Raw genomic sequence first — 135,000 nt, 5'->3', positions numbered from 1 at the left:
TTCTCCCCATACCCCTTGATTCCACTAGCCCCTAGAGCTCTATCCAACTCTCTCTTAAATCCATCCAGTGAATTGGCCTCCACTGCCCTCTGTGGCAGAGAATTCCACAAATTCACAACTCTCTGGGTGAAAAAGTTCCTTCTCGCCTCTTGTTTTTTGCGGTGGCGCAGCGGGTAGGGCCGCTGCCTCTCGGTGCCGGAGACCCGGGTTCGATCCTGACCTCGGGTGCTGTCTTCTGTGTGGAGCGCGTGTTCTGTCTTCTGTGTGGAGCGCGTGTTCTGTCTTCTGTGTGGAGCGCGTGTTCTGTCTTCTGTGTTTTCCCCGGGTGCTCCGGTCTCTCCCACATCCCGAAGACGTGCGCGTTTGTCAGTTTGTTGCCCCTCTGGGGAATAAAATTGCCCTGCGTGTGTGTGCGTGCGTGTGCGTGTGCGTGTGTGTGCGTGCATGTGTGCGCGCGTGTGTGCGTGTGTGTGTGGGTAAGGGGCGTGGAATCTTCGCGGTGGGGGGGGAGTGTAAATGGGTGCTTGGCGCTCGGCACAAAGTGCCCGTGCGCCGTGTGTCGGTGAAGTCTGTGACCCGTGGCCTCTCCCTTTACGCAGATGAGAGTGACAAGATGGAAGATCGGCTGGATCGCTGTGCGCCGGAAAAGAAAACTGCTCTGGAGAGGGGGAAAAAAAATCAAAGAGAAATTTTTTTTTGCACAAGATTTGGAAACAAAAAAAAACACACACACTAAAGGCTTTCCTTTTATTTGTAAGACATTCAACAAAGAAAGAAAAAATAACACAGCTATTTTGATAAACTTTCTACTTCAGTTAACAGGCATACCAAACTGCTGACAGAATGTGTGGAAAAGAAGTTTATTTTGTTACGGGAAAGAGAGCTTATTTTTTTGGAAGTGCATCTATTGCAAATCATTATTTAAGCATTCTGAAACTGCTCAGAGTGACAGAGGAGAATATTACACAATGTTCACATGTCTTTTTTAACCGTGGTTAGTTTTTTCCTTTTGTTTTCTTTGTAAAGAAAAATAGCAGGTTCGGATTGTCACCTCCAGTGGCAGCAATGGCCATGTACAGCTGGCGATCGAGCTTACCAACGATTTTGCTCCGTCTGAACCATTTTCAACGCTGTTGTGCTGAGTGCAATTTCAGTTTTGTCCCTCCCCCTTTTTAACGACCTTTGTGGGGAACACGATAACAAAACAGGGGTGGGGGGGGGGGAAAGAAAAATCAAAGAAAAACACAGCTTCAAATTACTGCTTGGCTGCATCCGGTTCCTTCTGACCACACGCTGCTAATTGAACCCCATGGCTGGGATTGTTACTGTGATTAGAGAGGAACAGTTTTAATTAAGTGTCTGTCTTCTAAAAACAATGGCTTCCAGTTGACTTGTGTTCAGACTGGAGGTACGGCAGGCCCTTCGGCCCACCAAGTCTGTCCCGACCAGCAATTACCCCCCAGTACACTAGCACTATCCTGCACACACCAGGAACAGTTTACATTTGCACCGAGCCAATTACCCTACAGACCCGGACGTCTTTGGAGTGTGGGAGGAAACCGGAGCGCCCGGAGAAAACCCACGCGGGTCACGGGGAGAACGTGCAAATTCCGTACAGACAGCACCCGTAGTCGGGATGGAACCCGGGTCTCCGGCGCTGTGAGGCAGCAGCTCTACCCGTTGCGCCACCCTAAGGATAAGAATCCTTCATCTCCAGTCGTGAAAGCTCATTAAGTTCCCAAGTCAGGGGGCTTGGCAGGGCAGGGTGCCATCTTGCACGCCAGCTGCTTGACTGATGCCACTCACCCACACCTGGGTATGATATGCCCTGGACACATTACAGTGGCGTGGTCCAGCCTGCCAGTGTACCGAGCTGCGGGCTCACCCAGTCCCCACCACCAATCCCCTCAGTGGTACGATTGGCACATGGGAAGTGAGAGACCAGTACTACCCCGCTGTTGGCATCATTGTGGCGCAGCGGGTAGACCGCTGCCTCACAGCGCCAGAGACCCGGGTTCCATCCTGACCTCGGGCGCTGTCTGTCTGTGTGTGTGTGGGGAGTTTGCACGTTCTCCCCGTGACCTGCGTGGGTTTTCTCCGGGCGCTCCGGTTTCCTCCCACACTCCAAAGACGTGCAGGTTTGTAGGTTAATCGGCCCTCTGTAAATCGCCCCCTAGTGTGAGAAAGTGGGATAACACGGAACTAGTGTGTGAACGGGCGATCGATGGTCAGCACGGGCCACAGGGTGTCGGGGCCTGTTTCCGTGCCGTGTCTCAACACCCAAACTATTTGGTGTAATGCAGGGTGTTAGGAATGAGTTTCTGCCCAAGTGCTTCAGAGCAGACGATGGTGTTTGGCCCGGTGGTGTTTGGAACTTTCAAAGGTTTCAGGGTTTTGATCATGCGCCATAAAACCAGGAGAGAGAATCACAGGATGGCCATTGACTTTCACAGGGTCTGTCGGGTTAGGGCCAATTGGCATTGGAACAGCCAACATCTGCTGCAAATGGAAGCAGAGAGCAAACTCAAGACAGGACAGGCTGACCCTGACTTTAAAGCGAGATGGAATCCCCAAATGTAGTCATTGTAGCTCCTCTAACATGGGTTAGTTCAAAGGACCGAACGATGAACAAGTGGTCACGATGATGTCTCTGCCACTCTCAGTATTAACAACCCCCTTTATTGGAACCCAGTACAGCACAGGAAGAGGCCCTTCGGCCCACAGTGTCCGTGCCAAACATGATGCCAAGACCACCTCTTATCTGCCTGCGTGTGATCCATATCCCACCATTCCCTGCATATCCACGCGCCCATCTAAAAGCCTCTTAAACACCACTATCTTAACTGCCTCCACCACCACCCCTGGCAGCATGTTCCAGGCCCCCACCCCCCTCTGTGTAAACACCCCCCCCCCCCCCACACATCTCCATTAAACTTTGCCGTAGTCACACAGCGCGGAAACAGGCCCAACCTGCCCACACTGACAAACATGTCCCAATATCCCTCCAAACCTGTCCCAACCAGTACCTGACTGTTTCTTAAACGTTGCGATAGTCCCAGCCTCAACTACCTCCTCCGGCAGCTCGTTCCATACACCCACCACCCTCTGTGTGAAAATGTTACCCCTCAGGTTCCTGTTAAATCTTTTCCCCCTTCACCTTAAAGCTGGTCCCGCTGGTCTTTGACATTTCCACACTGAGGGAAAAAAATGTTCTGAATGTCTAAAGAAAGGAGTAGCTTGTAAACGTGTAATTCTGAGTGGAGACTCATGAACATTGTGTGGGCTTTCTCGCCGAGTCCCTGTGTGTGTGTGTGTGTGTGTGTGTGGGCAGTGTGTGTGTGTGTGTGGGGAGTGTGTGTGTGTGTGTGGGGAGTGTGTGTGTGTGGGGAGTGTGCGTGGGCAGTGTGTGTGTATGTGTGTGGGGAGTGTGTGTGGGCAGTGTGTGTGTGGGCAGTGTGTGGGGAGTGTGTGTGTGTGTGTATGTGTGTGGGGAGTGTGTGTGTGGGCAGTGTGTGTGTGTGGGGAGTGTGTGGGCAGTGTGTATGTGTGTGGGGAGTGTGTGTGTGGGGGGAGTGTATGTGTGTGGGGAGCGTGTGTGACGTGTGTGTGTGTGGGGTGTGTGTGTGTGCCCTTGAAAATAACTTACGGTGACACTTGCAGATGGCCTTTACTGCACGATGCCTCTGTTTAAATACCACAGGCTTGAGAAACAAGGCCCCACAAAGAACAAGTTGACCCGGGTGCCATCTTGGCCACAGATGATCCTTTGATTTACCCAGGCCAAGTGCTGGGAAATGGGGCTGGGATAGAAGGGCACTCAGTGGGCCAAAGGGCCTGTTTCTGTGCTGGATAAATCTTTGACTCATCCTGTCTGAAGAAGGGTCCCGACCCGAAACGTCACCTGTCCCATTCATAGGCTCATAAGTGATAGGAGCAGAATTAGGCCATTCGGCCCGTCGAGTCTACTCCGCCATTCAATCATGGCTGATCCATCTCTCCCTCCCAACCCCATTCTCCATCATTCTCCCCATAACCCCTGACACCCGCACTGATCAAGAATCTGTCTATCTCTGCGTTAAAAAGACTTGGCCTCCACAGCCGTCTGTGGCAATGAGTCCCACAGATTCACCACTAAAGAAATTCCTCCTCATCTCCTTCATAAAGGAACGTCCTTTAATTCTGAGGCTGTGCCCTCTGGGTCTAGACTGGCCAGAGTTAAGGCAGGTACGATCACAAGTGTTGGTACGGTTCCTGCCCTGACACCCGTACTAATCAACAATCTATCTATCTCTGCCTTAAAAATATCCACATACTTGGCCTCCACAGCCGTCTGCGCCAATGAATCCCACAGATTCACCACCCTCTGGCTAAAGAAATTCCCCTCATCTCCTTCCTAAAGGTACGTCCTTTAATTCTGAGGCTGTGTCCTCTGGTCCTAGACTCTCCCACTAGTGGAAACATCCTCTCCACAGATGCTGCCTGACCCGCTGAGTTCCTCCAGGCCTTTGTGTTTTGATGTGTGATTGGTCCTGCCCTGCCTACATGTTCAAGGTGCCTACTTGGCACTGGTTCTTAGCCCGCTTAATGCCCAACTATCTGCCCCCCTCCTGTTACCTGCTGCAGCCTCACTGTAGGGGGGTCCAGCGGCCATTGTTGTTCCCCTCTGCACCCCATCAGCTGTAGATGTTGTGTACATGGACTTCAGTAAGGCATTCGACAAGGTTCCGCATGGTAGGCTGCTCTGGAAGGTTAGATCTCATGGGATCCAAGGAGAGGTAGCTGAATGGATGGGTGGATGGGGCTTTGTTGCCATCTCTTTGGTCCACTTTGTGCGCAAAAACAAAGAACAATAAAGTATCATCATCGCAACAGAGTGCTGGAGTAACTCAGCGGGTCAGGCAGCATCTGTGGAGAACATGGATAGGTGACGTTTCACAGAGTGCTGGAGTAACTCAGCGGGTCAGGCAGCATCTGTGGAGAACATGGATAGGTGACGTTTCACAGAGTGCTGGAGTAACTCAGCGGGTCAGGCAGCATCTGTGGAGAACATGGATAGGTGACGTTTCACAGAGTGCTGGAGTAACTCAGCGGGTCAGGCAGCATCTGTGGAGAACATGGATAGGTGACGTTTCTGGTTGAGACCCTTCTTCAGACTGAGAGTCGGGGGAGAGGGAAACGAGAGATGTAGAACAAATGAATGCAAACAGGTAATGATGATAAAAGGAAACGGGCTGTTTGTGTGTCAGTGTGTCTGTCTTCGCTGGCGCAGCGGTAGAGCCGCTGCCTCACAGCGCTTACAGCGCCAGAGACCCGGGTTCCATCCTGACTACGGGCGCCGTCTGTACGGAGTTTGCACGTTCTCCCCGTGACCTGCGTGGGTTTTCTCCGGGTGCTCCGGTTTCCTCCCGCACTCCAACGACGTGCAGGTTTGTAGGTTGATTGGCTTGGGTATAAATGTAAATTGTCCCTAGTGTGTGTGTGTGTGGGATAGTGTGAGTGTACGCGGGGATCACTGGTCGGCACGGACTCGGCGGGCCGAAGGGCCTGTTGCCGCGCTGTATCTCTAAACTAGACTAAACTAAACCAGTATCTACTAGACTAAACTAAACCAGTATCCATGCCTGACCAAGGTGCCCCATACACTAGTCCCATTTGCCCATTTGCGTTTGGCCCATGTCACTCTCAATCTTAGCTGTCCATGTACCTGCCCAAGTGTCTTTTAAATCATGTGACACGAGCAGAATTGATCCATTCGGCCCATCGAGTCTACTCCGCCATTCAATCATGGATGATCCATCTCTCCCTCCCAACCCCATTCTCCATCATTCTCCCCATAACCCCTGACACCCGCACTGATCAAGAATCTGTCTATCTCTGCCTTAAAAAAGACTATGGCCTCCACAGCCGTCTGTGGCAATGAGTCCCACAGATTCACCACTAAAGAAATTCCTCCTCATCTCCTTCATAAAGGAACGTCCTTTATTTCTGAGGCTGTGCCCTCTGGGTCTAGACTGGCCAGAGTTAAGGCAGGTACGATCACAAGTGTTGGTATGGACCCTGCCCCAACGACCTCCTCTGGCAGCTCGTTCCATGCACCCACCAGCCTCTGTGTGAAGCAGGTTGCCCCTCAGGTTCCCCATTTCATCTTTCCCCCCTTCACCTTGAGTCTCCGCCCTGCCATCCTCGACCCCCCTACAATGCGTGAAAGACTCTGCCACTCTCAACAGCCTACATTTTGACAAATCGAAGAGTGCTGGAGTAACTCAGCGGGACAGGCAGCATCTAGGAGAGAGGGAATGGGTGGCGTTTCGGGTCGAGACCCCTCTTCAGACTGATTTTCCGACACTACCTTTTGACTAGGTAACACCATCTATGTCTCACAGTCACTACTGGAGATGTGTGTTACAAAAAACCACCTCCCGACTAATCTAAAGTTCATCAACAGTAGAGGTTGTACGCAAGAGAGTGCAGCGCGAAGGAACAGTGATGGAGAAGCAGCTAATTTAAGGTCGTGTTCTCAAGTCACCTTTTGTTTTCTTTCTGCCACTCAGCTTCTTTAACGAGCGTGCTTTTTAAAAAATTTGCTCTAGATGTTTTAGGCGGCTTTTACGATGCGGATATATCTACGTGCGTGCGTGCGTGCGTGCGTGCCTGGGTGGGCGTGCGTGTTTTTCTTGTTCTGAACAGACTAATGTGGGCGCGCGCGGGTCCTTTCGAGCGCGTGGCGGGATTCGCAGCCCGTGACGGCAGGGGCCGGGACTGTCAGAGACCCCACTTTGCTATGTTGCTAACTTTTTTAAAAAAGCAGAATCAATTTAACCCTTCGTAGAAATGAAACACAGAGAGACCTGCTTTAAATGAAATGTTTCAACGGAACACTTTTATAGATTTTTAGAGAGAGATGTGTTTTCCTTTTTCAATGTGCTGTTGCTGGAGATAGTTTTGCCGATGCAGCACTCTGTGCATTGTTCTGTCTCTGTGCTGAAAATAGTCTTTATTTGAATGATGTGGTCTTGTTTGTGGACAGTGGAACTGCTCATGTTGGAACTGGCACCCATTTTGTTCTTTAGTGTTGAGGCAGGCATTAATTTTGGACAAGGGGGGGGGGGGGGGGAGAAGGGAAGAGGGGAGGGGAGGGGAGAACAGGGAGGGGGAAGGATAAAATGGTTTTCTTTTGCAAGGCCTCCTCACCGCGCCTGCCCTCCCCGCCCCTTCCCTCCCCCTCTCTGGAGCGAGCGAACGGCGGGACGGGGAGGGGGGGGCAGGGGGAGAGCGGGAGGGTGGGCAAGCTGTGGAGGGCCGCCACCATGCCCACTGGCCAGACTGAGCTCGAGCAACAAGCTGCCCTCTGACGCAGAAGTGCCCACCGTCGAGCCTGGGTAGGTGGAGGGCGAGGGGTGGCGGGTGCCCACGGGGCTGACCGAGGCGAGGGGGGGTGGCCTGTGCCAACGCCCTGCCCGCCCCACCCGCCACACCCTCTGAACCACACCCCCCCCGTGCCAGCTCATGCATCCAGCCCGCCCCTGCCCCACCACCACTTGCCGTCCTCATGCTCGCTTTGCGCCCACGGTCTTGCGCGCCACGTGGGCACGCTCACACTCTCATATTACTGGGTAGCGACTCACCCAACGTGACGGCCTGCCGCAGAGACGTGCCACACGACGGGAGGCTCTGTGGCAATGCCAAGGTCAGCGTGTGTCTGTGCCCTCCCTCCCCACCCTCCCGCCAGGCCTGGCAGTAACGTTCCTGCAAACACCTCTGCCCAACATTGGTGCCCAGTGCCCGGTGCCCAGTGCCCGGGCTCGGGAGCGGTTGGCTGGGCACTTGGTGTTCTACTTGCACCACGCATTGTCGGGCATTCACTGGGGAAGCTTCCCCCTCACCCACCCCCACACACACACCGTGCCAGGCTGACTGCCCGCCTCAGTGCCACCTCTCTGCCCAGCACCACCTTCCTGCACACTACCCACTGCTGGGGCCACAGCCATGGAGGACGTATACTCTGGTTGTGCAACAACGCACACACGCACGTGCACACACGCACACACTCACACACTCTCACACACACACACGCACGTGTACACACACACGTGCACATGCACACACACACCCCACACGCACACACACCCCACACACACCACACACCCCACACACACACACCCCACACACTCACACACACACCCCACACCACACACACGCACTCACACACACACACCCCACACACACGCACACACCCCACACACACACTCACACACACCCCACACGCACACACACACACAAACACCCCACTCACACACACACACTGTCACACACACACCCACTTGCAGACTGTCATTCACACTCACACTCTCACAGCACTTACAGATTTACGCACTCACACTCATACACTCTCACGCTCACTCACACGCACAGGCTCGCACACCCACACACTCATACACACACACTCGCATTCTCACACAAACACATTCACTCACATACACACATTCACACACTTGCTCGCTCACACTCACATGCTTACACGGGCTTACACACTCCCACACACTCACTCACACACACACACACCCCACACTCACTCACACACACTACTGGGCAGGTTGTAGCTGGTTAAAGTTGAGGCTGGAGACGTTTGATTCAAACGCAGTTACGCAAAGTCACAGGAGCGGCACACAGAGCCGCTGCCTCATGGCGCCAGAGACACGGGTTCCATCCCCACCTCGGCCTCTGCCAATCTGTGCGTGTGGAGTTTGCACGTACTCCCCGTGACCTGCGTGGGTTTTCTCCGGGTGCTCCAGTCTCCTCCCACACTCCAAAGACGTGTGGGTTTGTGGGTTAATTGGCCCTCTGTAAATGGCCCCCTAGTGGATGGGAGTGGATGGGAAAGTGGGATAACACAGAACTGGTGTGAACGGGTGATCGATGGTCAGCATGGACTCAGTGGGCCGAAGGGCCTGTTTCCACGCCGTATCTCTAAGCTCAGCTAAAGCGTTCAATAAGTGGGCATTCTGGTCTCTTCCCCCCTCCCTTGCCATGCCAATTGCCCGCTGGTGGAGTGCAATACCTCCATGCCCGGCGATCTTGCCCGCGTACCTATCTCCGCCCGAGTGCCCTGCCAGCTGCACGCCTGATTGGGCGGAGCACAAGCCAGCCACGTGATTGGCCCTGACGGTCAGCTGTGATTGAAATGGCGGAGTGGGCTCGACGGGCCGAATGGCCTGACTCTGGTCCCGTGACTCACGGCCTGGCGTGGCGGGATCGCCCTGCCCGCTGCCGAGCTTGAGATGCCCGCAGGATTCGTGCCCCAATGCCAATTCCCTTCAATTAGCCGAGAATGCCACAGTTTCAGTAAAGGCACGGTGCTGCTGCTGTGCCATCCGATGACCACCGTGCCAATGTCTCGCCACCCCCACGCTTTGCCCTCTTGCTCCGCGGTCTCAAGGACTGAGTCCTTTAACGAGGTGACAGACGTGAACGTCAGAAAAGCCAACTATGGAGATACAGCTCGCGGCTTCCTGGTGGCATCGTGCGGCACGGTAAGCCAGGCTCTGCCCACACCCGGGCACCGTGCCCGGCCCCGCGAGGAGAGAGGGGAGGGGGGAGCCAGGATGGCACAGCTGGCACCATAGGTTGCATCGAGCACGGGCAGGTTGGCAGGCAAACGGTGCCAATGGTGAGGTTGGTACACAGAGCCATGGGGCCAGAGACCAAAAACGGTCGGCGAGTGTGTGTGTGGGGAGTGTGTGTGTGTGGGGAGTGTGTGAGGTGTGTGTGGGGAGTGTGTGTGTGTGTGTGTGTGTGGGGAGTGTGTGTGTGTGGGGAGTGTGTGAGGTGTGTGTGGGGAGTGTGTGTGTGGGGAGTGTGTGTGTGGGGAGTGTGTGTGTGTGGGGAGTGTGTGTGTGTGTGGGGAGTGTGTGAGGAGTGTGTGTGTGGGGAGTGTGTGTGTGTGGGGAGTGTGTGTGTGGGGAGTGTGTGTGTGTGTGGGGAGTGTGTGTGTGGGGAGTGTGTGAGGTGTGTGTGGGGAGTGTGTGTGTGTGGGGAGTGTGTGTGTGGGGAGTGTGTGTGTGGGGAGTGTGAGGAGTGTGTGTGTGGGGAGTGTGTGTGTGGGGAGTGTGTGTGTGTGGGGAGTGTGTGTGTGTGGGGAGTGTGAGGTGTGTGTGGGGAGTGTGTGTGGGGAGTGTGTGTGTGGGGAGTGTGTGTGTGTGTGTGTGGGGAGTGTGTGTGTGTGTGTGTGGGGAGTGTGTGTGTGGGGAGTGTGTGTGTGTGTGGGGAGTGTGTGTGTGTGGGGAGTGTGTGAGGTGTGTGTGGGGAGTGTGTGTGTGTGGGGAGTGTGTGTGTGGGGAGTGTGTGTGTGGGGAGTGTGTGAGGAGTGTGTGTGTGGGGAGTGTGTGTGTGTGGGGAGTGTGTGTGTGTGGGGAGTGTGAGGTGTGTGTGGGGAGTGTGTGTGTGGGGAGTGTGTGTGTGGGGAGTGTGTGTGTGTGTGTGGGGAGTGTGTGTGTGTGTGTGTGGGGAGTGTGTGTGTGGGGAGTGTGTGTGTGGGGAGTGTGTGTGTGGGGAGTGTGTGTGTGTGGGGAGTGTGTGTGGGGAGTGTGTGTGTGGGGGGAGTGTGTGTGGGGAGTGTGTGTGTGTGTGGGGAGTGTGTGTGGGGGGGGGGAGTGTGTGTGTGGGGAGTGTGTGTGTGTGTGGGGAGTGTGTGTGTGTGTCTGTGTGCTTCTGTGTATGTGTGTGTGTATGTGTGTGTGTGTATGTGTGTGTGTGTGTGTGTATGTGTGTGTGTGAGTGAGTGTGTCTGTGTGGGGAGTGTGTGAGGAGTGTGTGTGTGTGGGGGGGGAGTGTGTGTGTGTGTGGGGGGGAGTGTGTGTGTGGGAAGTGTGTGTGTGTGTGTGGGGAGTGTGTGTGGGGAGTGTGTGTGTGTGTGTGTGTGTGGGGAGTGTGTGTGTGTGGGGGGGAGTGTGTGTGTGGGGAGTGTGTGTGGATGTGTGTGTATGGGGAGTGTGTGTGTGGGGAGTGTGTGTGTGGGGAGTGTGTGTGTGGGGAGTGTGTGTGTGGGGAGTGTGTGTGTGGGGAGTATGTGTGTGTGGGGAGTGTGTGTGGGGATTGTGTGTGTGTGGGGAGTGTGTGTGTGTGTGTGTGTGTGTGTGGGGGGAGTGTGTGGGGAGTGTGTGTGTGTGTGTGTGTGTGGGGAGTGTGTGTGTGGGGTGTGTGGGGAGTGTGTGTGTGGGGTGTGTGAGTGTGTGGGGGGGGGAGTGTTTGCATGTGGGGAGTGTGTGTGTGTGTGGGGAGTGTGTGTGTGTGGGGAGTGTGTGTGGGGAGTGTGTGTGTGGGGAGTGTGCGTGGGGGGAGTGTATGTGGGGGGAGTGTGTGTGTGTGTGTGTGTGGGGGGAGTGTGTGCAGGGAGCGTGTGTATGTGGGGAGTGTGTGTGTGGGAAGTGTGTGTGTGTGGGAAGTGTGTGTGTGTGGGGAGTGTGTGTGTGTGTGGGGAGTGTGTGTGTGTGGGGAGTGTGTGTGTGTGGGAAGTGTGTGTGTGGGGTGTGTGGGGAGTGTGTGTGTGGGGTGTGTGGGGAGTGTGTGTGTGGGGTGTGTGAGTGTGTGGGGGGGGGAGTGTTTGCATGTGGGGAGTGTGTGTGTGTGGGGAGTGTGTGTGTGTGGGGAGTGTGTGTGTGGGGAGTGTGTGTGTGGGGAGTGTGCGTGGGGGGAGTGTATGTGGGGGGAGTGTGTGTGTGTGTGTGTGTGGGGGGAGTGTGTGCAGGGAGCGTGTGTATGTGGGGAGTGTGTGTGTGGGAAGTGTGTGTGTGTGGGAAGTGTGTGTGTGTGGGGAGTGTGTGTGTGTGGGGAGTGTGTGTGTGTGTGGGGAGTGTGTGTGTGTGTGGGAAGTGTGTGTGTGGGGTGTGTGGGGAGTGTGTGTGTGGGGTGTGTGAGTGTGTGGGGGGGGAGTGTTTGCATGTGGGGAGTGTGTGTGTGTGTGTGTGGGGAGTGTGTGTGTGGGGAGTGTGTGTGGGGAGTGTGTGTGTGGGGAGTGTGCGTGGGGGGAGTGTATGTGGGGGGAGTGTGTGTGTGTGTGTGTGTGGGGGGAGTGTGTGCAGGGAGCGTGTGTATGTGGGGAGTGTGTGTGTGGGAAGTGTGTGTGTGTGGGAAGTGTGTGTGTGTGGGGAGTGTGTGTGTGTGTGGGGAGTGTGTGTGTGTGGGGAGTGTGTGTGTGTGGGGAGTGTGTGTGTGTGGGAAGTGTGTGTGTGGGGTGTGTGGGGAGTGTGTGTGTGGGGTGTGTGGGGAGTGTGTGTGTGGGGTGTGTGAGTGTGTGGGGGGGGGAGTGTTTGCATGTGGGGAGTGTGTGTGTGTGGGGAGTGTGTGTGTGTGGGGAGTGTGTGTGTGTGGGGAGTGTGTGTGTGGGGAGTGTGTGTGTGGGGAGTGTGCGTGGGGGGAGTGTATGTGGGGGGAGTGTGTGTGTGTGTGTGTGTGGGGGGAGTGTGTGCAGGGAGCGTGTGTATGTGGGGAGTGTGTGTGTGGGAAGTGTGTGTGTGTGGGAAGTGTGTGTGTGTGGGGAGTGTGTGTGTGTGTGGGGAGTGTGTGTGTGTGTGGGGAGTGTGTGTGTGTGTGGGAAGTGTGTGTGTGGGGAGTGTGTGTGTGGGGTGTGTGAGTGTGTGGGGGGGGAGTGTTTGCATGTGGGGAGTGTGTGTGTGTGTGTGTGGGGAGTGTGTGTGTGTGGGGAGTGTGTGTGGGGAGTGTGTGTGTGGGGAGTGTGTGTGTGGGGAGTGTGCGTGGGGGGGAGTGTATGTGGGGGGAGTGTGTGTGCAGGGAGCGTGTGTATGTGGGGAGTGTGTGTGTGGGAACTGTGTGTGTGGGAAGTGTGTGTGTGTGGGGAGTGTGTGTGTGTGGGGAGTGTGTGTGTGTGTGGGAAGTGTGTGTGTGTGGGGAGTGTGTGTGTGTGGGGAGTGTGTGTGTGGGGAATTGTGTGTGTGTTTGTGTGTGTATGTGGGCAGTGTGTGTGCCTATGTGTGTCTGGGGAGTGTGTGTGTCTGGGGAGTGTGTGTGTGTGGGGAGTGTGCGTGGGGGGAGTGTGTGTGTGGGGAGTGTGTGTGTGGGGAGTGTGCGTGGGGGGAGTGTGCGTGGGGGGAGTGTGTGTGGGGGGAGTGTGTGTGCAGGGAGCATGTGTATGTGGGGAGTGTGTGTGGGAAGTGTGTGTGTGTGGGGAGTGTGTGTGTGTGTGTGTGGGGAGTGTGTGTGTGTGGGAAGTGTGTGTGTGGGGAGTGTGTGAGGAGTGTGTGTGGGGAGTGTGGGGGTGGGGAGTGTGTGTGTTTGTGGGGAGTGTGTGGGGAATGTGTGTGTGTATGTGGGGGGGGATGTGTGTGTGTATGTGGGCAGTGTGTGTGCCTATGTGTGTCTGGGGAGTGTGTGTGGGGGGAGTGTGTGTGGGGGGAGTGTGTGTGGGGGGAGTGTGTGTGGGGGGAGTGTGTGTGGGGAGTGTGTGTGTGTGGGGAGTGTGTGTGTGAGCTCACTAATCGCAAAGGGACTGGTAGGCCAAGGAAGACCTCCACAGCTGATGACAGAAGAATTCTCTCTATAATAAAGAAAAATCCCCAAACACCTGTCCGACAGATCAGAAACACTCTTCAGGAGTCAGGTGTGGATTTGTCAATGATCACTGTCCGCAGAAGACTTCATGAACAGAAATACAGAGGCTACACTGCAAGATGCAAACCACTGGTTAGCTGCAAAAATAGGATGGCCAGGTTACAGTTTGCCAAGAAGTACTTCAAAAGAGCAACTACAGTTCTGGAAAAAGGTCTTGTGGACAGATGAGACGAAGATTAACTTATATCAGAATGATGGCAAGAGCAAAGTATGGAGGGGAGAAGGAACTGCCCAAGAACCAAAGCATACCACCTCATCTGTGAAACACAGTGGTGGGAGTGTTATGGCCTGGGCATGTATGGCTGCTGAAGGTACTGGCTCACTTATCTGCATTGATGATACAACTGCTGATGGTAGTAGCATAATGAATTCTGAAGTGTATAGAGACATCCTATCTGTTCAAGTTCAAACAAATGCCTCAAAACTCATTGGCCAGCGGTTCATTCTACAGCAAGACAATGATCCCAAACATATTGCTAAAGCAACAAAGTAGTTTTCAAAGCTACAAAGTGGTCAATTCTTGAGTGGCCAAGTCAATCACCCGATCTGAACCCAATTGAGCATGCCTTTTATATGCTGAAGAGAAAACTGAAGGGGACTAGCCCCCAAAACAAGCATAAGCTAAAGATGGCTGCAATACAGGCCTGGCAGAGCATCACCTGAGAAGACACCCAGCAACTGGTGATGTCCATGAATCGCAGACTTCAAACAGTCATTGCATGCAAAGGAAATGCAACTAAATACTAAACATGACTATAGACAATAGACAATAGGTGCAGGAGGAGGCCATTCGGCCCTTCGAGCCAGCACCGCCATTCAATGTGATCATGGCTGATCATTCTCAATCAGTACCCCGTTCCTGCCTTCTCCCCATACCCCCTGACTCCGCTATCATTAAGAGCTCTATCTAGCTCTCTCTTGAATGCATTCAGAGAATTGGCCTCCACTGCCTTCTGAGGCAGAGAATTCCACAGATTTACAACTCTCTGACTGAAAAAGTTTTTCCTCATCTCCGTTCTAAATGGCCTACCCCTTATTCTTAAACTGTGGCCCCTTGTTCTGGACTCCCCCAACATTGGGAACATGTTTCCTGCCTCTAACGTGTCCAACCCCTTAATAACCTTATATGTTTCGATAAGATCCCCTCTTATCCTTCTAAATTCCAGTGTATACAAGCCTAGTCGCTCCAGTCTTTCAACATACGACAGTCCCGCCATTCCGGGAATTAACCTGGTAAACCTATGCTGCACACCCTCATTAGCAAGAATATCCTTCCTCAAATTTGGAGACCAAAACTGCACACAGTACTCCAGGTGCGGTCTCACTAGGGCCCTGTACAACTGCAGAAGGACCTCTTTGCTCCTATACTCAACTCCTCTTGTTATGAAGGTCAACATGCCATTGGCTTTCTTCACTGCCTGCTGTACCTGCATGCTTCCTTTTAGTGACTGATGCACTAGGACACCCAGATCTCGTTGTACGTCCCCTTTTCCTAACGACACCATTCAGATACTAATCTGCCTTCCTATTCTTGCCATCAAAGTGGATAACCTCACACTTATCCACATTAAACTGCATCTGCCATGCATCCGCCCACTCACACAACCTGTCCAAGTCACCCTGCAACCTCATAGCATCTTCCTCACAGTTCACACTGCCACCCAGCTTTGTATCATCTGCACCTGATAATGGTACTACTTTCATTTATATGACGTTGCTGTGTCCCAAACATTATGGTGCCCTGAAATGGTGGGACTATGTATAAACACTGCTGTAATTTCTATATGGTGAAACCAAAATGTATAAAAATGGCCTTTATTACAATCTGACAATGTGCACTTTAACCACATGTGATTTGTTTCTGTTACAAATATCAAATTGTGGAGAACAGAGGCAAATAAATAAATGATGGGTCTTTGTCCCAATCTTTGTGGAGGGCACTATATGTGTGTGTGTGTGTGTGTGGGGGGGGAGTGTGTGTGTGTGTGTGTGTGTGTGTGGGGAGTGTGTGTGTGTGGGGGGAGTGTGTGTGTGTGGGGGGAGTGTGTGTGTGGTTAGTGTGTGTGTGTGGGTGGAGTGTGTGTGTGTGTGGGGAGTGTGTGTGTGTGGATGGAGTGTGTGTGTGTGTGGGGAGTGTGTGTGTCTATCTGTGTGTGGGGAGTGTGTGTGGGTGTTGGGGGGGTTTGTGTGTGGGGAGTGTGTGTGGGGGGAGTGTGTGTGGGGAGTGTGTGTGTGTGGGGGGAGTGTGTGTGTGTGGGGGGAGTGTGTGTGTGTGTGTTGGGGGGTTTGTGTGTGGGGAGTGTGTGTGTGTGTGTTGGGGGGGTTTGTGTGTGGGGAGTGTGTGTGTAGGAAGTGTGTGTGTGTGTGTGGGGAGTTTGTGTGTGTAGGAAGTGTGTGTGTGGGGGGGGGGGGGGAGTGTGTGTGGGGGGAGCGTGTGTGTGTGGGGAGTGTGTGTGTGTGGGGAGTGTGTGTGTGTGTGTGGGGAGTGTGTGTGTGTGTGTGGGGAGTGTGTGTGTGTGGGGAGTGTGTGTGTGTGGGGGGGGGGAGTGTGTGTGGGGAGTGTGTGTGTGTGTGTGTGTGTGTGTGCGCCGACCAGCGATCCCCGCACACTAACACTATCCTACACACACTCAGAACAATTTACATTTATACCAAGCCAATTATCCGACAAACCTGCACGTCTTTGGAGTGTGGGATGAAACCGGAGCACCCGGAGAAAACCCACGCAGTCACGGGGGGGAACGTGCAAACTCCGTACAGACAGCACCCGTAGTCGGGATGGAACCCGGGTCTCTGGCGCCGTGAGGCAGCAACTCTACCGCTGCGCCACCGTGCCGTGTAGGCTGGGACTCTATTCCTTGGAGTGCAGGAGGATGAGGGGTGATCTTATAGAGGTGTACAAAATCACGAGAGGAATGGATCGGGTAGATGCCCACAGTCTCTTGCCCAGAGTAGGGGAATCGAGGACCAGAGGACATAGGTTCAAGGTGAAGAGGAAAAGATTGAATAGGAATCTGAGGGGTAACTTTTTCACACAAAGGGTGGTGGGTGTATGGAACGAGCTGCCGGAGGAGGTAGTTGAGGCTGGGACTATCCCAACGTTTAAGAAGCAGTTAGACAGGTACATGGATAGGACAGGTTTGGAGGGATATGGGCCAAACGCAGGCAGGTGGGACTGGTGTAGCTGGGACATGTTGGCTGGGCTGGGCAAGTTGGGCCGAAGGGCCTGCTTCCATTCATCCTGGCTGTATGAATGACTGTAAGTGAACTCGGGGGGTGGGGGGTGGGGGAGGGGAAGCAGATTTCACACATCTGTGTGCAACGCTTTTCTAAAATAAAATGAAAAATATTCCCAATTGGCTGGGAGGTCAGTATTCAGTTCAGACTGTTGGGAAGTGTTGGGTTCGTTGAGAGCAGGCATTGGCGGGGTGTGGAGTGGGTCCTGTACTCACACTGCCCCCTGCCAGAAACTACAAGCTACTGCAGAGAACAAGTCTCCTTTAGTTATGTCATGTCTGCCGAACACAGTGAAAAACCTTGGCATGCTATCCCGTCAAAGAAAAGACTACAATCACAATGTCCACAGTGCACCGATAAAAGATAAAGCCTACAACGTTTGAGCGGCACGGTCAAAGATTTAATAGGAACCTGAGGGGTGACTTTTTCACACAGAGGGTGGTGGGTGTATGGAACGAGCTGCCGGAGGAGGTAGTTGAGGCTGAGACTAGCCCAACATTAAAAAACAGTTAGACAGGTACATGGATAGGACAGGTTTGGAGGGATATGGACCAAACGCGGGCAGGTGGGACTAGTGTAGCTGGGACATGTTGGCCGGTGTGGGCAAGTTGGGCCGAAGGGCCTGTTTCCACACTGTATCACTCTGTGACTCTATGAAGGGCCTGTTTCCACACTGTATCACTCTGTGACTCTATGAAGGGCCTGTTTCCACACTGTATCACTCTGTGACTCTATGAAGGGCCTGTTTCCCCATTGCCCCCCCCCCCCCCCCCCACACGCTCATTGACCGTTGATCATGAGTCCGTCCCCCCCCCCGCCTCGCCGCTGCTGTTGCCCACGTGGCTCACGCTGCCGCTGCCGGCGCCGAGACGTCCATCGCCACCACCGAGGTTCCCCTGGCCCTCCTCGCTCCTTCCGCCTGGACAGGCCTCTCCGCCCGGCTTCTCCGGCGCATTGCGGTCGGCGGTGGTGGCGGAGGCGGTGGCACGCTTGGTCGGTGGGTGGATCGGGCCCGCTGGGCGCGCGGCGCTCCGGGACACGATACCAAGACCGTCTGTAATCTGCCTGCACATCATCCATATCCCTCTGTAACGCCAAACTATACTCACCCCATCTCCCTGCACCTGATCCACATTCCTCCATATCCGCCCGCCCGTCTAAAAGCCTCTTCAACACCACTATCATACAGTATCTGCCTCCACCACCACCCCTGGCAGTGCGTTCCAGGCCCCCACCCCCCTCTGTGTAAACAACCTGCCTCACACATCTCCATTAAACCTTGCCCCTCTCACCTTATAGTGTTGGACCCTGCAGATAAAGGTTCTGACTGTCTACCCTATCCATGCCTCTCATCCTTTTACAAACTTCTATCAGGTCTCCCCTCAACCTCTGACGTTCCAGAGAAGACAACCCCAGTCTGTCCACCCTCTCCCTGTCACTCTAATCCAGGCAGCGTTCTGGTAAACCCCCTCTCCAAAGCCCCCACACCCTTCCTGTAATGGGGGTGACCAGAACTGCACGCAATACTCCACATGCAGCCCGACCAGAGGTGCATCATGACGCCCTGACTCTTATACTCAACGCCCCGACCCGTGAAGGCAAGCAGACCATGTGCCTTCTTTCCCACTCTATCTACCTGTGTTGCCACTTTCAGGGAGTTGTAGACTTGGACCACACAGTCCCCCTGTACATCAATGCTGCTGAGGGTCATGCCATTAACTGGATGTGTTCCCATTACATTCGGCCTCTGAAAGGGCAACACTTCACACTTGCCTGCATTAAACTCCATCTGCCATTTCTCCGTCCATTTGTACAGCTGGTCTATAGCAAGTCACAGGGTCATAGAGTCGCACAACATGGACACAGGCCCTTCGGCCCAACCTGCCCACGCAGGCCAACATGCCCCATCTAGACTAGTCCCACTGGCAGGCACGGACTCGGTGGGCCGAAGGGCCTGTTTCCACGCTGCATCGCTGAACGAAACTAAATCTGGAAAACGAGTCCACAATTACGGAACACATATTATCACTGATACATTCAGGCATTTGTATAAAATCCATTTGCATCCAAACAGCAAGTCCTCTCAGTCGGGGTGGCGAACCAAGGTGTACACTAGGGGTTGTTCCCGCGTGGCATGTTTGGCATGTCAGACATTTAACAGTAACTCCATCAGGAAAAGCAGCACAGCCAGGCTGCTTGAATAACACTGTTCATCTTTTAGTAGCATACGTGCAAAAATGAAATAGTCCTTGCTATTGAGGCAGTGCAGCGTAGGTTCACCAGGTTAATCCCTGGGATGGAGGGACTGTCTGTCATACGAGGAAAGATTGGAAAGACTGGGCTTGTGTTCACTGGAGTTTAGAAGGATGAGAGGGGATCTTATAGAGACGTATAAAATTATAAAAGGACTGGACAAGCTAGATGCAGGAAAAATGTTCCCAATGTTGGGGGAGTCCAGAACCAGGGGCCACAGTCTTAGAATAAAGGGGAGGCCATTTAAAACTGAGGTGAGAAGGAACTTTTTCACCCAGAGAGTTGTGAATTTGTGGAATTCTCTGCCACAGAGGGCAGTGGAAGCCAAATCACTGGATGGATTTAAAAGAGAGTTAGATAGAGCTCTAGGGGCTAGTGGAATCAAGGGATATGGGGAGAAGGCAGGCACGGGTTACTGATTGTGGATGATCAGCCATGATCACAATGAATGGCGGTGCGTACAGGCTTGAAGGGCCAAATGGCCTCCTCCTGCACCTATTTTCTATGTTTCTATGATGACACGCATGTGCCAACTGAGGGAGAGGCTGCTTAGGGGCGACTGTGCAGCCATCACAAGAGACCCCTAAGACGAGGAGGTATTTGGAAAAAAATGGCATGGCAACATTGGCAGCAGCTTGCATCTATTATTTCATTAACAGCGGACCCTGGCGAATTAGAATTTTGCAGACACTGAGGGGCTTACTGTTCCCGTTGCAAGAAGGAACTGCAGATGCTGACTTAAACTGAAGATAGACACAGAGTGCTGGAGTAACTCAGCGGGTCAAGCAGCATCTCTGGAGAACATGGCTAGGTGTAAATAGCTGGGACCCCAGCTATTTACAATATATATTAATGATTTGGACGAGGGAATTGCATGCAACATCTCCAAGTTTGTGGATGACACGAAGCTGGGGGGCAGTGTTAGCTGTGAGGAGGATGCTAGGAGGCTGCAACGTGAGTTGGATAGGTTAGGTGAGTGGGCAAATGCATGGCAGATGCAGTATAATGTGGATAAATGTGAGGTTATCCACTTTGGTGGCAAGAACAGGAAAGCAGACTATTACCTGAATGGTGGCCGATTAGGAGAAGGGGAGATGCAACGAGACCTGGGTGTCGTGGTACACCAGTCACTGAAAGTAGGCATGCAGGTGCAGCAGGCAATGAAGAAAGCCAATGGTATGTTGGCATTCATAGCGAGGGGATTTGAGTATAGGAGCAGGGAGGCTCTGCTGCAGTTGTACAGGGCATTGGTGAGACCACACCTGGAGTATTGCGTACAGTTTTGGTCTCCTAATCTGAGGAAAGACATTCTTGCCATAGAGGGAGTACAGAGAAGGTTCACCAGATTGATTCCTGGGATGGCAGGACTTTCATATGAAGAAAGACTGGATAGACTCGGCTTGTACTCGCTGGAATTTAGAAGATTGAGGGGGGATCTTATAGAAACTTACAAAATTCTTAAGGGGTTGGACAGGCTTGATGCAGGAAGATTGTTCCCGATGTTGGGGAAGTCCAGAACAAGGGCTCACAGTTTAAGGATAAGGGGGAAGTCTTTTAGGACCGAGATAAGAAAGTTTTTTTTCACACAGAGAGTGGTGAATCTGTGGAATTCTCTGCCACAGAAGGTAGTTGAGGCCAGTTCATTGGCTATATTTAAGAGGGAGTTAGATGTGGCCCTTGTGGCTAAAGGGATCAGGGGGTATGGAGAGAAGGCAGGTACGGGATACTGAGTTGGATGATCAGCCATGATCATATTGAATGGCGGTGCAGGCTCGAAGGGCCGAATGGCCTACTCCTGCACCTATTTTCTATGTTTCTATGTGACGTTTAGCGGGTCAGGCAGCATCTCTGGAGAACATGGATAGGTGACGTTTCACAGAGTGCTGGAGTAACTCAGCGGGTCAGGCAGCATCTGTGGAGAACATGGATAGATGACGTTTCACAGAGTGCTGGAGTAGCTCAGCGGGTCAGGCAGCATCTGTGGAGAACGTGGATAGGTGACGTTTCACAGAGTGCTGGAGTAACTCAGCGGGTCAGGCAGCATCTGTGGAGAACATGGATAGGTGACGTTTCACAGAGTGCTGGAGTAACTCAGCGGGTCAGGCAGCATCTGTGGAGAACGTGGATAGGTGACGTTTCAGGGTGTGAACATTCTTTAAGGGCTTGTCACCAATGATTGTAGCTTGTCGTGGGCGCTGTTGCAGCTTGAAGCCAGGTGTGCTAGGTTGTACTGAGAACGGATGAATTTCATTGGCGACTACCAACGTCAACAGGTACCGGGATCAGAAGACAAGGTGCGACAGGAACTGTCAAAACCCATCCACAGAAGTCCAGCTGCAACAGCCAGCTGTGGAATGGGGGCGGAGACCACGATGCTGTCAAAGGTGGGCGGACACCTGACCATACCGACAGCAAGTTCCGCCAAGACCACTTTTTCGGTATATTTTGTAATTGTTTGAAGTTTAATTTAAAAAAAAGATTTTTGCATGTAGTTATCCACCTTTCATAGGAATATAGTTTGCTTGAATAAAGTTGATTTTGGTGATTTAAAAAAAAAATTGGATTTATTGCATTTCTAAGTACTTTATCATGCCATCTCATTCAAAGATTCTAGTCTCATTCATTTTGACCAATGAAATAAACACTGACACAGGCACTGCATTGCATGTAAATGAGAACACTTTTCATTTATTTAGATCAATGAAGCAAACACAAACACAACCATTGCACTGCATTGAAAGGCAAACTCTTATGATTCACTTCTATCGATGAAATAAACACATACACAAACATTTCACCACGTTGAAAGGCAAACTCTTATCATTTAAAACTAACACACAGACAAACAATTCACTGCATTTAAAGGCGAACTCTTTTAATTTTTTTTCGATCACTGAAACAAAACCAACACAACCAATGCACTACATTGAAAAACAAACTCCTTTGGGAGGGTGTGGGGGGCATTGAAAAGGGGCTTGGGTTGTGGTCTTTTGGGGGCTCCCTTCCTGGCGTGGTGGACCTCTGCTGGTGGAGTGGGTTGTTTGCTGCTGGTCGTCAGATCATGCCATTCTGCCATGGTACGCTGCCTAGTTCAGAGTTACTAACAAGTCCCCAGAAGGTAGATTGGCAATGATGGCGTCTTTGATCCGTGTCTTGATCTTTTTTGGTACAAATTGAGCAGAGGTCCCCAAAGCTTTTCATTAAAGCAGCACAGGGGCACAGAATGTGAAAATATGCTGTTGTAGACATCGTGTTCCTAAATGGGACAGACTCGATCTAGTCTACGTAGTTCCATCTGACTACACCAAATCACCCCACTCTCAATACATTTCACAGAGTGCTGGAGTAACTCAGCGGGTCAGGCAGCATCTGTGGAGAACATGGATAGGTGACGTTTCACAGAGTGCTGGAGTAACTCAGCGGGTCAGGCAGCATCTGTGGAGAACATGGATAGGTGACGTTTCACAGAGTGCTGGAGTAACTCAGCGGGTCAGGCAGCATCTGTGGAGAACATGGATAGATGACGTTTCACAGAGTGCTGGAGTAACTCAGCGGGTCAGGCAGCATCTGTGGAGAACATGGATAGGTGACGTTTTGGGTGGAGACCCTTCTTCAGACTGTGTCTACCTTGGGTGGTAACATGTTCTATTCCCTTATCGTCCTTGGGTAAAGGGAATATTGGGAGCAAAGTTTATTGAAATTCAGCGAGTTGGTGATGTGGGGACCGGTATTTTGTCTTGTTTCATGGCAGTTGGTGCTCTGGGATGATGGAAGATTTGATGGCGTGATTTTGTGAATCTCCTTGTAAACTGCAAGGAGCAGAGCTCTAAGGTAACCCATCCGAGAGAGGTCAGCATATTATTCACGCTTGATTTGCGCTTGTGGTCGTTACGTACAAAGTGAGCTGCTTGGCGTTGTACTTTCTCCAGGGTGATCTTCTTGTTGTTGAAAGGATCCCATTACAGCTCCACAATACTCCAATTTGGGCCTGACCAAGGACTTGTAGGCGTTGTCTTTGACGGATGTACTACATGCGTGGAAATTTCTTTTAAGAAGGCCGAGAGTTGAATTTGCTTTGTTCGACGCTTGACCAATACGCATCGCCCAACTTAAATCTTTGCTTAATTCGACTCCTAGTCATGGGTGATGGTCGACGGCAAGCAATGTATGGCTACCCATGTTGTATTCCAATAAAAGTGGTTTTGCCTTGTGTGGGACATGCATGGTGTGACATTTGGTTGTATTGAATGACATCGGCCGGGTTATCCCCCACTCACAGAGGGCATCCAGATCCTTTTGTAAGGACAAGCCGTCTTCTGGCGTTTTAATCTCTCTATAAATTATGGCATCATTTGCGAAGAGTCGAACTCTGGACAAAACTGTGTTTGGAAGGTCATTGATATACAGTAGGAAGAGCAATGGACCCATCCATGGCAGTCCCCTGTGGCACACCTGATGTCACAGGAGCAACTGCCAATGAGACGAGCTTTGTCTTGTCTCATGGCAGTTGGTGCTCTGTGATGATGGAAGATTTGATGGCGTGATTTTGTGAATCTCCTTGTAAACTGCAAGGAGCAGAGCTCTAAGGTAACCCATCCGAGAGAGGTCAGCATATTATTCACGCTTGATTTGCGCTTGTAGTCGTTACTTACAAAGCCAGCTGCTTGGCGTTGCACTTTCTCCAGGGTGATCTTCTTGTTGTTGAAAGGATCCCAATACAGCTCCACAATACTCCAAATTGGGCCTGACCAAGGACTTGTAGGCGTTCTTCCTCCAAGAGAACTCGCTGGTGCCTCCTTGTCAAAAAGATCTCAATCCATTTTAAGAGGTTGCCGTCTATTCCTGCTTGTACAGGAGCCCCTTGTGGGGAACCTTATCAAAAGCCTTGCTGAAGTCTAATATACGGTGGCGCAGCGGTAGAGTCGCTGCCTTACAGCGAATGCAGCGCCGGTGACCCGGGTTCCATCCCGACCACGGGAGCTGTCTGTACGTTCTCCCCGTGACCCGCGTGGGTTTTCTCCGAGACCTTCGGTTTCCGCCCACACTCCAAAGACGTGCAGGTTTGTAGGTTAATTGGCTTGGTAAATGTGAACAAATTGTCCCCAGTGGGTGTAGGATCGCTGGTCGGCGAGGACCCGGTGGGCCGAAAGGGCCTGTTTCCGCGCTGTGTCTCTAAATTAAAAAAATTAAATTAAATAATCGGGTCAGTCTGACCCTTGTAATCGAGTGGCCTGGCCAGATCAACGATGAGTCCCATCAGTTGCGTTTCACATGATCGACCCTGTCTAAAGCCACGTTGGTGGTTTGTTAGTACCGTGTGGAAGTCAATATGGTCCATAATACGTGGTTGGATTTTATGTTCGAGAATCATGCATGGTATGGAAGTCAGTGAAACTGGGCGATAGTTTGCTGGGTTTATCCGATCTTTTTTATAGATGGGGACAACGTTAGCATTCAGCCAATCTCCTGGGAGTTCTGCAATATCCACAGACTTCTGAAAAATCAATGGAGAAGGCCCAGGATAGAAAGGTCAGTGTGGGAATGGGAACACAGCAACAAGGAACAGCTTATGTTACAACTGATAAGAGCCCAGAACAGTTAATCCCTTCCTGGTAGGAAGGTACTTGATCCATCCGAATGATCCCATTGGAGGTAAACAAGCCAGTTTTTCAGTGGTGTGTTCAGAGTGTGTTCCATGTGAAAGTTGTTAGTTGAATGGCCAGTGTCTATAGTCTGTTATGTTCAGTCTTCAGTCCTTTAGTTAGATATCCATAGTTTTTTTGTTAGCGATGATGTGTTCAGTTGTTAGTTAAGGTCTGCAGATCTTTGAATACTTTGCTTTGATGCGGTATAACAATTGTTTTAAAGTTTTAAACAATGGTGCAGTGGCAGAGTTGCTGCCTCACGGCGCCAGAGACCCGGGTTCCATCCTGACCACGGGTGCTGTCTGTGTGGAGTTTGTACATTCTCCGCGTGGGTTTTCTCTGGGTACTCCAGTTTCCCCCCACACTCCAATGACGTGCAGGTTTGCAGGTTAATTGGCTTGGTGTAATTGTAAATTGTCCCTAGTGTGTGTAGGGTAGTGTTAGTGTGTGGGGATCGCTGGTCGGCGCGGACTCGGTGCGCCGAAGGGCCGGTATCTCTAAACTAAACTAAACACTAATTAATCACAAGTAATTACTACAATCTGCATTTTCTGTTTATCGCTCTTATCCTGGGGCCCCTCAACTTTATATTTCTGCTTCTCACTCTCTCTATCCTGACTCCGATCCATAACGTACCCACATATACCCTAGTTCCTTTGCACTCTGAATTACCCATAACTAGTCATTTAAGAAACAGCCAGATAGGTAGATGGATAGAACAGGTTTGGGGGAATATGGGCCAAACGCGGGCAGGTTGGACTAGTGTAGATGGGGCATGTTGGCCGGTGTGGGTAAGTTGGGCCGAAGGGCCTGTTTCCACGCTGTATCACTCTGTGACTCTATGAAGGGCCTGTTTCCACACTGTATCACTCTGTGACTCTATGAAGGGCCTGTTTCCACACTGTATCACTCTGTGACTCTATGAAGGGCCTGTTTCCACACTGTATCACTCTGAGACTCTATGAAGGGCCTGTTTCCACACTGTATCACTCTGTGACTATATGAAGGGCCTGTTTCCACACTGTATCACTCTGTGACTCTATGAAGGGCCTGTTTCCACACTGTATCACTCTGTGACTCTATGAAGGGCCTGTTTCCACACTGTATCACTCTGTGACTATGATCACCGAGGCTGTGCACTGTGGGATTCGAGCCCACGCAGGCAGAAACCCGCTCCCTCACGGTTATTCTGGCTTCGGCTGCGCTCTTTGGCCACCTGGATTCTAACGGATGCGAGCGGCACGGAAGACTCAAGGCAAGGAGAGCCCGTACCTCTTTATGCACTTGTTCCCACGTGCTATCCCAATGACACACAATGCCACTGTCACCATTCCCAATGTAAATATACCCCAATCACCAATTTCTCCAATTGAAACGAGGGCGTCTAATATCCGGAAAAGAGACGTCCACATTTCTAGCACCGTAAACCTGGGTTCCACATTGGCCAGTGTGGAATCCAGGTCGACCTGAAAACTATTTTGAAAGAACGAAACAGTAAAAAGACACAGACAGGACAAGTCCATGCTGGGCTCTTACACTCTGAACTCTTGTTACTTGAATGGCCAGCTCTTTTTTGAGAGCCTTCCACAAATAACGAGGAAACTTAGAATGAACAATTAACTTCCACAGTGAAAACTCGCAACGCAGAATCCAAACAACAAAGGAAACGTTGAAGGTGTGCCTCCCCTTCCACGCTACTTCGTAAAGGGACAAAGGGACACAGGAGCAGAATCTTTCAATGACATCTCCTTCCACCTGGAACATCAGATTAATTCAACATCTGCACAGTTTTTTAAAATTGAGAATAAAGGTTCTTTTTCAGATAGGATGTCTCTATACACTTCAGAATTCATTATGCTACTACTATCAGCAGTTGTATCATCAATGAAGATAAGTGAGCCAGTACCTTCAGCAGCCATACATGCCCAGGCCATAACACCCCCACCACCATGTTTCACAGATGAGGTGGTATGCTTTGGATCTTGGGCAGTTCCTTCTCTCCTCCATACTTTGCTCTTGTCATCACTCTGATAGAAGTTAATCTTCATCTCATCTGTCCACAAGACCTTTTTCCAGAACTGTGGTTGCTCTTTTAATTACTTCTTGGCAAACTGTAACCTGGCCATCCTATTTTTGCGGCTAACCAGTGGTTTGCATCTTGCAGTGTAGCCTCTGTATTTCTGTTCATGAAGTCTTCTGCGGACAGTGATCATTGACAAATCCACACCTGACTCCTGAAGAGTGTTTCTGATCTGTCGGACAGGTGTTTGGGGATTTTTCTTTATTATAGAGAGAATTCTTCTGTCATCAGCTGTGGAGGTCTTCCTTGGCCTGCCAGTCCCTTTGTGATTAATGAGCTCACCAGTGCTCTCTTTCTTCTTAATGATGTTCCAAACAGTTGATTTTGGTAAGCCTAAGGTTTGGCTGATGTCTCTAACAGTTTTATTCTTGTTTCTCAGTCTCATAATGGCTTCTTTGACTTTCATTGGCACAACTTTGGTCCTCGTGTTGATTAACAGCAATCAAAGTTGGAAAGACTGGAGGAAAGACTAGGTGCTGAGAGCTCTCTTGTACCTGCATTAAGGAGGCAATTAACACACCTGAGCAATTACAGACACCTGTGAAGCCACAGGTGTCCCAAACATTATGGTGCCCTGAAATGGGGACCATGTACAAACACAGCTGTAATTTCGACATGGTGAAACCAAAATGTATAAAAATGGCCTTTATTACAATCTGACAATGTGCACTTTAACCACGTGATTTTTTTTCTGTTACAAATCTCAAATTGTGGAGTACAGTGGCAAATAAATAAATGATGGGTCTTTGTCCCAAACATTATGGAGGGCACTGCAGATATACTGTATGTTTTATATCTCTAAGAAGATAAATCTCTAATATTTTCCATATCTAAGGGGTGTCCGCGCCTCTTGTTCAGCTGGGGTGGGGGGGGGGAGGGGGAGATGGAGATGGAGATGGATCTACAAGTTACAAATTGTAGGGGTCGGCAGAGAATTCTTGGGGATAGTTTACTTTAAAAAAATGTTAACTGCTGCAAAACAAGTCTGCCGAACACAGTGTCAAAGCGAAGGTGACATCGAACCAAACAGAGATAAAATGGAATCGGAGAAAGTCAGACTGGTGGGAGAACTGGGAAGGGGGAGGGAGAGAGAGGGAAAGCAGGGGTTACTTGAAGTTAGAGAAGTCAATGTTCATACCGCTGGGGTGTGAGCTGCCCAAGCGAAATATGAGGTGCTGTTCCTCCAGTTTGTGCTGGGCTTCACTCTGACAATGGAGGAGGCCCAGGACAGAAAGGTCAGTGTGGGAGTGTGAGGGGGAGTTAAAGTGTTGACTTCTCTCACCCCTCTCTCCCCATCGCTCCCCCCTTCCCAGTTCTCCGACCAGTCTGATTGCCCCCTGATTACATTTTATCTGTTTGCTTGCTTGTCACCTTCTCCAGGCTAACAATGATCATTCTATTCTACAATTTCCTTGAGCTTCACCCCCTTTGACGTCTCGTTCTCACACCTTACCCTTCCTTATCTCTGTATCTCCCCCTCCCCTGACTCTCAGTCTGAAGAAGGGTCTCAATGTCACCCATTCCTTCTCTCCAGAGATGCTGCCAGTCCCGCCGAGTTACTCCAGCATTTTGTGTCTTATCTTTACTGGTGTAAACCAGCATCTGCAGTTCCTTTCTACACAGTTTTTTCTAGAAGAACCTACACAAAATAGTGAACAGTAATCCTTCCCTGGTATGAAGATACTTAATACATCCTGGATATCCTATAATGGGTACAGAAGTCTGTTTCTCAGCAGTGTGTTCAGTGTGAAAGTTCTTCGTTAGGTTCACTCTTCAGTATTTTATTTGTAAAACATATAAGATTATTAAGGGGTTGGACACGTTAGAGGCAGGAAACATGTTCCCAATGTTGGGGGAGTCCAGAACCAGGGGCCACAGTTTAAGAATAAGGGGTGGGTCATTTAGAACGGAGATGAGGAAAAACTTTTTCAGTCAGAGAGTTGTAAATCTGTGGAATTATCTGCCTCAGAAGGCAGTGGAGGCCAATTCTCTGAATGCATTCAAGAGAGAGCTAGATAGAGCTCTTAAGGATAGTGGAGTCAGGGGGTATGGGGAGAAGGCAGGAACGGGGTACTGATTGAGAATGATCAGCCATGATCACATTGAATGGCTGGCTCGAAGGGCCGAATGGCCTCCTCCTACACCTATTGGCTATTGGCTATTGTCTATTGTGTAAATCCATATTTTTGGTTTGTTTTGTTAGTTATAATATGTTCAGTTTTTAGTTAAGGTCTGCAGATCTATTAATACTTTGCTCTGATGCTGTATAACCATTGGACCTGAATAAAAAGTTTTAAACGCTGCTAATTAATCCTGTAATTAGTAATGAATACTACTCTTGTCATTTGTCGCGAGATTCTAAATTCTGCAGTTTCTATATATACCTCTTATTCTGGGGCCCCATCACTTTATATTTCTGCTTCTCACTCCATCTACAAAACTAGGGTACATGTGGAAACAAATAAAGATGCTGGCCTATACCAAAGATAGACACAGAGTGCTGGAGTAACTCAGCGGGTCAGGCAGCATCTGTGGAGAACATGGATAGGTGACGTTTCACAGAGTGCTGGAGTAACTCAGCGGGACAGGCAGCATCTGTGGAGAACATGGATAGGTGACGTTTCACAGAGTGCTGGAGTAACTCAGCGGGTCAGGCAGCATCTGTGGGGAACATGGATAGGTGACGTTTCACAGAGTGCTGGGGTAACTCAGCGGGTCAGGCAGCATCTGTGGAGAACATGGATAGGTGACGTTTCACAGAGTGCTGGAGTAACTCAGCGGGTCAGGCAGCATCTGTGGAGAACATGGATAGGTGACGTTTCACAGAGTGCTGGAGTAACTCAGCGGGTCAGGCAGCATCTGTGGAGAACATGGATAGGTGACGTTTCACAGAGTGCTGGAGTAACTCAGCGGGTCAGGCAGCACCTCACACGCCCTTTGACTCTTTAATAACTTTCCGTTTACAGGCCAGTCCCGCTGAGTTACTCCAGCACTCTGTGAAACGTCACCTATCCATGTTCTCCACAGATGCTGCCTGACCCGCTGAGTTACTCCAGCACTCTGTGTCTATCTTTGGTATAGGCCAGCATCTTTATTTGTTTCCACATGTACCCTAGTTTCTTTGCCAAGCCATCCTTCTGGACTCTGAATTGCCCATAATCATCTAGCATTACACAGTGTTCCAACCCGCTCTCACAGGGACCCAGGTCACTCATAGGCATAGGCAGTTATTCCTCTTCTCCAGCGAGCCTCTCCTGCGGAGTTCCACAAGGCTCCATCCTAGGCCCCATTCTCTTCTCTCTATACATGCTCCCCCTTGGCCAAATCATTCAAAGGCACGGCATTTCTTTCCACTGCTATGCCGATGACACACAGCTTTACCTCCCCCTGAAACCCAACAACCGGTCAAATTTAAACAGCCTCTTACACTGCCTTGAGGACGAAAAATGTTGGATGGCTCAGAACTTCCTCCAATTAAACGAGAGCAAGTCTGAGGTCATCCTATTCGGCCCCCCCGACTCCATCAAATCGATAACAGGCAGTCTTGGAAGCCTATCCTGCCTAGTCAAACCGCATGTCAAAAACCTCGGCGTGATATTTGACTCTGCATTAAAGTTTGACAAGCAAGTCAACGCTGTGGTAAAAGCCAGCTTCTTCCAACTTCGTACCATAGCTAAAATCAAACCTTTCCTCCAATTCGACGACACTGAAAAAATCATTCATGCTTTCATTTCCTCCCGCCTAGACTACTGCAACTCCCTATACACTGGGATCAGCCAATCATCCCTGTCCCGCCTGCAACTGGTCCAAAACGCCGCAGCGAGACTCCTGACGGGTACCCGTAAAAGGGACCACATCACGGCGATTCTGGCCTCTCTCCACTGGCTCCCTGTACGGTACAGAATCAACTTCAAGCTCCTCCTATTCACATATAAAGCCCTAAATGGACATTCCCCCCCCCCCACATCAAAAATCTTCTAACCCACCTCTCTAACTCCAGGTCCCTCAGGTCAGCCGACTTGGGGCTACTCACTATCCCGCGGTCTAGGCTTAAGCTCAGGGGTGACCGCGCTTTTGCGGTTGCAGCTCCTAGACTGTGGAACAGCATCCCTCTCCCCATCAGAACTGCCCCCTCCTTCGACTCCTTTAAGTCCAGGCTCAAAACCTATTTCTACTCCCTAGCGTTTGAGGCCCATTGAGGAGGTGCTGTGAACTGTTTTGTATGTGCTGTTATGTTTGTGTGCTACTGTATGTTTCATTTTTTCCTTAGTACCTAATCAGATGTACAGCACTTTGGTCAACGTGGGTTGTTTTTAAATGTGCTATACAAATAAAATTGACTTGACTTGACTCACGTTTATTTCCACTTTGGCAATGCCCATTGCCCACCTGGATTCAAACAGGTGCTAGCGGCAGAAAAGACCCTGTGTAAGGGAAAGCCTTACCTTTGTTCATGCCGGCTGAGCCGTCCGTCACTCGAGGTCGCTTTTCACAAATCCAGGTCAGTGGAAGAGATTCCCAATCTTGGTGGCACCTCCAAACCTGCCTGAATCATTCACAAGAGACGTGAGTGGGAGTAAACCACTTCTCTATTCCCGATGACTGCAGTAGAAGACTTCAAGTGGATGAGCTTGAGGCTCAGTTAGAGGTTGGTAGATACGACATTGTGGGGATTACAGAGATGTGGCTGCAGGAGGATCGGGCCTGGGAACTTAATATTCAGGGTTATACATCCTATAGAAAGGACAGGCAGGTGGGCAGAGGCTGTGGGGTAGCTCTGCTGGTGAGGGACGAAATTCAGTCCCTTGCGAGGGGTGACATAGGGACTGACGAGGTAGAGTCACTGTGGATAGAGTTGAGGAATTGTAAAGGTAAGAAGACATTAATGGGAGTTATCTACAGACCCCCAAACAGTAGCCTAGCTATAGGTTTTAAGTTGCAGCAGGAGTTAAAACTGGCATGTAACAAAGGTAATGCCACTGTGGTGATGGGGGATTTCAACATGCAGGTAGACTGGGAAAATCAGGTTGGTTCTGGACCCCAAGAAAGAGAGTTTGTAGAGTGCCGAGATGGATTCTTAGAGCAGCTTGTGCTGGAGCCTACCAGAGAGAAGGCAATTCTGGATTTAGTGTTGTCCAATGAACCAGATTTGATAAGAGAACAAAAGGTAAAGGAACCGCTTGAAGGTAGTGATGATAATATGATTAGTTTTAATCTGCAATTTGAGAGGGAGAAGGTTAAATCGGAAGTGTCAGTGTTGCAGTTGAACAAAGGGGACTATGAAGGCATGAGAGAGGAGCTGGCCAAGGTCGACTGGAAAGGGATCCTAGCAGGATTGACGGTGGAACAGCAATGACAGGAATTTCTGGGCATAATCCGGAAGATGCAGGATCATTTCATTCCAAAGAGGAAGAAAGATTCTAAGGGGGTAGGAGGCAACTGTGGCTGACAAGGAAAGTTAGGGATGGAATAAAACTAAAAGAAAAGATGTATAACATAGCAAAGAGTAGCGGGAGGCCAGAGGATTGGGAAACTTTCAAAGGACAACAGAAGGTAACAAAACGGGCAATACGGGCTGAAAAGATGAAGTACGAGGGGAAGCTGGCCAAGAATATAAAGAAGGACAGTAAAAGCTTCTTTAGATATGTTAAGAGAAAAAGATTAGCAAAGACAAATGTAGGTCCCTTGAAGGCAGAAACGGGTGAAATTATTATGGGTAACAAGGAAATGGCAGAAGAGTTGAACACCTTGTACATCAGTCACTGAAAGTTGGCGTGCAGGTACAGCAGGCAGTGAAGAAAGCTAATGGCATGTTGGCCTTCATAACAAGAGGATTTGAGCAGAGGAGTAAAGAGGTCTTTCTGCAGCTGTATAAGGCCCTGGTGAGACCACATCTGGAGTATTGTGTGCAGTTTTGGTCTCCTAATTTGAGGAAGGACGTCCTTGCTGTTGAGGCAGTGCAGCGTAGGTTCACGATGTTAATTCCTGGGATGGCAGGACTGTCATATGAGGAAAGATAGGAAAGACTGGACTTGTATTCACTGGAATTTAGAAAGATGAGAGGGGATCTTATAGAAACGTATAAAATTATTAACGGACTGGACAAGCTAGATGCAGGAAAAATGTTCCCAATGTTGGGGGAGTCCAGAACCAGGGGCCACAGTCTAAGAATAAAGGGGAGGCCATTTAAAACTGAGGTGAGAAGGAACTTTTTCACCCAGAGAGTTGTAAATTTGTGGAATTCTCTGCCACAGAAGGCAGTGGAGGCCAATTCACTGGATAAATTTAAAAGAGAGTTAGATAGAGCTCTTGGGGCTAGTGGAATCAAGGGATATGGGGAGAAGGCAGGAACGGGGTACTGATTGAGAATGATCAGCCATGATCACATTGAATGGCGGTGCTGGCTCGAAGGGCCAAGTGACCTCCTCCTGCACCTATTGTCTATGTTTCTATGACTGGCCATGCAAGGAGAACAGTCAATGGGACTGTTCTGCAGTCTCAAATTGTGCAGCCTTTTTATATCCTTTTTGATATCGGAGATGGCAAGTCATTCACGTACACTTGTGTTCAAGGCTAACTTGACATTCTTCCCCTTAGCAACGCAGCCTCATCACTAAAAAACAAGATAGCCGGATGTTCCAGTTGTTGACTTTGTGGGTCAGTGTGACCAGACATGATTATCCTAGACTGGGGGTGGCAGGATATTGCTTAATCCCTTAACTTTTAACCCTTTTTTACCACTCTTTCAATATTACTTGATTTCAAGGCACGGAATAACTTTGTTTAAAAGTGTTGACAACACTTTTATACATTTTAACCGTACAAAGGATGGAGACAAGAGGTAAAAAAGGTTCTCCAAAAAAAGATCGCGGTAGAGGCAATGGTGAAGTCTGATCCCAGTACTTTAGAAGCAACAGCGAAACGGAGTGATAAACTGGATAAAAGATTCTGCGGCTTGGCAGCATTGATGAAAGAAGTTGGGAACAAGCTGAGTGCGTTACAAGCCGAGTCTCGCGAACAGAAGGAACAAATTGCTAATTTGTTAACCTTGGGTCAGGAAAGACATGCGAAGATTGCTGCATTGGAACGGAAAATGACCGAGAATTCCCGAGCGCTCGAACATTACAAGATTAAAAATATGGTTCTGGAAATAGAAGCCGTCGACAGAATCTGCGAATTGTTGGTCTGCCTGAAGGTGATGATGCTATTAAATATGTTTCTAGAATTCTCAAGGAGATTTTCGGCGCCCAGCAGTTTGGAGATCTGCCGATTTTGGATAGTCGGGAAAACCCCCGGTCTCGGAGACAAACCGAGACTTTTGATTGTTCGGTTCCACTTTATGCAGATGAAGGAAAATACCCTCCGAGCAGCAAGAAGATTGGGCATGATCGAATTCCAAGATTGCAAGTTTCGTATTTTACCCGACTACAGCCGCGAACTTATGAGACGAAGACTGCCTTTCTATAAGGTAATGTCTGAGTTATTTAAGAAGCATCTACGCCCTGCCCTGACCTATCCAGCCAGATTGTAAATACAACTCCCTGATGGTACAATTCAGTTCTTCAACAACCCGCAAGATGTTTCCTGCTTTCTGGAGGATTATCAAGATCCTGCGTAAACTTTATATTGTTTTCTCCGGCGGGACTGACTGAATTTATAGTTTATCGATTAGTTTATACATGGCTCCCGGCATCGCTGTGACTGGGAGTGGACAGTGTTCACTGTGGAGCTGCTGAGAGCCAGTCTGAGTTACAATCCCAGATCTCTTACTTCTAATTTGACAACATTATGCTTTTTCATTCTTGGATGTTTATTACAATTTTATATTTTAATTTCTTCTTTCTCTTACTATTATAGTTATCCTTTTTTTAATTGTTTGATATCATAAATAATTAAGAATTTAACCTGATGAGTTATTTTTGATTATTTTTTGGAACATTAACATGATGGTATCATAACTTTTAAGTTTTTAAGATATTGTTATTTTTCAGAATATTAACATGATGGTATCATAACTTTTAAGTTTTTAAGATATTGTTATTTTTCAGAATATTAACATGATGGTATCATACCTTAACCGTTAAGATTTTTAAGATATTGTTATTTTTCGGAATATTAACATGATGGTATCATACCTTAACCGTTAAGATTTTTAAGATATTGTTATTTTTCGGGAATATTAATATGATGGTATCATACCTTAACCTTTAAGATTTTTAAGATATTGTTATTTTTCGGGAATATTAATATGATGGTATCATACCTTAACCGTTAAGATTTTTAAGATATTGTTATTTTTCAGAATATTAATATGACGGTATCATACTTTAACCTTTAAGTTTTTTAAGATATTGTTTTTTATTTTTAATGACCCACTTTTGGGTTTTTCAGAATAAGTAAGAATTTATTCCGGTAACTGATTTTTTGAATAGCATTACGACTGTTTTAGATTTTATTTTGTAAGATTTTCCTTTTCCAAAATATTTTTCGAATGGTTTTCTTTTTGGAAAACAATACTGAACAAGGGTTCTTCACAGTTTGCATGTATTTCCTAACCATAATATTATCATATATATACAGCCGGAAACAGGCCTTTTCGGCCCTCCAAGTCCGTGCCGCCCAGTATTAATTTGTTTTGACTATTGAGTGGTAAATATACCTTTCCTCTACTTATGGAGCTGTTGCTACAGAGACGGGATTAGAGGAGTGGTTAGGTAGTGTACTGCCTGCCTACTGGTCAGTTTCGGGCTTTGCGTGGGTGGGGGGGCGAGACTTTTGCTTTTAGTTTCGTTTTATCTTTCTGGGCTGTATTAGAACTACAAAAATGTTTGAAATGTCGTAACTTCCGATTCCGCATTAGATTCTTTTCCTTCCAGTCTCATGAACTACTTTGGTCTACGAAGCTAACCCATTACATTCCATATGATTTTTACAAGCAATATGGATAAAGTTATTAATTTTATCTCATGGAATGCTAATGGTTTGAACCATCCTATTAAGAGGAAAGATTTTTTTAAAGTTTTTCGTAGACTAAATGCTCAGATTATCTTTGTTCAGGAAACTCATGTGAGGATAATCAACGTTTTTTTAAGTTTGGAGAGGGCAGCAGTTCCACTCAAATTCACAGGCAAAAGTGAAAGGAGTTTCTATTTTTATTGACTCCTCAATTTCGTTTGTTCATTATGAAACAATTTCTGATCCATATGGTAGATTTTTGATGATTACTGGTTTACTTCATAACCAAAACGTTGTCATGGTGAATGTTTATGCACCTAATATTGATTACCCTGAGTTTTTTAAACAGTTAGTTGCGTCCTTTCCTAATCTAAACGAACATACTTTGATAATGGGTGGAGATTTTAACTGTTGTTTGAATCCCCCATGGATAGATCTGTATCTAATCAAGCACTCCCAAATAAATCCGCTAGTTTTATTCATTCTTTTTTACTTGATTCTGGAATGTTAGAAGTTTGGAGATTCTTACACCCAAATGATAAAGATTTTTTTTTTTTTTTCATGTATATCATAGTTACTCCAGGATTGACTCCAGGATTGATTCCCGGTTAGTCTCGTCGGTTACTGTGTGTGAGTATGATGCAATTGCCATTTCTGATCATGCACCATTGAAACTATCAATCAAACTATCTGATTTAAATTCTAGTGCTAAACAGTGGCGATTTAACACGACTTTGCTTCAAGATTTGAATTTTGTTAATTTCATTAAAGAACAGATTGCCTTTTTCTTTTCAACAAACTCTACTGAAGAAATATCCAATGGGGTAGTCTGGGATGCTTTTAAGGCATATATTCGTGGACAAATTATTTCATACTCTGCAGGATTAAAAAAACAAATTAAAAATGAAATACCTATATAGGCTGATGAGATTAAAGAAATTTATAAAAAATATTCAAAAGCTCCCAGTTTAGAGCTTTATAAGAATGGAGTTGAACTTCAAATGAGACATGATTTGTTATTAGTATCACCGATTGAGAATCAACTACTTAAAACCAAAAGTCAACTTTATATACATGGTGATAAATCTGGCAAAATTATTTTCCAATCAGTTGAAAGCTGTTTCAGCCAAACGTCAGATTATTAAAGTTAGTAAACGAGATAGTACTCTGACAGTAGATCATGACGGAATTAATAAATCCTTTCAAGAATATTATACCTTGCTATAATATCAATCAGAATTTCCTACTGATTCCAATATAATGCATGAGTTTTCAAAGAAATTGAATTTGCCAAATTTATCACATAATGAGTCTTTGTTGTTAGATGAACCCATCACGGAGGAAGAAATACAGAAAGCAATCCTTTCGATGAACTCTGGTAAAGCTCCCGGTTTAGACGGGTATACAGTGGAATTCTTTAAATATTTTTCAAGTTTACTATCCCCTGGCTATGCAAAGTTTTTAAAGAAGCCCTTTTAATGAATAAATTACCACAATCATTTTATGAAGCATCTATCTCTTTAATTCTTAAAAAAGGTAAAGATCCTACTGAAGTGGCATCATATAGACTTATATCATTGTTAAATGTAGATTCTAAAATTCCTTATATTAGCTATGAGATTGGAAAACATTTTACTGCAAATTATTTCTGAAGATCAGACAGGTTTTATTAAAAATCATTATTCATACTTTAACGTTAGGAGATTAATGAATATTGTATACACTGCTTCAAATAAAATTCCAGAATGTGTCATTTCACTTGATGCTGAGAAGGCATTTGACAGAGTGGAATGGGAATACTTATTCAATACACTTGAAAAATTTAAGATTGGTCCAAAATTTATCTCTTGGGTCAAGCTGATATATCATATACCTCAGGCTTCTGTACTTACTAATAATCAGAGATCCCCTTTCTTTATGCTCTTTCGAGGTACTAGACAGGGCTGTCCTTTAAGCCCTTTATTGTCTGATATTGCTTTGGAACCTTTGGCTAGTGCTCTTAGGGAATCCCCCAATATCTTTGGCATTGTCCGTGGGACTAAGACATATAAGCTATTGTAGGGACATATGGATTAGCGGGGGGGTCTCGAACCCTCGGTTGGGCTAACGAGGCACGAGATGCGGGAGTACGGGATATAGTTGTGTCTGGCGACCAGCTGGAAAGATGAGATTAGATTATTATACCTAGTTAAGTAGTGTGTGTCCAAAAGCTGCAGTCTGTTTGCAAATACCTTCGAATAAAGACTTTGAACAAAGACGCTCGTTGTGGACTCACTACATTGGTGACCCGAACGCGTAGAAAACACGCAGCATGTCGCAGGTGGGAGCGAGCGCAGGCGAGGTGCACCTACCGCCGTTCTGGGCCCATCAGCCGCACCTGTGGTTCGTACAGGCGGAATCACAGTTCCACATTAAAAAGGTGGATAGCGAACTGGAGAAGTTCCACCACCTGGTGAGCTGTCTGCAGGCGGAGGTGGCGGCGAGGGTCAGTCAGTATCTGACCAGTCCACCCCAAATGGAGCAGTACGTGGGGCTCAAGAGGCTCCTACTGAAGAAATTCGGCTGGAGCCAGAACCAGCGGGCTCTGAGGCTGCTCCATCTACCAGCGCTGGGGCAGCGGCTGCCGTCCGAGTTGATGACGGAAATGCTGACCTTGGTGGGCGACCATCAGCCGTGCATTATGTTCGAGGCGGCATTTCGAGAGAAGCTACCCCAGGACGTCAGGCTGGTGTTGGCCGACGTCTCGTTCGACGACCCGGAGACGTTCGCCGAGAAAGCCGACGTGCTCGTCAGGGAGCGGCACAACCGGGACGACTCGGTCAATCGTGTCTCGAGGCCCAGCGGCAGTCGGGGGAGCGGCCGGGACATACGGATTAGCGGGGGGGTCTCGAACCCTCGGTTGGGCTAACGAGGCACGAGATGCGGGAGCACGGGATATAGTTGTGTCTGGCGACCAGCTGGAAAGATGAGATTAGATTATTATACCTAGTTAAGTAGTGTGTGTCCAAAAGCTGCAGTCTGTTTGCAAATACCTTCGAATAAAGACTTTGAACAAAGACGCTCGTTGTGGACTCACTACACTATCTCTTTACGCAGATGATCTGTTATTATATATTTCTAATCCAGAGAAATCTATTCCTGCAATAATAGCTTTACTTAATCAATTTAGTCGTTTTTCTGGTTATAAATTAAATCTTAGTAAGAGTGAGCATTTTCCATTAAACAATCAAATTTCGAATTATGGACAGTTTCCATTTAGATTGACTACTGACTGTTTTACTTATTTAGGTATTAAGATTACCAAGAAACACAAGGACCTATTTAAAGCCAATTTTACGCCCTTAATTGACCATGTCAGACAACAGTTTACTAAATGGTCACCAATGTCCTTCTCCCTAATCGGCTGAATCAGTGCTATTAAAATGATTATTCTACCTCAATTTTTATATTTATTTCAGATGATTTCTATTTCTAAATCTTTTTTTGATATTATTGATTCAAAAAATTCTTCATATATATGGCAGAATAAAAATCCCAGACTAAGTAAAAAATACTTACAGAAATTTAAAAAAGATAGTGGTTTGGCATTGCCGAACTTTAGATTTTATTATTGGGCAGTTAATGCTCGTTACTTAACGTTTTGGACAAAAGATTTTGAGGATACCCAATGTCCAAGATGGATAAATCTTGAACGTGAATCTATGCAGGGGTTATCATTGGCTTCTATCCTAGGGGCCTCGTTACCTTTTACAATTACGAGATTGAATAAATATACGATTAACCCAATAATAAGACACACATTGCGAATATGGTTTCAATTTTGTACGTTTTTTGGATTGAATAGTTTTATCTTATCGAGTCCTATCATATCTAATTTTTTCTTTCAACTTTTTCAGTCAGAGAGTTGTGAATCTGTGGAATTCACTGCCTCAGAAGGCAGTGGAGGCCAATTCTCTGAATGCATTCAAGAGAGAGCTAAATAGAGCTCTTAAGGATAGCGGAGTCAGGGGGTATGGGGAGAAGGCAGGAACGGGGTACTGATTGAGAATGATCAGCCATGATCACATTGAATGGTGGTGCTGGCTCGAAGGGCCGAATGGCCTACTCCTGCGCCTATTGTCTAATGTTTAACCCTCCAGTATTGATCAAGCCTTTCTGCTATGGAAGAGGAAGGGATTCGTATCTTTTTGTGATTTGTTTTTAGACGGATGTTTTATGTCTTTTGAACAACTGTCCAATAAATATAATTGGCCTAATTCACATTTTTATAGGTATTTGCAAATTAGACATTTTTTTGAAGGCTACTTTACTGTCTTTTCCGTTATCACATCAAACTGAAATGACAGAATTTTTTTTATACTTGAATTCTTATCAGAAAGGTTTAATATCGACTATCTATGAGTTGATTTTGAAATTACAAGTAGGTACATCTGATAAAATTATGAATGATTGGGAAAGAGAACTTCAAATTTCTTTACCTATAGAGAAATGGGAGAGGATTCTTCAATTAGTCAATACCTCTTGACACGCTCTGATACAATTTAAGGCGGTTCACAGGGCCCATATGTTAAAAGATAAGTTAACGCGTTTTTATGATCATATAAATCCTACTTGTGATAGATGTCATTCTGAGGTGGCTTTGCTGACTCATATGTTTTGGTCTTGCCCACTTTTGGAAAAATATTGGAAAGAAATTTTAGATACTATTTCTGTAGTTTTAGGTATTGATTTACAACCTCATCCTATCACTGCAATGTTTGGGCCACCGATGTTAGATTCTATTCATCTGTCCCTTTCAGCCCGTCGGTTGATTGCTTTTACTACATTAATTGCCAGAAGATCTATTTTATTTAAATGGAAACATAGAAACATAGAAAATAGGTGCAGGAGTAGGCCATTCGGCCCTTCGAGCCTGCACCGCCATTCAATATGATCATGGCTGATCATCCAGCTCAGTATCCCGTACCTGCCTTCTCCCCATACCCCCTGATCCCTTTAGCCACAAGGGCCACATCTAACTCCCTCTTAAATATAGCCAATGAACTGGCCTCAACTACCTTCTGTGGCAGAGAATTCCACAGATTCACCACTCTCTGTGTTATGTTCAACACGGCATAAAGATAAAGTACACTCACACGTTAGTTGCCTGAATCACACCAGCCTTTATTTACCCAGCATTCCTAGCTCAAGGAACGCCCACTCATTAACATGGCACATGAATATGCATGACTACATTACACTGCTCTCCCTTTTTTTAGGTATTAAATCCAAGTACTCAGTTACAATTTTGGTATTGTGATACTTGATTTACATCAATACTTTTAACCATATTTACAAATTTAACCTAATTACTGGTTTGCGGTTCCTGCCTGATCGTTTAACAATAACAGGTGCAACAGGCATAACAGATGTACGCGTAGACTCAACTGTTAGCTTGTTTGGCTCTATGTTAGTACGCTGACCTTGACTAGCGAAGTCTGTCTCTTTATCTGTACTCACTGAATTTTGTGTATCAACCACAATAGTCTCTTCTAACTCACTTTCAGATGAATACTCAGGGATTAGGAATTCATGCTCAGTTTTCGGTTCGTCTTTGGCTGGAATCATTTGATCCACGTGAACACTTTTGATCTTGTCTCCAACATCCACTAAGTATCTTTTTGTTCCACACACTTCCACTATTTTCCCAACATCCCATTTGTCTCGACTGGACTTGTTGGGAGGACTGAGCACACGAACTTGCTCATCTGGCTTGAAGTTCCTCTCCTTTTTGTGGAAGTCAAAGTGGTGTTTTTGACTTAACTGTTTTTGCTCAACTCTCGAGGCCAAATTGGGTTGAACTAGACTTAGGCGTATTCTTAGCCTTCTCTTCATCAACAGTTCTGCAGGTGAATAACCCGTAGTTGTGTGTGGTGAAGTTCTGTACTTCAGCAAGAAACTAGCCAAACGATGTTTCATGCTGAGCTTTGAACTACCCTGCAAAACCTGTTTCTTGAGAACCTCTTTGACTACTCTAACAGACCTTTCCGCCGCCCCATTGGAGGCTGGATGGTATGGAGGAACAAGTGTGTGTTTTACCCCGTTACGCTGCATGAACTGTTTGAACTGTTCTGAACGAAACTGAGGTCCGTTATCAGAAACAAGTTCTTCTGGTAAACCATGACATGCAAAAATTGATCTCAACTCGTCTATGGTACGCTCAGCAGTAGTGCTTGACCCCATATGCTTAGCCTCAATCCATTTGGAATGACTATCTACTAGCACCAGAAAATGATCATTACCCTTTTCACAAAAGTCTACGTGAACTCTCTGAAATGGTCTACTTGGCCATGACCAGGGTTGCAGTGGTGTTTTTGGTGGTTTACTGCGGCAATCTTGACACACGCTACATTTGCTCACCAGTGACTCAATGTCACTGTCTATACCAGGCCAATACACAAAACTTCTAGCAATTGACTTCATGCTAACTATGCCAGGATGTTCGGCATGAAGTTCGTACATAATCTTGTTTCTTAAAGACTCTGGTACAACCACTCTATAACCCCACTTTATGCATCCCTGCTCGCATGATAATTCGTGTCGTCGATTATAGAAAGGCTTCAGTTCCGAGTTTGATCCACTCTCGACTTCAGTCCAACCATTCAATGTCTGTTCATAAACACTCTTCAGCACAGTGTCTTTCACTGTTTCAGCTGCAATTTCTGTTGCAGTCACTGGAAAGTCTTCATCTACGACTTGCAGTGTGTAGATTGAGTTCTCGCTTCCCACATCAGAGTTCTCATGGGACAATCGGGACAACGCATCTGCGACTGCGTTGCATTTGGAGCTTCTGTACTCCACCTTGTAGTCATACTGGGACAACAGAATTGCCCAGCGCTGCATCCTTGATGCCGCCATGGAAGGTATAGCTGACTTGGGACCCAGTATCGTGAGTAGTGGTTTGTGATCAGTCACAAGGGTGAATGGTCTGCCAAGAAGAAACTGGTGGAATTTCTTGATTCCGAACACAATGCTGAGTGCTTCCTTCTCTATCTGTGCATAGTTGCGCTCACTTGGTGATAGGGTGCGGGAGGCAAAAGCAATAGGCTTTTCCTGTCCGTCATCCATTACGTGGCAAATCACTGCACCTACACCATAACTTGAAGCATCACAAGCAAGTCTCATCTCGCGCGTCGTGTCGTAGTGAACAAGGAGTTTGTCACTTGTCAGGTTTTTCTTGCAGATGTCGTATGCATGTTGTTGTTCCTTTCCCCACATCCAATTCTCATCCTTTTGTAACAGATGATGTAGTGGCTTTAGCACGGTTGCTAAATCTGGAAGGAATCGTGCATAGAATTGCACCATCCCAAGGAATGATCGTAGCTCTGTCACATTGTTGGGCGTTGGAGCATTCACAATTGCTTCAATTTTCGCCTTCACTGGGCGCAGTCCGTTGGAATCTACTTTGAGTCCAAGGTAGATCACCTCTGATTGTGCAAATGCACATTTGCTCTTTCGTAATTTTACGTTGTGGCAGTTCAATCGTGTGAGAACTTGCTCGAGTACCTCCAGATGTTCTTCCATGCCCACTGTGAATATCAGTAGATCATCCTGGTTGCACACACAGTTCGGAATGCCTTGCAACATTTTGTCCATGACGGACTGAAAGATTTTCGGGGAAGATTTCACACCATAGGGCAGCTTTGTGTATGAATACAAGCCCTTATGTGTGTTGACGGTCAAGCACTGCTGACTTTCTTTGTCAACATTGAGTTGGGCATAAGCATGAGACAAATCCAGCTTAGTGAAGACTCTTGCTCCGCTAAGTTCTGCATACAGATCCTGCGAGGTTGGCAAAGGATACTGTTCGTCATCAACAACTTGGTTGATTGTGACTTTGTAGTCACCGCATAGTCGAACAGTTTTGTCAGCCTTAAGCACAGCCACAACTGGCGTTGCCCAGTTGCTCTGGTCTGTCTTCACGAGTACTCCATTCCGCTCCAACCTGTTGAGTTCTTCCTCCACTTGTTGCTTTAGCGCATATGGTACCGGTCTTGGTCGATAATATACAGGTGTCGCATCTTGCTGCAGTCGAATGTGTGCAGAGTATCCTGTTATTCCCGTGTAACTGTCAGCAAATATTTCAGCATGTTTGCTAACGACATTTTCAAGACGTGATTTGGACACATCAATGCTGAAAATGTTCTTCCAGTCTAATTTTATTTCGGAGTCACGTGAGTGACTACGTGAAGACCCCGTCCAGCACGTATGCGCGACATTAGCGTTCATGCAGTGCACCCGCGACGAACGGGAGTTCAAGGTGCTCCCGCTACAAATTGAAAATTCGGGCCGACAGGTAAGTTTTACCGTGGCCGTGAGTATTTTCTCTGTGGTCTGCTTTATGTTCCAGGAAAATGAGCAAGACCAGAGGGAAGAAATTTGCAGCTCGCCCCCGTTCGTCTTCCGTTGAGGAACGTTCCTTGGAGGGGGGGCAAGAGGCGGCAGCAATAACTACCGAGCCGAGCCCAGCACCGCTAGTGCAGCCTGAGCAGCGAGCTGTAGGTACCTGCAGCCAGAACCGGGCGGTAGTATCCGACGATTCGGATGAAGATGCCACACCGCTCCAGAGCGGCACTGGCAGCCGCCTAAGCCGAATGGAACGGCTTATGGAGCAAATGCTCCAGCGAGATCTGCTGAGAGAGCAGCAGCAGACTCGCCAAGGGAGCCCAGGTACTCCCGCAGTGCCCTTTACGGCACTGGCCATTGCCTCACCTTCTTTTGAAGGCAGCATTGGCGACCAGGTCTGGGCTGGTCAACAAGAGGGGTTGTTGGCTGAAGATGTCCGGAGTACGCAGAGTGTACAGGATCAGGAAGAGCTGCTGGGTGTGGTCAACCGCTACGTGGTCATTCCACGAGGGGGTCGGCCTTTAGAGCCGAAACTTGCAGCCAGCATTGACCACCTGTCCTCAAAACCCCTACAAGAACGGGTGGTCAATGAGGCTCTTGAACTATATACAGCCCCAGAAAATTGTACATCATTGAATGTACCAGCTGTAAACAGCCAAATTTGGGGACATTTGGGGCAGAACATCAGGAACCTGGAGTTGAAGCTCCAGAAAATCCTTAAACTCCTGACTGCAGGGATGACATCATATGCTCGGTCCATTGATGGTGTGGACATCTCCACAAATCAGCAAGATACATTAGCTCTGCTGTGCACCACTCAATATCAGATAAACAATTTACGGAAGGAAATCATCAAGCCTGCCCTCAACCCTAAGTTTGCGGGACTTTGCAAAACACCGGGTTCAGAACCTCCAATTCTGCTTTTTGGAAAGGACCTTCCAAAAAAGGTGAACGACCTAGAGGAAGAATCCAAGACCTTTGGTCTCGTGAGGGCAGGTTTGGGACCGAGCAGACCTAACAAACCCAGGCGGCAGTACCCCACGGCGTCCACCAGTCGTAGACCACCATATGGGACTGGTGAAAGCTCGGGGTCCGCAACCATTCCCCGTAAGCCTTTTTTAGGCCCGCGCCCAGAGCGGACCCCATGGAAAATGCGCCACCCCCAACAACATCAACGTCAACATCTACATCAACAGCAGCCCTCTACAGCCCAGCAGACACCTCATCGTCCAGCGAAGAGGCAGAAGTAGCACCAGTAACCATGGAGGTAGGTGGATCTGGTTCCTCTCAGCATATGAGCAGTAGGGGCTCTATACTATCAGGGGGGAGATTGCACTTGTTTTTGGATGCATGGGAAACCATTACTAATGACAAATACATACTAAGCTGCATTCATGGCTATAAAATTGACTTTGTTCATGAAAACATTCCGCCAGTTCAGCATATACCCCAAAGGGTATTCACCCTCTCAGTCAAAGACAAACAAGAGGGTCAAGCTGAACTTATGAGGCTACTAGCAAAAGGTGTCATTGAAAGAACAAAACATCAACCTTTGGAATTTGTGTCTAATATTTTCACTAAAACTAAAAAAGATGGTGGATGTCGCATCATCATTGACTTAACTACGTTAAACGAGTCAGTTAAGTATACACATTTCAAGATGGAAACTTTTCAAACCGCCAGACTTTTGATTTCTAGAGGGTACTTTCTAGCAGGCATTGATTTAAAAGATGCCTACTACTCAGTACCCATACACAAGGAGCATCGTAAATACTTAAAGTTTATCTGGATGAAACAGCTATGGCAATTTAAAGCCTTACCAAATGGACTAACCTCCGCTCCAAGGTTGTTCACTAAAATCTTAAAACCCGCCTTGGCATTATTGAGGAAACAAAAGCATATAGTCATGGCGTACTTAGACGACATTTTAATAGTAGGGAAAACCTTGGAGACAGCTATTTTGACAGTAGCAGCCACCAAACGTTTGTTTGAAACTTTGGGGTTTGTCATACATCCAGATAAATCCAATTTTACACCGTCCACTACCATGGACTATCTTGGATTTACGATTGATACTGTTCGCATGTTTGTAACTCTGCCGAAGGGGAAAGCATCAGAATTGGCACTATCATGCCACGAACTAATGCATAAACGTCAGCCAACCATACGGCAGGTAGCTAGAGTTATTGGTAAAATGGTAGCAGCTTTTCCAGCTGTACAATTTGGGCCTTTGCACTACAAAAATTTACAAAGAGCAAAAGTGCACGCACTAAAGCAAAACTCAGGTCACTTTGACCGAGCTATGGATTTAACTGCTGAATCCATTCCAGAGTTACAATGGTGGACAAGGAACATTAGGCTCAGTTCCAGTCCCATAATAATCACCAACCCAGTATTAACCATTCAAACGGATGCCAGTGCTTTGGGCTGGGGAGCAACTAACATGCAATCCAGCACAGGGGGCAGATGGACTAATTCTGAATCATCTTGCCTACAGACACGGGGTATCAACTATTTAGAAATGTTGGGTGCGTTTTATGGTTTAAAAGCATATTCATCTAATACGCATCATGCACATGTCCGGTTGCAATTAGATAATACCACGGTGGTGGCTTATATCAACCACATGGGTGGTGTAAAGTCGATATCGTGTGACAAATTGGTCAACCTAATCTGGCAATGGTGTGTCGAAAGACATACTTGGTTATCAGCAACTTACCTACCAGGTAAGCAAAATACAGTGGCAGACACCAGGTCACGCAAATTTAACGATAACATCGAATGGATGTTAAATCCCAAAGTATTTGCCGAAATTACAAAGCAATATGGCACACCAGATATCGATCTATTTGCATCCAGGCTGAATCACCAGGTACCAACGTATGTCGCTTGGGAACCAGACCCTGAGGCAGCAGCAGTTGATGCATTCACGCTGTATTGGGGGAAAATGTTCGTTTATGCTTTTCCTCCCTTCTGCCTCATCAGTCGGGTATTACGCAAGATTCAATTGGATTCCGCTTCAGGAATCTTGATAACACCCGACTGGCCTACACAGCCATGGTTCCCAGTGGCCCTCGACATGGCTGTCGAAACACCGTTGGAATTCCCCAGCAGTCCGGAATTATTAATCCACCCAGTGTCAGGCATTAGTCACCCGTGCCATGACAGAGTCAATCTCCTCGCTTGCAGATTCTAAAAAGACCTCTACTGGGCCTGGGACTGTCTGAGGACGCCATCAACATGATGACCGCATCCCACCGGGAGTCCACCAGGAGACAATACCTGACCAACATAAGGAAATGGGAACGGTATTGCTCCAAAACAGGAACTACCTACACTACAGCGACACCCACCAGTGTTGTGGAGTTCCTGGTTGGATTACATCGGGAAGGACTCAGCTACAGCGCCATAAATACAGCCAGGAGTGCGTTGTCAGCTTATTTGGTTCCAGCAGCAGGACAACTGGCTTTCGGGTCCCATCCACTAGTAATCAAAATCATGAGGGGCATTTTTAATACTAACTCCCCCAGACCAAGGTACACTCAGATCTGGGATGTCAGCATTGTGCTGACGTACCTTAGGGGATGGCCACCGCCCAGGGCACTCACGCTGGAACAACTTACACTGAAATCAGTCATGCTCATGGCACTAGTGTCAGCTCAAAGGGTACAGTCCCTCCACCTTCTGAGGCTGGACAGCATGACAGAGTCATTGGACTGTTTTACATTCCATATTCAGGGACTGGTCAAACAAACTAGACCAGGTACCACGCCTCCAGTCATGGAGTTCTGGGCATATTCATCTGACCCACGGCTGTGTGCCAAGACCCATCTCGCCAATTACATAGACACAACATACAACAAGAGGGAGAGAAAAAGCCTTATGGATAAGCCACAAGAAGCCTCATGGTCAGGTGACGAGCCAAACCATCTCAAGGTGGCTCAAGCAGGTGCTTAAGTCCGCGGGAGTCAATACTAATATTTACAAATCTCACTCCACCAGGGCTGCATCTACGTCGGCGGCTAGTCGAATGGACGTGCCTATGGACCATATTCTGGCCAGAGCAGGATGGTCCTCGGAAAGAACTTTCCAAAGGTTTTATAATAAGCCGCTGGCGCAACCTGCTACATTTGCAGACAGAATTTTAGAGTCTGCAGATAATATTTAATTTAAGCCCTGGGGAGCTCTCTGTTTTTTGTTGTCATTAATAAACCTTTTTTGTTCACAAACAGGTTCTTGATTGCGATAACATACTTCCTCCCTCTAAGGTCTTCAGACAGTGAGTGAAGCATGAGCTGGTACACGGTTCGGAATCACAGAGCTTTGAAGTCTTCACGTAGTCACTCACGTGACTCCGAAATAAAATAGTAAGATTAAACGAGAACTTACCAGTTCGAAGTTTGATCTGTATTTTATGAGGAGTTACGATGAGGGATTACGTGCCCTCCGCTCCCACCCTCTATTATACAGATCAACTGGTAATTAAGTTCTTATTTTTTCTTTACTATATTTATTTCAATCGTTGTGTTTTTTCTGTGAATCCACACCGCTGCTTTGAAGAATGTCGCGCATGCGTGCTGGACGGGGTCTTCACGTAATCCCTCATCGTAACTCCTCATAAAATACAGATCAAACTTCGAACTGGTAAGTTCTCGTTTAATCTTACTATTTTATTTTACGCAGCCAATCCTTTCCAAGGAGGGTCGATTTATTTCTGTAGCTGGCCACTATGATGGGCAGTGTTACTGACTGTCCATTACACTGAACTTCGCAATCCATTTGTCCGCACGTCTCCAAGGCTTCGCCGGAGTAGGTTTTCAACTTGACCTTACTCTCGGACAATGGTGTCTGTGAGAACTTTGTTTCGTACAAGTCTTTGCTCATGACCGAACAGTCAGCTGCCGTGTCAATGCACATATCAATTAACTGTTCATTAACCAATAGTTTAATTCGAAAGTCCTTGTCTTGGCTGGTTGTAGGCTTATTGACATCAGTTGCATGAATGATGTACAACCCAAGTTCATTGTCATCCGGGTTCATCTCTAAGTTGTGAACTCCTTTCTGGTGTTGTCGTGTGTTTCCCACTGTAAGCTTGGCCCGACACGCTGAGGCGATATGACCTTTCTTCTGGCAGTTATAGCACTTAGCTGTTTTGAACTGACAGGATTGGGATGGGTGATTACCGTTGCAACGATAACAACTGGCTGCACTCGGTTCCCCACCATATTTCGGTTTCAGTTTGGCCCCTTTTGGTTTGGCCATAGGCGCTGCTTTGTGAGTATACACGGCCACTGCAGTATGTGGTGAACGAAACTCGCGAGCATTCTTTGATGCCATCTCCATTGTAGTAGCAATCTTGCATGCTATCTCAAATGTAAGATCAGGAGTGCTCATGAGTCTGGACTGAATTCGTTCGTCCACTAGACCACAAACAAATCTGTCGCGTAGTGCGCGTTCAAGAAAGGCTCCAAAGTTACAGTGCAACGTTAACTTTTTCAAGGCAACAATGTACTCACTAATTGTCTCGTTTTGCTTCTGGTTTCTCGTGCCGAATTTGTAGCTTTCTGCAATTTCCAGAGGCTTTGGGTTGAAGTGCTCCTCCAACTTCTTTATAATATCACTGAAAGGCACATCTTTTGCCTTTATGGGCGCAAGGATATTCACAAGTGTGCCGTACACTTCAGGTCCGATCTCCGTGAGCAGAATCGCTTTCATGCGTTCACGAACGGCCTTGTTTGTTGCAGCCACTACCTCTCCTTCACCACTGGTCTCTGTGATGTTGTTTGCCATGAAGAACATGTTTGCTCTCTCCATATAGGAGCTGAACGGCTCTCTACTTTTGTCAAAGATGCCCAGGCCTCCGATATAGCCCGTGGATGCCGCCATTTTGTCCCTCTCTTTTTTTTTAAACAAAGGAATGAGGAGAGTTTTTTTTTTCCTTGCACAAGCTCAGATTTCCTGCCTGTTCTGGTGTAGCAAAGCACCTAAAACTTAGCAGTACAAAAGCTATGCAAAACAAACTCAGTCTCCTCCACAATCCCGTCCTCGTCGCCAATTTTGTTATGTTCAACCATGCAGACCTAAAGTCAGTTCTCCCGAAACTTGAACAACACATAAGATGTGCTACCAGGGGGAAAAACACACTAGACAAGGTTTACTCAAATATTAAGAAGGGTTTCAAGTCAGCACCACTACCACACCTGGGGCAGTCAGATCACCTGTCCATATTCCTAACTCCAGCATACACCCCACTCAGGAGGAAAGCTCCAGTCACCATAAAGACTGTTAAGACATGGCCTGAAGGAGCTTCCTCGCAGCTGCAGGATTGCTTCGAAAGGACCAACTGGGATATTTTTGAGGATCAGGACTTGGAGGAGTACACATCAACTGTACTTTGCTACATCCAAAACTGTGTTGACAATGTCACCGTCGACAAACGCATCCGGTTGTATCCCAATCAAAAACCCTGGATGACAAAGGATGTCAGGTCTCTCCTCAAGGACCGTAACACCGCCTTCAGGTCTAGTGATAGAGCTCTATACAGTGCTGCTAGAACCACCCTGAAGAGAGGCATCAAGGATGCCAAAGCGTCCTACAAGAGGAAGATTGAGGACCACTTTTCCAACAATGACCCACGGCGGGTATGGCAAGGCATCCAGCACATCACCAACTACAAGACCAGCAACCGCACGACTGCCGACGGCGACGCCTCGCTGGCTGAGGAACTTAACTGTTTCTTTGCTCGTTTCGAGGTGAAAGCTACAGTGGCAGATATTACACCCTCTCCAGCACCTGACAGCAACACCTTCACTGTGCAGGAGTATGATGTTAAGCACGTGCTCAGAGCAGTGAATCCCAGGAAAGCTGCAGGCCCCGATGGTGTGACGGGCAGAGTGCTGAGGGAATGTGCAGACCAATTATCTGAGGTCTTCACAAAAATCTTCAACCTGTCCCTTTTAAAATCCACCATCCCTCCCTGCCTGAAGTCCGCCATAATCATCCCACTGCCGAAAAAGTCTGTCATCAGCGGTCTTAACGACTACCGTCCGGTAGCACTCACACCGGTCATCACAAAGTGCTTCGAGAGACTGGTCCTGCAGCACATCAAAGCCAGCCTCCCACCCACCTTCGACCCACACCAGTTTGCCTACAGAGCAAATAGGTCTACAGGGGATGCCATCGACACTGCTCTTCACACTGCACTGACCCACCTTGAACACCAGGGGAGCTATGTGAGGATGCTCTTCCTCGACTTCAGCTCTGCCTTTAACACGGTCATCCCGAGCAGACTGGTCACCAAACTTTCCGACCTTGGATTTTCCCAAACCATCTGCCAATGGATCAAGGACTTCCTGACCAACCGCCCCCAGACCGTCAAAATAGGCCCTCACCTCTCCTCCACCATTACACTGAGCACCGGCTCACCACAGGGCTGTGTGTTGAGCCCCATCCTTTACTCCCTCTACACTCACGACTGCGCCCCCACCCATCCCACCAACACCATCATCAAGTTCGCGGATGACACGACTGTGGTTGGACTCATCTCAGAAGGAGATGAGACAGCCTATAGGGATGAAATCCAAAGGCTGGCAGCATGGTGTTCAGTGAACAATCTGGTCCTGAACTCCTCCAAAACAAAGGAACTTGTAATTGACTTTAGAAAAACCAGTGGAGATTACGACCCACTCTACATCAATGGGGTCTGTGTGGAAAGGGTACCAGCTTTCAGGTTCCTGGGTACGCACATCGCAGAGGATCTTACCTGGTCTACCAACACCATCACCACAGTAAAGAAGGCACAGCAGAGACTCCACTTCCTGAGGATCCTCAGGAAAACCAACCTGCAGGAGAAGCTCATGTTGTCCTTCTATCGCTGCTCCATCGAGAGTGTGCTGGCATACTGTATAACCACATGGTATGCCAGCTGCTCAGAAAAGGACAGGAAGGCCCTTCAGAGGGTCATCACGACGGCCCAGAAGATCATCGGCTGCTCACTGCCCTCCCTGGAGCACCTGTTCAGCCTACGCTGCCTCAGTAGAGCAGGCAAAATAATAAAAGATCCATCCCACCCCGGCCACCATCTGTTTGTTCATCTGCCCTCTGGTCGACGTTTCAGGTCGATCAAATCCCGAACAAACAGACTTAAGAACAGTTTTTACCCCAGGGCCATACGAGAACTGAACACTACCTTTGCACTAGGCAACACCGTTAAAAAATCTTGTACTTAATATAATTGTATTTAATTGTATTTATGTATTTATTTGTTTTTGCATTTATTGCATATATGTTTGTACGCACCGTCAGGATTGGCTATTTTTTTAATTTCGTTGTACTCGTTGCAATGACAATAAATGAATATTATTATTATTATTATTATAAAGATAAAGTACACTCACACGTTAGTTGCCTGAATCACACCAGCCTTTATTTACCCAGCATTCCTAGCTCAAGGAACGCCCACTCATTAACATGGCACATGGATATGCATGAATATATTACACTCTGTGTGAAAAAAACTTTCTCATCTCGGTCCTAAAAGACTTCTCCCTGATCCTTAAACTGTGAAAGACTCTAATCCTCCTACCACACTCCATTGGTATTCTGAAACGATATCATGTATAAATTTGGAAAATATTAGGAGTGATATTGTTGAACCCTCGGTTAAATTTGATAGGACTTGGGGAAGCTTTATTCAATATTCTCACACGATATAAGTTGTTCCCTCTCCAGCCGTTATAATAATTTTTTACCTTTATTTGGTGGAGCAGATTTGATGACAAACTGTTGAAATTTTTTTGCAGCCCAGATTCTGTTTTTTTTTGTGCTTATTTTAGTTTAGGGGGTTAATTTTTTTTTAAATCTTTTTTTAAATGTATATAAGTTCTCTTTTAACCTTTTATCTATAATTACCTAGAGACTGGGAGGTCTATACCCAATATGTATTTTGAAACTGGATTTATATTTAGGTTACATTTGTTGTTAATGTAATCCTGATCCCTATGTATCAATATCACTGTTATGCTTATCATTTTTTGAAATTTAATAAAAAGATTTGAAAAGAAACGATTATCCTAGATTATCCATGATGGGCAGCTTCACTGGATTAGAGCTCGATTCTGCAATCTCCACAGAATGAACCTCTGCTCATCCATGTTCACGACAAGATGAAAGAACAGCTCAGTTCTTCCCACAATTCCCACATGGTTAAATCATAACATGTACAGGCCTCTTATAATAGGCCAATTTGGGACACTTGCCTCTCACATTTGAGTTGAGTTTATTGTCACGTGCACCGAGGTACAGTGAAAAGCTTTTGTTGCGTGCTAACCAGTCAGCGGAAAGGCAATACACACCGATCAGCCAAAACATTATGACCACTGACAGGCGAAGTGAATAACATTGATTATCTTGTTACAATGGCACCTGTGAAGGGGTGGGATATATTAGCAACAAGTGAACAGTCAGTTTTTGAAGTTGACGTGTTGGATGCAGGAGAAATGGGCAGGAGTAAAGACCTGAGTGACTTCGACAAGGGCCAAATTGTTGTGGCCAGACGACTGGGTCAGAGCATCTCTGAAACGGCAAGGCTTGTGGGGTGCTCCCGGTCAGCAGTGGTGAGTACCTACCGACAGTGGTCCGAGGAGGGACAAACCGGCGACAGACAGGGTGTTGGGCGCCCAAGGCTCATCGATGCGCGAGGGCAACGAAGGCTATCCCGTCTGGTCCGAACCGACAAAAGGTCAACTGTGGCACAAGTCACAGCAAATGTTAATGGTGGTGACGGGAGGAATGTGTCACAATACACAGTGCATCGCACCCTGCTGCGTATGGGGCTGCACACGGAGGACCAACAGCATATTAGGCAGGCGGGCATAATGTTTTGGCTCATCAGGTCATAATGTTTTGGCTGATCGGTGTATGATTACAACTGAGCCGTCCACCATGTACAGATATAGGATAAGGGAAATAATGTGAATAACGTTCAGTGCACGATAAAGTCCAGTAAAGTCCGATCAAAGATAGTCTGAGGGTCTCCAGTGAGGTAGATGGTAGCTCAGGACTGCCCTTTAGTCGCTGGGAGGATGATTCAGTTTACTGATCGATTGGCTACTTTTCCATGTCATGGCCTCACTCAAATGGTGGATTACAGAGTCATACAGCACAGAAACAGGTCCTTCAGCCCAACTCATTGATACGGGCCAAAATGCCCCATCTAAGCTAGCCCCATTGACCCACATTTGGCCCATATCCCTCTAAATCTTTCCTATCCATGTACCCGTCCAAAGGACTCGGGTCCTGGCCACAGTCTCGGGTCCTTCCCTCTGCTGCTGGACATTGAGGGGCAGAGTCCGGTGGGGACGCCCGCAAACAAGGGGAGGGAGACCACCGCGGGGGCTCAGCGGGTCAGGCATCATCTGTGGAGAACATGGATAGGTGACGTTTCGGGTCGTCTGAAGAAGGGTCGCGACCCGAAACGTCACCTATGCATGTTCTCCACAGATGCTGCCTGACCCGCTGAGTTACTCCAGCACTCTGTGAAACGTCACCTATCCATGTTCTCCACAGATGCTGCCTGACCCGCTGAGTTACTCCAGCACTCTGTGAAACGTCACCTATCCATGTTCTCCACAGATGCTGCCTGACCCGCTGAGTTACTCCAGCTTTTTGTGGCGATCTTTGGTTTAAACCAGCACCTGCAGTTCCTTCCTGCTCCTTACATTTCAAACTCATAGTTTGTGAGGGCTTGCGGAGAACTGATGTGGTTAGTGTATTGAAAAAAACACAATATCTCCATGGAAACAAATCTGTGGAACACTGTGTCAAAGAACAGCTTGTGAGTCAAGGTTACAACTGATAAATGAACAGTTAATCCCATCCTGGTCGGTTGCTACTTCCATCAGTAAAGTGCAATCTAATCAGAAAGTAAAGTGCATCCTAATTATCCTATTCTAGAGAAAGAAGCCTGTTTTACAGCCGTGTTCAGTGTGAAAGTTGCCAGTGTCCTTTATCAGTCATCAGTATTTTAGTTGGAAATCCATAGATTTTTTTTGTTTTGTTAGTTAGAATACGTTCAGTTTTTAGTTAAGGTCTGCAAATCTTTTAATGCTTTGCTCTGATACTGTATAACCATAGTTTTAATGACTAATTAATCAGAAGTGTAGGAAAATAACTGCAGATGCTGGTACAAATCGTAAGGTATCACAAAATGCTGGAGTAACTCAGCAGGTCGGGCAGCATCTAGGAGAGAGGGAATGGGTGACGTTTCGGGTCGAGACCCTTCTTCAGACCATTAATCAGAAGTAATTAATACTACAATCTGTGCAGGAAAATAACTGCAGACGCTGGTACAAATCGAAGGTATCACAAAAAGCTAGGAAAATAACTGCAGATGTCTGAAGAAGGGTCTCGACCCGAAACGTCACCCATTCCTTCTCTCCTGAGATGCTGCCTGACCCGCTGAGTTACTCCAGCTTTTTGTGATACTACAATCTAGTAATCTGTCTCGAGATTCTAAATTCTGCAGTTTCCACTTGCAGCTCTTCTCCTGAGCCCGCTCCACTTCATATTTCTGTTTCTCATTCTGTCTACCAGGTGGTGCAGCGGTAGAGTTGCAGTCTGACAGCACCAGGGACCCTGGTTCCATCCTGACTACGGGTGCTGTCTTTATGGAGTTTGTACGTTCTCCCTGTGACCTGCGTGGGTTTTCTCCGGGTGCTCCGGTTTCCTCCCACACTCCAAAGGCGTGCGGGTTTGTTGGTTAATTGGCTTCTGTAAAAATTGTAAATTGTCCCGAGTGTGTGTCGGACAGTGCGAGTGTACGGGGATTGCTGGTCGGCGCGGACTCGACGTTTATAGATACAATGCGAAAACAGGCCCTTCGGCCCACCGAGTCCGCACCGTCCAGCGATCCCCGCACACTAACACTATCCTACACACAATAGGGACAATGTACAATGATACCTAGCCTACAAACCTGCACGTCTTTGGAGTGTGGGAGGAAACCGGAGCACCCGGAGAAAACCCAAGCGGTCACGGGGAGAACGTGCAAACTCCGTACAGACAACATCCGTGGTCGGGATCGAACCCGGGTCTCTGGCGCTGTGAGGCAGCATGCTAATCAAGAACCTGTCAATCTCCGCTTAAAAATACACAATGTCTTGGCCTCCACAGCCGTCTGTGGCAATGAATTCCACAGATTCACCGCCCACTGGCTAAACAAATTCCTCCTTATCTCCTTCCCAAAGGAACATCCTTTAATTCTGAGGCTGTCTCTGCCCTCTGTGTCCTAGACTCTCCCACTAGTGGAAACATCCTCTCCGCATCCACTCTATCCGGGCCTTTCACTGATCGGTAATGTTGGTCGCTGAGGAGACATTGAGACAAGGATTGAGCAACCCTGGACAATGGATGTTATTCTCTCACAGGTTGAACGGCACTCACCAGCCTTCCTGGCGTTTTCGCCCCACGTGTTTGTGCTGCGTGTTAATAGTTTCTGAGCGTTTGCGGCAGTCCATCGTCTCTTCAAACGCCCACGTTGCCACGGCTTTGCAAAAACCTCTCAGTTCCGACCGTGTTCTCTCCGACAATTCTCCCGGCGACTAGTTCCCTGGGGAAGGCAAGGGAAGAAATAAAGTTGTCAGAAGATGGCACAAACTCATGGAAAAGGATAAGGACATGCCTTCACGTTCAATCCGAGAGGCAACTGCAGAAGTATGGTCTTTGTTGTAACCAGTGAGTAGCAATAAAAGAAACATATGTGTAGACAAAGACAAGCGTTGGTCCTGCCACGGAAACTGTTATATGTGTGTGTGTGTGTGTGTGTGTGTGTGTGTGTGTGTGTGTGTGTGTGTGTGTGTGTGTGTGTGCGCGTGTGTGTGTGTGCGCGTGTGGGGTGGGGGGGGCGGATGGAGGGAGTTTCTAGGAGGCTACTTTCAGGGAGTGATGGACTTGGGCCCCGATATCCCACTGCACATCAATGCTGTTCAGTACTGCCATTAACCGGGAAAACAAGGAAGAAAGGATGCATCTCAGCACGGTTTGGGAACAGCTCCATCCAAGACCCGCAAGAAATCGCAGAGGGTTGTGGACGCAGCCCAGACCATCACACAAACCAACCTCCCTTCCATCGACTCCATCTACACCTCACGCTGCCTCGGCAAGGCCAGCAGCCCAGACCATCACACAAACCAACCTCCCTTCCACTGACTCCATCTACACCTCACGCTGCCTCGGCAAGGCCAGCAGCCCAGACCATCACACAAACCAACCTCCCTTCCACTGACTCCATCTACACCTCACGCTGCCTCGGCAAGGCCAGCAGCCCAGACCATCACACAAACCAACCTCCCTTCCACTGACTCCATCTACACCTCACGCTGCCTCGGCAAGGCCAGCAGCCCAGACCATCACACAAACCAACCTCCCTTCCACTGACTCCATCTACACCTCACGCTGCCTCGGCAAGGCCAGCAGCATAATCAAGGACCAGTCTCACCCCGGTCACTCCCTCTTCTCCCCTCTCCCCTCTCCCATCAGGCAACAGGTTGTGAAAGATTGCAGCAGGATCTTGACCGATTGGCCAGGTGGGCTGAGGAATGGTTGATGGAGTTTCACCCTTTGTGTGAAAAAGTTACCCCTTCGATTCCTACGAAATCTTTTCCCCTTCACCTTGAACCTGTGTCTTCTGGTCCTCGTCTCCCCTACTCTGGGCAAGAGACTCTGTGCATCTACCCAATCTATTCCTCTCATGATTTTGTACACCTCTATAAGATCTCCCCTCATCCTCCTGCGCTCCAAGGAATAGAGTCCCTGAGCCACCCCAAAGTGTCTTCAACCTGAAATATTAACGCTTTCTCTTCCCATAGATGTAACCACGCCTGTTGAATGGTTGCGGCGTTCCCTATTTTTCCCCAGGTCCTGGTGCTGTCTGTGTGGAATTTGCACGTTCTCTCTGTGACAGCTAGGGTTGCCAACTGTCCCGTATTAGCCGGGACATCCCGTATTTTGGGCTATTTTGTCCCGTACGGGACTGTCCTTGCCCCGTATTAGGCCCGGGGGGCGCTGTAGGCCCTGACACTGTAGGCCCGGACACTGTAGGCCCGGACACTATAGGCCCCGACACTGTAGGCCCAGACACTGTAGGCCCAGACACTGTAGGCCCGGGGGGCGCTGTAGGCCCGGACCCTGTAGGCCCGGACAGTGTAGTAGGAAAAAAACTGCAGATGCTGGTTAAAATCTGTGCCTACCTTCCGGACAGTGTAGGTCCGGACAGTGTAGGCCCAGAGGCCCGGGCGCCGCCTAGCGGAGGTTGCATAGCAACCCGCCTCCTGGCCCGGGCGGCCGCCATTGGTGGAGCGGGAGCACTTGGCCGCTGGCTGGGTGAGGTCACGTGGGGCGCGGGACAGTGACGCCACCTTATCCCGTATTTGGGAGTGCTATAGTTGGCACCCCTAGTGACAGCCTGGGTTTTCTCCAGGTGCTCCGGTTTCCTCCCACATCCCAAAGACGTGCAGGTTTGTAGGTTAATTGGCTTCGATAAATTGTCCCTAGTGTGTGTAGGATGGAAAATGTGCACGGGGATTGCTAGTCCCCGTACATTATTGTGGAATTCTCCGCCACAGAAGGCAGAGGAGGCCAATTCACTGGATGTTTTCAAGAGAGAATTAGATCTATCTCTTTGGGCTAACGGAATCAAGGGATACGGGGAGAAAGCAGGAACGGAGTACTGATTTAGGATGATCATAATGAATGGCGGTGTTGGCTCGAAGGGCCGAATAGCCGCCTCCTGCACCTATTTTCTATGTTTCTATGGTCACGGTGAATCGAAGGTCCTGTTTCCGCGATGTATCTCTAAAACTAAAAAACATAACCATCACCCTTAGAATCCTTTTTGCCAATCTGATTTGTACCCTTCCTCTCCAGAGCCTTCATATCTTTCCTGAATAGTGGCACTCAGACATAGTACTCACAAACACTCAGGTTGTGGCTGAACCAGGGCTTTATTTTAATAAAACCTTCATCCTGACCTTGTTCCTCTTCTCATCTCTGCCTCTCTATAAATAGTGAACTAAGTACAGTACCGTAAACCCTTGCAATAATGGGCCTCCACATGATGGATTTTGGTTGTGGTGGGCCGAGGCCCCATTTGCACCTCACCTCTGCCATGAGATGGCGCCACGCAGCGTTAGTTGTGGTGGGCCGAGACCCCATGTGCACCTCACCTCTGCCATGAGATGGCGCCACAGCGGGAGCCTTTGGTTGTGGGAGCATCTGGAAAGAGGCGAGCGGCATGAAGGTGGTGTGATAACCGGGCCAGTCCCTGGCGTGTGTACCACGTGTGGGACTCTGCCGCTTCCAGGTCTGGGAACCCCCTCTTGTTTAACCCCCCCCCCCCCCCCCCCAATGCTCTATCTAGCTCTCTCTTGAATGCATTCAGAGAATTAGCCTCCACTGCCTTTTGAGGCAGAGAATTCCACAGATTCACAACTCTCTGACTGAAAAAGTTTTTCCTCATCTCCGTTCTAAATGGCCTACCCCTTATTCTTAAACTGTGGCCCCTGGTTCTGGACTCCCCCAACATTGGGAACATGTTTCCTGCCTCTAACGTTTCCAAACCCTTAATAATCTTATACGTTTCGATAAGATCCCCTCTCATCCTTCTAAATTCCAGTGGATACAAGCCTAGTCGCTCCAGTCTTTCAACATATGACAGTCCCGCCATTCCGGGAATTAACCTGGTGAACCTACGCTGCATGCCCTCAATAGCAAGAATATCCTTCCTCAAATTTGGAGACCAAAACTGCACACAGTACTCCAGGTGCGGTCTCACTAGGGCCCTGAATTTCTTCAATTCTTGTCCACTTTAAACCTCTTTTTTTTAGTGTTTTATACATAAGACATCGGAGCAGAATTAGGCCATTCAGCCCATCGAATCTGCTCTGCCATTCAATCATGGCCGATCTATCTCTCCCTCTCAACCCCATTCTCCTGCCTTCTCCCCATAACCTCTGACACCCGCACTAATCAAGAACCGATCAATCTCTGCTTTAAATATATCCACTGACTCGGCCTCCACAGCCGTCTGTGACAAAGAATTCCACAGATTCACCACCCTCTGACTAAATAAAATCATCCTCATCGCCTTCCTCAAGGTACGTCCTTTAATTCTGAGGCTGTGCCCTCTGGTCCTAGACTCTCCCACTAGTGGAAACATCCTCTCCACATCCACTCTGTCCGGGCCTTTCATTATTTGGTAGCTTTAAATGAGTTCCCCTTCCACAGTGCCCCAACCCTGCATTTCCAGCAACGCGATTGTGAATCTTGGAGCATACTCTCCAGCTCACTGTCACCCCTCTTGTAGAGTGGCGACCAGAACTGCAGGCATGAGGGGGAGTTTGCGCCAAAAGATCGGGGTTTTGCGGCTAGCTGCAGACAGCAAGGTGGCGAAATGTTAGGCAGGGACTAAGAAGACAGACACAAAATGCTGGAGTAACTCAGCGGGACAGGCATCTCAGGAGAGAACAAAAGGGTCACGTTTCTGGTCGAGACCCTTCCACAGACTGAGAAGTGTCAGTTCAGGTTTAATTGCCCAGTTGATGCTTAATTAAAGAAACAATTGAGACCACAGGTTTCGTTCAGTTTAGTTTAGAGATACAGCGCGGCAACAGGCCCTTCGGCCCACCGAGTCCGCGCCGACCAGCGATCCCTGCACACTAACACTATCCTACACACTAGGGGCAATTTACACCAACATCGAGCCAATTAGCCTACAAACCTGTACATCTTTGGAGTGTGGGAGGAAACCGGAGCACCCGGAGAAAACCCACGCAGGTCACGGGGAGAACGTACAAACTCCGTACAGACAGCACCTGTGGTCAGGATGGAACCCGGGTCTCTGGCGCTGTAAGCGCTGTGAGGCAGCGACTCTACCGCTGCGCCACCATGGCCGCCCTATGAGATCTAAACACTGGCCTCAGCAACCAAGTGAGAAAGCTGTAACCTTGATAATTAACCACCATGCCTGGCCAGGCCCATCCTGCAGCACCACCAGGGGCCTTCACGGTCAAGTCATGAACTCGACACCTATAACAATGGCGGACCCGGCGTGGGGGGCCGCCCTGAGGCAGCGGGGGGCTGGTGCAGGGGTGGGGGAATCTGTAACTTTGTAAGCACCCTTTATGGGCGACTATTCGCAGACCTTGGCACAGTGTGCAAGCCAAGAATCTCACGGTGACTGGTCACACGTGACAATATTCTTTTCAATTTAATTCAACTGGGACTTGAAAATGCCGCCAAATCTGGCGAAACTGTACTGTCAGTGTACTAACAATAAGCTTAAACGGTGGCGCAGCGGGTAGAGCCGCTGCCTCACAGCGCCAGAGACCCGGGTTCCATCCCGACCACGGGTGCTGTCTGTACGGAGTTTGCACGTTCTCCCCGTGACCTGCGTGGGTTTTCTTCGGGTGCTCCGGTTTCCTCCCACGTGCAGGTTTGTTGGTTAATTGGTTTGGTATAAATGTGCATTGTCTCTCTCATATATATATATATATATATATATATACACACACACATATATATATATATAAATATATATACACACACACACATATTATTATTATTATATATATATACACACACATATATACACATATATATATATATATTTTTCTTTTTGATACAAATCCTTTTATTCAGAAAACAAAAACAAACATAGAGTAGTAACACGATTAAAGGCTGCCTATATTGCCAGTTTACAAAGAAACGGTTATCAAATTAATATATCGCCAACTTTATCAATAATACTCGACCTCCCGTGACGACCAGCGTTCACAGAAGGCCCCCAGAGTCCTCGTGGACACCACGTGCTCTTTCTCCAGGAACAGTGCATTGTCCCAAGTGTGTGGGATAGTGTCAGTGTGCGGGGATCGCTGGTCGGCGCGGACTCGGTGGGCCGAAGGGCTTGTTGCCGTGCTGTATCTCTAAACTAAATACTGTTTGTGAGATACTTATCTAGATGCATCTATGTGCTTATGAATGGTGATATTGGTGCTGAATTGGATGCAGAACTGAATTTCATGTACCTCGGTACACATGCAAATAAAGTGCATGATCGGAGGGTGGAGAAGGAAGTGACTGAGGTTACTCAGATGGCCCCACTCAGCTGAAACTACCCCCGGGCATTCCCCACCTCCCGAGGAATAGCCGGTTAGTACCAACAACGGGAAAGTTGGAGAAACGGGGAAGGAAAAGCATTTCATGATAATAAAAAGCCGGGAAGTCAGGTCACAGTTCCAGGATCTTTGCATTGGGATGAATAAACCTCCCGTGGGATTTGAGGCCAAGTTTGACAAGTTCCAGTAAGGTTTTGCAAGGGGCAGCAGTGGTACTGCACACAGGTGATGCTGTATCTCTTTGCTCGAGTGCATTCAGGAGGCACCCATCTGACTCTCTCTGTGATAGACTAGGCTTCCAAACCCTGGCTGCTTTGACTCAACCTGGCGTACTGCTTATTCATTGGCTGCACAAAGCTGGAGCAGGGTAGATAGGTCAGTCACCTCAAATTGGAAAATTCAAAGTTCACACCATTAGGTTTGAAGCTGTCCAAGGGGGGATAGATTTGCTGCACAGCTCCACCAGATTTTCCAGCATCCTTGGTTCCAGAGGCTTTCCAGATTATCCGTGTTGCCGGACCAAGAGGTCACGTCCTCTGAGACGTGGTAAATGATACCGGAACGTTCCGCGTCGGCCGCCGAGGGCCCGAGATACCGGCCTGCAAAGTCGGCTATGGGCCGGAGTTCCAGAGTATCGGCCACGCGGGGCAGATTTGACCCGCTAATCGGCGCGGAAGTGTCGATGAGGTCGAGGTCGGCTGCCTCACCCGACATTGGCGCCACGTTTTCAGGGGGACTTCCGGGGGGGGGCATGTTACCCAGGCTCACATGCCGGACTCTCCCGGATCATTTAGAAAGGGACGACATCAGCAGCCAGGGCATAAGGACGATCTTGATCCCCCATTTCCTTTATTTGTTTAGGTTATGGATAGAGGGTGGAAACAGACCCTTCTGCCCACGGAGTAGTCCGTGCCGACCAGCGATCACCCCCTTACAATAGCTCCATCCTACACACACTAGGGACAATTTACAAAAGCCAATTAACCTACAAACATGCGCGTCGTTGGAATGTGGGATGAAACCGGAGCACCCGGTGTCACGGGGAGAACGTACAAACTCCGCACACACAGACAGCACCCGCGGTCGGGATGGAACCTTGGTCTCTGGCGCTGTGAGGCAGCAGCTCTACCGCTGTGCCACTGTGCTTGTGGATGCCGACTCCGTCACAAGCTGCCGCCCACCAGCCGGGTGGCAAAGCCCTTCAGCTGATGACGAGCCACGTCCTGCAACAGTTGCACAGTGAAAGCACGGCCAGAAGGCACCAGTGTAACCACTCAGGCGTGTACAAGCGTTGTACGGTTAGCCTCCCACACTCTATGGTGGCTCTTTCATACACACGGGCTTTATCATACCACTTCTTCTCTCCATACTGTCCTTTAGTTAAAACCCCATCAGCCTGCTCAAACTGTTATCAAAGTTATCTTGATATTAGAAACATAGAAAATAGGTGCAGAAGGAGGCCATTCGGCCCTTCGAGCCAGCACCGCCATTCATTGTGATCATGGCTGATCGTCCACAATCAGTAACATGTGCCTGCCTTCTCCCCATATCCCTTGATTCCACTAGCCCCTAGAGCTCTATCTAACTCTATCTTAAATCCATCCAGTGATTTGGCCTCCACTGCCCTCTGTGGCAGAGAATTCCACAAATTCACAACTCTCTGGGTGAAAAAGGTTCCTTCTCACCTCAGTTTTAAATGGCCTCCCCTTTATTCTAAGACTGTGTGGCCCCTGGTTCTGGACTCCCCCAACATTGGGAACATTTTTCCTGCATCTAGCTTGTCCAGTCCTTTTATAATATTATATGTCTCTAAGATCCCCTCTCATATTCTGAGCTGACCCATTGCCCTGTATTCTGGATATCAAAAAATAGTGAATCAGCTGAGACGATCATTCAAGCTCATTGCTAATGCAGTTTCCAATAGAACAATTAAACAACCCAAAGCAACATTTTTAATTTACTTCAGAGAAACAATGTGAAAACAGGCCCTTCGGCCCACCAACCATTACCAGACCAGTTCTTCTCCCTGTACTGAGTTGAGAAGTCCCGACCGACCAGCAATCACCCTGTACACTAGTTCTGTCCGGCACACAAGGGACAATTTACAGAACCCAATTAACCTGCAAACCTGTACGTCTTTGGGATGTGTTGGAAACCGGAGCACTCGGAGAAAACCCACGCAGGTCACGGGGAGAACGTGCAAACTCCGTGCAGACAGCACCCGTGGTCGGGATGGAACCCGGGTCTTTGGCGCTGTGAGGCAGCAACTCTACCGCTGCGCCACCGTGCTAACCAAATGATCTGTGTGATGTCCACAGAATTGATGTTATTTTTGCAAACACTGTGGAGTCGAGCTGACTTTCATGACTACAGCACTCCCACGGCTAAGTGGTGAGCCTCATTGTTGCGCTGAGCAACCCATTGCAGAATGTTCGAAAAATGGCATTAAATTGTTGCTTAACGGACTTCAGGGCTGCCACAGTACGAAGGAAAAAGGCTCAAGACAAAATAATTGGGCACCTTTGCCTGACCTGAATAAACACTTTCCCTGCAGGACTATGAACATAACCATTCAAGTCCTGAAAGGCACAAAATCTATATATCGGCAGGATTTCTGGTTACTAATTAGCCGCTATTCTGCGTGTTGTGGATAGGCAGCATGACAGATACATGCTTAGCTTTATACATTGCAAACACAATGTCAAAAACAAGTTTTCAGCGAGCACAGGCAGCTTTTTGGAAATCAGCAAGAATCAAAATTAAGCCATACCTAGCGATTTTCTTTTTGCAATCAAGCTGTCAGGTACAATGTGCAGTCAGCATGTGTTCTTTCTACGGCCCGTATTGAAAGTCCAGAGTGTGCAGAGAGTGAAAGGATTTGGTTATATGTGTTTATATTTCACAGCAAGGCATCTAAGACCCCTTTGCTCGCCTGTCAGAATTCAAACAGAAACATTTTATAATTTCCTCTCATGTATTTGCAAAGTTGAGGTCACCAACGCCCAAAATGTTTTGTACCAGAGAGTAATGGGAAATAAAAGATAGACAAACATATAACATATAACATATAACAACTACAGCATGGAAACAGGCCTGTCCGGCCCTACCAGTCCACGCCGACCATTCTCCCTGACCTAGTCTCATCTACCTGCACTCAGACCATAACCCTCCAATCCCCTCCTATCCATATACCTATCCAATTTACTCTTAAATAATAAAATCGAGCCAGCCTCCACCACTTCCACCGGAAGTCCATTCCATACAGCCACAACCCTCTGAGTAAAGAAGTTCCCCCTCATGTTACCCCTAAACCTTTGTCCCTCAATTCTGAAGCTATGTCCCCTTGTTGGAATCTTCCCCACTCTCAAAGGGAAAAGCCTACCCACGTCAACTCTGTCCGTCCCTCTCAAAATTTTAAAAACCTCTATCAAGTCCCCCCTCAACCTTCTACGCTCCAAAGAATAAAGACCCAACCTGTTCAACCTCTCTCTGTAGCCTAAGTGCTGAAACCCAGGCAACATTCTAGTAAATCTCCTCTGTACCCTCTCCATTTTGTCGACATCCTTCCTATAATTTGGCGACCAGAACTGCACACCATACTCCAGATTCGGCCTCACCAATGCCCTGTACAATTTCAACATTACATCCCAACTTCTATACTCGATGCTCTGATTTATAAAGGCAAGCATACCAAACGCCTTCTTCACCACCCTATCCACATGAGATTCCACCTTCAGGGAACAATGCACAGTTATTCCCAGATCCCTCTGTTCCACTGCATTCCTCAATTCCCTACCATTTACCCTGTACGTCCTATTTTGATTTGTCCTACCAAAATGCAGCACCTCACACTTATCAGCATTAAACTCCATCTGCCATCTTTCAGCCCACCCTTCCAAAAGGCCCAAGTCTCTCTGTAGACTTTGAAAATCTACCTCACTATCCTCCTGACCTATTCGACACTTAAAGCAGAGTTTTCCGTAAATTCGCTTTGTACTACTCCACCTATCTTAGTATCATCTGCATATTTACTAATCCAATTTGCCACACCATCATCCAGATCATTAATGTAAATGACAAACAACAGTGGACCCAACACAGATCCTTGGGGCACTCCACTAGACACTGGCCTCCAACCTGACATACAATTGTCAACCGTTACCCTCTGGTATCTCCCATTCAGCCATTGTTGAATCCATCTTGCAACCTCACTATTAATACCCAACGATTTAACCTTCTTAATCAACCTTCCATGTGGAACCTTGTCAAATGCCTTACTGAAGTCCATATAGACAACATCCACAGCCTTGCCCTTATCAATTTCCCTGGTAACCTCTTCAAAAAATTCAAGAAGATTAGTCAAACATGACCTTCCAGGCACAAATCCATGTTGACTGTTTCTAATCAGGCCTTGATTATCCAAATAATTATATATATTGTCCCTAAGTATCTTTTCCATTAATTTTCCCACCACAGACGTCAAACTAATAGGTCTATAATTGCTAGGTTTACTTTTAGAACCTTTTTTAAACAACGGCACAACATGCGCAATGCGCCAATCTTCCGGCACCATCCCCGTTTCTAATGACTTTTGAAATATTTCCGTCATAGCCCCTGCTATTTCTGCACTAACTTCCCTCAATGTCCTAGGGAATATCCTATCAGGACCTGGAGACTTATCCACTTTTATATTCTTCAAAAGTGTCCGTACCTCCTCTTCTTTGATCCTCCTAATTTCCATCACTACTCTGCTTGTTTCGCTTACCTCACATAATTCAATATCCTTCTCCTCGGTAAATACCGAAGAAAAGAAATTGTTTAATATCTCCCCCATTTCTTCCGGCTCAGCACATAGCTGTCCACTCTGACTCTCTAATGGACCAAAGTGCTGGAGTAACACAGGCAGCATCCCTGGAGAGAAGCAATGGGTGGCCTTTCGTCTCGACCTGAAACGTCACCCATTCCTTCTCTCCAGAGATGCTGCCTGTCCCGCTGAGTTATTCCAGCACTTTGTGTCTATCTTAAATCAGCATCTGCAGTTCCTTCCTGCACATATTAGGAAATAAAACTCCATATTTTGCGCAGCAGATTTCAAATGACTCATTTGTCTCAGTCATGCAAGGAATCCATTGCATGGTTAGTGGCTACAATATACCAACTGGATTTATTGTGGGTCAATAAATATGTAAACAAACAAATTGCCAATTTCATTCAGATTAGTATGTTTTGTAAAGATGTAGTTGACATACAGACCAATGGTGTAAAAATCTGGTTGGAATCAAACGTCTACAAATGTTTAGTTTACTGATACTTTGGCCCACTGAGTTCACACAGAATATCAATACCCGTTCAAATCTGTTCAATTCTCAGCTATTTTTTACCCATGACATAGCCGAGAGAAAAAAAAAGATGGTTTCAAAAAAACAATGAAATCAAAATGTCTGCACTGGCATTTAGTTTAATTTAGAGATACAGCATAGAAACATAGGGTATCACAAAATGCTGGTGTAAGAAAATAACTGCAGATGCTGGTACAAATCGAAGGTACTTATTCACAAAATGCTGGAGTAACTCAGCAGGTCAGGCAGCATCTCAGGAGAGAAGGAATGGGTGACATTTTGGGCAGAGACCTTTCTTCAGACCCGACCCGAAACGCCACCCATTCCTTCTCTCCTAGATTCTGCCTTACCTGCTGAGTTACTCCAGCATTTTGTGATACCTTCGATTTGTACCAGCATCTGCAGTTATTTTCCTACACAGCATAGAAACAGGCCCATTGGCCCAGAGTCCACACCGACACATTAGTTCCATGTTTTCCCCCCCACCTTCTCATCCACTCCCTGCACACTAGGGGCAATTTATAAAGGGCCAATTAACCTACATGTCTTTGGGATGTGGGAGGAAACCCGTGCGGTCACAGGGAGAACGTGCACACTCCACACAGGCAGCACCCGAGGTCAGGAACGAACTCCTGTCGCTGGTGGTGTGAGGCAGCGGCTCTACCCACTGCGCCAACGTGTCGCTGGTACAGCACTGAATCATTCAGACATCGGAACTGGCTATAATTTTACAAAACCCACCCCTTTCACGGTGCAGCAGGCAACCACTGTGCTTAATATAAACTGCTTTAGATCTGAAGCCGTGGGTCAATCAGCAATCGATATTTAAAAGAAATTATAAATATAAACTCAGTCACCATGCACTGAACAAAATAGTAAATGTGCCTTAAGACACTATAGGACTTCAGCACTAGATGCAATAAACCAGACTGTGGTATTGTGTGTTGAAGGTTTTATTAAAACTGAGTGACACATACAAGCATGGAGTACAAAAATGGTCCCTCAAAATGTTACTCAGTAAAAATACAGTTTCTTGCAGCATAACTGTGAAGGTTCAACTGCTTCGGTTGGTGACTATTCCCATCCTAACCACAGTCATACTGTACATGGAAAGACAAATTACTTCCATTTTGTTTCTTCAACATCTGAAGAGGTAGCTAACTGGAATAACACAGACCCATCAGCACCAAAGCAATACAGATCAGACTTATGCCATCAAATAACACAGCTCCCGCCTGCCTCAAACATCCTTCAGCTTAAGTATCGAATAGCAGCATAATCGAGGAAAAAGCTTTCACTGTCTTTGGAAGCAGAACAGATTCATTTACAGCTGTGATTGCCAGCTAGTCAGTTCTTGAAGAAGATAGCCAAGTGTCATAGTTTTCGGTCCCTCCTATGATAGTTTGAAAGATCTGCCCCCTCCAACCCTTTCAAATGCTTCAAGTTATGATTTTGTGGATATTGGCATGGTCCCTTTTCACCTTTTCAAATCAATTACTCAGCAGCAAGCCTAGATATGGAACACTGAAGGGTGCCCAGCAAGTGACTCTGACTAATTCTTTCTTTCCTTCTTCCACCCTGGGGACATAGAGGCCGAGCTCAGGACCCCAGACCCTGCTGTGAAGAAACCAGCAGGTGAATGTGGGACTTTGTTGTTCATGCATGGCTTAATTATTACATGGCAGGGGAGCAGTAATCCAGTGATTTCCCAAGGATAACTGCACACCATCCACGCTTTTTCGGAGATGCATTTTAAATCTTTCATTCGCTTTGAAGAGAAAATGTGAACCTTGGATTTCAAGAGGGGGAAATTTCAAAGATAACAAGAAAGTACTGCCTGGACTTTTTAGTTTAGTTTAGTTTAGAGATACAGCGCGGAAACAGGCCCTTCGGCCCATCGAGTCCGCGCCGACCAACGATCGCCGTACACCAGCACTATCCTACACACACTAGGGACAATTTACAATCTTTACAGAAGCCAATTAATCTACAAACCTACACGTTTTTGGAGGAAACCGGAGCTGCCGGAGAAAACCCACGCAGGTCACGGGGAGAACGTACAGACTCCGAACAGACAGCATCCGTGGTCAGGATTGAACCAGGGTCTGGTGCGGTGAGGCAGCAGCTCTACCGTGCACAGGTCATAGAGCAGAAATAAAGGATTAGCGTGTCAACAGTGCCTGCTGAACCTGCTGTCACGGCCAGGGGACATCACTCTTCTCACGCGGGTGTAAAATTGTACGTTTTTTAAAAATGAAACTTTTTTGGTCCTGCTTTCAATCACTGATCGCAGGCACTGTCCAATCTCTGAGCCAGCTGGTTCCTACCTGAAAGGCTGGCTACTAAATGTCAGAGAGTACTTGAACAGTGTCCCTTAGAGTGGATGCGACGCTATTGACTGCTGACATGCGTTAATGTAGACGCATGCCTCTGTTTAAACCACAGGAATTTGCATCACCTACTCTCCCAACTAATTTTGTTTTTAAAAAGGGCAGGGCAGACTTGACTTTTGTACATTTGAGGGATTGGCATCAACTCTTTCCAAATTGAAAAGCAGAATCAAATTGCAACGGGCTTCTGTCAAGAAATATATTTCAAGGTCTCAGAATGAAACTTGGCAATAATAACGTGTCTTACATGCAAAGAGGGTTCACACAAGCTGCTGCAATGCTAGTGAATGGTAGGAGGCCTGTATCAGTTCATCACTACTTCACTTCTTAAAAAAACGAATTAACCTTTAAATCACTACAAAATATTGACTCCTATGAAGATTCAGTCCAACTGTTGCAGTTTTCAAAACTATTAGGCTGGCTTTCCCTTACATGTAAGGCAGAGGTAAGACATAGCAAGGACAAAACTTGAGTGGCTGTGCCTTGAAAGGTCCCCAAACAAAATAAATTGTGCTACAGTTAGTACTGTCACCTTTCAGTAGAATTGTACTGAGTTCTATTAAGACTAATACAAAGTACAAGGAAGATTTCCAGGGCACCAACCTTCAGTTGGTATTAAACAATACATAAACAAGGCAACATACATAATACCTTTCTAAATGCATCGGACAAATCAGCTGGTCATTTTTTCAATTAGAATTGTACACAACAGATTTTTTTTGTCTAAAGCCAGACAAATTTATCCCTTCATTTCTGGCCTTAAAACTTCTGATAGGAGCCAAGAACAACAAAGCAAAATACATACAATACATTCAACCCAGTGTGTTAAGCCGCACTGGAGTGATCTTTAAAGTCATTCACTAACTTGAGAGAAAAACCTATGTTAAACGTGTAACTTGTTACTTGTCAAAAACTAACAAGATAAATTTCAAAGCATAGAAAGTGAAAACAGAACATATGCAGGTTAGAAGTTAGCCTGAAAGCAACACGACAGAATCATCTGTCAACAGTAGGATTAATCATTTTTTTACTTGGAAGCTAGTTTTTTTTATTAAAAAGGATTTTTCTAAAAAATGCAGTAAACACTGCAACCTAACATGGCCCTAACAGCTGGCAAGTGGCGTTGCAAAGCTCTAACGTGAAGGGGCAAAGAGGCACTGTCCTGCCTTCAGGCAGGTACCAATACTGCTGCAAACATCACCACTCTGATTTTCAGAAGCACTCCTTTGATCAAAGCAGTGCGTGGTCCTTTGAGGGTGGGTGGTAAGTAGCTGATAATCATCAAAATATTCCCTTACTTTCAACACAAAGCCTCGTAGGTACGAAAAATTACAACAAAAGCAAATTAGTTATCCGATCTAGAATGCTAATATATCGCTATTAGTAGTAGTACTAGGTTGTTTAAATATAACTTTATGTAGCTACTGAGGTCAACCAATCGTGGCTTATATTTCCCTAAATATAGATATAATAAGCTCACTTTACTTTCTAATCCTATGCTCTTTTCTAAAGGGAACATGTCAGTTGTAATAAAAGGTAGCAAAGAACACTTCAGGAGTACAAGGGCTATGTGGTGATTTATTTTGTGCAAGTGATGCATGTAGTACTACAGCTTGTACACTGTAACAGAAATCTTTGTGCACATATAAAACTGTGTTCAACCTTGAACCCAGACATCTTGTGTCAACCTGGCGACACACATGGGGATGAGGCCACGGAGATTTTTTTATGTATTGCGGATGCCGAGGGCTTGTTCAAGCTCCTGCCTCCGTTGCTGCACCTAAAACAAGAGAGACGGGAGAGAAAACGTTAGGGTGAAGACACGGTAAAGGAAAGAGCACAGCAAGCAGAAACAGTACGCTACAATGATTGTGTTCTGGAATGGTTGCTGGGTGAGGAGAGCGCGATCACATTCGACCTAATTAGATGATACACAAGACCCCAAATGAGAGTTCTGGAGAAAGCAGGGAGGGCATGAAATGGCGGCCAGCCCGACAGAGAATCCAAGTGTCAGCAGCTCTTCACTTAGCCCTTCAATCTACTTCCTTCCCAGAGGCAGCACAGTGGTGTAGAGGTAGAGCCACTGCCTCATAGCGCTAGAGACTACGGGTGCTGTCTGTACGGAGTTTGTACCTTCTCCCCGTGACCTGCGTGGGTTTTCTCTGGATGCTCCGGTTTCCTCCCACACTCCATACACGTGCGGGTTTGTAGGTTAATTGGCTTCTGTAAATTGTCCCTAGTGTGCAGGATAGAACTAGTGCGAATGGGTGATCGCTGGTCGGCACGGACTCACAGGGCCAGAGGGCCTGTTTCCGCGCTGTTTCTCTAAAGGCTAAAAGAAGAGGGGGAGGAATAGACAGGAAATGGAAAGGCACACAGCCTGGTGAGTGCAAGCCTTTCCTGGTGTAAAACACCGAACGGTAGGGCAGCGGTAGAGTTGCTGCTTTACAGCGAATGCAGCACCGGAGACTCAGGTTCGATCCTGACTATGGGTGCTGCACTGTAAGGAGTTTGTACGTTCTCCCCGTGACCTGCGTGGGTTTTCTCCGAGATCTTCGGTTTCCTCCCACACTCCAAAGACGTACAGGTATGTAGGTTAATTGGCTGGGTAAATGTAAAAATTGTCCCTAGTGGGTGTAGGATAGTGTTAATGTACGGGAATCGCTGGGCGGCACGGACTTGGAGGGCCAAAAAGGCCTGTTTCCGGCTGTATATATATGATATGATATGAAAAACAAAAAAAATGTTCATACTGAAAATCTGACTAACACAGAATGCTGGGAATACTCAGCAGGTCAGGCAGCATCTGTGCAGAGAGAAACAGAGTTAATGTTTCAGGAAAACGACCTTGCACCGGAACCTCAACCGTGAAAGGTAATTGACTTGAAGCATTCAATCTGTTTCTCTCTCCACAGATGACGCCCGACCTGCTGAGTTTTTCCAAGGATGTTCTGCTTGCATTTTACTTTCAAAAGCAAAGCCAGACATTGGGTGACATAAATTGCTTACAATTGACACTGGTCAAAAATTTCAAATCAGCAATTGTTTGAACTTTGTGAAACAAAGATAAAAAAAGATAGGAATAAGGCTTGAGGCTTCAGAAATACAGCGCAGAAAACAGGCCCAGTGGTCCACCGAGTCAACGCCGACCAGCGATCACCCCGTACACTAGTTCTATCCTGCAAACAAGGAACAATTTACAAAAGACAATTAACCTACAAACCTGCACGTCTTTGGAGTGTGGGAGGAAACCGGAGCACCCGGAAAAAACCCACGCAGGTGACGGGGAGAACGTACAAACACCATACCGACAGTACCCATGGTCAGGATCGAACCCAGGTCTCTGGTGCTGTGAGGCAGCAACTATACTGGTCAATAATTTCATATCAAAAATTGTCAGTACTTTTTTTAAACAAAAGTATAAAGAGATAGGGATAATGGGACAAAGGTTGGCATATGGAGTGTCAGGATGGTTTAGAGGGATGTGGGCCAAAACGCTGGGCAAATGGGACTAGCTTGGAGGGGGCAGCTTGATTAGCATGGAAGGGATGGGCGAAGGGCCTGTTTCATGACCCTATGACCCTGCCCATACATCAGCTGTGATCTCAATGAGCAGTGGAACAGGTTCGATGGCTGAGTGGGCTCCTGCTCGGATGCATTTTCAGCAACAGCCGTATGCGAGACCGCACCTGGAGTACTGTGTGTAGTTTTGGTCTCCAAATTTGAGGAAGGATATTCTTGCTATTGAGGGCGTGCAGCGTAGGTTCACGAGGTTAATTCTCGGAATGGCGGGACTGTCGTATGTTGAAAGACTGGAGCGACTAGGCTTGTATACACTGGAATTTAGAAGGATGAGAGGGGATCTTATTGAAACATAAAAGATTATTAAGGGGTTGGACACATTAGAGGCAGGAAACATGTTCCCAATGTTGGGGGAGTCCAGAACCAAGGGCCACAGTTTTAGAGTAAGGGGTAGGCCATTTAGAACGGAGATGAGGAAAAACTTTTTCAGTCAGAGAGTTGTAAATCTGTGGAACTATCTGCCTCAGAAGGCAGTGGAGGCCAATTCTCTGAATGCATTCAAGAGAGAGCTAGATAGAGCTCTTAAGGATAGTGGAGTCAGGGGGTATGGGGAGAAGGCAGGAACGGGGTATTGATTGAGAATGATCAGCCATGATCACATTGAATGGCGGTGCTGGCTCAAAGGGCCGAATGGCCTACTCCTGCACCTATTGTCCATTGTCCTGACTTCAAAAGGTAACAGGCACTGGAGATGGTGCTATCAAGCAAGGGGGAAATCTACATGGCCCCAGGTAGCTTTTGCACAACCAGAGCTTTCCCAATGTTTCTTGTTTAATGCTGTACCTTAATGCTAAATGCATGTGTTATTTTGGCTATACCACTACTGATGCACTATTGCTTAAAATAGCTGCCAATTCAACAGCTACACAACCGCATTGAATACGTGCCCACAATACATCGATGGCTCACGGGTCAGAGAACAAAAAGTGTGTGTTTTTTAAATAAGAACAATCTTTCTCAGCATTCACCTTTATTTATCGCATGTTTTGGAATTTTCTTTCAAAAAGGTTAATTGAAAAGAGCTGGAACAGTATGGAACATTATCAATGCACTTTTCAATCAATAAACTAATCCCTGAACTAAAAGTGATATATTTTGAAGGCTGTAGCCATTGCCGAAAATAGAAAGGTAAACGAAAAAAAATTAAAAATTGAATATGAATATGAAATGACGTGGCAATAAATTCTCAACTTACAACTTATGACATTAAATCAAACAGCTATTTCTGCTCATGAGCCCAAGTTACCCAGTGCCCACAATCCCACGAGGCTCAGATACCACAGTGAAATGGGGCCTCCTCCATTGCCAGTGTGGTCACATGCAAACGGGAGGAACAACGCCTCATATTCCACTTACAACCAAGAATTCACCAACTTTAGGTAACCCCGAACAAACACCCTCCCCCCTCACCTTTCCGACCCCCCCTCCCCCTGGCTCACCTTGCAGTCATCTCTTCCCCCCCCAATCTGCCCAGAAACCACCCCCCCCCCCCCAACCCCTTGTGTTCACCTATGCCCTGCCAGGCGTGGTCCTGCCCCACCACTCTTCTAGCTTTCCTTCTCCCCACCCCTGCAGTCTGAAGAAGGGTCCTGACCCTATAGACTTCAGAGACACAGCGCTGAAACAGGCCCTTCGGCCCACTGAGTCAATGCCGCCCAGCGATCCCCATACACTAGCACTATCCTACACATTAGGGACAAATCACAATCTACAGAAGCCAATTAACCTGCACGTCTTTGGAGTGTGGGAGGAAACCGGAGCACCCGGAGAAAACCCACATGGTCACAGGGAGAACGTACAAACTTTGTACAGACAGCATCCGTAGTCAGGATGGAACCCTGGTCTCTGGCGCCGTGAGGCAGGCAACTCTACCGCTGTGCCACTCTAAATATCTACTATCTATATTCTCCAGAGATGTTGCCTGACCCAATGCAAGTTCTGTTACATAAACTGGAACAAAGATCTTGTCCAATGATGGACTGGTCTTGTTATATTCTTACCTTGGAATAGAAGTATCTGCAGACAGCCTCTTGAGCCCAGGGCTGGAAGTAGAACTCTGCTCTGCGCTCTTCCTCTGGGTTTCCTACCACATCAGTCATAGACTACAATACAAAATATCAAAAGTGACTGGAACAGACAGATGCAAAAGGAAAATAAATGGTGTCGAAGGTCCCCAAGATTCTAATGGGGTCACGTTCATTTGCTATCAAAATGGCTGGGGTTGGATGGCTCACTGGCAGTTGCATTTTGCATTTCATTTAGCGCAGTACAGAATTACAGGGCAACGGAGGTTACACCAGTAGGCACAAAAACAAAGACTGGGACAAAGCCATGTGATGTATACTTTGCAGATGAAAGGTACTTTTCTGGTACCTCATGCTGTAGAACAGAGCAAAATTTGCTAATATTGCAAGGTAACATGGCCACAAAAGTGAAACACTTTTCCACATTTGATTTGAGGTGCATTGCAAAAAACACGCAAAGGGAAATACCTTTGAAAATCAGGATATGGTTAATTGCCTCATAATAATTAGATACATAGGAACATAGAATTATGATTAGGCCATTCAATCCTCACAGTTTGCCCTCACCATGTGATAGATCATGGTTGATTTGTACCATAAGCAAAGGTTTGTATTCTTTCACATTACAAAATCTAAGGCCTCAGTGCATTTCACACTTCATCGCTTGCAAAACAAAGCCATAAAAGCCAAGGGCTTGATTTTGCTGTGCTAAGTGTGGTGCTGTTTTACAGGCATTTAGCTACACCACGCTTCACAATACAATTAGCTCACAGGGTGCACTTCAGTGGCTGTTTTTTGCATTGCATTTGCATTGCCTGGTCAAAGTAACCACAGTGTGGGATTCGCATGTCTACACGCTGGGGGAAAGTGGATGGTTCCTCCTCTCAAAGGTCAACGCGGTTGGGTGTTCAAAAGAACGCTGCTGCTTGCTTTAATGGTGCTCTTCCTTGCCAACCCACCCCCCAATTCATCAGCCAAAAAAGCCGGGAGCTCGTGCTTTAATCTCTGAATTCAGGACATCAGAGTTGCTAATACAGACTGCATTTTCAACCATCACCTCTTATCTGCTGGGGATGTCTCTACTGTGTCAAACTCTTATGGAAATCCCCCTGTAATTTTAAATGGGGCAGGGAAGATGTATGGCAAAAAGGTCTACAGAGTGCTTGCTGGAGTAACTCAGCGGCTCAGGCAGCATCTGTGGAGAACATGGATAGGTGACGTTTCAGAGTGCTGGAGTAACTCAGCGGCTCAGGCAGCATCTCTGGAGAACATTGATAGGTGGATAGGTGACGTTTCACAGAGTGCTGGAGTAACTCAGCGGGTCAGGCAGCATCTCTGGAGAACATGGATAGGTGACGTTTCAGAGTGCTGGAGTAACTCAGCGGGTCAGGCAGCATCTGTGGAGAACATGGATAGGTGACGTTTCACAGAGTGCTGGAGTAACTCAGCGGGTCAGGCAGCATCTCTGGAGAACATGGATAGGTGACGTTTCACAAAGTGCTGGAGTAACTCAGCGGGTCAGGCAGCATCTGTGGAGAACATGGATAGGTGACGTTTCACAAAGTGCTGGAGTAACTCAGCGGGTCAGGCAGCATCTGTGGAGAACATGGATAGGTGACGTTTCCCTTCTTCAGATTTTAGTATGTATAGGCATAGTACTAGGCCTGTTTCCATGCTGTATCTCTAAACTAAATAAACCTTGAACTAAAATTCTCAATAAAGACTAAGGGATGTGGATATGTGAAACATTAAAATTGTGACTGAGAACCCCATAAAACTAGGATCTTAAAATGCAAAAGTACAGACTGTTAAATACAGCAATGAAAATGTTGCCATAGTCAGGATGTGGAGCTTGGAAAATAAGAGGGTATGGGAAAATAGGCTGGATGGGAGACTTGGGAAATCTAGGGAATGATTATTGGAGAACCAATGGCCATGTCGAAGTGTTCAAAAAAATTTTAAGGTTTAAGGGGGTAGAAATAAAAGATCTTTTTATTTGGTGCAATGTAGCATAAATTTAGGATTAGTCAAGTATGAATGGGGAAGTTTAAAGGAACAATTTGCATATGGGGGGGGGGGGGGGGGGGTCAGAATGTGCATCACTACAACTGGGATGACCTTGCAGTCAATCACAGTTTTTAAAGCAGAATTGTGTTAGAGGAATGAAGTTATTTAACTTGCAAGGAAAAGAGCAGACACTGCTTAATAACACAGGCAATTATATGAAATAGCCTCCCTTTGAGCTGAATTTCTGTAACAAAAATCGCTTTGAACGCCCAATTGCTTTAAGCATCATGCAGAAGGGAGATTTCCCATGGAAACTAATGTTCAGCTGGCTGGCTCTGTGAAGTGTGTTACCGAGGGAAAGCTAGATATGCTGCTGACTGTCTACAGGCAAGTTCCACTGCATCCCGGAGAGTTGCAAAATCCAGCCTCTATGTATCTATTTGAATTACTTGTGTACCCTTGGTTCCAATCACTCTCCCCAGACTTACTGCAAAGCGTCTGGCTGCGAAAACATTCAATCTCTGCTTGCCATTACAGCCAAACAGTGCGTAAAGAAATCATTCTGCCGCGCCTCGCTGACCAGAGGACAACCCAAAGTGCTTTATAGCCCAACTGGTTACCTTTGAAATGTAATCACTTTTGCAAGTTAAGAAAATGCAACGGCCTATTTGCGCAAAGTGAGGTCCCAAGCAAGGAGATAAATGAGCAGATTTTATTTAAACGAAAGGGACAAATATTAGCCAGGATAGTTCCGCTGCTTTTCTTGTCAGCGATATTTGTGGGCAAATGTTTGACCCATTCCTCTGGCTATTATGTTAAAACAAAAGCAAAGGCTTGATGGAATGCAAGTGCTAAAGTCAAGGCAGGTTTAACATCTAGACCAAAGCTTGCAGCTGGAATTGTGCGCCTGTTTTGAAGCTGTGCATTGTTACATTATCGAAGCCTCATTGCACAATGGAAATCATTCATACAAATGCTCCACAGTAATTAGACCGGTTGCCAGTGGTGGAGTAGAGACACCATTACAGGATGGAGGAAGATTTGGCTTATAATTCAGATGGTGCAACAACACCAAATCATGTCCACACGAGTAGCCTCCAACGTAGAAATACAGCGGGGAACAAGCAAATTACATCTGTTTGTTAACATTGCAGCTAAACTAATACAGGAATATTACACACAGGTACGAGGTATTTTCCACTAATTTTGTTACATCATTAATAGGGATGAAAAGAGTTCCAGTGCTGTTGGTTCATTGGAAAGAGCAAGCCTGGTGGATTGAATGACATTTCCCTATTCTACACTTCCTATGCTTACACAACGATAAACACAGGACACAACAACCAGCAAAAATCTGGCTGCACAAAGTTAAAATAATGCCCAACTGTGTATTTTTTTAAAAAGAAAAGGCAGTTGAGAGTCATTGTTCAGAATGACAGTGCAAAGGAAGGTAATTCCATTCAGCTCATGAGCACTTGAAGATTTATGGCTTCAGTCTTGCTTTGTTAAGGAGTTGTTACCCCGTTAATAGCACAGTGCAACAGCAAGGCTGGCATTGTGCAGCACCTTACTACATTGATGCCATAACCAACGAACAATATCAGGCGGATGGACAAGAGAGAGATTGTAACCATAAAATCAGAAGCCGCATTCATTAACTGTAATTAGCTTAGATGCCGTGCAAGGAAGCAAACCCAAGTGTCATCGCCAGTAGGAGGTATACTTAATCACCAACATCTTTGGCCTTTGTGTCCCCCTTCTACACATGCTTGCTCCCTCATGCTCCACAACAACATTGTGCACACTTAACTCGCCTTTTTGCAGTACTAAGCGTGCAATTGTGTCCCTTTTATAATAATGGAAAATAACAAACCAATATGGAGCACTTATTCAACAATTCATTACGAAGAGCCCAGATAGGAAATACAATATATTGGATCACGTGCCACCTGATGCTTTTTAAATTCATCGCCACACAATAAATACCAATTGTAAGTAATAAGGAACTTTCAATACTGCATGCTGAAACTTGGTAGCATATTCTTATCTTTTGCAAATTATTTTCCACAATCCAGTACAAAATATGTTTAAAATATCCAGCCTGAAGAGGAACTCAACATGGATGCAGTGGATAAAATACATACCTTCAGGTCACGACACTGCGACTGCAGCCAGTCATTGATAAAGCCCTGTGGATCTCTGGCAAAACTCAGCATGAACTCTCTCTGTGTCTTCAGCTGGTTAATAGTCTCTATTGTTTCATGAATCTGTGAGAGTAAAACATCAAGATTATTCAGTATGTAGAAACAAAGAACTACAGACACTGGTTTATACCAAACATAGACACAAAGTGCTGGAGTAACTTCAGCGTGTTTGGCAGCATTTCTGGAGAAAAGGTCTGAAGAAGGGTCCTGACCCAAAACGTCACCTGCCCTTTCCCTCCAGAGATGCTGCCGAACCTGCTGAGTTACTTCAGGACTTTGTGTCTCAGCACAATTATTCAGTTTAAATATGGAAGCTTCACAGAAGTCTACCCTCTGGGAAAACGTAACATTAAGATTTCATTTAGCAACTGACAAAAAAAATACACTGTTCAACCAGTCTATGGAAGTTATTGAGATGATATCATAGTTGCATGTTATTCAGTATGATAAGTAAAAAATAGACCACTCTTTCTTTGGAGCAAATATTAATCCGCATTATTTTAAACAATGCAAACCCTATGGAAACACTCAAGAACCTACAATCTCCAGACTGGGTATATTTAAGAGCTTAATCAATAATGACCATCTCACCTGAATAAGGCAAACAAAAAGAATGTCACTGTACCTAGGTACATGTGGCAATAAAGTACCATTGAACCACAGGGGCAGAATTGCTGCCTCACAGCGCCAGGGACCCGGGTTCGATCCTGACTACGGACGCTGTCTGTACGGAGTTTGTACGTTCTCCCCGTGACCTGCATGGGGTTTCTCCAGGTGCTCCGGTTCCCTCCCACGCTCCAAAGACGTACAGGTTTGCAGATTAATTGGCTTGGTATAATTGTAAATTGTCCCTAGTGTGTGTAGGACAGTGTTAATGTGCGGGGATCGCTGGTCGGTGCGGACTCGGTGGGCCGAAGGGCCTGTTTCCGCGCTGTACCTCTAAATTAAACTAAACACAGTATTTAAGTGATCACACTGGATTTCCTCTGCTGAGATTTAAGCCGTTTGCCCGGAACCACAAATGTACCCTTCGTTATCGAAGGTTCCCAGCTAACCTTATTATCCAGAGCAGCAATCTCCTGCTGGCTCGCAGTAGAGAGGAGAAAGGAATTCATCTGAGTCTTCAGCGTGTCATCCACCTCTACATCAATATCATAACAAGCAGTCTTCTTCTGATCATTTGGGTCCACACTGAAACATTGGAAGGAAAGGTTTATACGAGGGGACAAGAATTATATGCACATCAGCTACCTTTAAATTGGGTCAAATCGAGTGAACGGATTGAAGTAAATTGAATTGAATAAATTTTATTAGCCAAGTATGTATACATACAAGGAATTTGCCTTGGTGCTTTGCTCGCAAGTAATAACACAATATACAGTAGATAGTTAAAAATTAAACATTATAATTTAAACATGTGAAGAATGAAATAAAATACCAGAGCAAAAGGAGGCTACAGACTTTTGGTTGCGGAGAGCCACTGCTCGTGGAAAAAAGTTGTTTTTGTGTCTGGTTGTGGCGGCTTTGACAGTCCGGAGTCGCCTTCCAGAGGGAAGTGCTTCAAAGAGTTTGTGGCCAGGGTGAGAGGGGTCAGAGATGATCTTACCCGCTCGCTTCCTGGCGCGCACCACCAGACTCAGGAACAGCTTCTTCCCCTCTGTGATCAGGCTTCTGAACGACCCTTCCATAAGCCAGGGTACTGTCCGATTCACCTCTACCCCATTGTGGACATTGGACTTTGTCTGTGGAACTGGTGCACTACACTGCTGAGAGCTATATTCTGCACTCTGTATCTCCCCCTTTGTTCTACCTGTTGTACTTGAGTCTGACTTGATTGTGTTTATATATACTATCTGAACTGTTCGGTTAGCATGCAAAACAAAGCTTTTCACTGTACCTCAGTACATGTGACAATAGTAAACCTAAACCCAATATGGGGAGGGGGGGGGGGGTGTGTGTGTGTGTGTGTGTGCACGCAATTATACCAAATCACGTCAAATATTTGTATTCACTGGAGTTTAGAAGGATAAGAGGGAATCTTATAGAGACATATAAAATTATAAAAGGACTGGACAAGCTAGATGCAGGAAAAATGTTCCCGATGTGGAGGCCATTTAAAACTGAGGTGAGAAGGAACTTTTTCACCCAGAGAGTTGTGAATTTGTGGAATTCTCTGCCACAGAGGGCAGTGGAGATCAAATCACTGGATGGATTTAAGAGAGAGTTATATAGAGCTCTAGGGCCTAGTGGAATCAAGGGGTATGGGGAGAAGGCAGGCACGGGGTATTGATTGTGGATGATCAGCCAGGATCACAATGAATGGCGGTGCTAGCTCGAAGGGCCGAATGGCCTCCTCCTGCACCTATTTTCTATGTTTCTATTTAAAACTCTTCAACACCCTTTGCCAGCCTTGCCTCCTCTCGAAGGCCATTCAGACATTCAAGGCCACGGCCTCAGTAGGGATTGATGCCTTGCCACATGGCGTGGGTCAGGAGGGTGAAGCCAATTGGTCCTACGGATCCATTACATGTTAGCATTGTAAAGGATAAGAGTGCTTGAGTTGGGGTTGATCCTGACCACGGGTGCTGTCTGTACAGAGTTTGTACGTTCTCCCCGTAACCGCGTGGGTTTTCTCCGGGTTCTCCGATTTCCTTCCACACTTCAAAGACGTGCAGGTTTGTATGCTAATTGGCTTTGGTAAAAAATGGTAAATTGGCTCTCGTGTGTAGGATGGTGTTAGTTAGCGTGTAGGGGTTGATCGCTAGACATTGAATAACCTGCTAAGTATTTCTAGAATTGTGGGCTTCCAAGATGGCGCCCAACCCAGGCGACTATTTGCGTGCCAGCCACAGAAGCAGATCTACAAACACATATTGCAATCGCCCCACACTCTTACATTTAGTCTAGTTTAGAGATACAGCGCGGAAACAGGCCCTTCGGCCCACCGGGTCCGCGCCGACCAGCGATCCCCGCACACTAACGCTATCCTAGGGACAATTTTTACATTTACCAAGGCAATTAGCCTACAAACCTGCACGTCTTTGGAGTGTGGGAGGAAACCGAAGATCTCGGAGAAAGCCCACGCAGGTCACAGGGAGAACGTGCAAACTCGGTACAGGCAGCACCCAGTCAGGATAAAACCTAGGTCTCCGGCAGTACAGCAACATCTCCATTCCTACGGCAACATTTCTTACTCCATTATCCTATATCTGTACACTGTGGACGGCTCGATTGTAATCGTGTATTGTCTTTCCGCTGACTGGTTAGCACGCAACAAAAGCTTTTCACTGTACCTCGGTACACGTGACAATAAACTAAACTAACTTTTACAAAGTTCAAAATGATATGAAGTTTGAATTCCTTCTCGGCAGGTTCGATGTTGGCAACACTCACCTGATAATGTGGTTGATGATGATTGGCTCGGGGGGCATCAGCAGAGCATGCAGTCTTTGAGGGATTTCTGAGAACTTCATTCGCTGACACTCAAAGATCTGCAATCAAAGAGGCACATTCAATGTGCAAAGGATCCTATCTTCAAATAAAACCTGCAATATCACTTTTCCAATTTGTAAAAAAACAGAAAATCCAAATTCCATTTGGCACTCAAGACCAACTGATATCACAGGAAAACGTCAACCAAACCGCCCATCTCCACAGCTATTGGCAGGTGTCATTGACAGCAACGTCAAGATTACGTTTTCTCCCTCTTCTCCCCTCTCTCATCAGTCAGGAGGTACAGACGTTTCAGATTCAGGAACAGTTTCTACGCAGCAGTTATCAGGGAACTTAACGGCCCTCTCATCAGCTAGAGCCTGACCTCCCATCTACCTCATTGGAGACTCTTGACTATCGTTAATCGGATTTTACTGGACTTTAGTTTAGCCGACCAGTGATCCCCGCACACTAACACTACCCTGCACACACCAGGGACAATTTACAATTACACCAAGTCAATTAACCTACAAACCTCCAAAGACGTGCAGGTTTGTAGGTTAATTGGCTTGGTATAAATGTAAATTGTCCCTAGTGTGTGTAGGATAGTGTTAATGTGCGGGGTTGGCGTGGACTCGGTGGGCCAAAGGGCCAGTTTCCGCGTTTTATCTCTAAACTAAAATCTCAGTTCCAACTAGTTCACCAGCCAACAAAGGCAAAAGTGAATGAAGCAAAAGGTGATATTAGCCAAAGGTTCAGTCGGAGGGGTGGGTGCAATAAAGGAGAAAAGTAAGTCACATGGGAAAAGGAGTTGAAGGGAATTGCAGAATAAGTGACCAAGAACATTGAAGGCGTGAAGGCATGGGTTCCAATGCTGGATGATGGGGGGGAAAAGCACTGGAAAATAGCAATCCATATTACTCAGTGGATATCTTTGCAGCTCATTTGTGTAAAGCAGATGCCACAGTGAGGTCACACACAAACTAGAGGAAGCACACCACATATTGGGTGGCTTACAGCCAAATTGCATGATCATTGAATTCTCCAACTTTAAGGAACAACCAACCACCATGCCCCCACATGTGCACACATTTCCCCCACTATCCGTCCCCTCTTTCTCCCCATCCCCTTGCACCTATATCCCTCGTTCTGACTTTACATTTCACTCCTCTGCTATCCTTATCTGACACCCTTTTTCCTCCTTTTCAAGTCAAGCCGTTGTCCAGCTGTCTGCCAACCAACCCCTCCCTCCCTCCATCACCCGTATCCACCCTCAACAGTGCCAGGCTTTGTGCCGCCCCCACCTCTTCCCCAGTTTTCCCCCTCCCAACCACAATCAGTTTGAAGAAGGGTCCCGACCCAAAAGGGCGCCTGCCTGTTCCTTCCACAGGTGCCGCTTGACATGCCGAGTTACTCCAGCACCCTGTGCTTTACTCAGGATTCCAGCATCTAGTTCCTTGTGTCGCCAAGCAAATTAGTAATGGTGAACACTAAAGCCAGGGTACCAAGATAGGCACAAAGTGCTGGAGTAACTCAGGCAGCATCCCCGAAGAAAAGGAATAGGTTGTGGCGCGTCGAAAGAGGCCCGAAATAAAGGCGAGGAGCCGGGTATTTCGGGAGGTTTGGTTTTATTACAGTTATCAGACCGGTCAAGTCTGCTGGAATGACTTCGCGGCCAAAACCTTGTCCTTTATATCCGTAGCAAAGGGTCGCCCCCCTGGACCGGTGGTCCATTCCCGTGCCGAGGGGTCGGTAGTGGTATGGCCCGACGCTTGGGAGCCGCCACAGGACCCCCCCCAGAACCGGAGGCACGAAACGCACTGGTGGTTGCACAACCCGACCGGACCGCGTACGGAAATCGGCCGACAGAGGGGCCGGTGGAGGCACAGTTGGAGGGACAGGTGGTGGGACCCGCAAAGGAGAGCGACCTCGTGGCCGAGGCTGGGCAACCTAAGTCGATGTCTAAGTGGGCCGGCTTCAAGCGGTCAATTGACAGGGCCTCCGGCCGGCCCCCCATGTCCAAGACAAAGGTTGTCTGTCCGTGCTACGGGCCCTCATACAGCCTCTGGAGTGGCGTCTGGTGGGCGTCATGGCGCAGGAACACATAGGCGCAGTCCCGGAGAGCCGATGGCACGTGCGGGCGGAATGTCCCATGGTGGGACGTCGGCACCGGTGCGAGCTGGCCAACTCGCTCTCGAAGGCGCTGTAGGGTGGACGAGGGCGGTTCCTCTCGCCCCGGCAACGAGGGCACGAACTCCCCGGGCACCGTGAGCGGTGACCCGTATACGAGCTCCGCTGAAGATGAGGCCAGGTCCTCCTTGGGCGCAGTCCGGATGCCCATGGTAGCTCGTCCATCCAGTCGGGGCCGGAGAGTCACGCCTTCAGCGTTGTCTTCAGCTGCCGGTGGAACCTCTCCACCAGGCCGTTTACCTGCGGGTGATAGGCCGTGGTGTGGTGCAGCCGCACACCCAACAGGTTAGCCATGGCCGCCCACAGCTTAGAGGTGAACTGTGGCCCCCGGTCCGACGAGATGACCACCGGCACCCCAAAGCGAGCGATCCAGTGCGCAGCCAACGCACGAGCGCATGTAGCTGTGGCTGTGTCGGCCAGCGGTATGGCCTCCGGCCACCGTGTGAAGCGGTCCACCACCGTGAGGAGGTGGGTGATGCCCCGGGATGGCGGGAGAGGGCCCACAATGTCCACGTGCAGGTGGTCCAAACGCCGGCGGGGTAGACCGATCTCCTGGAGTGGCGCCCGGACGTGGTGTTGGATCTTTGCCGTCTGGCACGGAATGCAGGTGCGGGCCCAGTGGCCAACCTGCTTGCGCAGACCGTGCCACATGAACCGCGCAGCTGCCAGTGCGGTCGTCGCCCGGATGGATGGGTGAGCCAGCCCGTGGACCACGTCGAACACCCTCCGGCGCCACGCGGCAGGGACGTTGGGGCACGGCTGACCTGCCGACACATCGCACAGTATCGTCGCTCCTCCGGGGCCGAGGGGGACATCCTCAAGGCGGAGGCCAGAGATGGCAGTCCGGTAGGCGGACATCTCCCCGTCCATTAGCTGGGCCTTCGCCAGGGCAGAATAATCAATGCCGGGCGCCACTTCTAAAACGGCATTGACGGCGGGGCGAGACAACGCGTCGGCCACCCGGTTTTACTTCCCCTCGACGAAGCGAATCGAGGTGGTGTACTCAGAAAAATACGCCAACTGGCGCTGCTGTCGGGCGGACCACGGGTCGGAAACCTTTGCCAGGGCGAACGTGAGCAGCTTGTGGTCCGTGTACGCGGTGAACGGGTGGCCCTCCAGGAAATAGCGGAAGTGGCGCACCGCCAGGTACAGAGCTAGGAGCTCGCGGTCAAATGCGCTGTATTTCCTCTGGGCGTTGTCGAGGTGCCGGCTGAAGAAGGCCAGGGGGCGCCAACCCCCGCTCGTCAGTTGCTCCAGTACGGCACCAATCACCGACTCTGAGGCGTCCACCGTAAGGGCTGTCGGGGCATCCTCCCGTGGGTGAACCAGCAGCATAGCCCGAGCCAGGGCCCCCTTCACACCTTCGAAGGCTGTTACCGCCTCGTCGGTCCACACGACGTCCTTACGCTTCCCCGCCAGCAGCTCGTATAGCGGCCGCATGATGTGGGCTGCGGATGACAGGAACCGGTGATAAAACGCCACCATGCCACCACGCCAACAAACTCCTGCAGGCCACGCACCGAGGATGGACGGGGAAACCGGCGGATGGCGTCGACTTTGTCCGGCAGGGGAACCGCGCCCTGCGAAGACACACGGTGGCCGAGGAAGTCAACCGTGGCCACGCCAAAGCGGCACTTGGCGAGGTTGATTGCCAAGCCGTACTCGCTGAGCTGCTGAAAGAGCTGCCGGAGGTGGGCACAGTGCTCCTGCCACGAGCGGCTGGCTACCAAGATGTCGTCGAGGTAGACGAACAGGAAATCCAGCCCACGACACACACCGTCCACCAACCGTTGGAATGCCTGCGCGGCGTTCTTTAGGCCGAACGGCATCCGTATGAACTCGTACAGTCCAAACGGCGTGATGATTGCAGTCTTGGGCACATCCTCCGGGTGGACCGGGATCTGGTTATAGCCTCGCACCAGATCCACTTTCAAGAAGATTGCAGCACCGGCCAAATGGGCGTTGAAGTCCTGGATGTGGGGCACAGGGTATCGGTCCGCGGCGGTAGCGACATTCAGCCGCCGATAATCCCCGCAAGGTCTCCAGCCACCGTTTGCCTTGGGGACCATGTGGAGTGGGGACACCCATGGGCTGTTGGAAGGGCGGACGATCCCCAAGGACTCCATCGTGCGGAACTCCTGCCGTGCCAGGCGTAGTTTATCCGGCGGCAGTCGGCGTACTCGTGCGTGGAGGGGTGGGCCGGTAGTTATTATATAATGGACCACCCCGTGCTTGGGGGTCGACGACCGGAATTGCGGGGCCATAATGTCTGGGAATTCTGCCAGAACCCGAGCGAAATGGGAGTCCACGGACGACAGCGGGCGTACAACGGGCTCATTCAGACGCAACGCAATGGGCTCCGTCGTGGCGGCGTGGACCAACGCGCCGCTGCCTGACGTCCACCAGGAGAGAATGAGCCCACAGAAAGTCAGCCCCGAGCAACGGCTGGGAGACGTCAGCGATCGTGATCTGCCACGTGAAATGACTGGCGCCGAAAACGATGTGAACTGTGCGGACGCCATAAGTACGAATGTGGCTCCCGTTTGCAGCGGTGAGGATGGGCCCCCGCTTCCCAGAACTGTTCGGGGTCACCAATGTGGCGCGTCGAAAGGGGCCCGAAATAAAGGCGAGGAGCCGGGTATTTCGGGAGGTTTGGTTTTATTACAGTTATCAGACCGGTCAAGTCTGCTGGAATGACTTTGCGCCCAAAACCTCATCCTTTATATCCGTAGCAAAGGGGTGCCCCCCGGACCGGTCCATTCCCGTGCCGAGGGGTCGATAGTGGTATGGCCCGACCCTTGGGAGCCGCCACGAGGTGGCATTTCGGGTCAAAACCCTTCTTCAGACCCCAGAGATGCTGCCTGACCCACTGAGTTACTCCAGCACTTTGTGTCTATCTTTGGCATAAACCAGCATCTGCAGTTCCTTCCTACTATCCAAGAGTACCACTCCAGCAAGCGGAAGGGACATCTCTTATGCAAGAGAACATAAAGGCGGCACAATTTAGGCCACAAAAGCAATCATTTGATCAACCCTGGTTATTGTTCCCTTTTATACCTGCAATTCTCCGATGCTGATATAAACAGTTAACAACTTTGACCAGTTATAATGTAATAGGAAAAATGATTTGGAGTTGTTAATGGTATTTTGCCCCACATGGGTAATTTTTCTCTACACAAACTAACGAGCAGGCTATACTTGAACACGATCTGAGATTTAAGTGCAATTTCAGATTCAGATAACTTGAGCAAAAATGGTAGTAAGAGAGAATGGTAATTAATTGTTTCAAGCATTTCAGTATTGTATTGGATGTGGGAACTCATTTTACATTTCAGCATGAGCCGTCCGATGACCATTTTGTAAAAAACAATGATGCCCTAAACCATTAGGACCATCATCTTCATATCCATCTCATGAATGTCACTTGGAAAGAAGAAGAACTGCAGGGAAAAGACAGAGGAGTAGACACATTGATCTCATTTTAGAGCTTGGAAACAGGCCCTTCGGCCCACCGGGTCCACGCTGACCTACGCAAGTTCTATCCTACACACGAGGGGAAACTTTACAGAAATCAATTAACCTTTGCACATCTTTGCGATGTGGGTGGAAACTGGAGGCCCTGCGGAAAATCCACATGGTCACAGAGAGAACGTGCAAACTCCACAGACAGAGAGAACGTGCAAACTCCACAGACAGCACCTAGGTGCCAGGTTCGATCCTGGGTGTCCTGCGTTCTAAGGTAGTGACTACCACTGCACCACCCGATTCTGACAGCAGATTCTTACAGTTCTACAAACCTCCACCTCTTAAAACAGCAACGGACATCTAATAGCAACTTTGTAGGAAATGCAGACAAGTAATGAATACCTCTTTTTTTTACCGTATGCCTGCCTTGAGGCAAGACCACAAAGGTATAAGCAGAATTGTGATCAATACGATAAAAACTGAATGGACTTTTTTTTGCAGAATGCCACATGAGTAACAATAGACATTTATAATAGCATCACTTAGCACTAGTTAAAACCAAAAACCCTGTTTTTACTCTATGTGGGAAAAAAATTATGGTTTACTGCACGGGAATATAAACTACAGCCAAGGTATAACAGGCCCACGTGCTTGGGCATCTGAGCTGCCAAACATCTGTGTCCTATGGTGCTTGTATGATACATTTGGCAGTCTATCTTGCTTGAAATCATTCACTTGGAGATGAGTATAATTGAACACATTTCAAATCAGAACATCTCTTGACATCTATAACCAGATACAGGGGGATTAACAGCACACACTTCAGCAGCTCCCAAACGCTACAAGTCCCTGTGTTACCAACTATAAATCAGGTCGTATGACAAGTGTTTGATGGCACTGGGCCTGTACTCACTGAAGTTTAGAAGGACAACATGTCCCAGCTATACTAGTCCCACCAGCCAGTGTTTGGCCCATATCCCTCCAAACCTGTCCTATCTATGTATGTCCTATTTGTTTCTTACACGTTGAGATAGTCCCTGCCTCAACTACCTTCTCTGGCTGCTTGTTCCATACACCCACCACCCTCTGTGGGGAAATGTTTCTCCTCGGATTCCTATTAATCTTTTCCCCTTCACTTTGAACCTATGTCCTCTGGTCCTCGATTCCCCCACTCTGGGCAAGAGACGGTGCATCGACCTGATCTATTCCTCTCATGATTTTGTACACCTCTATAAGATCACCCCTCATCCTCCTGCGCTCTAAGGAATAGAGACCCAGCCTACTCAACCTCTCCCTATAGCTCACACCCTCTAGTCCAGGCAACATCCTCATAAATCTTTTCTGAACCCTTTCAGGCTTGACAATCTTTCCCATAACACGGTGCCCAGAACTGAACACAATATTCTAAATGCAGTCCCACCAACATCTTATACAACTGCAACTTGACCTCCCAACTTCTATACTCAATACTCTGACTGATGAAGGCCAATGTGCCAAAAGCCTTTTTGACCACCTTATCTACCTGCGACTCGACCTTCAAGGAACCATGCACCTGTACTCCTCGATCCCTCTGCTCAACACTCCCCAGAGGCCTACCATTTACTGTGTAGGTCCTGCCCCTGTTAGACGCCCCAAAATGAAATAGATTGGGTAGATGCACAGAATCTCTTGCCCAGAGTCGGTGCCCAGAACTGAACACCTGGGTGTCAAAAGGTTATGGGGAGAAGGCAGGAGAATGGGGTTGAGGGACAGATCAGCCATGATTGAATGGCAAAGTAGAATAGATGGGCCGATTAGGCAATTTCTGCTCCTATTACTGATGAACTTATGAAGAGAACTGTCAAACCTTCCTTCAACAAACTAATGTGGAAGCTGCATGCGGTATCACTGACGGTCAAACAATGTCTAGATCATTTATTCACCTATGGGCAACACGCATGCCAAGAATTACCTGCTGGAGGTACTTGTCACAGTTGATGAACTCGCGCTCGTGGGAATCCTGCAGCTTGTGGGTTTTAATGTACTGCCAGAGAGCCTGGATGATAACAGGCCGAGTCTGAGTGTGTATGCCCAGCAAGCGTGCCAATCGAGGATCCAGTTTAAACTGGGGTGGCTGCAAAAAAAGAGAAATAAATCACTATGCATATTCAGCACAAAACCCACACGAGCAGTGTGTTCAGTTTTGGGCACCATGTTATAGGAAACATATTGTCAAGCTGGAAAAGATGCAGATTAGACAATAGACAATAGATGCAGGAGTAGGCCATTCGGCCCTTCGAGCCAGGACCACAATTCAATGTGATCATGGCTGATCATTCTCAATCAGTACCCCGTTCCTGCCTTCTCCCCATACCCCCTGACTCCGCTATCCTTAAGAGCTCTATCTAGCTCTCTCTTGAAAGCATTCAGAGAATTGGCCTCCACTGCCTTCTGAGGCAGAGAATTCCACAGATTCATAACTCTCTGACTGAAAATGTTTTTCCTTATCTCCGTTCTAAATGGCCTAGCCCATATTCTTAAACTGTGGCCCCTTGTTCTGGACTCCCCCAACATTGGGAACGCTAGAGGGCCTGAGCAAAAGGGAGAGGTTGAGCAGGCTGGGACTCTATTCCTTGGAGCGCAGAAGGATTTGTAGAGGTGATCTTGTAGAGGTGTACAAAATCATGAGGGGAAAGAATCGGGTAGATGCACAGAGTAGGGGGATTGAGAACCAGAGGACATAGGTTTGAGGTGAGGGGGAAAAGATTTAATAGGGGCAACCTTTTCACGCAAAGCGCGGTAGGTGTGTAGAACGAGCTGCTGGAGGAGGTAGTTGAGGCTGGGTCCATCGCAACATTTAAGAAACAGTTCTTAGGTACATAGATGGGGCAGATTTAGTGGGATATGGACCAAAGGCAGGCAGGTGGAACTAGTGCAGCTGGGACATGTTGGCCGGTGTGGGCACATTGGGGCGAAGGGCCTGTTTCCATGCTGTACGACTCCGACTCCTTCAATGCCTTGCAAGCATCTGATCCACCTCAAATACAGGTTTTTCTAACAGACAGGATACTGTGATCTGAAGATCATGCATTTGCTGCCACCATGAGGCTGAATGAGACTACAATTCAAGTCACAGCCACTGTCCAAAGATTGCAAAAACAAATCGATGTAATAACCGAATGTGCAATTTAAAAATGGAGAAAAGGTTCAGAATTGGCCCAGATAGCCAATGATGTCTGGTAATTCTCAATAAGGTGTTCGTTCTGAGGTAGCACATAACATCTCGCTGCTGCTTACTGCCTGGCCAGAGCAGCCTTCGCAGCAAGGGGTACGATGATGAAGTGCTACCGGCAGAGGTCTCCTGTTTACTAATTCATCTCTGTCCCTTCAACCTTGGAGGCGTTTCACACTGCGGATTTGGGACTTTTACTAACGGTTTCTCCTTTTTAGAGACTATCTGGGAAAGGTCAAATGATAATCGAAAGGAGAACAGAGCCCCGAACCTTGCCCAAAAGTCAACAAGGTTTGCTCAAAAGGGCCGACTGTAAACAAAAGCGCAATATTGATAGATTCTAAAGCATTCACAGATTTAGTGGTACCTGAAATTTTAGCCGGGGCACGGCTATCAGTGGGAAGAACTTGCAGATGCCGGTTTAAACTGAAGATAGACACAAAATGCTGGAGTAACTCATCGGGTCAGACAGCATCGCTGGAGAAAAGAGGTGACATTTTGGGTCAAGACCCTTCTTTAGACTGAAGTCTGAAAAAGGGTCTCGACCCGAAACCGTCACCTGTTCCTTTTCTCCAGAGACGCTGTCTGACCCACTGAGTTACTCCAGCATTTTGTGTCCATCATGGCTATCAGTAGTCGGGCTGCTCTCTATCTACACTTCAAACTGTGATCTCCAATTTTCATCTGTCCATTTCCCTCCACTGGTGCTGTGGACCAGTGGAGGGATTCAGCGGGTCAACCACTGAATTCCTTCAGCAGTCTTTTTTTTAGCTGCAATGTTCTCTTGTTGTCAAAGTCTTTACTCATCCTGGTTTCATGCAGATTGGTGATTTACCACATCTTACATTGCCCATTGACTCGTGTGTAAGCTAACACAGCAAGCAGTGGCAGAATATTAGAAAAAGGGCAACACACGGTGGGGCAGCGGTAGAGTTGCTGCCTCACAGCGCCAGAGACCAGGGTTTGATCCTGACTACGGGTGCTGTCTGTGTGGAGTTTGTACGTTCTCCTTGTGACCGTGTAGGTTTTGTCCGGGTGCTCCGATTTCCTCCCACACTCCAAAGACGTGCAGGTTTGAAGGTTAATAAGCTCCCGTGTACGATAGCACCAGTGTGTGGGAATCTCTGGTTGGTGCGGACGCGGTTGGCCAAAGGAGCTGTTTCCGCGCTGTATCTCTAAAACTAAAACTAAGGACTGCAGTGGTTCAAGGCAAAGGCTCACCTGCTGCTTCCTCACAGGCAACCAGTGATGCCAACAGTGCCCACGTTCTATAAATGAATACAAAAGGGACAATGGATTGGACTGGAAAGAGCTGGCGATGACTTGAACTAGCACCGAAAACCTGATCCTGTTTTCCCTTATGGCCCACAACTGCACTTCCAGCAGGAATCAAGCAGGGCTTGAGTGGGCAGGTGGGACTAGTGTAGATGGGACATGTTGGATGGTGCGCGCAAGTTGGGCCGAATGGCCCGTTTCCACGCTAGATGACTCTATGGCTCCCCCCTGGCTATCTTATTTTCTTTAAATGAGCCTACGACAATGCACAAATCAGAGGTCAAATTAAGAGCCCATATAACAGTCTACTTAATCCCTTTAACTAACTGAGCCACTGGCTTCCCAAACATAAATAATTTTAAACATAGAGCAATTTATATATTTTACCACCTCTTGATACTTCAGATATTTAAGGCAATATACCCGAGGGTTTTTATGCCTGCAATGATAAAAGGTGGTCACAAAAAGCTGGAGTAACTCAGCGGGACAGGCAGCATCTCTGGAGAAGGAATGGCGATGTTTCGGGTCGAGACCCTTCTACTTCAGAAAGGTCTCGACCCGAAAGGTCACCCATTCCTTCTCTCCAGAGATGCTGCCTGTCCCGCTGAGTTACTCCAGCTTTTTGTGCCTACCTCCGGTTTAAACCAGCATCTGCAGTTCCTTCCAACACATGATAAAAGGTGGTCTTCAACTCAATGCATTTTGCTTACCTGGTAATCCAGCATCAGCAAGACTGTGCAACGCACATTCACATCTCCTGGTCTCTTCACTTGGAAACCATCAGTCTCTTGGGTCGTGGCTGTCCTGTGCCACTAAATGGAGTGAATGGAGTAGTTGTTATTTTGTAGTCTGGAACAACAGGTTCATTTGTCAACTACATCATCAGTAGAATGATTCAGACCTCAACTGCATGTCATCGCTCTCATTCACAGCCCTTGCAAATGCTTGAGTGCATGCCCTGCTTTAATCAAGGATGTGCTGTACTATTACAATTTCTAGAGTGTTTGAACCCATTAGTTTCTGATGTTTCAAGGTCTTTTGTGTCACCTATCAGTATTTAGTCTCACTTCTACTCTGGCAAGCCAGATTGACTTCTGACTCAAATCACACTCACTAGTTATGGTAAGGTTTGTACTCAGAAACTTTCTTCGGTTGCTGTCCATTTTAGTTCAGTTGGTGCCACAGGTGGCTAAAGAGGCCACGTCAATGGACATTTTTACGGCGGAGATTGACAGATTCTTGATTCGTACGGGTGTCAGGGGTTATGGGGAGAAGGCAGGGGAATGGGGTTGAGAGGGAGCGATAGATCAGCCATGATTGAATGGCAGAGTAGATGTCATGTGCCGAATGGCCTAGTTCTGGTCCTAGAATTTATGAACTTAAGCAACCAGCAAACTGCAGCTTGCACAGAAGCTCGCCCTCGTAGCACCGATCAGGGCATGTCTTTACGGTGAGACAGATATAGAGTGGTAGCTGCCTGGAATATGCTGGTAGAAGTAGTGGTGGACGCAGATACACAGTGACATTTAAGAGGCATTAGACAGGGACATGAACAGGCAAGAAATGGAGATATAACCACATGCAGGCAAATGAGGTTAGTTAAAATTGGCATGGTCGGCACATACATTGTGGGCCTGTTCCTGTGCTGTACTCTATATCTACAAAAAGAGTCGACCTACACAGAAGAGGTCTCAGAGGCTGCCACTAACATGTCATCAATGTTTTGGTTCAGCCATCTCTCATTTCACATTTAAGAGGCATTTAGACAGGGACATGAACAGGCAAGAAATGAAGACCATGTTCCATTCTTGAAAAGCAGCACGCATCCCAAAAATGGCAAAATGAAACACATGCAGTACCTTGCCAGGCATCACATGCAACGACGCTGCCAGGCTTAAACGTGAGCATGTTATTTCAAAAATATGAGCGGGTAAATTAGGCTTTGGCATTAATTAAACAAGTGCATTATTCCCAAAACACATAAATCAATCACGCATAAAACACGAGGTGGCTGTACACTTGAAACAAAAAAGGCAAAAGACAGGGAAATTATTCACTGGGAGTTTATACACGACTCTAGTCTGCTTACCTCAACCAGATGATTGTCAGGTCCATAAAGATCTTTATCCAGCTCAATCACAAGGGATTTAAAGAAAGAAGAAAACTTCCGTTTCTGTTTGGTGGCATCATACTTTGATACAGCTGACTGCACGGGCACAAAGAAATTTCATCAGTTTCATAGAGTTACGGATGACTGAGCAAAATTGAAGATACAAACTACCTTGCAGTTTATCACTTTCCAGTGATCCCACCACCTACCCACCAACTGTTTGCTTGCAGCCTGTCACATCAGCATCCTTTTTATGGCTGAGCACCAAGGCAAGCAACCAGCAAGAGGGATGCATGAGGGGATGGGATCACAATAAGATACACAATAATGTTGCCAGGACTCGAGGGCCTGAGCTATAGGGGGAGGTTGAGCAGGCGAGGATTTTATTCCTCGGGTCGAAATGTCACCCATTCCTTCTCTCCTGAGATGCTGCCTGACCTGCTGAGTTACTCCAGCATTTTGTGAATAAATACCTTCGATTTGTACCAGCATCTGCAGTTATTTTCTTACATTATAGTGATGTATAAATCATTATGGGAATAGATCAGGTACATGCACAGAGTCTTTTACCCACAGTAGGGGAAACAAGAACCAGGTTTAAGGTGAGAGGGGAAAAATTGAATAGGAACCCGAGGGTTAGCTTTTTTCACAAAGAGGGTGCTACACATATGGAATGAGCTGCCAAAGGAGGTAGTTGAGGCAGGTACAATAACAGCGTTCAAAAGGCATTTGGATGGGTACATGGAGAGGAAAGGTGTAGAGGAATATGGACCAAACACGGGCAGGTGGGACCAGTGCAGATGGGGCATATTGGTCAGCATGGGCAAGTTGGGCCGAAGGGACTGCTTCCGTGCTGTATGATTCTAACACTCTAACTCTTAATAATTAGGAATATATTTTCCTTCAATTGCCACCCTGCCCCGTCAGCATCATCCCTGGATTCTGCTTCATCCCTTCCTACAGCAGGTCAAGCTGCAAGCAGAACTTTGAAGCACCACACCAACCCACCAAGCAGATAGTGCAGCCAAGTGTATTTCTGATAAGGTTTGTGAACAGAATTTTTAATTATACTGTTGCTAAGGAAGGCAAAGAGTGCTGTGATATGAGGAAGCAGAAAAGCAAACGTATGCCCCCACCCCCCTCTAGGGAACAATGCAATTTTAACCGATGTATTATCATAGAAATGGCATGAAACGGAGCTTTAGATCACAAATGTTGGAATTGGAGGGCGGCAGAAAGAGAAAGACAAATCTCACATCCTCCAGAAGTCTTCCTTCCACCCGAAGCTCCCAGGAAGCCACCGTCCCTTCACCATCTTCTGCGTCTGGCTTTGCAGGGTTGAAAGTATTTGAGATAAATATACGAAGCTTTCTCTTTTGCTGCAAAAACAATCGGGAGTTTTAGTTCAATGTCAAGGTATCCCACGATTTTACACAGGGGGACTGTCCCGGCAAAAGGTTGCTTTAAACAGAAACTCAATTGAAAGTTTGCAATTAAGTTTGTCCTCCATAATGTTTGGGACAAAGACCCATCATTTATTTATTTGCCTCTGCACTCCACAATTTGAGATTTGTAATAGAAAAAAAATCACATGTGGTTAAAGTGCACATTGTCAGATAGGCCATTTTTATACATTTTGGTTTCACCATGTAGAAATTACAGCAGTGTTTATACATAGTCCCCCCCCATTTCAGGGCACCATAATGTTTGGGACACATGGCTTCACAGGTGTTTGTAATTGCTCAGGTGTGTTTAATTGCCTCCTTAATGCAGGTACAAGAGAGCTCTCAGCACCTAGTCTTTCCTCCAGTCTTTCCATCACCTTTGGAAACTTTTATTGCTATTAATCAACATGAGGACCAAAGTTGTGCCAATGAAAGTCAAAGAAGCCATTACGAGACTGAGAAACAAGAATAAAACTGTTAGAGACATCAGCCAAACCATAGGCTTACCAAAATCAACTGTTTGGAACATCATTAAGAAGAAAGAGAGCACTGGTGAGCTCACTAATCGCAGAGACTGGCAGGCCAAGGAAGACCTCCACAGCTGATGACAGAAGAATTCTCTCTATAATAAAGAAAAATCCCCAAACACCTGTCCGACAGATCAGAAACACTCTTCAGAAGTGGATTTGTCAATGACCACTGTCCGCAGAAAACTTCATGAACAGAAATACAGACGCTACACTGCAAGATGCAAACCACTGGTTAGCCGCAAAAATAGGATGGCCAGGTTACAGTTTGCCACGAAGTACTTCAAAAAGCAACCACAGTTCTGGAAAAAGGTCTTGTGGACAGATGAGACGAAGATTAACCCAGGTCAGGAAAAAATAAAATGGAGAAGGCGGCTCAACCGTGGCTAACGAGGAAAATCAAGGATAGTGTTCAATCCAAGGAAAATGCATATAAATTGGCCAGAGGAAGCAGCAAACCGGAGAGCTGGGAGAAATTTAGAACTCAACAGAGGAAGACAAGAGGAGGGGGAAAAAAAAGGGGGTTAATTAAGAGGGGGGAAAAAAGAGTGCGAACAAAAGCTTGCGGGGAATATAAAAACGGACTCTAAAAGCTTCTTTGGATATGTAAAAAGGAAAAGATTAGTGAAGACAAATGTAGGTCCCTTACAATCAGAGACAGGTGAATTTATAATGGGAAACAAGGAAATGGCAGACCAGGTAAATGAGTACTTTGTTTGTGTCTTCCTTAGTGAAGACAGAACCAATCTTCCAGAAATACCAGGGGACTGAGGATCTAGTGGGAGGAACAGAAGGGAATCCACATTAGTCAGGAAATGGTGTTAGGTAAACTGTTGGGACTGAAGGCAGATAAATCCTCAGGGCCTGATGGTCTGCATCCCAGAGTACTCAAGGAGGTAGCCCTAGAAATTGTGGATGCATTGCAGATCATTTTCTAATGTTCTCTCAACTCTGGCTACCCTCCAGTCCACAGGAACTGATCCAATATAACTCCACTTTTTAAGAAAGGAGGGAAGAGAGAAAACGAGGAATTATAGACCAGTTAGCCGTACATTGGTAAGATTTATAAAGGGGAAATCATGCTTGACTAACCTATTGGAATTTTTTGATGATGTAACAAGTAGAATAGATAAGGGAGAGCCAGTGGATGTGGTGTATCTGGACTTTCAAAAAGTCTTTAACAAGCTCCCACACAAGAGATTAGCGTGCAAAATTAGAACACATGGTATTGGGGGTTGGGTATTGACATGGATAAAGAACTGATTGGCAGACAGGAAGCAAAGAAGAGGAATTAACAGGTTCTTTTCAGAATGGCAGGCAGTGACTAGTGGGGTGCCGCAAGGCTCGGTGCTGGGACCCCAGTTATTTACAATATATATTAATGATTTAGACGAGGGAATTAAATGTAACATCTCCAAGTTTGCGGATGACACAAAGCTGGGTGGCAGTATGGGCTAGGATGAGGATGCTATGAGTCTGCAGGGTGACGGATAGGTTGGGTGAGTGGGCAGATGCATGGCAGATGCAGTATAATGTGGATAAATGTGAGGTTATACACTTTGGTGGCAAGAACAGGAAGGCAGGTTATTGTCTGAATGGTGTCAGATTAGGAAAAGGGGACGTGCAATGAGATCTTGGTGTCCTTGTACATCAGTCACTGGAAGTAAGCATGCAGGTACAGCAGGCAGTGAAGAAAGTTAATGTCATGTTGGCCTTCATTGCGAGAAGATTTGAGTTTAGAAACAAGGAGGTCCTACTGCAGTTGTACAGGGCCCTGGTGAGACCGCACCTGGAGTATTGTGTGCAATTTCGGTTTCCTAATTTGAGGAAGGACATTATTGCTATTGAGGGAGTGCAGCATAGGTTCACCAGGTTAATTCCCAGGATGGCGGGACTGACGTATGATGAAAGAATGGGTCGACTGGGCTTGTATTCACTGGAATTTAGAAGGATGAGAGGGGATATTATAGAAACATATAAAATTCTTACGGGATTGGACAAGCTAGATGCAGGAAACATGTTCCCCATGTTGGGGGAGTCCAGAACCAGGGGTCACAGTTTAAGAATAAGGGGTCAGCCATTTAGGACTGAGATGAGGAAAACCATTTTCACCCAGAGAGCTGTGAATCTGTTGAATTCTCTGCCACAGAAGATAGTGAAGGCCAATTCACTGGATGTTTTCAAGAGAGTTAGATTTAGCTCTTAGGGCTAAGGGATATGGGGAAAAAGCAGAAACGGGGTACTGATTTTAGATGATCAACCATGATTATATTGAATGGCGGCGTTGGCTTGAAGGGCCAAATGGCCTACTTCTGCATCTATTTTCTATGTTTCTATGTCTCAACAAGACCTAGACAACAAAATGGCAGGTAACATTCATGCTACAAACGTGATGGGTAACGACTATCTCCAACAAGAGAAAATTCAATCACTTGACTTTGTCATCCAATGTCATTACCCATTGTCTGGTCCCCCAATCAACATCTTGGAGGATCTGTAGTGACCAGAAACTAAACAGAACCAGCCTCAATAAGGCTGGTTATAATGACCCAACCAACCCATTATTTGTGAAATCATGTGCCCTAAAATTTATGGACCTAGTAGACTTTAAAACTCTGCAAATAATGTTTAGAGCAAAAGAAAGAACACTTCCTGACTGTATCCAAGATTTGTTTTCAGTGAGGGAGAGCAGGTATCCACTCGGGGGAATCATATATTTGAAAAAATGAGGGTAAGAACAAATGTGAAAAATAGATGTGTGACTGTTAAAGGGGTCAATTTATGGAATAGCTGCAACAATGAATTAAAAGAGTGTAGTAATATGTGTAAATTCAAGAAAATGTTCAAAAATATTATATTTGAAAGATACAAAATATGTGATCAGCACTGAGAAATGACAAAAATGATGGTTCTTGACTATATTTGTGTTTCTTTCTATGTTTTATTTATCTGCTTCTGACATGATTTTGTGGGTTTTTTCAATTATATTTCGTTAAGTATTAAGGGTAGCTTTGGCTTCTGCCTACACCTTTTTTTTCGGTCAGAAAATATCCCGTGTGATTATATTGTTTTATTTTTTGATTAAATGATTTCACACTATTTAACTTTCACAACTGTAAGGTCAATCTATTGTATTGACTGGAAAATAAATAAATAAAAAGATTTAAAAGGGTAAATACATGAGCAGGTCCCAGGCAGAGTATCCTCTCGGAAGCAAGTCATCTACTGACACTAAAATCTTTCCAGCTTCAAGCCACATGTCAGGACCAGAATGGATGAGTGCTTCTCCAACAAGCCTGAAACTCAGCTCCATCTGCAATAAACAAACCTACTCGATTGGCACCCTGCCTATCACTACCAAACAGCCGCCAGTGACCATCTCCAAATTACCAAGCAGTTACTCACTAAGGCTACTCCAATAGCACTTCCCAAACCCACAACCTCTATTATAGTTACAGGCAGAAGCAGGAGGCGCATGTCAATGCCCCCACTTGCGGGTTCACATCCAAGTCACTCACCATCCTGATTTGGAAATATACTGCCCTTCCTTTATTGTCACCGCAATTAGATACTGGAGCTCCCTCCCCAACAGCATGGCAGGAAGACCTTCATCCGAAGAGCTGCAACCACTCACCGCCATCTCAGCAAGGGCAATTCAGAATGGGTAATAAATGCTGGTCGTGCCACTGAAGCCCAGATCCAAAACATGAATAAATAGTAAAATCTTTTTCTCATTCCACATTTAAATGACCCTCGCCTCAAGACAGATAAGTCAATTTGAATAGTGGTCAGCAAACTGACGATGAAGTAAGCTTTTTAAAGCCTCTCGAGTGTGAATCATCGAACACTTGTTCCAGTTATCTGCAATAGGTCAGTAAGTGCGGCTCAGGGGCGCAGCAGGTAGAACTGCTGATTCGCAGCACCACAGACCCGGGTTTGATCCTGACCTTGAGTGCTGTCTGTCTGTGTGTGGACTCGGTGAGCAGAAGGACCTGTTTTCATGCTATCTCTAAATTAAAAACTAAACTAAGCCTCAGCAATTCCTTTTAGCAAAACGTCAATATCTTGCAGCCTCAGTTTTTTTTAAAATATCAATGCAAGGAGCTCAGATTTCCAACTTGGATCTTAATTGAGTATATGGTTCAGTACCACACTGGCAGCACATCTTTTCATGAGTTAGTGGGGAAACACTGCATAATTCAGACCACTCTGCGATCTCTTAAATAGTATTTGGAAAGTGGTGCTTATTCCAACTGTTAATATTTCTTCCTCAAATGACACCTCAATCTTTTGGCTCCATGAAGGAGACCCATTTATTAATTATCTGCCCTGGCTGCCAAAACAATGACGTGAGAAAAATGTATTAATATGCTTGGCTACCCACACTGTTAAAGTGGATTAAACGCTGCTGAATTAACCTAGAGGGCACAAATGTAGCACCACCCATCACAAGCAGATTGATTTGCAAATGAAATTGCAACCAGATACTTGGTGACGGTTGAGAAATACAGCCACAAATGATCTTCAATACCCTACAAAGATCAGTGTTGAAGGAAACATTTGTATAGCCCAATTCTAAGTAATATTTTGATGCATCCTATTTATAGCACATGAAGCTCACATAGTTTAGAGATACAGCTTGGAAACAGGCCCTTCGGCCCACAGAGTCCATGCCATCCATTGATCACCCGTTCACACTAGCTCTATGCTATCACTCTTGCTCATTCACTCTGGCACACTCGGGGCAATTTACAGAAGCCAATTAACCTACAAACCTGCACAACTTTAGGAGCGCCCGGAGAAAACCCATGCGGCCACAGGGAGAATGTACAAACTCCACAAAGACAGCACCCGAGGTTGGGAATACATCCGTAGTCAGGATAGAACTTGGGTCTCTGGTGCTGTGAGGCAGTAAATCTACAAGTTGAGCCACTGTGCCTACATAATAAACTACCACTGGCATATGTTTGGGGGAAAAGGAGGAAACCAGAAGTTCAAAATCTAAAAGAGCACACAAAAGACAATTATATTAAAATGAGTTGTATAAGGTATGGAACGGCTGTTGCAATCGATGTTCCTATTGCCTGTGCACAATTTGTTTTGTTTCATAATAAAGTCAATAAATTTTTATAAGCTATTCAATATTAGTTTTTGACAATTGGTTTAATTGGGACAATTGATTTGGAGCTGCACAGTGACACAGCGGTAGAGTTGCTGCCTCACTGTGCCAGAGACCCAGGTTACATCCTGACTACGGGTGCTGTCGCTGTGTAGTTTGCACGTTCTCTCTGTGACTGCGTGGGCTTTCCAGGTGCTCCGGTTTCCTCCAACATCACAGAGACGTGCGGTTTTGTAGGTTAATTGGCCCTAGAGTGTTTGATGTGAAAGTGGAATAATGTAAAACTAGTGTGAACGGTGATCGCTGGTCGGCGTGGACTCGGTCAGCTGAAAGCATGATTCCACACTGTATCTTTGAACCAAATATTGGAGCTAGAATGCTTAAAAAATTAGATTTGGGGAAATTTAGACGCTCTGCAAATAGTTGAGACTGTACAATTTGCTTTACCTTTATTGGTCTTTTCAATGCTTCTTGGATGTCCAGACGTTTCCTCATTATAGTCTGGTCCAACTTCCTCTCAAATGCCAGCAAGTCCATATAGGCTTGGGACTCTGGCACAAGTTCCCGAATCTACGACAAAAAGGATTACGTATGAACCGGCAAACATAAGCCTACCACCTACTCAAAGGTACAAGTGGCATTTTCCATAACTCCGGCACACTTTGGCTTTTTCCACCCATCCCCAGCATTTGAAATGATCGAATGCAACGCCCTCGTTTGTAACAAAGTTAGACACAAAGTGAAGTAACTCGGCGGGTCAGGCAGAATCTCTAGAGAAAAGGGATGGGTGACTTTTCGGGACGGGACACTTCTTCAGACTGAAAGTATGGGGTGTGTGTGAAGAGCTAGGGGCGAGAAAAGACCAGGAGCAATGCGGGCCGACAACAAAGACCCCAGGCAGGGCGGCGCATGGCAGGCCCACTGTTGGCGGGGAAAGGTGTGATCTCAAGAGAAACAAAGTGGAGAACTGTGGAACTAGTAAAACGATGAGGGTGGAGGAAGGAGGGAGAGGGGAGAGTGTAAATAGCAGTTACTTAAAATTAGAGAATTCAATGTTCGTACTGCTGGATTGTAAACTATCCAGGCAAAACTTGAGGGGATGTTCCTCCAATGTGCGTGTGGCCTCACTCTGGCAATGGAGGCGGCCCAGGACAGAAAGGACAGTGTGGGAATGGGCGTTGAAATGGTTGGCACTCTTGCAACTAGAGGCAAATACTCCAGTAATGGATTATCTTTCTAGCCCATTGTACTTACTAATCGAGTCCCCGAAAGGATCTATACTACGGCAAAAAAAACAACAAATGAACAATAACTAAAACTCACCCTCTGAGGTAGAATTTTATCTGCCATTTTCTTCTTCTTCGCACTGTGAAAAAGGAAGAATAAATATGTTACCCAGGCAACCCATCTTCCAAAATTGAGCCCTTTTAATACTCAGACTCATGCAAGGGCCATTAGAACCATTTACCTGGCATGAATAGACATCATTGCACAATTGAGGAAAAGCGTAGCAATCACTGATAAAGCTAATCAAATGTCAGGACAAAGTGAATCTCTTCACTTCTTGTTGCATCTTCACTATTCTTTACTTAATTGCTAACAGCTATGCCTAAAGTTCCAGTCTTAGGTTTCCCCACTCACTGCCCTCAACCACTTTCCCCACTACCAGGGTAAGGCGCGACAAATACAGCCAGCCACCCATCCATCCAGTTCTTTGCCCAAGTGACTATATATTATGTTCAGTTTTGATCACCCCGTTATAGGAAAGATGTTGTCAAGCTGGAAAGGGTGCAGAGAAGATTTACAAGGATGGAGCCAGGACTCGAGGGTCTGAGCTATATGGAGAGGTTGAGCAGGCTAGGACTTTCTTTCATTGGAGAACAGGAGGATAAGGGGTGATCTTACAGAGGTGCACGATCATTAGAGGAATAGTTAGGGCAAATGCAGTCTTTTACCCAGAGTAAGGAAATCAAGAACCAGGATATAAGTTTAAGATGAGGGTGGGCCGGGGGGGGAGGATTTAATAGGAACCCAAGGGGCAACGTTTTTCCCCCCACAAATGGTGGTGTGGTGGGTGTATGGAACAAGCTGCCAGGGGAGGTGGTTGAGGCAGGTACTATCACAATGTTTAAGAAACATTTAGACAGGTACATGCATAGGATATATTTTGAGGGATAGCGCATAGATGGGGCATGTTGGTCGGGGTGGGCAAGTTGGGCCTGATTTCCCGCTGTATGACTCTCCATATGGAAAACTGTCAACGTTGATAGGCTATTTGATGATGTGAGGGTATTGCAAGAATGGCAATACACATGCTCACATTTGCACTTCAATAAAGGGTCACTGAAGAGGCAATATCAGTCCAAAACATTGTGCCCAAACTAGTCTCGTGGCTGAAAGCACCAACCTTAGCTCAATGGCAAGGGGCAATCTTCTGCACAGTACTCACTAATTACACCACCAAACACTCGGCATGGGAGCCATGTAAAGCAAGTAAATGACATAAATGCCGAGATACTTGCTATAAACACCCAAGATATATAGTCTGCACGCTATGGGGTGTTTACCACTCAGCCACCTGTGCCATTACTCAGCAGGTTTCTCCACATTAATCAATGACTATTGAGGGCGTGCAGCGTAGGTTCACTAGGTTAATTCCCGGAATGGCGGGAGTGTCATATATTGAAAGACTGGAGCGACTAGGCTTGTATACACTGGAATTTAGACGGATGAGAGGGGATCTTATCGAAACGTATACAAGATTATTAAGGGGTTATCATATCATATCATATATATACAGCCGGAAACAGGCCTTTTCGGCCCTCCAAGTCCGTGCCGCCCAGTGATCCCCGCACATTAACACTATCCTACACCCACTAGGGACAATTTTTTAAAAACATTTTACCCAGCCAATTAACCTACATACCTGTACGTCTTTGGACATGTTAGAGGCAGGAAACGTGTTCCCAATGCTGGGGGAGTCCAGAACCAGGGGCCACAGTTTAAGAATAAGGGGTAGGCCATTTAGAACTGAGATGAGGAAAAACTTTTTCAGTCAGAGAGTTGTAAATCTATGGAATTCTCTGCCTCAGAAGACAGTGGAGGCCAATTCTCTGAATGCATTCAAGAGAGAGCTAGATAGAGCTCTTAAGGATAGCGGAGTCAGGGGGTATGGGGAGAAGGCAGGAACGGGGTACTGATTGAGAATGATCAGCCATGATCACATTGAATGGTGGTGCTGGCTCGAAGGACCGAATGGTCTACTCCTGCACCTATTGTCTATTGTCCATTGACAAACAGAATAAAGACAAAGCACAAACTTATCAATAGACAATAGACAATAGACAATAGACAATAGGTGCAGGAGTAGGCCATTCAGCCCTTCGAGCCAGCACCGCCATTCAATGCGATCATGGCTGATCACTATCAATCAGTACCCCGTTCCTGCCTTCTCCCCATACCCCCTCACTCCGCTATCCTTAAGAGCTCTATCCAGCTCTCTCTTGAAAGCATCCAACGAACTGGCCTCCACTGCCTTCTGAGGCAGAGAATTCCACACCTTCACCACCCTCTGACTGAAAAAGTTCTTCCTCATCTCCGTTCTAAATGGCCTACCCCTTATTCTCAAACTGTGGCCCCTTGTTCTGGACTCCCCCAACATTGGGAACATGTTATCTGCCTCTAATGTGTCCAATCCCCTAATTATCTTATATGTTTCAATAAGATCCCCCCTCATCCTTCTAAATTCCAGTGTATACAAGCCCAATCGCTCCAGCCTTTCAACATACGACAGTCCCGCCATTCCGGGAATTAATCTAGTGAACCTACGCTGCACGCCCTCCATAGCAAGAATATCCTTCCTCAAATTTGGAGACCAAAACTGCACACAGTACTCCAGGTGCGGTCTCACCAGGGCCCGGTACAACTGTAGAAGGACCTCTTTGCTCCTATACTCAACTCCTCTTGTTACGAAGGCCAACATTCCATTGGCTTTCTTCACTGCCTGCTGAACCTGCATGCTTCCTTTCATTGACTGGCTAATGACTAACTTTGGCAATAAAACTTTGGAAGTGTTATACTGCAGGAAGGACAGGAAGCTGTGGCATGGTGGCACAGTGGGAGAGTTATTGCCTCACAGCGCCAGAGTCTCAGGTTTGATCCTGACCACGGGTGCTGTCTGTACAGAGTTAGTACATTCTCCCCGTGACCCTGTGGGATTTCTCCGGGAGCTCTGGTTTCCCCCCACATCCCACAGACGTACAGCTTTGTAGGTTAATTGGCTTCTGTAAATTGCCGCAAGTGTGTAGGATAGGGTAAGGGTCGGCGTGGACTGTGCGCTGAAGGACCTGTTTCCGCGCTGTATCAATAAACTAAAGGATATTAATTTTGATTGAACTACAGAACCATATCTTGCAAAGTGTCAGGTACTTTAGAGGGTAAATAAATGAACAAAGCTATCCATTTCCAGGAGGTCCATAATATATTGGTGCTCCACGCACCGAATATTTTGCCCACTTCATTGCATTTACTTTCTGCCATTGTCAGTTTGGACTGAATGATGAGTGTTTGAAGGCACTGGGCCTGTACTCGCTGGAGTTTTGAAACACGAGGGGGTCCTCATTGACACATACAGGCCTGGATACAATGGATAGGCCATACAGGCCTGGCAGAGGATGTTTCCACTGGTGGGAGAGTCTAGGACCAGAGGGCACAGCCTCAGAATTAAAGAACGTACCTGAGGAGGAATTTCTTTAGTCAGGGGGTGGTGAATCTGTGGAATTCGTTGCCACAGACGGCTGTGGAGGGCAAGTAATTGGGTATTTTTAAAGCGCAGATGAACAGATTTTTGATTAGTGCAGGTGTCAGGGGTTACGGGGAGAAGGCAGGAGAATGGGGTTAGGAGGGAGAGATAGATCAGCCGTGGCGGAGTAGTCTTGATTGGTCGAATGGCCTCATTCTGCTCATATCACTTATGAACTTATGAATAAGAAGAGAGTTGAGGTGTGGGACGTACTTGTGATTGCGGTTCTGGGCTGCCTGCTGCTGCACCTGTTGAATCTGCTGCGGTGCTGGTCTTTTGCGAGACTGGTCCATCATCGACTGAGGCATGCCCGGTCGGACTGACGGACTCCCGGCGTACGAAGGACCCGGCGGACCCATGGAAGCCGCTTGAGGGGGCATACGGCTGCTTGGAGGCATCCCCGGGCGCTGATCAGAGAGAAAACCAAAATGCAACATGTAAAAAATATAAATCGGGTTTATCCTTGCTTGGAGCAGCAAAAAACATCAGCAAACAGCCAAAGCACAAAATAAAACAGCTTTGTTTTAAGGAGAAAATGGCACAAAGTGCTGGCATTCGAAGAGAACGAGCAGCTTTCATCAAAATCAGTCACGTAATACTTTGACAAATATATTACATTCCACCCAGAGAGATCAGAGAGTCACAGAGTGATACAGTGTGGAAACAGGCCGTTCGGCCCAACTTGCCCACACCGGCCAACATGTCCCATCTACACTAGTCCCACCTGCCTGTGTTTGGTCCATAACCCTCCAAACCTGTCCTATCCATGTAACTGTCCAACTGTTTCTTAAACGTTGGGATAGTCCCTGCCTCAACTACCTCCTCTGTCAGCTTGTTCCATACACCCACCACCCTCTGTGTGAAAAAGTTACCCCTCAGATTCCTAGTAAGTGTGTTCCTCTTCACCTTAAACCTATGTCCTCTGGTCCTCGATTCCTTTACTCTGGGCAAGAGACTCTGTGCATCTACCTGATCTATTCATCTCATGAGGTAATAAGTCAAGGACCAGAAAGTAAAACTACAAACAGTATAATCAGGCAGCAACAAGCTCAATTTACAAGCTATACGGCCTGCAACGGTCAATATTAAATCTCAAGACACCATAGCTACCAAGTACGAGTGCAAGAAAAAGGACAAGTTGGCCCATGTAATGCACTGCATCTGAGCAATTAAACACCTGGATTGGAAAAGATAAGGCAACAGGATGCAAACGAGCCAAATTCCAATGGATTGGAGTGGGGGGGGGGGGGGGGGCAGGAGGAAGTGGGAGGGAGAGGGGGTGCAGAAATAATGGGAGAATAAAGAATGCCAATTTTCAGAAAAGTTTTCAACAGGACTGTGCCCGAGAAGCAAGGACATGAAACTATCAATCCAGCAATTCTGCTCCTTTCTCCTTTGACTGTCAAAGAAAAGTGGGCGGCTGCTAGAAAATGAGGCAGCATTTGAAATATAAAAAACTCCAGGTGTGTAGCTTCGGGGAGGGGTTGGGGGGAGGGGTGTAGACCTTTCAACAATAGCTAGTAAAACAAATCTGTTTTCCAGCAACTGATTCTGCAGTCGCTGGGAAATGCAACTGGAAAAAATGCAACTAGAAAAAAATGCAACCCCTTCCTCTCTTGGACAGGAGTCAGTTGATAGGTAAGCCCCTTGAACCGAAAAAGGTGCATTGCCATTGACAATAACAGAATACTCCACATTAATAAATAAAGGGTTTGTTAATAAAAGAGCCCTTACCATGCCATAAGCAAGAAATTCAAAGAGTTTGCTCCTGGTTGATGATTGCATGCCACACGTCCCTTTCAAACACCCTTTGTCTGTGAGCTGTGCTCTACTTCACTGCAATCTCGTTTAGCAAGCTGACGTTGTGGCTCTTGGGCATCCGACATTTTATCATCAGGGAGTTGTAATCACCCCAACTTTACCTAAATTCAGCCCAGCCAACTCCAGAAGCAATCAATAAGCCAGAATGAGCGGCAATATGGTTCAGTCCGAGGCTCTTTGATGTGTGTTCGCAACACCACAAAGAAATGAATCAGTGAAAGACCTTGTAGCAGCAATTACCACGTCTCTTATGCACGCCTTTCAGCTTCATACTACTGCTCTTGCAGGTCTCAGCTAATTAACATCAAGACTCAAAAGAGAAAGGGGCCTGTCTGCATTGAGCAAAACAGTTGCCAGCAGTGAAGGGTGTCCAGGAAAAGCCTTGAATGTCAGAACAATAAAAGCAGAATTGGTGCAATTAAAATCCAATGAATGCAGGACACAGTTTTAGGTGCAAAAAAGGAAAATATTTCAAAAGTGTTTCATCAGCTGGGACATCAGCAAAAAATGCCGTATAAACGGCTAATTACAGAAATCCGCGCTGACATAATGTCTTTGCTACAGGGAAAAAAAATCAAGGGGATTTAGTATCATTACCAGGCACAACTCAAAAGGTAGTGTGTGGGGAGAAACTGCAAATGCTGGTTTAAACCAAAGACAGACACAAAAGGCTGGAGTAACTTAGCGGGACAGACAGCATCTCTGGAGAAAATGGATAGGTGACCATTTCATCCTGTTGAGTTCCTGTCTGTTTACTCATTATCACCTATCCCACACCCAACAATGGCCCACATTTCTTTGATTATCGTTGCTTTTTGCATATTTTCCATTCATTTCTCCTAAGTACCGTCTATATCTCTCATTCCCCTTTCCCCCGACTCTCAGTCTGAAGAAGGGTCTTGACCCGAAACATCACCTATTCCTTTTCTCCAAAGATGCTGCCTGACCGGCTGAGTTACTCAAAAGGTAGTATCAGCCTTTGCTGATTCAGACCGATGTTGAATATAAATTTTACTGTGCCAGCCATGACTCAATGCCTTCAGAAGGTTGCTGGTTTGAATCCTGCTCCAGATCGACATGGGTGATAGTATCAGAGGTGCCATCCTTCAGAAAAGACAGTAACTGTGTGGCATTACGCATGTCACCATTCTTGATCCGAGTCAAGTGTTTTATTGTCATGTGTCCCGAAACAGAATGAAATTCTTACTTGCAGCAGCACAACAGATATGTGAACATTGTACTCTGAAAACGCATCCAATAGCACAGTTGGAACTGTGGGCATTGCCACACTGGTGCCCAGCCAACAGTTCTTGCCGAACCAGCATCACTAAACCAGACAAAGACAGCAAGTGCTGCAGTAACTCAGTGGGTCAGGCAGCACCCAATTACTGATATGTTTGGTTAGAGTTACAAAAAGGAAACAGGCCCTTCGGCCCATTGTGTCCATGCTGACCATCGCTCATCCGTTTACACTAGTTCTATGTTATCCCACTTTCTCATCCACTTCCTACACACCAGGGGCAATTTTACAGAGGGCCGATTAACCTACAAACCCGCACATCTTTGGGATGTGGGAGGAAACCCACGCAATCACAGGGGAGAACATGCAAACGCCACACAGACAGCAGCCAAGGCGGTCAGGATCGAACCTGGGTTTCTGGTACTGTGAGGCAGCAGCTCTACCAGCTGCGCCACTGTGTACCGCCCTGAATCTATTTTTAAAAATCGAAATCTAAAGGATAAAGTTTGATAATGAATGAAGACAACAATATTTTCACAGAACGTTAAAGCAGATTGAAAGGCAAAAAAAGACAAATTCTAGGAATCGAAAATAAAAGCAGAAAATGTGAGAGGCAGCATGTGTGGAGAGAAAAAGTTAGCATAAGAGGTTAATGATCAGAAAAAATGGTCATGGATCTGAACTGATCTGCAGGTCATGCTGAACAATTATAGGGTCCTGGCATCAATTTGATTAAACTGTAACCACCCAAGAAAATACAGGTATCACAGAATCTTGAGGCAGAGTCTGCTTTTTTGAACATCACTGCAGTTCATAAAATCGTAGAGATTTATGAGACAGGAGAAGGCCATTCGCTCCATCGTGTCTACACCAGCCAAAAACTAGTCACTTCCACTTCCCACCTCGCGTACCTGCCCTCTAGGTTAAGCCTCATGGTACTTAACCAGGAGAACTAAATTGTTGGATATTGTGGCCTGCGCTAATCTAATGGCTAAAACATCTAATCTAAAATATCATTTTTCACCTTTAGCTATTTCAATAAAAATTGAGTAGAAAAGTCGGCTTCCTAGCAGCTGAGGGAAAAGCAATCTGGCATCTGCAAGCGGGATGAAGGTGCGTTCGAGGCAAAGAGGGCGGCACGGTGGCGCAACGGTAGAGTTGCTGCCTTGCAGCACTACAGACCCCGGCTCCATCCTGACTGCAGATGCTGTCTGTACGGAGTTTATACCTTCCCCCTGTGACCATGTGAGTTTTTTCCGGGTGCTCCGGTTTCCCCCTGCACTCCAAATACACGCAGGTTAACAAGTTATAGGTTAGAGGGTGGTGAATCTGTGGAATTCATTGCCACAGACAGCTGTGGAGGCCAAGTCAGTGGATATTGTTAAGGGAGAAATCGATAGATTCTTGATTAGTAAAGGCATCAGGGGTTATGGGGGAAGGCATGAGAATGGGGTTGGGAGGGAAAGATAGATCAGTCATGATTGAATGGCAAAGTAGACTTGATGGGCTGAATGGCCTAATTCTGCTCCTATGTCTTATGAACTTATGATCATGGCACCAACCTGCAGTGGCAGCCTCAAGTCTCGCCACCTAATCGGCGCATGGACTTCCCAACATCCACAACGAGATTTAGACTTTACTTCAGAGTCACAGCTTGGAAAAATGCCCTTTGGCCCATCAAGTCGACCAGCGATATCCCTTTTACTAGCACTATCCTGTACACCAAGGACATCCTACAATGGACAGAAGCCAATTAGCCTACAAACCTGTGCGTCCTTGGAATATGGGAGGAAACCAGAGCACCCGGAGAAAACCCAGTCACAGGAAGAACGTACAAACTCCGTACCAAAAGCACCAGTAGTCAGGATCGAGCCAGAGTCTCTGGTGCTGTAAGGCAGCAACTCTACCACTGCGCCACTGTGCCGCCCCAGTTGAGATATTTATTTCAATGAGGCTGAAGCGTTTGATTCTCCTCTCAAACTCTGTTCCTTGACCATCAACTCCATCCTGCTTCCAATAGGCGTGGAAAACTGAAGAAGCTTGTTTGCCATCATCCTCAAACTGAGTTTCGCTATGACCAGCCATCACATCACTGTCACACTGTTTGACTCCATCATGCCACCACTACCTCAGCTGATCAGCAGCTGAAAAGATCCATGCTTTAGTTGACTCCCTCGGATGTTTATAGAGTGACACTGTGTGGAAACAGACCCTTCAGTCTAACTTGCCCAAGCTGACCATCATTCCCTGTCTACACTAGTCCCACCTGCCTGTGCTTGGTCCATATCCCTCTAAACCAATCCCATCCACGTACCTGTCCAAATGTCTGTTAAACGTTATGATAGTAACTGCCTCAACTACCTCGTCCGGCAGCTCATTCCATACACCCAACACCCTTTTTGTAAAAAAAGTTACCACTCGGTTTCTTATTAAATCTTATCCCCTTCACCTTAAACTTATGTGCTCTGGTTCTCGATTCCCCTACTCTGGGCAAGACTCTGTGCATCTACCCGATGTATTCCTCTCATGGTTTTGTACGCCTCTACAAGATCACCCGTCATCCTCCTGCACTCAATGAATAGAGTCCGAGTCTGCTCAACCTCTCCCAATAGATCAGGCCCTCGTGTCCTGGCAACACCCTCACAAATCTTCATTGCACCAATTTAATTGCGATGGTTTATTTCAACAAATTCCTGGCCCGTCTCCATTGATCTGCTCTCTCTCCTGCTTCCGATGACATCCAAAAATCTGCCCGTTCCCTAATTTACACCAAGTCCCATTCACCCATCATCGTTGTACCTGTTTAATGACAATGGTTTTTTTCCCCCGTTTATTCACTTATGGGTTGGGGATATTGTTGGCAATGTCCATTCAATGTTACCTGAAGTCCATTAGGCATGCTTGGAGTCAAATCTAGGGCAGGCCAAGGATAGACAATGGCGAACCAGATGATCAGTACAGCTATTGTGGGCCGAAGGGCCTGTTCCTATGCAGTGCTTTTATATAAAGATAAGGAATCGCACATGTTGATTTCCAAAAGGACACAAAAATGCTGAAGTAACTCAGCAGGGCAGGGAGCATCTCTGGAGAAAAAGAATGGATGACGTTTCGGATTGGGACCCTTCTTCGGACTACATCCAAGCTCGAAGGTTTCTGTGGGAATCAGATGTAAGATGGTGTGATAGAGCCTTTAATGTAGTGAGGACTTTGCAAGGCACCTCATGAGCCTCTCATCCAATAAAGTTCATGTCAAATAACTTTCTGATGAATCACGCAGGGCCTATGATAGGAGCCTAAACGAGGCAAAAACTCAAGTAGGCAATTAGAAGGACCAAGAGGGGCCCCAAAATGGTTTTGGCGATTTGGATTTTAAAAATTCCCAAAGTGTTTTATACTTTTATTTGCAATTGAACTGGTTAATTAGGAACCAACTGCTTTAATTTGTACACGGCAGGTAGTGTCTTACTAACTTGATTACATTTTCTCAGGTGACCGATGAAGACGTTGTCTACATGGATTTCAGTAAGGCATTTGATAAAGTCCCTCATGGTAGACTGATCCAGAAGATTACGATGCATAGGATTAACAGTGACTTGGTCGTATGGATTCTGAACTGGCATACTGATAGAAGACAGAGGGTTGTGATGGAAAGCCAATATTCAGGCTGGAGGTCTGTGACCAGTGGAGTTCCCCAGGGATCTGTGCTGGGACCTCTGCTGTTTGTTATATCACTCATATGACTTAAACGTAGACAGGTTGGCCAGTAAGTTTGCAGATGACACCAAGATTGTTGGACTGTGATGAAGGCTGTCAAAGTATACGTCGGGAGATAGATCAGCTACAGAAATGAATGGAGATGGAGTTTAATCTGAGGAAGTGTGAGGTGTTGTACTTTGGGAAGTCAAATGGAAGGGGAAAGTGTGCAATTAATAACATGATCTTTAATAGCATTGATGTACGGAGTTATCTTGGGGTCCATAATTCCCTGTGGCAACACAATAACATCCATTGAAAGTCCAATAACTGCAAAGTCTCGCAGCTTCATCCTTCACTTACATTATAACTTGGTGTTAACAGTAGAGTTCGCCAAAGGCTTTACGAATACACAGCACCATATTTTCAGATTAAAATACATGGGAGAGAAACTCCAGGCAGTAATCTCCTCTGCCCATCCAGTGGACTTGCAAGTGGATAGATGGGAATGATGGAAAAGTTGCTATCTTATAAAACAGCATGACGAACTAGGGTACTGTCCAATTCATCTCTACCCCATTGTGGACATTGGACTTTGTCTAAGAATGTGATGCACTACAATGCTGAGAACGGTGCGGCAAAGTGATGCAGCGGTAGAGTTGCTGTCTCACAGCGCCAGAGACCCGGGTTCCATCCCGACTATGGGTGCCGTCTGTATGGAGTTTGTACGTTCTTCCCGTGCGTTTTCTCCGAGATCTCCGATTTCCTCCCACACTCCATTAGATGTACAGGTTTGTCGGTTAATTGGCTCGGTATAATTGTAAATTGTCCCTCGTGTGTAGGGCAGTGTTAATGTGCGGGGATCACTGGTCGGGGCAGACTCGGTGGGCCGAAGGGCCTGTTTCCACACTGTATCTCTAAACTAAACATGTAGATAGAGGTAAAGAAGGCATATGGTCTGCTGCTTTCATAGGTTAGGGCATTGAGGATACGAGACAGGAAGTCATGATGCAAGTTTAGAGCACTTTGGTCGGGCTGCATTAGGAGCATTGCCTGCAGCTCTGGTCGCCTCATCACAAGAAGGATGCGGAGACTGAAAAGGTGCAGAGTTGGTTTCTCAATAATGGCATTTAAGACTTTTGGATAGGCATGTGGGTATGTAGGGATTATGGATATGGAGTGTGAAGAAAGGTCTCGACCTGAAACGTTCCCCATTCCTCCTCTCCAGAGATGGTGCCTGTCCCGCCGAGTTACTCCAGCATTTTGTGGCTATTTTCCGAGGGATATGGATTATGTGCCAGAAGAGAAGAACTGGTCTGGCTCTAGTGCTGGGGGAGGCTTGAAGGAGCGTTTCAAAGGTGGAAGGAGGTTATTCCAGACACTGTGAATTTAGTAGTTGAGTAGCAGTGGAGTAATTGTTTCAAGAACAAGGGTGGCACGGGCAGTGGTAGAGGGAAAGGGGATGGGATGGGAAGGGGGATGGGATGGGAAGGGGGATGGGATGGGGGATGGGATGGGAAGGGATGGGAGATGGGGGGAGGGAAGGCAGATGGGAAGGGGGATGGGGAAGGGGGATGGGGAAGGGGGTGGGGGAGGGAAGGGGGTGGGGGAGGGAAGGGGGTGGGGGAGGGAAGGGGGTGGGGGAGGGAAGGCAGATGGGAAGGGGGAGGGAAGGGGGGGTGGGGGAGGGAAGGCAGGTGGGAAGGGGGAGGGAGGGGGAGGGGAGGGGGAGGGAAGGGGGGTGGGGGAGGGAAGGGGGGTGGGGGAGGGAAGGGGGGTGGGGGAGGGAAGGGGGGTGGGGGAGGGAAGGGGGGTGGGGGAGGGAAGGGGGGTGGGGGAGGGAAGGGGGGTGGGGGAGGGAAGGGGGGTGGGGGAGGGAAGGGGGGTGGAAGGGGTGGGGGAGGGAAGGGGGGGGATGGGAAGGAGGATGGGGAGCCAAGGGGGAAGGGGAGGGATGGTGTCCCCACCGCCACCCCTCCCCCCCCAGGCCCGGCTGCTCCCACTTACCGGGTAGCCCTGGCCCGGCATGGCGGAGCGGAACATGCTCTGCTGCTGCCCCGACGCCATCCTCGCCGAGGCCTGCCCCTGGATCTGCCCCTGGATCTGCCCCTGGACTTGTCCGGAGCCGGGCCCCGCCGCCATGGCCGCCGCGCCCGCCGTCATTGTCTGGAAGCCTCGCGCCGCCATCTCCCCGCAGCCAACCTGCTCGCACCGGAAACGGACCGACGACTTCCGGCGCGCGCTCACAGTGCGAGGGACCACAGCGCCCCAGGGCGGAGAATGCGCAACACTGCACCACACTCCACCACACCACAGCACACTACGCCAAAGATACTAGAGGAGCAAGATGGACCACTCCGTCGAAATCGCCTATACTGAAGTAGGCAAAGGAGCGTAACGTCCGCCATTTTAGTACGCAACCAAAGATACTAGAGGAGCAAGATGGACCACTCAACTCTAACAACCAAAGATACTAGAGGAGCAAGATAGACCACTTGACCCTAACAACCAAAGATACCAGAGGAGCAAGATAGACCACTCAACCCTAACAACCAAAGATACTAGAGGAGCAAGATAGACCACTCGACCCTAACAACCAAAGATACTAGAGGAGCAAGATGGGCCACTCGACCCTAACAACCAAAGATACTAGAGGAGCAAGATAGACCACTCGACCCTAACAACCAAAGATACTAGAGGAGCAAGATAGACCACTCGTCCCTAAAACCCGTAGTAGGTCATGGGTACATTTCAGCGCCATTTTAGTAAGCAGACTCTGTGTGTTAGACTGGGCAGAGTTCACAACTCTCTGTGATTTCTTCGTATATAAAATGTTTGCAAACAGTTATTTTTGTTCAACTTCTTGGATAAGTTGACATTTATAACTATAACTATTTCTTGAAGAGTTGCTGCTTCGTGATCTTTAAACTTTGGATGTTACTGATTGAATATTTGCACCAGAGACCCACTCTGTCTGTATCAGGCCAATTGATCATATTTAATGAACTGTTCTTATTTGCTTTCTCTGTTAATTTTAATTTCACCTCCACGAGCTGTATCTCTTTTTGTTGTATTTTTAAAAGTCATAGAAGCAGAGATTAGGCATTTGCAAACAATAGAACTCTACTGTATCCACAATATAATTGAAAAGATATTTAACTTTATACTTAGAGCCAAGAAAATTTAATGAGTTAAAAACCCTTGACAGCCACTAAAATGACCAATGCTGCCTGACGTGGTACAGAAGCACAAATCCAATTCAAATAGACACAGTGTTGGAGTAAATCACCGGGTCAGGCAGTATCTCGGGAGAAAAAGGATGGGTGATGTTTCAGGTTGGGACCCTTCTTCAGACCAGGGAGGGGGGAAGGTGAAGAGCTGGAAGAAATCAGGAGCTGATCTTTTCATTCGTTAGCTGATATGCGAAACAGTGCAACCCTATATATCTTGCACACAAAATGATGTAAATTTTACCATGAATGCCAGAAATAAAAGTGTTATCCTTGTTTATGAAGTCCATTTTTGAATGATTTATAATTGAGGGTGTTGGTGCAATATACTGCTAACCCACAAATGTGTCATTATGAGATATTCACATTTGAAAAATCCATAAATCACAACAAAAAATGAGAAGGTGCCTACGTTATTTGACCAACTTATTGGTTGAACATAAATATGAAATTTTTACAGGTTGTATGGTAGTGGGTAAGGATTGTGTTAATGCAACTAACTCATTTTCACAAAAGTGAGGGTTAGCACTATATTGCACCGACCCCCTCAATTATATGTTACATTCAAAACTAAACTATGGTTAGCAATGTACATTATTCATGTCGAAACACCACACTACACTACACTACACACTGCACTGCACTGCACTGCACCGCACCGCACCGCACCACACTACACACTAAAAAGGGGCGTGGCTGCGTTCTGCAGCTGCGGCTCAACGGCAGTCTCTCTGTCTTTTTTTGTTTTTGTCTTTGTTATCGTTTAAATGTATCTTTTGATTTATTTTTAACTCTGTATATGTGGGGGGTGGTGGGGGGGGGAGGGGGGGGGTGGGGTTGGGGGAAACCTTTTTTCCCAATCTCCTCCTTAACGGAGATGCGACCTTTACCGTGTTGTGTCTCCGTTCGTGCTATGGCCTAACACCGTGGAGTTGGCGGCCTCCAGCTGGGATCGACCTTGAAGACTCCGGTCGCAGGCCTTGGACTTACCATCTCGGAGGCTTCGGCCGTGGGCCCTGCAGACCGCAACATCTGGAGTTCGCAGGTCCCTGGCTGGTGACCGGCTTTCGGGAGCTCCAGCCGTAGCAGCTTCGACCGCCCCGGAGCGCGAGGTTTGATTGACCCGCTCGCAGGCCCTTCATCGCCCTGCGTGGCTCGGCCGCGGCACTTTCCATCGACAGGTGGGGGCTCAGGACCTTCATCGGCCTGCTCGGCTCGGCTCTGGGGCCTTCCATCGCCCGGTGGGGGCTTCAAAAGTCGGGAGCTCGATCGCCTCGAGGCAGCACGGGAGAAGAATGAGGAGGAGATAAGACTTTTCTTTGCCTTCCATCACAGTGAGGGTGTGCCTGGAGCAATCACTGTGATGGCTGTTTGTGTTAAAAATTGTAATTGTGTGTCTTGTGTTCTTTATTGTCTACTGCCGGACCCTGACGTGAGAGGACGCTGGCGCTATTTGTTCGCCGCTTCTCCGTCAGGATAGTTTGTCTGTTTGTTTTCATGTCTTGACTGTTTTTGTAAAGCGTCTTTGAGCATCTGGAAAAGCGCCATAAAAAATTAATATTTATTATTATTATTATTATTATTATTACACCACACTGCACTACACCACACTACACCACACCACACTACACCACACTCCTCTACACTACACTACACTACACTACACTACACTACACTACACTACACTACACCACACCACACTACACTACACTACACTACACCACACTACACCACACCACACCACACCACACTACACTACACTACACTACACTACACACCAAACCACACTACACAACACCACACTACACTACACCACTACACACTATACTACACCACACTACACTACACTACACCACACTACACTACACTACACACTACGCTACACTACACTAGGCTAAGCTACGATACACTACACTACACTACACTACACACCACACCACACTACACACTACACGACACTACACACTACACTACACTACACTACACCACACCACACTACACCACACTACACGACACCACACTATACTACACACTACACTACACTACACTACACACTACGCTACACTACACTACACTAAACTACACCACACCACACTACACTACACTACACTACACTACACCACACTACACTACACTACACACTACACCACACTACACTACACCACACTATACTACACACTACACTACACTCTACACTACACTACACTACACTACACCACACCACACTACACTACACCACACTACACTACACTACACTACACCACACACTACACTACACTACACTCTACACTACACTACACTACACTACACCACACCACACTACACTACACCACACTACACCACACCACACCACACACTACACTACACCACACCACACGACACTACACCACACCACACTACACCACACTACACGACACCACACTATACTACACACTACACTACACTACACACTACGCTACACTACACTACACTAAACTACACCACACCACACTACACCACACACCATACCACACCACACCATGCTACACTACACTACACTACACCACACAACACCACACACCATACCACACCACACCATGCAAACTACACTACACTACACTACACCACACCACACCACACTACACTACACTACACACCACACTACACTACACCACACTACACACCACACTACACTACACACTACACCACACTACACTACACACTACACCACACCACTACACTACACCACACCACACTACACTACACCACACCACACCACTACACAACACCACACCACACTACACTACACACCACACTACACTACACCACACACCACACCACACTACACTACACACTACACCACACTACACTACACCACACTATACTACACACTACACTACACTACACTACACTACACACTACACTACACCACACTACACTACACCACACTACACCACACTACACACCACACTACACTACACTACACTACACTACACTACACTACACTACACTACACCACACTACACTACACCACACACTACACACTACACTACACTACACTACACACTACACCACACCACACCACACTACACCACACTACACTACACCACACCACACTACACCACACTACACCACACTACACTACACCACACCACACTACACCACACCACACTACACTATACTACACCACAGTACACCACACTACAGTACACCACACTACACCACACTACACTACACTACACTACACTACACCACACCACACCCCACTACACCACACCACACTATACTACACCACACCACACTACACACCACACCACACTACACTACACTACACCACACCACACTACACCACACCACACTACACTACACCACACTACACTACACCTCACCACACCACACCACACCACACTACACTACACCACACCACACCACACCACACCCCACTACACCACACCACACCACACCACACCACACCACACCCCACTACACCACACCACACTATACTACACCACACCACACTACACACCACACCACACCACACTACACTACACCACACTACACTACACCACGCTACACCACACCACACTACACCACACCACACCACACCACACTACACACTACACTACACCACACCACACACCACACCACACCACACCACACTACATTACACTACACCGCACCGCACCGCACACCACACCACACCACGCCACACACCACACACTACACCACACCACACCACACCACACCACACTACACACTACACTACACTACACTACACTACACTACACTACACTACACTACACACTACGCTACACTACGCTACACTACACTACACTATGCTACACTACACTACACTACACTACACTACACTACACACTATACTACACCACACTACACTACACTACACCACACCACACTACACACGACACCACACCACACTACACTACACCACTCTTTATTTAATATCACTTGCTCTTCCATCCTGGATTCTATCGCTCCCCTTAAAATGAAAAAGCCTAAGCCCAAAGGTCGGCCGTGGCTCAATGACTCCACCAAAGCCCTAAGAAGGGAGTGCAGAAAATCAGAAAGGAGGTGGAAATGTGCCAAGCTTCAAATTTCCTTCGAAATTCTGAGAAACAATCTTCTCAAATACCAGGAAGCAGCAAAGTCTGCTAGAGCACATTACTTTTCCGACCTTATTTCCAAAAACTCTCATAACACCAAGGTCCTATTTAGAACAATTACCTCTGTCATATGTCCCGCCCCCAGTACCAGCTTAGTTGGGTCCCCTGCTAAGTGCGAAGAATTCGCTAAATTTTTCACCAACAAAGTTGAGAACATTAGAATGAACATTTCCCCTCCCACCCGTGACCTAGCTGTCTCACTAGTCTGTTCATCTAAATTGGACTGCTTCCAACCCGTCACTCTATCCTCCCTTGCAAAGCTTGTCTCCGCTATGAAACCTGCAACTTGCCCCCTTGATCCTGCCCCCACTGCCCTTCTGAAAGATGTCATTGCAATAGCCGGTCCCAGCATCCTCTCTATTATCAACAGTTCTCTGGCCACTGGCACTGTTCCAACCAGTTTCAAGCACGCGGTGGTCCAGCCCCTACTGAAAAAACCTAACCTAGACCCCACCTTGCCTAGCAACTGCAGACCCATTTCCAAACTGCCATTCCTGTCAAAAGTCCTTGAAAAGGCAATTCTAAACCAATTAGTGCCCTACCTGCACCAATACACCATCCTGGAAAGTTTCCAGTCAGGTTTCAGAGCCCACCACAGCACAGAGTCTGCCTTGTTGAAGGTACACAACGACCTGCTTCTCGCCATCGACACCGGCGACTGTGCAATCCTGCTCCTTCTCGACCTCAGCGCAGCGTTCGATACAGTGGACCACACCATCCTTATTGACCGTCTCCGGTACGCGGTTGGCATTGATGGCACTGCCCTGAGCTGGTTCGCTTCATACCTCAAAGATAGGAGTTTCGCCATCAACATAGGCAGTTATTCCTCTGCTCCAGCTAGCCTCGCTTGCGGAGTTCCACAAGGCTCCATCCTAGGCCCCATTCTCTTCTCGCTATACATGCTCCCCCTTGGCCAAATCATTCAAAGGCACGGCATTTCTTTCCACTGCTATGCCGATGACACTCAGCTTTACCTCCCCCTGAAACCCAACAACCAGTCAAATTTAAACAGCCTCTCACACTGCCTTGAGAGATAAAATGTTGGATGGCTCAGAACTTCCTCCAATTAAATGAGAGCAAGTCTGAGGTCATCCTATTCGGCCCCCCCGACTCCATCAAATCGATAACAGGCAGTCTTGGAAGTCTATCCTGCCTAGTCAAACCGCATGTCAAAAACCTCGGCATGATATTTGACTCTGCATTAAAATTTGATAAGCAAGTCAACGCTGTGGTAAAAGCCAGCTTCTTCCAACTTCGAACCATAGCTAAAATCAAACCTTTCCTCCAATTCGACGACACAGAAAAAATCATTCACGCTTTCATTTCCTCCCGCCTAGACTACTGCAACTCCCTATACACTGGGATCAGCCAATCTTCCCTGTCCCGCCTGCAACTGGTCCAAAACGTCGCAGCGAGACTCCTGACGGGTACCCGTAAAAGGGACCACATCACCCCGATTCTGGCCTCTCTCCACTGGCTCCCTGTACGGTACAGATTCAACTTCAAGCTCCTCCTATTCACGTATAAAGCCCTAAATGGACATTCCCCCCCCTACATCAAAAATCTTCTAACCCACCTCTCTAACTCCAGGTCCCTCAGGTCGGCCGACTTGGGGCTACTCACTATCCCGCGGTCTAGGCTTAAGCTCAGGGGTGACCGCGCTTTTGCGGTTGCAGCTCCTAGACTGTGGAACAGCATCCCTCTCCCCATCAGAACTGCCCCCTCCATCGACTCCTTTAAGTCCAGGCTCAAAACCTATTTCTACTCCCTAGCGTTTGAGGCTCATTGAGGAGGCGCTGTGAACTGTTTGCGTGCTACTGTATGTTTCATTTTTTTTCCTTAGTACCGAATCAGATGTACAGCACTTTGGTCAACGTGGGTTGTTTTTAAATGTGCTATACAAATAAAATTGACTTGACTTGACTTGACTTGACACTACACTACACTACACACTACACCACACGACACTACACCAAACTATACTACACACTACACCACACCACACCACACTACACTACACCACACTACACCACACTACACTACACTACACTACACTACACCACACTACACCACACTACACCACACCACACTACACCACACCACACCACACCACACCACACTACACTACACTACACTACACTACACCACACTACACCACACTACACTACACTACACTACACCACACTACACTACACCACACTACACCACACTACACACTACACTACACTACACTACACCACACCACACCACACCACACTACACCACACCACACCACACCACACTACACTACACCACACCACACCACACTACATACTACTACACTACACTACACCACACCACACCACACCACACCACACTACACTACACCACACTACACTACACACCACACTACACTACACTACACCACACCACACCACACCACACTACACACTACACTACACCACACTACACCACACCACACCACACCACACTACACACTACTACACTACACCACACTACACCACACCACACCACACCACACTACACTACACCACACTACACTACACACCACACTACACTACACTACACCACACCACACCACGCCACACCACACTACACACTACACTACACCACACTACACCACACCACACTACACCACACTACACTACACTACACCACACTACACCACACTACACTACACTACACTACACCACACTACACTACACCACACTACACCACACTACACACTACACTACACTACACTACACCACACCACACCACACCACACTACACCACACCACACCACACCACACTACACTACACCACACCACACCACACTACATACTACTACACTACACTACACCACACCACACCACACCACACCACACTACACTACACCACACTACACTACACACCACACTACACTACACTACACCACACCACACCACACCACACTACACACTACACTACACCACACTACACCACACCACACCACACCACACTACACACTACTACACTACACCACACTACACCACACCACACCACACCACACTACACTACACCACACTACACTACACACCACACTACACTACACTACACCACACCACACCACGCCACACCACACTACACACTACACTACACCACACTACACCACACCACACCACACCACACTACACACTACTACACTACACCACACTACACCACACCACACCACACCACACTACACTACACCACACCACACCACACCACACTACACACTACACCACACTACACTACACTATACTACACCACACTACACCACACTACACCACACCACACCACACCACACCACACTACACACTACACTACACTACACCACACCACACCACACCACACCACTCCACACCACACTACACACCACACTACACTACAATACACTACACCACACCACACCACACCACACCACTCCACACCACACCACACCACACTACACTACACTACACTACACTACACCACACCACACCACACTACACTACACTACACCACACCACACCACACTACACTACACTACACTACACCACACCACACCACACTACACACTACTACACTACACCACACTACACCACACCACACCACACCACACTACACTACACTACACCACACCACACCACACCACACCACACCACTCCACACCACACCACACCACACTACACTACACTACACTACATTACACCACACCACACCACACCACACTACACTACACTACACCACACCACACCACACTACACACTACACACCACACTACACCACACCACACCACACCACACTACACTACACTACACCACACTACACCACACCACACCACACCACACTACACCACACCACACCACACCACACCACACACTACACTACACCACACTACACACACTACTACACTACACCACACCACACTACACCACACCACACCCCACCCCACCACACCACACCACACTACACACTACACTACACTACACTACACCACACCACACCACACCACACTACACACTACACTACACCACACTACACCACACCACACCACACCACACTACACACTACTACACTACACCACACTACACCACACCACACCACACCACACTACACTACACCACACTACACTACACACCACACTACACTACACTACACCACACCACACCACGCCACACCACACTACACACTACACTACACCACACTACACCACACCACACTACACCACACTACACTACACTACACCACACTACACCACACTACACTACACTACACTACACCACACTACACTACACCACACTACACCACACTACACACTACACTACACTACACTACACCACACCACACCACACCACACTACACCACACCACACCACACCACACCACACTACACTACACCACACCACACCACACTACATACTACTACACTACACTACACCACACCACACCACACCACACCACACTACACTACACCACACTACACTACACACCACACTACACTACACTACACCACACCACACCACACCACACTACACACTACACTACACCACACTACACCACACCACACCACACCACACTACACACTACTACACTACACCACACTACACCACACCACACCACACCACACTACACTACACCACACTACACTACACACCACACTACACTACACTACACCACACCACACCACGCCACACCACACTACACACTACACTACACCACACTACACCACACCACACCACACTACACACTACTACACTACACCACACTACACCACACCACACCACACCACACTACACTACACCACACCACACCACACCACACTACACACTACACCACACTACACTACACTATACTACACCACACTACACCACACTACACCACACCACACCACACCACACCACACTACACACTACACTACACTACACCACACCACACCACACCACACCACTCCACACCACACTACACACCACACTACACTACAATACACTACACCACACCACACCACACCACACCACTCCACACCACACCACACCACACTACACTACACTACACTACACTACACCACACCACACCACACTACACTACACTACACCACACCACACCACACTACACTACACTACACTACACCACACCACACCACACTACACACTACTACACTACACCACACTACACCACACCACACCACACCACACTACACTACACTACACCACACCACACCACACCACACCACACCACTCCACACCACACCACACCACACTACACTACACTACACTACATTACACCACACCACACCACACCACACTACACTACACTACACCACACCACACCACACTACACACTACACACCACACTACACCACACCACACCACACCACACTACACTACACTACACCACACTACACCACACCACACCACACCACACTACACCACACCACACCACACCACACACTACACTACACCACACTACACACACTACTACACTACACCACACCACACTACACCACACCACACCCCACCCCACCACACCACACCACACTACACACTACACTACACTACACTACACTACACCACACCACACCACACCACACCACACCACACTACACTACACCACACTACACTACACCACACCACACCACACCACACTACACTACACACTACACTACACTACACTACACCACACTACACCACACCACACCACTCCACACCACAACACACCACACTACACTACACTACACTACACTACACTACACCACACCACACCACACTACACTACACTACACCACACCACACCACACTACACTACACTACACTACACCACACCACACCACACTACACACTACTACACTACACCACACTACACCACACCACACCACACCACACTACACTACACTACACTACACCACACCACACCACACCACACCACACCACTCCACACCACACCACACCACACTACACTACACTACACTACATTACACCACACCACACCACACCACACTACACTACACTACACCACACCACACCACACTACACACTACACACCACACTACACCACACCACACCACACCACACTACACTACACTACACCACACTACACCACACCACACCACACCACACTACACCACACCACACCACACCACACACTACACTACACCACACTACACACACTACTACACTACACCACACCACACTACACCACACCACACCCCACCCCACCACACCACACCACACTACACACTACACTACACTACACTACACTACACCACACCACACCACACCACACCACACCACACTACACTACACCACACTACACTACACCACACCACACCACACCACACTACACTACACACTACACTACACTACACTACACCACACTACACCACACCACACCACTCCACACCACAACACACCACACCACACCACACCACACTACACTACACTACACCACACCACACCACACTACACACTACACCACACTACACTACACTATACTACACCACACTACACCACACGACACCACACCACACCACACCACACCACACCACACCACACGCTACACGACACCACACTACACACACTACTACACTACACCACACTACACCACACCACACCCCACCACACCACACCACACTACACACTACACTACACTACACCACACCACACCACACTACACACCACACTACACTACACTACACTACACTACACCACACCACACCACACCACACTACACACCACACTACACTACACTACACTACACCACACCACACCCCACCACACCACTCCACACTACACTACACTACACTACACTACACTACACTACACCACACCACACCACACCACACCACACCACACCACACACTACACTACACTACACCACACTACACACACTACTACACTACACCACACTACACCACACCACACCACACCACACTACACTACACTACACCACACCACACCACACCACACCACACTACACCACACCACACTACACCACACCACACTATACACTACTACACTACACCACACTACACCACACCACACCACACCACACTACACACTACTACACTACACCACACTACACCACACCACACCACACCACACTACACACTACTACACTACACACTACTACACTACACCACACTACACCACACCACACCACACCACACTACACTACACCACACTACACCACACCACACCACACCACACTACACTACACCACACCACACCACACCACACCACACTACACTACACCACACCACACCACACCACACCACACCACACTAAACACTACACCACACTACACCACACCACACCACACTACACTACACTGCACTACACCACACCACACCACACTACACACTACTACACTACACCACACTACACTACACCACACCACACCACACTACACTACACTACACTACACCACACCACACCACACTACACCACACCACACTACACACCACACTACACTACACTACACTACACAACACCACACCACACCACACCACACTACACACTACTACACTACACCACACTACACCACACCACACCACACCACACTACACTACACCACACTACACCACACCACACCACACCACACTACACCACACCACACCACACCACACTACACTACACCACACCACACCACACTACACACTACACCACACTACACTACACTACACCACACCACACCACACCACACCACACCACACCACACACTACACTACACTACACCACACTACACACACTACTACACTACACCACACTACACCACACCACACCACACCACACTACACTACACTACACCACACCACACCACACCACACCACACCACACTACACCACACCACACTACACCACACCACACTACACACTACTACACTACAGCACACTACACCACACCACACCACACCACACTACACACTACTACACTACACCACACTACACCACACCACACCACACTACACACTACTACACTACACACTACTACACTACACCACACTACACCACACCACACCACACCACACTACACTACACCACACTACACCACACCACACCACACCACACTACACTACACTACACCACACTACACTACACACCACACTACACTACACCACACCACACCACACCACACCACACTACACTACACCACACCACACCACACCACACCACACCACACTAAACACTACACCACACTACACCACACCACACCACACTACACTACACTGCACTACACCACACCACACCACACTACACACTACTACACTACACCACACTACACTACACTACACCACACCACACTACACTACACTACACTACACCACACCACACCACACTACACCACACCACACTACACACCACACTACACTACACTACACTACACCACACCACACCACACCACACCACACTACACACTACTACACTACACCACACTACACCACACCACACCACACCACACTACACTACACCACACTACACCACACCACACCACACCACACTACACCACACCACACCACACCACACTACACTACACCACACCACACCACACTACACACTACACCACACTACACTACACTATACTACACCACACTACACCACACTACACCACACCACACCACACCACACCACACTACACACTACACTACACCACACCACACCACACCACACCACACCACACCACACTACACACCACACTACACTACACCACACCACACCACACCACACCACACTACACCACACTACACTACACTATACTACACCACACTACACCACACCACACTACACACCACACTACACTACACCACACTACACTACACACCACACCACACCACACCACACCACACTACACACTACTACACTACACCACACTACACCACACCACACCACACTACACTACACTACACCACACCACACCACACCACACCACTCCACACCACACCACACCACACTACACTACACTACACTACACTACACTACACTACACCACACTACACCACACCACACTACCCACCACACTACACTACACCACACTACACCACACTACACCACACCACACCACACCACACCACACCACACCACACCACACCACACTACACCACACTACACACTACACCACACTACACTACACTATACTACACCACACTACACCACACTACACCACACCACACCACACCACACCACACTACACACTACACTACACTACACCACACCACACCACACCACACCACACCACACCACACTACACCACACCACACCACACCACACCACACTACACCACACTACACCGCACCACACCACACCACACTACACCACACCACACCACACTACACCACACTACACCACACCACACCACACCACACTACACCACACCACACCACACCACACCCCACACCACACCACACCACACACTACACTACACCACACTACACACACTACTACACTACACCACACTACACCACACCACACCCCACCACACCACACCACACTACACACTACACTACACTACACTACACTACAACACACCACACCACACCACACCACACCACACCCCACACCACACCGCACCACACCACACCACACCACACTACACTACACTACACTACACCACACTACACACTACACTACACCACACCACACCACACCACACTACACCACACCACACCACACCACACTACACCACACCACACCACACCACACCACACCGCACCACACCCCACACCAAACCACACCACACCACACACTACACTACACCACACTACACACACTACTACACTACACCACACTACACCACACCACACCCCACCACACCACACACCACACCACACCACACCACACCACACTACACTACACTACACTACACTACACCACACCACACCACACCACACCACACTACACTACACTACACTACACCACACCACACCACACTACACACTACTACAATACACCACACTACACCACACCACACCACACCACACTACACTACACTACACCACACTACACTACACACCACACTACACTACACCACACCACACCACACCACACTACACACTACTACACTACACCACACTAAACCACACCACACCACACCACACTACACTACACTACACTACACTACACCACACCACACCACACCACACTACACCACACTACACCACACTACACCACACCCCACCACACCCCACCACACCACACCACACTACACACTACACCACACTACACTACACCACACTACACTACACCACACCACACCACACCACACTACACTACACTACACTACACCACACGACACCACACCACACCACACCACACCACACTACACCACACCACACCACACGACACTACACCACACCACACTACACACTACACTACACCACACCACACCACACCACACTACACCACACCACACCACACTACACTACACTACACTACACCACACTACACCACACCACACCACACCACACTACACCACACTACACTACACCACACCACACCACACTACACTACACTACACTACACTACACTACACTACACTACACCACACCACACTACACCACACTACACTACACTACACTACACTACACCACACTACACTACACTACACTACACTACACTACACCACACCACACCACACCACACCACACTACACCACACTACACCACACCACACCACACCACACTACACCACACCACACCACACTACACACTACACCACACTACACTACACTATACTACACCACACTACACCACACTACACCACACCACACCACACCACACCCCACACCACACCACACCACACCACACGCTACACTACACCACACTACACACACTACTGCACTACACCACACCACACCACACCACACTACACCACACTACACCACACCACACCACACCACACTACACACTACACCACACTACACTACACTATACTACACCACACTACACCACACTACACCACACCACACCACACCACACCCCACACCACACCACACCACACCACACGCTACACTACACCACACCACACACACTACTACACTACACCACACTACACCACACCACACCCCACCACACCACACCACACTACACACTACACTACACTACACCACACCACACCACACCACACACTACACTACACTACACTACACTACACTACACTACACTACACTACACTACACCACACCACACCACACTACACCACACCACACTACACCACACCACACCACACCACACCACACCACACCACACTACACTACACCACACCACACCCCACCACACCCCACCACACCACACCACACTACACACTACACACCACACTACACTACACCACACCACACTACACACTACACTACACCACACCACACCACACCACACTACACCACACCACACCACACTACACTACACTACACTACACCACACTACACCACACCACACCACACCACACCACACTACACCACACTACACTACACCACACCACACCACACTATACTACACTACACTACACTACACTACACTACACTACACCACACCACACCACACCACACCACACGCTACACTACACCACACTACACACACTACTGCACTACACCACACTACACCACACCACACTACACTACACTATACTACACCACACCACACCACACTACACACTACTACACTACACCACACTACACCACACCACACCACTCCATACCACAACACACCACACCACACCACACTACACTACACTACACCACACCACACCACACCACACTACACACTACACCACACTACACTACACTATACTACACCACACTACACCACACTACACCACACCACACCACACCACACCCCACACCACACCACACCACACCACACGCTACACTACACCACACCACACACACTACTACACTACACCACACTACACCACACCACACCCCACCACACCACACCACACTACACACTACACTACACTACACCACACCACACCACACACTACACTACACAACACTACACTACACTACACTACACTACACCACACCACACCACACTACACCACACCACACTACACCACACCACACCACACCACACCACACCACACCACACTACACTACACCACACCACACCCCACCACACCACTCCACACTACACTACACTACACTACACTACACTACACTACACCACACCACACTACACACTACACTACACTACACCACACCACACCACACCACACCACACTACACTACACTACACCACACCACACCACACCACACCACACTACACACGACATCACACTACACCACACCACACTACACACTACACTACACTACACCACACCACACCACACTACACCACACTACACTACACCACACTACACTACACCACACCACACCACACTACACTACACTACACTACACTACACCACACCACACTACACACTACTACACTACACCACACTACACCACACCACACCACACCACACTACACTACACTACACCACACTACACTACACACCACACTACACTACACCACACCACACCACACCACACTACACACTACTACACTACACCACACTACACCACACCACACCACACTGCACTACACTACACCACACCACACCACACCACACCACACCACACTACACCACACTACACCACACCACACCACACCCCACCACACCACACCACACTACACACTACACACCACACTACACTACACCACACCACACCACACCACACTACACTACACCACACTACACCACACCACACCACACCACACCACACCACTCCACACCACACTACACACCACACACCACACTACACTACACTACACCACACTACAACACACTACACCACACCACACCACACTACACTACACTACACTACACCACACCACACTACACACTACACCACACTACACTACACCACACTACACTACACCACACCACACCACACCACACCACACTACACACTACACCACACTACACCACACCCCACCACACCCCACCACACCACACCACACTACACACTACACACCACACTACACTACACCACACCACACTACACACTACACTACACCACACCACACCACACCACACTACACCACACCACACCACACTACACTACACTACACTACACTACACCACACTACACCACACCACACCACACCACACTACACCACACTACACTACACCACACCACACCACACTACACTACACTACACTACACTACACTACACTACACTACACCACACCACACTACACCACACTACACTACACTACACTACACCACACTACACTACACTACACTACACTACACTACACCACACTACACCACACCACACCACACCACACTACACTACACTACACTACACTACACCACACCACACCACACCACACTACACCACACTACACTACACTACACTACACCACACTACAC

The 135,000-nt window shown here is 47.6% G+C and overlaps 2 protein-coding genes across 12 annotated transcripts in view; one reads left to right on the top strand and one right to left on the bottom strand.

The window, feature by feature from the left end:
* The window catches only part of rbms2b (RNA binding motif, single stranded interacting protein 2b), a 181,567-nt gene extending 180,045 nt beyond the window's left edge, over positions 1–1,522 (top strand). For all 7 annotated transcript variants that reach the window (XM_078431557.1, XM_078431550.1, XM_078431554.1 and 4 more), the window contains one exon: positions 600–1,522. The gene's annotated coding sequence lies outside the window, so the exon portion shown is untranslated. The remainder of the gene's footprint in view (positions 1–599) is intronic.
* A 24,986-nt stretch (positions 1,523–26,508) lies between these two features.
* Positions 26,509–116,425, bottom strand: LOC144611918 (SWI/SNF-related matrix-associated actin-dependent regulator of chromatin subfamily D member 1). Of its 5 annotated transcripts, XR_013549595.1 has the most exons (14): positions 116,231–116,425; positions 107,683–107,876; positions 103,992–104,034; positions 103,116–103,238; positions 96,834–96,956; positions 95,557–95,673; positions 94,178–94,279; positions 90,933–91,094; positions 83,288–83,385; positions 80,950–81,085; positions 79,835–79,957; positions 56,620–56,785; positions 31,284–31,384; positions 26,509–27,332 (listed from the first exon to the last, which is right to left on the bottom strand). XR_013549595.1 is itself a non-coding variant. In XM_078431244.1 (13 exons), exons 1-13 carry the CDS (start codon positions 116,408–116,410, stop codon positions 71,804–71,806), a joined length of 1,557 nt encoding a protein of 518 aa, XP_078287370.1. In that variant the 5' UTR covers positions 116,411–116,425; the 3' UTR covers positions 68,636–71,803. The 5 variants fall into 5 exon arrangements, 3 of the variants coding, with proteins under 3 accessions (XP_078287371.1, XP_078287370.1, XP_078287372.1); XR_013549596.1 differs by lacking the exon at positions 31,284–31,384; XM_078431244.1 differs by lacking the exons at positions 26,509–27,332; positions 31,284–31,384; positions 56,620–56,785 and adding exons at positions 68,636–71,857; positions 75,660–75,761.
* Between the last annotated feature and the right edge of the window lie 18,575 nt (positions 116,426–135,000).

This window comes from Rhinoraja longicauda, chromosome 42 (genome assembly GCF_053455715.1).
Source record: "Rhinoraja longicauda isolate Sanriku21f chromosome 42, sRhiLon1.1, whole genome shotgun sequence".
Classification (NCBI taxonomy): Eukaryota; Metazoa; Chordata; class Chondrichthyes; order Rajiformes; family Arhynchobatidae; genus Rhinoraja; species Rhinoraja longicauda.
The sequence above is the reverse complement of the archived record's forward strand: the minus strand, read 5'-3'. Positions and strand labels throughout refer to the sequence as shown.

Bases quoted from the DNA above. Each gene is read 5' to 3' on its own strand.
- LOC144611918 (XM_078431244.1), bottom strand. From the start codon at position 116,410: ATGGCGGCGCGAGGCTTCCAGACAATGACGGCGGGCGCGGCGGCCATG. The intron at 79,958-80,949 runs GTTAGCTGGGAA...TTACTCTCACAG, and splicing joins TTGCTGCTCTGGATAATAAG to ATTCATGAAACAATAGAGAC. The intron at 71,858-75,659 runs GTAAGAATATAA...CTCTTGTTTTAG, and splicing joins GCAGATACTTCTATTCCAAG to GTGCAGCAACGGAGGCAGGA.